The sequence below is a fragment of the Panthera leo genome, chromosome C1 (assembly GCF_018350215.1).
Source record: "Panthera leo isolate Ple1 chromosome C1, P.leo_Ple1_pat1.1, whole genome shotgun sequence".
NCBI classification, from domain to species: Eukaryota; Metazoa; Chordata; class Mammalia; order Carnivora; family Felidae; genus Panthera; species Panthera leo.
The window spans coordinates 14497986-14638355 of record NC_056686.1 but is presented as its reverse complement, the minus strand read 5'-3'; the positions used below and the strand labels follow the sequence as shown (position 1 = coordinate 14638355).

Here is a 140370-nt window from a genome sequence, read left to right as displayed (position 1 = left end):
AAGTGGCCCGCAAGCCCTCGAGTGCTGTGAATTGCCCTCCAAGTGGGCCGCATGTAGTTTTTAAATGCTGCAGCTTTTAGAGAGGAGGGACAGACCTGTCATGTGCACGAATAACCAGAGCATCTCCCATTTTGGCTCCAAAAGTCAGTCTGTCAAAGCTTGTGAATCCTGTTAGTGATTTGGTTTTCAACGAATGCCCTTGAGGAAGGGCACCCGCCTGTCTTGTAATAGGTGCCATTGTCAAGGCTGATAATGCGTGGAAGGCAAGAGGGGGCGGAGAGAAGGGTAACTTCCATTTGAGGTTCTGTGACAAGAGAGGGTGAAGAGGTTCTGCAAAGGTCCTGGAATAATGAGGACAATGAACCATTGTTCCCAGGCCTTCATTGTTAGACTGTTGTGATAAGTACCTTGAATCTCAATGGTTTACATACAATCGGGGAAATTCCAGGAAAGCATAAAGCCCATTAAAGCGATAGATGCAAAAAGTTCTACCAAAGGCCTGCGTTTTGGGTTCAATTGCTCTCAGTTAAATCAATGAAAAAAATATTTTCTGACTCCAGAGGTTAAAGAACGTGTTTCTAGGAGGAGAAGAGGAAGCGAGGGACTGAGAGAGGGAAGGATACAGCAGAACAAGGTGAGGCATGGAGGGGACAGGAACTAACCCTTGTGGGTCAAGGCTGCCATGCTCAGCATGTGACAAATGTCCTCTCAGATAGTAGCCATGAAACCTCTGTAAGGAGAGAGCCCGTTACTCCCATTTTCCAGGTGAGGAAACAGGGGCTCAGAACAGAGAAAAACCCTCCTAGGGCCACCCTCAGGGTGGTCTGGACGGGATGATCGAGGCAGGAGCAGGGTACCAGTGTGACGTCGTTAAGTTCAAGATGCTCTTTAGTCAACTTGTGTCATCACCCTTGTGATATGTGGGGACAGTGCTGCAAAGGCATGACCAAACAAGATATTCCTACGTAGTGACCTTGGTTTGTTAACAACACAAACCAAGAAAGTTTTGTGACGAATGCATACCTACCCCCCACCGCCCCCCCAACACTCCCCTGAATTCACACGAGGCTTTCGGAGGGCTTCGGTTCTCTACATTCTCATGCTACCCATGGCTCAATCCGTTGTAGCCAGATGGATCGAACCTGCTTTCAATTTGCTTTCTAAGCTTAGAAAATTCCGGATGCAGGGTGGTGTTATACTATCTGGGTGCAGAGACAAGGCCCTGTGGTGGCCAGTCAGTGATGATGGCCATCCTTCCGTCACATGTACGCACTAAAACTGTAGCAGGCGACCCATGTCGGCCTCCTGTGACCATCTCAAGTGACCTCAAGGAGAAACCCAAAACAAGAACTGGCAAATCAGTTAAGTGGGGGCAGGCCGGCATTGTTTTTGAAGGATCCAAAACGATCGAAACATGATGTGTTGACATCACTAAGGGTCTTTTACCTGTCTATGTGGACATCAGTAAGCCTTAATTTTTAAAACCAAACAATGCACAGCTAGACGCCTTCTTGCAAGCCTCTTCCCCTTTTTACATCGAATCCCCTGCAAACTGACAAGTTTTGGAGCAACCTGAAATACTGTCTCCCGGGGTATAGTCCCCAGTAAGACAACAAATAAAGGATTTACTCTCCTAGTTTCAGAATGGCTTTTTTTTCTCCCAGTCAACATGTGTGTGGAAAATTCTTGCTTATTTGAGGAGCCTTACCCAATAATTTATTTGATGCCCTTTTATGACTGCTGCGAACATAGGAAAAGAAGGAGAAATTATTTGGAAGGAGAGTTTAGGAAATACATGAAGATGCTTTCTTTCCTCTGTGCTTGATTTTTAAAAATTTATTTATTTATTTTAAATGTTTATTTATTTTTGAGAGAGAGAGAGACAGAGTGTGAGTGGGGGAAGGGCAGAGACAGAGAGAGAGAGAGAGAGAGAGACAGAATATGAAGGAGGCTTGCTCCAGGCTCCGAGCTGTCAGCACAGAGCCTGATGCAGGGCTCCAACCCACGAACCGTAAGATCATGACCTGAGTCGAAGTCGGATGCTCAACTGACTGAGCCACCCAGGAGCCCCAAGATTTTTTTTTTTAATCTTAGTGTTGAAGACTTGTGGTTTTGAAGGCTACAATTCCCAAGCCTTTATGTTGGACTTCTGTGGGGCGCTGAGCTGGCTGCCTTCCCACAGTGCGTTCAGCTGAGCATGAATGGAGCACTTCGTAGTGGTGGCCGAAAGTAACATATAAGCGGGTGAACACCTGTCACGGGCTCCCGGCAAAGAGCTCGAAGTGAGGTACTTTTAAAGGGGAGCGTGTGCCAAGGTCTCTGCTTGCCTCACTGTGGCGCCTTGCGAGGCATGGCGCTGGGTCTCCATGAATCTTAGGTGTGAGAGGGTTTTTTCCAAGGTCCCCCGTGGTTGCCTGAAGTCCAAGGGTTTCGTGCGTAAGGCCAGAGAAAGTCATCCAAGAGAACTGGGGCGGACAGACTGAGCCACAGGCATCCACCTTGCATTCTGCCTTTCTTCCTGCCTGTGAATTATTTTCCAATTATGTTTCCGTGCTGTTCTTAAGCAGGCAGTTCCTTGTGCTTTATTGCCTAGACTTTCTAAGGACGGGGTTGAACCATTCACTCCAGAAACAAAATGTTCACAAGACGCCCTCTATCTGGAAATCCACAGGCAGGAATGAGGTTGGTGCCACCGCCTCAGGTTAAGAGAGTCATTTGCATCTCTTGCAAGCCTCCAGTCCTACCTGCCCCCACCTTTCGCTCTTGGGTTCACACTCCTCCCAGGTTCTGATTTAAAAGCACTTAATTAGGATGCTAATTAGAACCTAATCAGGTTGCTAATGAAGTAGTTGACAGCCCAGATCAATTAAAAAAGGGAAAAAAGCATCCCTGGCCTTTTGTTTGCAGCCTCTACAGGAGATGACATTCTCTTTTTAATTGCTTCCAAGCAGGCTGAGCTGAACCAATCAGCGCCTGTGGTTGACGCTTGTCTCCTGGTCATGCTTGTCTCCTGGTCACGTTGCCTGTGCCTGAAGAGGCTCGGCTGCGGGAGGCACGCAGTCGGACTTTGGAAAGCAAGCTTTCTCCTTTCTGTGTGCCTGAAGCTCTATAAATCCCACACCTCTAAAAGGATTGCTCTGCCTATCTGTCCCCGCTCCTGACCACCGACACTGAGATAGTAGCTCTAAAGCCTGATGGAATCGAATTATCACTGAACGGGCGCATCTCCCCAGAGTCTATACATATGTAGCTGCCTGAAAAAGTAGCAGTGAGAATTGAAACCAAATAAATGTTTTAAATAAGATTTCTTCCTCCTCCTCCTCCTCTCCTTCCTCCTCCTCCTCTTCTTCCTCCTCCTTCCCTTCCTCCTCCTCCTTCTTCTCCTTCTTCCTCTTCCTCTTCTTCTTCCTCCTCCTCTTCCGCTCGTCCTCCTCCTTCTCCTCCTCTCCTTCCTCCCCCTCCTCCCCAACCCTTCCCCCTCCTCTTCTTTCTCCTCCTCCTCCTACTTCTCCTTCTTCCTCTTCCTCTTCTTCTTCCTCCTCCTCCTTCCCCTCGTCCTCCTCCTTCTCCTCCTCTCCTTCCTTCCCCTCCTCCCCAACCCTTCCCCCTCCTCTTCTTTCTTCTTCTTCTTCTTCTTCTTCTTCTTCTTCTTCTTCTTCTTCTCCTTCCTCCTGCTAACCAGGACACTGGAGTCCACACAGCATTTCAGTGATGATTTTCATAGGACTAGGAATAACAATGGCAGGTGAATTCTGACGTCAGCAGGCATTACTCAGTAGAAAATAAAATTGCTTTCAAGACTGCCGTCATGTCAAGAACGCGTGAGGGCTTCAGCGAAGCCAGGCCTGCAAACCAAAAAGAGGTCCTGGTGGCCGGAAGCAGACTGGAGGCCAGGGAGGCAGGCACGAGAGAGTGGGCGTGCTGGACCTGAAGAAGAGAAGGGCTATACAGCGGTTTAGCTACATACTTTTTAAAAATACATATGGAGCGTCTCTTGTGTGCCAGGCGCTATGCTGAGCTCAGGTGATGGAGCAGGGAGCCAAAGAAGACAGACAATAAACAAATGATTGTAGATCAATTAAGTGTGCACGGTGTTGCCAAAGACCAATCCTGAGATGCCGCAGACTTCCCTGAGGAACGAAGCTGCAGCCAAGGTGAAGGTCTGAGAAGTCTGAGATGCCCGGGCAGCAGGGCGGGGCCAAAACAGTCGCCCTGGCGGGAATAACACCTGGGAAGGGGGGGAGGGGGAGGGGCAGCCTTTGTTCCAGGAGCCATGAAAAGTCAGCCAGTGCTAGAGCAGCGAGAAGGGAAGGGTTTCGGGAGTTGAGGCTGGGGCTTTGTCCAGTCTTTCATGCCCTTTTAAGCCACACGGATTTGGGACGGTAAGAGCTGTGAGGAAGGCATTAACAGATTTTAAGCAGGGGATTCTTCGGATCAGACTGCATGCTTGAAATATCCCAGCAGCTGTATTGGAGACTGTTGTCTGCAGGGGTTCAGATGCGAAGTTTGGGGAGGGGGGGATCAGTGGCCTAAGTGGGTATTGATGGTGGCCTGAGCTGGGATGCCGGCAGTGGGGATGGGAAGAGGTGGGTAGGCTCGAGAGGTCTTTGGAAGAAGGAAGGGGCAAGAGTTGCTGGTTAATTGCATGTTGGGGCTGAGGAAGAGGAAGTAGCCAAGAATGGTTCCAAAAAGTATGTTCCTAAAACAGTGGCTTTACGGTGCGTCCATTTACTGAGATTAGCAGTGGCAGGGAGAGGGGGTGGGGGTGGGACAGTCATAATTCCAGTCCTGGCCATGTTTGGTCTGAGCATCAAATGGCCACGTCAAGGAGGGCAGCGGGATTGGAGGGTCTGGAGCCTGGTTGAGCTGCAGACGTGTGAATCCTCCGCCAACAGTGGGCTGTGATCTACGGAGCTCCACAAAATTCCCTTGCAGTGGGAGGCAATGCCCTCCTTGGGGAGGAAGCTCAAATCCAGAGCAGAGCTGTGAGGGATTCCAAAGTTAAATGGTCTCTTAGCAGAGGAGGAATATGGAATCAGCCAAGGTAACTAAGGGGGAGCTGCCAGAGACAAGAGGAGGAGCCGGGGAGGACCTTTTTTGGGGGAATGGCTTTTGTATTCGAGGCTTTCTGCGAGGAGATCACTGTGAACAGATAACCACTCCAGGGCTGAGAGTGGTGGTTTCCAAAAACATTTAAGCCAACAGAAGTCCCCTGAGAGCAAAGCCTTCTGTGGATGTCACCTGGAAAGGTAGAGAATGGACTCTGCCTTCCTCCCGTCACCCCACCTCCCACCTCTGAACCCCAGGCTCTGAGGAAGGGCATTGGAATAGCCCCACCCTAGAAGATACCCACTTGGTACACCGCCCCATGAACCAACCCAAGGCCTGACTCCTCTGCACCAAGGGGGCTTACAGAGTCTGACCCCTGCATTACTCCAGATTGAAAGTATCAGGGAGCCCCTTACTAGACACCATGCCTTCTCCGCCCATCAATAAATGCCTCATAATCCTTAGAAACCCAGCGTAGACATCATTGGCTTTGTGAACCTTCCTGAGCCCCCCAATTCAGAATTGGTCATGTCTTCCCCAGTTCAGCTTCTTCCTGGACTTGTCACGTGGACTACTTGGCTATTTATTTACATGCCCTTCTCCTCTACCGGACTTGGAGTTTCTCTAGGGCAGGGACCGAGTCTTTATATCTCAAAGACTGTGCCTGACACAGTGTGGGTGTTGGGTAAATGTTTGCCCAATTAGATTAAATTACATTGAATTAAATTTGGAAGGGCTCTCAGATCGGCCACGGTCCTTCCTTTTCATGCAAAGGTGAGAATAACCTCCAGTTCTTTGCTGGCAGAAGTGATTCTGGAATCCCCAAGTCCCGATTTCCAGTCCAGTTTTCTTAGGATCTTTTCTTCGGTGCTTAAGAGTTAACAGCACTGAATAAATGTGTAAATGTTGGAAAAAGAACCCCCTGGTCTGTAGGCTGTAGGTGGCTCTCGCTCATTTAAATGGCATTATCTGGGTCTCACCCACCAGGCCCACGGCGTGAAGTGACTTTCCTTGGAGTCATTTTTCATAAGTAGAAGTGTGACTGTCTCTCCTACTTGTCCTCACCACCTGTCATGCCTCTGGCTCTTTCACAGGTTTCCCCATCACGTTTAATTCTTACCTTCGAGAAAGTGCCACCGCTCACATTTTCTAGTGGAAATGCTCTATTTGTTTTCTTTTAAGCTCCTTTTACAGGATTTGGCCCAAGACTCGTTGCAATGTAAAGGCTCTGGAGCTTTCTCTGTGTGGGCGGGGCTAGGAAATTCCTTAGGAGAGAAGCAAAATTGGCCTCCCTGCCCTGGAGACTGCATAACGGTTCTTTTTTTCTTTTTCTTTCTCTCTCTCCCTTTTTTTTTTTTAAAGACTCGTTGAAGAAGGGTTCTCAAGAGCCATCCTTGAGGAGAGAACCTGTAAACATTTCTTGTTCACCATCCATGACAGCGGCGCTCTGAGCCTCGATTTAGAAGGGACGGGCTGACTCTGCATGGAGAAGCCAGCTGCTCACTTCCCTCTCCCACTTACCATGGACCTGGGTCAGTCACTTCTCCCCTTTGGATCTGCCCCCCTTCCACCCTTCTGCCTCCCCGGCAGCAATCAGCCAAGAATTATTGTTCGCCTACCAATTCTGCTGAGAAAAAGCGGAGGAGGCAGAGGGAAGGCAGAGCAAGGGCAGGGCACTCCATCCCACATTCAAGCCCCAGCTCTACCACCTGCCTGTGGGATCTGTCCCTTAACCTCTGAGCCTCATTTTCCTCCTCCGCAGAATGGGACTAAGTCTTGGCAGGCCAGTTGGGGGGTGGGGGGAATGTTAGCAAAAATGTACATAAAGCCCCGGCAGTGTGTTTTCGTCCATGCAGTTGCCTAAGAATATCTGTTAATCAGCCAGATATTTTTTTTTCAGGGAGAAATCATTAGTGTCACTTGCTTCATGCCGGCTGTGCATCCAAAATGGTTATGATCAATCCAACTACCCACTGTGTTCGTGGAAGTGCGTGCCCGGTGCGATAAGCATTCTGCTGCTCTGAATTATTGTTGTTACTGCCACTCTTGTGATGCTTATTGATGGGACGGGCTCTTTTAAAGATAGGTTGTTGCATGATAAGTATGACTTGTAACCAAGCGCATACAGAGAAGGAAACCCAGATCGCTTTATGTATTTTGCCTGTTTTGAGTTTGAAAAATGTGAATTAATGTGTCAGAAGAAAAAGAAAAAGTGTTTAACCAATGGGGACACTTGGACTAATTGAGTGTGGATTCTGTAGCTACTCAGGGGGTATCCTTGGCAACTGTTTAGGCGAGAGCTCTGCTTTCAGAGGGAGGACACACAAAGGTTGTACTCTCAGCGCGCTCTGTGTCTGTCAGCCAGTGTCTGTAGGCAACGTGTGCTTTTTAGAGAGCCTGATGGATTACAAGGAAAATGTGGGTGGCCGGAATCTTTCCCTTGCCTAGAAATACTACACTTTTTGAACTAATGTCTGATTTTGATTTAATAGCTCTCTAGTTAAGAGGTGCCATATAACAGTATCTTAACCCTGGGGTAAGAGCAATCTGCAGGGTTACTCTTTCTTCGCATCTTTATGCCGGAAGCCATTACTTTTCTATTCGTGGGGCCTGGAGCTCTGCTACTTGAGTGGGCCATTTGTGACATCAAATACAATGACGGGACTCTCTTTACTCGTTTCTTTTGCTTGAGTGTTTGCTGGAAAACGTGCGAGTACAATCCAGTTGCGCAGGAGAGTACACCCAAAGAAAATAATCAGGAATACCAAAGAAGCCTAAGAGATTCGTCTCAGCCACCAGAAATGTCCAGCAACGAACTCCTGGCTAGGGGGGTTCAGAATACACCGGAAGATAGACTTCTACGTAGCCAATAAGTTGTACTCGTGAAAAGTTTTTAATGGAAGACACGGGGGAAATACTTACGGTGTTAAGGAAGGACATAAAATCCTGTGTTGGCTCTGATCTTAACTAGGAAAGATATAAAGATAAAGATCGAAAGATGTGGGCCAAGCTGATAATTGCCCCCAGGTTGTACTTGTGAGTGGGACTGTGGTTTTTATTTTATTCTTTATAGCTTCCCATATTTTCTAACTTTTCACAGTGCACATGAACAACATCAATTGAAGTAAGAGTGCTGTGTACCAAAAGGAAGGACAAAATCTCCTCGGGTCCTGGAGGTGCTAGCGGTAGAATTCTTAAATTAGAAACTGGTAGCGAGGGACAGCCATTGGATATTAATGTTTAGCACTTAGATAACATTTCGTGGGAGGCTTTGAGAATGCTTCATAGCACCTGAGCTCATTTTCATACCATCCCTGTGTGGCAGGGTAGCGGGGGTTGTAATGATTTTGTGGACTGAAAAAAAAAAAGAAAGAAAAAAAGAAGGATACAGATGTTTCTACGCTGTGGAATCTGACTCTGCATGAGGACACATTGCCCCTGCTTCTCGCTCATAGGTGCATAGATGGTCAGGATGGGCAGGAACCCCGGAAACAGTGTGTCGTCCACTACCTTGAAAAGAGGAGACAGAGATGTAACAATGAGCTTGCCTAGTGTTTGAAAAGCTAATTCCCATGCCCTCTTGCTCAGTCAGCATGGAGAATGCTTTCACATATAATGTTATTCCTGCTGAAGCCCTTTAAAAGAGAAGGGAGTGATGCTGAATTATTATGGATTGGATTGGGTTGGATATAGAAGGAAGGCTCTTCCAGAGAAAGTGGCCCCAACTCCTGCTTGCTGAATTCCTGCCGGGTCCTTCCTGAGGCAGCCAGGCGACCCGAACTCCTCTTCTGCAGCCCCTCAGTCTCCCAGCTTTCCATCCCGGCTTTCCAGGCCGGATTTCCATGTGTCTCTAGCACACTGGCCCTTCTATGATAACCTTCAACTTTAGGAGTCAGGGTATAAAAGAGTTTGAAGCTTCTCCCCCTCCCAGTTCTCTGATATAGTTTTTAAAGGTAATATGGTTCAAACTCGGAGGGGCAAATAAAGCATTCCCCAACAGCTACCATCTCTGATGTTTTAATCAGGGCTCGACCGAAGATGGGCTTTTTTTCCCATGGCCCCCAAAAGAGTTTGCAGGGCTTTCAGAAAAGGCCAATGTTAGTGTGATAATGCTACTTTCTGAGTTCCGTGGATACCTAGTTTTGAAAGGAGGTTCCCCTTGTGGCTAGTTGACCCTCAGTGTCTCCAGCGCACAAAAAGGTTGTAACAGTAGCTGTTTTAGTCAGGATAGGGTACACCATGCTTCAGTAACAAGTAAACCCGGAGCTATAAGTGGCTTGAACCAGCAGACATTGATTTTTTTGTGCTCGAGCAAAAATCTGATGTGTATCTTCTGGGCCTCCTTCCATCTAGTGTTACCGCCATCTCAGCAAGTGGCCTCCAGGGTCACTGTGTCGGAGAAGAGAGAGCTAAAGGTCATGGACTGGCTCTTAAATGTTGTGTCCAGAAATGACACACGTCACTTCCAACTCAACCTAGCCACGTGGCTTTGCTCAACCACCAGGGGATTGGGTGTTTAGGACACACGGGCAACCGAGCGAGGGCTGAATGTCTCCACTGCCTGACTGACTTCACCGGAGCCTCTCCAGTGGACCAGGCCCTGTTGGAAACAAATGCTTACGTGTGCATCCCATTCGGTCCTCGATCTTATGAAGTAAGTGCTAATATCTCCATTATACAGATGAAAAGATGAGCTACGGAGAGGTTAGGCAGGTTGCCAAAGTGTCCCAGCTGGTAAGTGATGGAACCAGGATTTAAAGCCAGATAGTCTGACTCCAGGGCCTGAGTTCTGAACTTTGGCACTGATCATCTCCGTAATAATACCTCTCTCCTCAAGGGATTTCTGTAAAATTATAGGGAATGTCAATAAAACACCTGGCATGCTGTATCTGACATGTAATAGTTAATCACAGATGGCAGCTACGTCTGTCATTGTTGTTGGCTACCTCCAATCATTTCTGAGTCAAGGCAGGGTATAAATAGATGGCTGTGGATAGAACTTTATTAAAAGGTATCTCTTTCTTTCTGGCATCTGGGGTTGCACAGGAATGCTTTAATATAACCTTGCAGAGAAGTATCAAGTAATTGCCATTGTATGGATGTATTTTGGCAAGCCGTGCCCATTCTTACCCCGCAAGGGCATGAAAGCAAAGTTTCCATTTTAATTCCTGGCCTGCCATGTCTCATCACTGGTATCTGCAAGGCTGCTCGGAACAAAATTTAAGGACACAACAGTAGTTCCTTTTGGATTTGTTTTAATTAAGCATCAGTGCTGGTCTCGACTGGTTCTGTGGGTAGTTACAGCAAAAATGCTGTGTGGTAAAGTGATTGCTGAGTCCCTTTGGGTAGCCAGAAACATATTTGGTGTTGAAGTGACTCCCTGCCTCATTCCTGCCATGGGTTCACTGATAGCACTCCTGCCCTTTATTGGGGAGCCCCAGCAGCCGGAGACAGCCCGGCGTGTGGGTGAACAGGCAGCAATACCCTGAGAATAGGGACTGTTTGGAATTCTCTAGATTTGCGTAGACCAGTAAAGGGTATCATTGAGATTGCAGAAGTGCTGGGGCAATGAATGGTGTGCATAAGCCCGCGTGGCTACAGTGGTTGGTGGCATTCCTCCCTGCCAGGTGGGAGGCGGAAGGCAGACTCTGGACACTTGAGAAATATTTCTAATTCTCTACTTCTGGGCATTGGGAGATGGCTCCTTTTTATTTCCTGCCTTCTTTCTTCTGGCCGGTTTCTGCCATAGATTGCAGCCCACCATCTCTGACAGAGGAAGGTGCCCTCCTAGGAATCACTCACCCTGGAGTTTAAACCCTATGCACAGCAATGGGCCAGGGGGGAAAGGTAAGGAGACATTGCCCCAGCGCAGGCCACACACAGACAGGTAGACAATAAACTACGTGAGACAGAACTTCAAAAGTGCTCAACAGAGACACGGGGCGGGGAGGGGGGTGGAGTGCAGGGGAGGGCACAATGAACTAAAAATTAGGCTAAGGATCGCTGAATCATGTCTGTGGGGGCCTCATTGTCCTCTTAGACTAATCAGAACCCATAGATATTACCATTTCTAAGAACTAAATAGGTCGTGTTAGGTAATGTAATCATCACCAGTATCATTTGAGCTTCAACTGATGCTTCATTCTGAAGGATCTTTGGATCAGGTATTGACAATTTTGGCATTGGAAACCATGTGAGCCAGATATTGGGTAAATATTGGCAGGTCTCTAGAAAGAAGCATTCTGCAAAATAGCATGTATTCTATGATTACAACCATACAAAAATAGCTATGTATGTGGCCAGCATCCAGACGGGAATATGCACTATTTTATAGTGGTAAGATTATGACTTAATTTTTTTTTATGAAATATCTTTCCGATATAATATTGCCTTCAACTTTGAGAGGAACAAACAATTATTCTGTTATATCTCACATATTACATTTTTAAAAATCAACGGGAAAAGCATTAATGGTGAGGCTCAGAAAGAGAATCTTTAAAAATAACTCAAGAATACTCACACTTGATGGAAATTCTGACCTTTGGGCAGAGAACTTGGAAAGGGGTTTTGTGAAACAGAAACATACTCTTAGGGAAATCCGGGAAGCGTTTTAGAAATCAGTAGGTCCTGGGGCGCCTCGGTGGCTCAGTCGGTTGGGCATCCGACTTTGGCTCAGGTCATGATCTCACAGCTCATGAGTTCAAGCCCCGTGTCGGGCTCTGCGCTGACAGCTCAGAGCCTGGAGCCTGCTTTGGATTCTGTGTCTCGCTCTCTCTCTCTGCCCTTAACCCACTCGCATTCTGTCTCTGTCTCTCTCAAAAATAAATAAACATTAAAAAAAATTAAAAAATAAAAGAAATCAGTAGGTCCTGGTCATCAGGGATTTGTCACTGATATTTTTTAAACATCAGAACAAAACTAAGAGCACTCTTAAGTTCAAGAAAGAAAATTTCGCCCGTAATTACACAAATGCCATAAACGAAACTGTCTCTCTATTTGTTCCTTATAATATTTGTTCACATACACACACAAAATTTGACACAGTTTTTAGATACACTTTACACAAGTTTTTTTTCTCCCCCTACAAAAGGATAAAAGTATTTTTATCCAACACTCTATGGTTTCAGATTTTCCAAAAAGGATTTACTGGCTACGTTTTAAAACATGGTTATCCTGGAACATTTGTTGAATTAAGCTATTGACCTTCTCTTTAAAAAAAAAAATCAAATTATAGTTGAAAGGAAAGAATGTCAGTCTTATCTTTGATTTGAACAGATGTGAGGGAAGGTGCTGGTCACAGGTGACCTGGGCTCCTACAGCTCGCGGACCCTAGGGCAGGGACCATGCAGCAGAGGGTATTTGCCCTAGGGTTTTTTTAAATGCTCCAGAGCCTTTTAAAAAAATGTTTATTTATTTTTGAGAGAGAGAGAGAGAGTGCATGTAGGGGAGGGGCAGAGAGAGAGAGAGAGTGTGTGCATGCATGTAGGGGAGGGGGAGAGAGAGAGAGAGAGAGCATGCAGGGGAGGGGCAGAGACAGAGAGGGAGACACAGAATCCAAAGCAGATTCCAGGCTCTGAGCTGCCAGCACAGAGCCCAACGTGGGGCTCAAACTCATGAGCTGTGAGACCGTGACCTGAGCCAAAGTCAGACGCCTAACCAACTGAGCCACGCAGGCATCTTCAGAGCCTTTGGGCTGCGAGGCTGACCTTCTAGAAAGCTGAGCCTCAAATGGAGCTCCAGCGCAGAGCCTGCACCAGAATCCTCTGGGACCTTGTCCTGGCAAAAACAGGGTACACACGCGGCAACCCCAGGCGATGCTGTGGAGTTCAGAGTCCAGGACCTGCCTTGCCTGCCCAACCTTCACCAGAGCTCTATGCCTTTAAAACCAAACGGCTTTTTGGAATATAAACTCCAGTCCAGTTCCCACTCTGCCCTGATTCAACCTGCAAAGTCCAATTGCACCGTCTCTGCCTGGTCCCGGAAGAGCTGCTACCACGCTTGCCTTTGCTGGGCTGGCCAAGTTGGGGCGGGGGGGGGGGGGGGGGGGGGGGGCGGGGCACCTGCTGAGCCAATAATACTAATACCCGCGGGACTCCTCCAGGTCCTGCCAGCCGCAGTCGAAGGCACAGTGCCATCTAGTGGCAAAAAGGAAAAAGCCCCCTCTGTTGCCTTTCTTTCTTTCTCTTTCTTTCTTTCTTTCTTTCTTTCTTTCTTTCTTTCTTTCTTTCTTTCTTTCTTTCTTTTTTAATTAGTGGAGCATCGTTGAAATAGACCAAAGAATCAGCTGTCCTCATTTGATACCAAAGAAGCTGGAGAACCAGAGAAGGAAATAGATTTCCCAAATGTCACACAGCCAGCTAGAGGCAGCTTTGACATTACAGAACCCCATCAGTTGAGCCTTGGTTCAGCACTGTTGGCGCAATATATCCCACAATAAAGAAACCAGAAGGTGATAGAGCTTCCAGCTTCTGTTGAATGCCTTGGCCAGACTCTCTCAGCGACGAGTGCAAGGCGAGAGCAAATTCGGCTGTCCGTCTTGCCGCCCCCCTCCCCAAATCCGCCCTGAAGCTCTGCACGGGATAAGGCCACGTTCACGACACTGTGTCAGGGAGCAGGAGACGCCACTGGCTACCTGCACCCTGAGGAGAAGAGAAAGAGGTGTGGGCTGCCGGCCCCAGCCGCTCCCGTGCTCTTTCCCTGTCTCCTCTTTGGAGAGCCAAGGTAAAGGTTGTGCCTCTGATCTCAAGCCTACTTCCTTCTCCCACCTTTTGGAAATTCCCCGCGAGTCTAAGTTCCCGGTCCCCAGGGGCACAGGCTACCCGGATCCCAGCAAGAGGGGTGGGGTGGGGGAGGCGCTCGGCACCCTCCTTTCGTGCGTTCTGGGGACCGCCTGACCTTGATGAGAGCAGATTGCCGGGAGGAACCAAGCACCATGTGGGTTTCTCAGCCCATCTACAGCTAAAAGGCATATACACCGTGTAGACTGTTACCCGCGATTGTGGAAAAGGCACGCTGCATTATTCAGTGTCAGTTTGAGGGATGGAGGGAAAGGTGAATGCCAATGCCTAACTTCATTCCCTCAAAATAAAATCCTAAATGTTGACTCGAAACATATGGCTATGCTTTGGGATAATTCTCAGATTAGTTTCTCATGGGTTTCCTAAAACAGCAAAAGGATTTCTTGAGTGCACTCTCTTCCTTCTGAGTCCGGGCCTTCCCTTGACTCCGGGACCGGCACTCTGGCCAGAAGGTCGAGCCCACCGTGCCTCAGAGCAAAGCTTGCTGGCGGAGTCCTAAGCTGTGAGCATGAGTACGAAGTTGTGTGCTGTTAACCTTGACACATACTCCTTTCATTTAATATTTTCAAAGCTGATTAGAGCAGGGGAACTTTTAATGCCACTTGCTTTTCTAACCCAGGGAATCTGGATGGGGGACTTTCGTGGATTGGAATGTCCTGAACTGGTCAGGATCTGACAAAACCTTCAGTGCCCAGAGCCTGATTTATCCCCAGGCCAAACATTCAGAGGTCTCTGGGTGACGGAACACCTACGGATGCCGAGCGCTGAAGGCCTGCTGTCTGGAAGCCCCCTGCTCCCCAGAAAGCCCTCCCCACAGTGAGGTCCTGCTTCCACCTGCTTCTAGAACCTCTCCGCCATCACTGTCCTGCCCCCTAAAGTTAATTCTCCTCCAAGGCACTTGGCTAAAACCGGCCTTTGCTGCAGTGCCCAGGAGACTGTAGAAGCATAGATGGCCTTGCTTTTCAGCCCAACACGTCCCTGGAAAAGAGGCTGGAAAGAGGACTCTCACGACGCAGGTTGTATTTTCCCACAGGAAGCGTTATAATTGGGGTGCGCTGTGCGCCGGAGACCGGGCACCGAATGAATCCCAGTGACACCCAGTGGCATGTCGTAAAAGGCAAACCACTGTAATCATCTGTCAGAAGAAAGGCTTGGGCCCTTGTCTCTTGATTCTGGCAGGGCCTCGGCTCATTACTCAGTGTTCCCGAACTGAACTGCCCCTCCCCAGCTGCACATGCCGGAGCCCCTTTCTTTCCTCTCCTGGCCTTGATCTTGAGGCTGTGAGCCCGCTAGTTGTTCCGCACGGGCCAGCTCCTCTTTCTTCACTGAATCCCTTTAACTGAAAGGCCTTTGAACAATTCACAATTTCCTATGCCCTCCTTTCCCTCCAGGCCCCACATCGACAATAGTGCGCGCTGTGACAGGGCTGTGACAGGCAGTGCTCCAGACGGTCATAACAGTGTCCCTCCTCCGGTTGTTGAATCCGGACTGTAATTAGCATGTAAAGAAAGTTCCCATTTAATGCACTTGTAGGTCAGAGCCCTAAAACGGCCTGATACATCCCAAGTCCACGATGCCCCAAGGCATACCTTAGCCTTAAGGTAAATAGGGCATTCATTTATTCCAAAGATATGATGGGTTTCTTTCTAGATGCCAAGCATTTTTCCAAAGGCACTCGGGCTATAACTGTGAATACAACAGATAAAAACCCACATGGAGCCCTAGAGGGAGAAGTGGTATCTGTCTAAGGAGTAGAAAGACCGTTGGCTGGGGAGTCCGGGAGTCTGAGCCAGTCCACGTGCATCCACTTACCAGCCAGGCCTCTCCTCCCTCTCTGATCTAGTCTCCTCATCTGGAGAATGGCGACACTGGGCTTGGTCCCAGGTAAGGACACGTACCTGAGACCATCTGAAGGCAGTTTGCTTTGCGACCCTCCTTATACTATACAACTTTTGGCTTCCCAGTCAAGAGCATAGAGAGCTCCCCTGCCTCTCCATGAGTGAGGCATTCACACCAACTTCCCTCTCTGCCCTCACAGGTCTTGTCTGCTTTGATTGGTCTTAAGAAAGCAGAGAGCCTCTCCATCAAGTTAACCCGCCTGCCTTCCCCTCTTATCGCCCCCTGCACTCTCTCTGCCCCCATTGCCATGTGGTCCCAAACGTCTTTCAAGAACGGTCGCATGAGCCCCTCTTCAAAGATGGTTTTTGTGGGTGGGATGCCTCTTTGGGGTCACTGTGATGCCTTTGGGGGCATCTGTTACACCCCTAAGCATGCTCAAGGAAGCCAGTGAACAGATCACAGGGAGGGATTCAGTACAGTTGGTGCAACAGAACCACTGGAAACCAATTAACAGGCTGAAAGCCAGAGAAAGGATGGGGGCCAAAGAACAGGCGCCCCGTGGTTAACAATTACCAATGTGAGAAGGGACGGCCATGTAGGTCAGCTCTCAGCCAGGAAATAGTTTTACAAGTGCAAAATGTGAATCCCTTCTGGAAGCAGAATCTAGGTAAAGGTTTTCTTTCTATATTTGGGCTGATGACCACCTGGTTGCCTTGAAATTCCCCCTTGGTCTCTGAGACAGCTGGTCTTGCCTTCTACTTCCTCTCCAAAAGAAAATGGCTCAGGGGCCTTCTAAACCTTGACCTTCTAGTTGATGATCATGAGAGAGGGCTAGGTTTTGCTTTATAAACTAGGTCTGGACAGGGTGCCCATATTGTACTCCCATATTCTACCAACACTGGATGTTTTCTGGCACAATTGTGGTGGATCCTTTTGTGTTTGTTTTGGAGAGCATATCTTTTAACATCTATGGTGCTGTAAAGGTTTACCAGTTGGAGAATCCTAAAATTAACACCAACACCCAAGGTTTGAGGATTATTCTGGCAGGGATTTGGTGAAGCAGAAACAGGAGACTCTGGGGTTCAGATCCAGTTGGGTGTAAAATCCAGTTCCATAAGCCCTTCGGTGTCCATATGCAGAGGCTTAGGTGGGTAGGGTCACTGAGACATTTAACCTCCTAACCCTGCGTGGGCATAGGCTTTTTCCGTGTACAAAGTGCTTCTGCGTTTACTAGCTCTTTGATTCCTCAGACCCATTCTGGAAAGTGGGCAGGGTAAGTGTTCACATCATCTCTACTGGGTAGAGGAGATGGAGGTTCACAAAGGCTCCGGGCATGCTTTTGCTGAGCTGGTATGTGAGTCAGACCTGGGGTGTGGGGGAGTCTCCCAGTGCTGAGGCCAAGGGTCCTTCTGCCACACCGTAGCGAGTTGGGGTGTCTTCTGAGAGCCCTGGGTCAGGCAAGGCGGTAGTACTTATGACAGCACGTTTCTCCTATCTCTCGTTAACCTCATTCTAGGCAATTCTTCAGGTTTACCAGTAACTCGTGGAGGCTGATCTTGATACACTGGGAGAGGTCTGTGGCCCACGGATAACCGCTTTCCTTCAGAGGCCAGAGCCACCGAACTCTGATGGGCATTTTTCTCGGCAGTTCCTGACTCTGCTTCAAGGCCAGAAGGGAAACTGCATCTCTGAAATATACATGGCTTCTCGGGGAAGCCACAGCTGCCATATGTCAACGGCTTCAGAGGCTGTCCTCTCTGGTCCCCACTCTCGTGCAGCTTTGCACTGAGGCTGTTCTCCTCACTGACACCCTTGGCCTCTAGATCACGTGCAGCTATTACCAACCCTCAAGATCCTCTCTTTCTCAGGCACTGCACGGGGCAGCTCTCTGGCTTACGACCCTAGCGACGGCTGGACTTTCTGTTGGCCTTCTCGTAGAAGAACAAAGAACTGTTCTCCTTCCCCAACTTAGCAACACAAATCTGCTCGTGGAGACACCTGCTCACAGTGAACCACTGCAGCATTTCTTAAAATGGTACACAAGAAAGTTCGCAAAAGCAGTTGTTCAGAATCCTTCTGCTCCTAGTTAACTTTGCCAGCGGAGTGGTCTTCCTAAGTTAATAACAGTAGAATCCTACATGGACTCATCTCCAACTGGTTGGACTACCTGTAGCTCACACCTGCCCCCCCCCACCCAAATATTGTCTCGTACAGTAAATGCTTGGCATGAGCCAGTTCACTTCCAAGGCACTCTCCAGGGCCTCCTTAGAGAGGGGGGTAGATGTTAGGGGGCAAGGAATTCACCGATGTCTATTTATTTATTCTAATGTTTATTTATTTTTGAGACAGAGAGAGACAGAGCATGAGTGGGGGAGGGGCAGCGAGAGAGGGAGACACAGAATCCGAAGCAGGCTCCAGGCTCTGAGCTGTCAGCACAGAGCCCGACGCGGGGCTCGAACTCACAGACCGCGAGATCATGACCTGAGCTGAAGTCTGACGCTTAACCCACGGAGCTGCCCAGACGCCCCGAGTTTAATGTCTTTTTAAAACTATGGATGAGGAGTGTAACTGATAAGCACATTGTAAAAGCCACAGACCACCTCATTCAACGTTAGAGTCATTTCTCAGGTTGAGTAGAAATGAGAATCCCCAAAGAAAGACCACTTTTATTTTTCAGTGTGATAAATACTCAGCAGACATTTTGATAAATAAGGAGCATTTATCAGCAGCCTTCCAAAAAGAAAAACCACCCTGATTTCTGGTGGAACGTGGAGGGGTGAGAGAGGTGGGGAGGAAGAAGAGATTTCTCTACATGATGTTCTCCGTTATCAAAATAGAGCAGCTGGTTTGGGATTTCAGGGTTCAGATGATTCTGCACCGTTCATCCCTTCTCTGCAAGGACCCTTCTGTCATTCTGGCATTTGCTTACCCTTCCAGAGCTCCCCCCACCCACCGCCACCCCGCTAGGATGGTCATGAGGTTGAAAGAGGGACTTCACAGAAAGCTTGTGATTCAGCGGGGTGCCTGGGTGGCTCAGTCAGTTAACCAACCGACTTTGGCTCAGCTCATGATCTCACGGTTCATGGGTTCAAGCCTCACATCGGGCTCTGTGCTGACAGCTCAGAGCCTGGAGCCTGCTTCCGAGTCTGTGTCTCCTTCTCTCTCTGCCCTTCCCCCCTCTCAAAAATAAATAAACATTAAAAAAATAAAGAAAGCTTGTGCTTCAGCACGCCTGGCACACGGCGCCTGTTGAGGGTATCCGTTGCCTGTGTTATTTGCAATATCAGCAGTAGAGGGGATGTGTCTCTTTCTGTGAACGGTGGAACAGAGGCAGAGGTCTGGGGGGATGGCTGCCCCCATGGCAATGGAAGAAGGCCTCCCTGCACTCAGGCTCATCATAAGGGACAATGGTAGAGAAATCCGGGCTGCAGGGGTGGGGGGGTGGGGTGGAGAGGTTGCCGCTGGCCAAGGTCCAAGTTCTTGTTAGTTCCACTGAGGCCCCCACCTCTTCTCCGTGCAAGCTGACAATCTGGGCTGTGCTAAGACAGCGATGCTGACCCACCAGCATGATTGTAAATGCAAAAAGCCCCACACTGCCCTTTATAAAGAAACTTAGGAGCTGCCTCGTGGCTTGGAGTGAGGCCATGCTTTATGCTGCCACAGCCTTAGCTCAGGCCTCCCAAGCCGATGTTCCTGCTTCCGGTCTGTCTTCTCCTCGCCACCCTCCATACAACCACCAAGAGGCCTTTCCAGAACTGGCTTCTGGTCTGGGACACGATACACCCCTGTTTTAAAGGACAGGCTCTCCTTTGCCCGGAGTGTGGTCCAGTCCACACTCCTTAGCGTGACCTGCAGGGTCCTTTACAATGACCTCATCAGACACTGTCCCAGAAGGACACTCCAGTCACTGTGCAATTCCTTCACAGCAGGGCAGGCCCTTTCCCCGACTCCAAACTTCAGCACAGGCCCTTCCCACTGCCTGAGGCTGTTCCCTACCTGCTTCTCTGCCCGAATCATTCAAGACTCAGCTGCAGGGGGCGCGCCTCTGTGTGGCCCTCCCTGACTTTTTCAAGCAGAGGTCCACACTCCTTGGGGAGCAGGAACCTCCTGCCTGGTGAAGGCACATATGTTTTCGGTTATTCACTCAGGAGCTGCCCCTCCCGCTCCGCACGACCAGCATTTCTGCACAGGACTGGGGTGCTGCCGAACGGTGGAGGCTGGCCGTGGAGAACCTTCTTCCAGATCTGGCACGTGCTCTCTGTTTCAGCCTCTTTGGGAGACATCGTGAACCTTGGCACCAGAAATCATCCTAGCCATGGAAATTGGGGAATTGATGAGGAGATCTTAAATGCCATTCATCATTGCTGCAATCACAAAATGGAGAAATACCCGGAAATGGAAATGGTCTCTGAACTCCAGCAAGGGGTTCCCAGCTGGCAGTAAGACCGCAGAAGGTGTTTCTTCCTACACAGATTAGAGACCAGGGTCCCCTCTCCCCAGAGCCCACCCACACGTCTGCCACCCCCGTGCTGGTCGTCACTGAGCATCAGACACCCGCGTGCTGGAAGGTCACTCTTCCTTTCTGAACCTCCACTTGCCTGGTCGTCACATGCCTGGTGTGGAGGAACATCTTGAAGACCGGGGGGAGGGGTGGTCTGCCTGTGAACTTCTTAGTAGACACGAAACACAAGTCAGTTCCATCCTCCGTCCACGCCCCCCTTCAGCTGGCAGCTCGCCCCGGGCTGGGCAGCAGCCACAGAAGATAAATTCTCAGCCGTGGCACAGAGAGGGGTCAGGCCATGGGGGGAGGGCAGGAGCAAAATGCTCTCCTTCTCCTCTTAATTTTGCTGCCCAGGGAAAGCATCTGCCCACAGACACTTCGTAGCAAGGGGATCCATGGATGTCAACTCCCACGGTGTTCCAGTAGGATTTGCAGAGGTGGGGCCTTTGCTATACATTTCTGGTCAATGCCCAAGTGTCTGCTTGATTTAGTCACTGGGTGTGGCCTGGCCCGGGACTGGCCCCACTAGGTGGTGCCCATGGAGTGACAGAAGGGTCTGCAGGGTGGGACTGAGAGGGGGCACCACGGGAGGGGGACAAGCAGACCCCTGGGGATGGACTGAGAGCCCTGCTCGGGAGTGTACCCTCTGGCTCCAAGATGGCATTTCAGCTCAGGCCAGAGACTCTCCACCCGTGTTTCTTGCTGTTGACAAGGGTCACCGGGTGCCACATTCAATTCTAGGCGCTTCATTCTCACCACCCTGGGAGCTTAGGACACTAACTACCCTAACTAAAAACTCTGGGAAACTGAGGCACAGAGGGCGACCTGGCTGGCAGATGGGAGGCTTCAGATTGAGCCCAGGTGATCTGGCCCCAGGGGACATATGCTTCAACACAGCTCATTTTGCCCCAGCAGCTTAACTAACTGTACATGGCTCAGATTATCCCTGCTTGTTTGAGGTTAAGTCAGCAGAACTGGCGCATAGAAGATATTCCCAGGAAGCTGGGGACTCCACTTCCTCTTAGACAATGCACCTTCTGGTCGCCATTTTCAGGAGGCCAAACCCCAAAGGGCCAAGGGTGTGCTCTGGGCATGGAACATCCATTCACGTATTTAATATGTGTTTAGCAGCCAGACAGTGGGGACCAGAGGCACAGACAGGCAAGGTCCCAGACCTCGTACCGGGGTTGGGAAAACAGCTAACAAACAAATCCATAAATAAGACAAATTCAGGTAATCATAAAAAATAAAGAGTAAAGTCAGATTAATAGGGTAGAGATTGAACAGCATTGGGTGGGGAGGGAAGGAGAGGAGAGAGAGATGAATAAGCTTGTATAGAGGCGGATCGTTCTCTATGAATTTTGAGCTAAATACTTCCTAATTCTGTGATCTCCTTCAGGCTGAGAAAGTATCCTACGCACACCCGCCCGCCCGCCCGCCCATACAGCCACCTCTCCTGTTGTAACATCAGTTTGGCCACAGGCTATGCATTAAATAAGAGAAGACTCGTACCCGGGGGCGCCTGGGTGGCTCAGTCGGTTGAGCGGCTGACTTCGGCTCAGGTCATGATCTCACGGCTCTTGCGTTCGAGCCCCGCGTCAGGCTCTGTGCTGCCTGGAGCCTGGAGCCTGGAGCCTGCTTCGGATTCTGTGTCTCCCTCTCTCTCTGCCCCTCCCCCACTCTCTCTCTCTCTCTCTCAAAAATAAATAAATAAACATTAAAAAAATAAGAGAGAGAAAGAGAGAAGACTCGTACCGCAAAGATTCTGGGGCTTGGTCAGGCCATCTGTGTGCCTGGCTTGCTCCCCTGGCCCCAGGTGCAAATGGCACAGAAACGCAGTCCCACTCAGGCTGGGTAGCTGGCCACGTCAGAGGGCTCGACGGCAATGATCGGACTTAAACATCAGATCTGAGATTCTTGCAGAAAGGACCCTTGTTCATGCCTACAGCTTGGCAGCCGCACTTGCTTTTAGCAAAATCTCCAGTTACAAGAAATAAAGACCCAACCCCTGGTGCGCAGTGGAGTCAGAGAATTGAAAGGGTGCTGAGAGATTGCCTGGCCTCTGTCTTCAAACAGGGAATGTGTAAACCACCCGGGGCCCAAGGCCCCATTTCTCTTCTTGGATATATTCAAGGACAGGGATCGGGGTGGGGGGGGAAACCCCAAAGTCATCAGGGTTACAGCTCTGTCTCGGGTCGACTCTCTGAGCCCAGGTCACGGTATTTTCATTCAGAAAGAGGCCCCAAAAGAGGCCTGAGCAAGGGCCAGTAGAGAATCTGATTACGTAAATGGTGGCCGTCTCAGCCACAGACCAGGCCTCTATTTTCGTGAGAATGTAAAATATTTCGAGAACAGGAGCTTACCTGCCTCCACAGCCCTCCCTGCTAAGAGAATATTATCTTAATGAAGGCAAGGAGACATGTGTTCTGCAATACGAGGACCAAGTCGACCGACTGAACCAATCTCTGTCTGCCAGCGCCACATGGAGCACTTGTGACACTGAGCCAAGTTCACCGGGGACGGCCTCGTTGTGGGACCCGTCGCTGTGAGCTGGCCGAGGGGCTTGGGTGACCCAAATGACTCGAGTTAGTTTTATGCCTTTGATGCTAATTAGTGGTTTTGTTTTGAAAGCGGGATATTTTTCATTTGGGGGAGGTCGGCACCTGCCACGTGTGGGGGGCCCATTGCTCGGCGCCCAGAGCGGCCAGAGGATGAAGGAGTCACGCCGATGTCCAAAGGCCTTGTGGCTTGGAAAAAGGCCAGCTGTGCGCTGCTTCTAGGATACTGCTCCTTCCTTGGCTGCCTCTCTCCTCCTCGGCCCTCTGAGCCTTGGCTCCCACGTCCCTTTCCAGAACCTTACCCCATCCTCAGTGTGCGATCCCTTAACATCTAGTGCATCCGTTAGCTCCACAAACACTCACTGAGCACCTACCGTGTGCCAGGCACTGTTTAGACAGTAGCACTAATCCCGCCATATTATAGTTCTCTGGGTACGATCTGCCTCTCCCCGCTGGACAGGGGCTCCTGGGGCCCAGTGAGCACATGCTCATTCTTGGTCCCCCAGGCCCTGGCCCAAAGCAGCTGCTCAGTAAATGGGGGAACAAATGAAGAGAGAAAGAATAGCAATAGAAGATGGGTAGTTATATTTATACATATTTTTGCAGATGCCAGACATGCTCAGTAAACATGACTTCAGCTGATTCTTGGCAACAGCCCCTCGGGAAGCAAGTGTTTCCATTTGTGGGTGGGAAGGCTGAGGCAAAGTACGGCCCACTCAGTAGAACACGGGACTTTGGGTACCAGGTCCTGTGCTCTTTGTCCTCCACGTAGGACTGTTTCTTCTGTGAGAACTGGAGGGGGATAATGAGCTGGGGAAGCTCAGAGCAGAGAGAGAGGACTTCTTCAGAAGCTGGGGCTCACCCTGGAACCAGGTGGGTCCTGACAAGCGGGGCCCGTGAGGAGGAAGCCCCAGCAGAGATTTGAGAGCGGGTCTCAGGTTCAGAGGCCAGTCACTGGTCTGGCCCAGTGAGACAGGGGAAGAGACTCATAGACCACAGGTGTTGGAAGGGACCTTGAACTGACCTAGCCCAGCCCAGCAGTTCTCAGCCCGGCTGACCCTTAACATCCCCTGGGGGAGGCGAGGAAGTGGGGGCGTTCTAAACCCGTGGTTCCCAGGCTCCAACCCCAGAGACTTTAATTCCGAAGATCTAAAGTAGATCTTTTTAAAAAGCTTCAGAGGCTTTTGAATGCTGAGGCACCCCTTTTAAAAATCTGTTACTCAGGGGCACCTGGGTGGCTCTATCAGTTAAGCGTCCAACTCTTGATCTCAGCTCAGGTCTTGATCTCAAGGTGATGAGTTCAACTCCCATGCTGGGCTCTGCGTTGGGTGTGGAGCCTATTTAAAAAAGAATTTAAATCTATTATTCAGTGTTTGCCTATTAGACACCGTCTTAGTGTTCAAAGGCAGTTTGAGAGGCATTTCCGGCCACGCGGAGTCACAGGTCTGTTGGTGATGGTCTGCCTTTGCCCGATGCTTTTCTGCCATCTGCACCTGTCCTGTCCTATCTGACACCCTCCTCTGCCTGAAAATGAAGGGATGGCCTCCAGGTTTGACTGTGAATGCGTGTGTTCATTTCTTCTCTCATGAACAGGCGTCTGTGGCTCATACCTTGACTTTCTAGAGGATGGGACTGAGGAATCCAGACTGGTTGATACCAGACGCCTTGGCTGGCCCGGCCCGGTGGGGAATGATCTGAACAGCATAGCACAGCCTGGACAGCGAGGACGCAGTTCAAGAGCATTTCAGAAATTCCCAGGGGTGTCTCCTCAGTGGTCCCCTTTCCAGTATAAATGGCAGTGGAGGCAAACGCTCTCAGTAGAGTGGACAGATTCCCTGCACTCACAGACTGGCCTTTGCCTCAGTCTGCCTCTTACATCTCTCCTGCCTTCTTCTAAAACCCAAATGAAAAGGCATTAGGAGACAGTGGCTTGGTAGCCCGGGTCCTCAGACTGAATGCTCATGGCTTTGACCAGGCTCCTGTGAGGCTAAGCATTCTAATATTCTTCCCAGACTACTTGTTGTAAATCATTACGACTCTTTTCCGCCAGTTGGTTTCAGACTATTGCCAAATGAGATAAAAGACTGGTGTAATACTTACCACACATGGTATTTTTTTATTATTATTACTCACATGACTCTTCCCACTAGTAAGAACGAAGAAATTTATCTCTCCACCCTCCATCAATCTCCACGTGCTTTGGCTTTAATTGACGTGGAGTGCCCCGGATTATGACAGCAAATGAACTGTACCTTAGGCTTTTTACTTTAACATTAAAAATAGGCTGAAAGACATGTAAACATTTTAATATTTAATAGCAATAAAAGACATGCAAAATTAGAAAAAAAACTTCGTTTTTATTCTCAACCAACAAAAGTAAGGAAAATTCTATCAAAAGCAGTAGCCTAGCAATTGTCAACGCTGCATTGGGACATGAGATGCTTGCTATATAATTCTTTGAAAAGCAAAGCAAAATCCACAAGTTAGTTTGTTTTTTTACACAATTTGACCTACCAATCTTATTTCTGGAAATTGTCCTAAAGAAATCATTCAAAGATGCACAAAGCTGCATAAATGAAGATTCAAGCATTGACTTCTATAGCAAAATCTAGAAACACAGACATGTTCCAGAAAAAGGGAAATAGTTTAAGAAATTACAGTACATCAACACATTGGAATATTACTCAGCCTTAAAATAATCACGAGGACTGGAGAAATTTGGAAAGAAAAGATCTAAACCACTGTGTTTGTTAGGATGGCAAATGTTAAATGCACGTGTGTGCCTACTGGCAAGACAGTAATGTGCAAAACGGTTTAATCTTTAAGAAAGAAATAACATATGTCAAGATATTAATAACAATTATGTCTGACTGAAAGGATTATGGATGATTTTTATTTTCCTCTTCAATCTTTTCTATATTTTCTAAGTTTTCCTTTTTTAAAAAATGTTTATTTTTGAGAGAGAGAGAGAGAGAGAGACAGAGCGTGAGTGGGGGAGGGGCAGAATGTAGAGGGAGACACAGAATCCGAAACAGGCTCCAGGCTCTGAGCTGTCAGCATAGAGCCCGGCGCGGGGCTCGAACCCATGAACTGTGAGATCATGAACAGATCTGAAGTCAGTTGCCCAACTGACTGAGCCACCAGGCGCCCCTAAGTTTTCCTTAAAAAAAAAAAAAAGGCAGGGGCACGTGGGTGGCTCAGTCGGTTAAGTGTCCACCTTTGGTTCTGGTCATGATCTCACAGTTCATGAGTTTGAGCCCCGCATCCGGCTCTGTGCTGACAGTTCAGAGCCTGGAGCCTGCTTCAGATTCTGTGTCTCCTTCTGTCTCTCTCTGTTCCTCCTCTGCTCACACTCTGTCTCGCTCTCTCTCAAAAATAAATAAACATTAAAAAATTTTTTTAAAAAGGCACATGTTTTGTTTTGGGGACAGAGCACAATGGATTCCGTAAGAGTGAGCCTCTCCTGCCTGGAAAATTGATCAACGATGATGGTGAAGCAAGTTATGGGTTAACATTTACTTTAATACTGTTTTTACAATGAAAGTGAGTACTACTTTTTAAAATAGTAAATGGAGGATATCCCCAGAAGCTGACCGCTTCTCATGACAGCTGTGGCCACCACTCTGGTCTCCATCTCTTACTTGGATTATGGATATCATAGCTTCTACTTGGGTTTCCATCTTGTAACTTTGCCTGTTTTCAGCACGGCAGCCAGATCTCTGATCGGAACACACGTGTCAGGTACGACTCCTCTGCTCAGCGCCCCGCAGTGGTTTCCCTTTATGTCCAGTGACGGCAGGTCCCGTGTGATCTGTCTCCCCACCCTGGTGTCTGATGGCTCTACCCTCCCTCACTCCAGCCGTCCTGCCTGGAAGGTACTAAGAGGCTGGATGTACTCGCTCCTTCTGACCTCTGCATCCCCTCTGCCAGGGACAGGCTTCCCCCACCGGTCTCACTACCCCCTCACCTCCTTCAAGCTCTCCGCCCAGATGCTCGTGTCAATTCCGTCTGCCTTGACCACCATATGATGTCTCATCCTCCACACACACACCCCATGCCCTCCAGATCCCCCTTAGCCTGCTGTTTTTCCATTTTCCATCACATGTATTCCTTTCTATCACACTGTATTATTTGTGATGCTTATTGTTCTTTTTCTGTCTCCCCACGTGAGAATGTAACCTCCCTAAGGGCAGGGATTTTTGGTCTGCTCTGTTCATTGATAGCCCTAACAGGTACCTGGCATAGAGGTTCTTAATATGTATTTGTTGAGTGAAACTGTCACAGATGACTTGAATGAGATGAGGGCCTGAGGGGAACTCTGTTAAGAAGGCATAGAGCAAGGCTGGGCCCCGGGTGGCTCAATGGGTTAAGCGTCGGACTTTGGCACAGGTCATGATCTCACGGTTCATGAGTTCGAGCCCCGTATTGGGCTCTGTGCTGTCAGTGCAGAGCCTGCTTGGGATTCTCTGTCTCTTTCCCTCTCTCTCTGGCCCTCCCCCACTTGTATTCTCTCTCTCTCTCAAAATAAATAAATAAGTTTAAAGAGCACACATTAAAAAAAAAGAAGAAGAAGAAGAAACAAGGCCCAGGCCGGGTTGGGGAAACTAATAAACGTTCTGTAGAGTCTAGATCCAGAGGCTCTGAGTCAGGGTTCCCATAAGTCTGGGCTAGGCTGACCCTGTAGCACCCCAAGGCTGGGGACAGGGCTGGAATGGGGGCGGCAGGTGATTCCCAGGCTGAACCTCCCAGTTGGGAGAACGAAAGTTACCACCACTCTCCCACAGTTTGTCTGCAGGTGGCCGGCCACTCTGGTCGACAGGGGGCTGGGGCTCGAGCCGACCCGGGGTGTCCATCAGAGCAGAGCCGTGACCCCTACCTCTCTGTTAAGGGGGCAGATGTCAGAAGGTGCAGTTCTCAGCCGGTCATAGAGAGGACCAAGGCCCCGCCGCACAGATCTTCTTGTTGTAAAGAACAGGGGGGGCGTGAAACTCATGAAATTGGGAAGCTTTGTTAATTAGGTCAAAGGACAGTGGTTTTATTTGCCCTCCTAAGAAAAGATGCATCCCCAATCAGCTGCTGGATTTGAATGAACGGAATCGAGGCAGCAGAAAGGGAGAGGGGGCATGTGAACAATCTGTTAACTGGAGCAAGGATTTCTTTCCTTTTTTTTTAAAGTTTTTTTTTAATGTTTATTTATTATTGAGAGACAGAGAGACTCAGAGCATGAGCAGGGGAGGGGTAGAGAGAGAGCAGAGACACCGAATCCGAAGCAGACTACAGGCTCCGAGCTGTCGGCACAGAGCCCGACATGGGGCTCAAACTCACAGACTGTGAGATCATGACCTGAGCCGAAGTCGGTCGCCCAACCGACAGCCACCCAGGCGCCCCTGGAGCAAGGATTTCTTTTCTTTTTTTTTTTTTCTTTTTTTTTTTTTTAACGTTTATTTATTTTTGAGACAGAGAGAGACAGAGCATGAACGGGGGAGGGGCAGAGAGAGAGGGAGACACAGAATCGGAAACAGGCTCCAGGCTCTGAGCCATCAGCCCAGAGCCCGATGCGGGGCTCGAACTCCCGGACTGTGAGATCATGACCTGAGCTGAAGTCGGATGCTTAACCGACTGAACCACCCAGGCGCCCCGCAAGGATTTCTTAAGTAACCTTGGTCAGTAATCACGTCCTGAGGGTCAGATGGTAATGAACTGATTTTGTTGAACCTACGCATTAAGTGAAATAGTGACATTTTTCGTTGCCTCCCGTCTCAATTAAAGCAGTTAATGGCTTTGGGATTCTCCGTACATTTTATCCCAAAGCGTTCATGCACTTCCTTCCTATGAACATTGCCGCTGGTCAGGGTTTATCCCTGCCCGCCATGTGTTTGTTGCTGACATGTTTGTTTGCTTGTTTTTATTTTTTTTGTTTTTTTTTTTTTTTTGCAGGAACAGTCCACAGTGGTGACATGGTCAAGTGACATCCACTTGGGTAAATCCCAACCTGCCAAACTATCTTGCCCTTTTCTCCCCCCCTTAACTGCTATGTGTCCAGAATCTGACACCTCTGGTGACATCTGTGGCTACTGTTCTGGCCCAAGTCAATATCATCTCTCCCCTGGTGCCTGTCCACGGCCATAGATGGTGTCCCCTCTTCCACCCTAGCCCCTGCAGTCTGCTCCTAACACAGAGTCACAGTGCTCCCCAGAGCACAGCAGACCTTTGGAGCCAGGCTTGCTTGACTGCACCCACCGGCATGTCTCATCTGTTGTTCAGCCTCCTCGGATAGGATTCAAGTGCATCCAAAAATACCTCCAGAGACTTGATCTTCCACATAAATTGTTCAGGAGCACCGCTGCTTCCTCTACGGTTTGAAGGTAGAGGAACACAGACGGACGTCAGAAGGGGCTGCCAGAAACTGCCCTAATCGGGAAAGGAAAATGTCACATCACCAGTGTAGACACAAAACAAAACACCCAATTTTATTTTTATAATGTGAGTTGCCGTCTTGTGTGTTAGTGAGTCACCCGAAGTCGGCTCCGCTTGGATTCTGCCAACTCCTCCGCGGTGGCCTCTGACCTTCGCTGGGTTTGGGTTGGTTCAGGCTCTGGGCGAGGGTGAACGGGCTCCAAACTTTTCACTTCCTGGCGGGGTACTGCTTAGTGGACTACGGAAACAGATGTTCCTGTCTGCTTCTCAGACGGACTCCAAACTCAGGCTAAAGTAGAATCATCTAGTTTTCTTCGCAGTTCTGTTTAAAAGGTAGGAACGTGGATCACCTTGCCATCTAAAACACTCATCTAAAACACACCTCAAACTATGGGAAGCTGTGCATCTTTTTATCTTAACTTCTTGTGAAGACCTTAAAAAAACTGGAAACGGGAACTTTTTTGCCTCTTGGGGCAGCATGGCTTCATTTGACTCCAGAAACCCACTGGAGGTCATGGCAAGAGCACGGATGAAAGCAAAGCTTAGTTCCTGGAATGCCCACTTCTGTACCGCATGGCGGGGATAGTGATCTATCCTTAGACGTCACGGTTTTTCATTGGAATGGAAACCACAAGGCTGGTGTCAACCTTTTTGTGGAGTGTTTTGTGTGGGATCTCTGGGGTGACTGCCGGCCCGTAGTCATGCTCATGTACATATCTCTTCATCAGGACTGCCCTGGCTTGCCGGCTGTTGGCCAGATCCCCAGGTACTTTCAGGGCGAGGACTGTTGTGTTAAAACCACCTGCCATCTGTTGGTGAAAATTTTTTGGACTCTAAATGATGAGTCACTTATTTCTCCTGCTGTTCCTTCTGCTGCCAGGACTGATTTACCTCTTGGACTACATCAGGAGAAACGCTGGGAAAACTGGCCCTGAAGCTTTGTCCTATGCAAAGCTCATGTCCCTGATGACCAGACTTGCTGGTGCCATCACGAGAAAGGTGGGGAGGACTTCCCTTTGCACTTCCACGAGGTGGCGAGGAGATAGCAACAACTGGTCTGGTCCTCACTCCAGGGTCTTTCACGGGGAAAGCTAACAGCCAGCAACTTCAGCCGGGTTGGGCTGGAGTTGAGAGTCAGAGGCAGTTCCACATTTCCTTGCCAATGCTCTCTTGGTAGGGCACCTAATGCCTGTCACCCAAGTGTTGGCACAAGGTAGGTCCTCAGTGACCACTGGTTAAACCAATGAGTGAGGTCTGTGACCACAAAGTGGTCACCCAAAGCACCAAGCCACCAGGAGTAGGGCGCTGGACCCAGTTTAGCCCACTAGGCCAGGGTGCCCAAGTGGCAGTGCCATCGGCAGAACCACCACGTTGAAATTCTGATACAGGGTCTGCTCTTGCCAGCCTCAAGAGGAGAGTACTTGGAATGATTTGTAGGAGAAGTTCAGGAAGACTTCTCATACGAAGCTTAGTGCTAGATCATATAAACGGAAAGGAAAGGCTACAGGAAGGGCGGGCACCCAGGGTGCCTGGGGGCGAGGACGTGGATTTCACAGCGGAACCCAGTGGTTTCCCAAGAAGCTCAGGTTAACGAACCCCTCTGTCCGCTACAGCGTGGTAGCCAAAGTCCTGTGCTAAAACAAGATACGCTTCTCTGCTGACTCAGTTTCACACAAATCGATTTTTATTGTAGCCTTTCGTCCAAAAAAAAAAAAAAAAGTTGATTAAGGTGTCTCAGATCTAGCTTTATTCACATGTCCTAAAATACCCTAAAATATTTCTGTTTCATGCCTTCCACTTTGTTTTTGCCACCCCCAAATTCTAGCTAAATAGCAGCACACCCCTAAGTGCAGAAGATTCTAACTCCCTCGAGCATGCTCCGTTTCACTGAAGTTTTCCAAAGATTTCCTGCCTGGAGAAATTACCGAGTCCCAGGTGGGTGGGATTTTATTCTTACACACAGAGTAGGTGTGATTTTGTGGGAGGCTCTTCTCCCAGCCTCCTAGATCAGAGGCAGATATGTGCCTGAGTCCTGGGTGGGAGGTGAAAGTCCCATACTTTCTTGTACTGTGAGTACCAGGCTTGAGCCACCAGTCCCTTCTGCCATGGTCGGTGATTGGGAGAGGGGACCAGTTGCGTGGGCCTGCCCAAGGCCCTGAAAGCCCCAGCTGACCTTTGCAGCCGAGACGGGATTGGGAAATTTTACCCCGTGTTCAGAAATAACCCACTCTCCAGTGATCTGGGTGGTGTGGGATGCAGTTAGGACAAGGCGAGCCTTCTTGAGAGGAAAGGGCGTTGGTGCTAATCTCCGTGGCTGAGTAGCGATTTGCTGGAAGTAACGAATCCAGCCACATTCCTTATCTAGGCACAAGATGCACTTGTTGCTGAGGCCGAAACACTGATATGCTTCTAAAACTCCTGCCTTCTCTGTGGACCCAGGAGCAGAGGGAGCACATCGGTACTCGGGGCTTCATGATGGCTGAGCTCTTGAGGGACATGTTTCCCTGCTCTGAAGGGTGATTTGGCCGTAAAGAGGATCCAGATGAGAGGTGGAAGTCTCGCTAAGCTCCCAATACAAGAGAACTTTGGCAAATTGTCCGCGTTACCACTCGAGAGTTGGAAAACCAACGCTCTATGCTCTAGAGCACAGCTACGGGCTGAGGCATTCAGATGCATTTCATGCCAATCAGACAGACCCTTAGGCACGTGGTCTCTCGGAACAGGTGCAATACAGTGACACCCGCCTGAGTCACCCTTGTCCCCTGGAGGTTACCAGATCACAGAACAGGGGCACCGCTGTCCTCGCTCTAGGGAGTCTCCATGTTTGAAGTAGATGAGACACCCGGGAGATAAAAATCTGTATCCCCACCCAGATAAGCCAAGGGAGCCTTCAGCGCAAACATGCACAGACTTGTAGATTTATATGATTTAAAAACAAAAGATACCGCGAGTGACAAAAAGGGAAATCAGAAAGGGAAATCTGAAAGGGCAATCAGATTACACTGGCCTTTCTGTTTGGGAAGAGTTTTGCATACATAGAGTAGTTACCAATATTTGCAAACCTACTTAGTCTCTATTTAAAAGTAGCTACTGAGCTAATCCATGGTTGTGGACGCAATTTACTTTCTAGCTCCAAGACTATTTCAGAAATGCCGATGTGTTGAGGGATTTGTATTAGCAAGTCTTTCCTCTGAAGCCACATCACACAAACAGTAATCCCCAAGAAACTCTAGCCACCCGATCCCAGCACAGTTGCTGCTTCTAAGATAGCGTCAACTGCCAGTTTCTTAAAGATGCTTGCAAGAAATACAAATGCCACTTCGACATTTCCTGAGCCCTGGTTATTTACCAGGCTAGAAGCCTCTCTGGGAAGTGTTTAATCCTGCATCAAATACAGAAAGGCAAACCACTGGCTTCAAGAGAGGGAGGGTTCGTTGGGAAGGCAGGCAGGTGCTCCTGAAAGGACCCAGAACTCTGGGGAGGAGGAGGCCTGGTCACAGCAGTTTCAGGAACGTCCCTGGCAACCTGCCAGTTCACTCCAGGGGTGGGAAGGATGGAAGAACTGGAGGAGAACCTTCTCAGTGCCCCGGGTGCATGTACAAATTTCGCTGCTTCCAAAGGAGATGCCATGGAGAGGGAGCCCCAACGATCACAGCGGCAGCAGGTTCACGTGGCACTTGGAACCGAGCTGCCTGGGAGGTCACAGCACCCAAGCGTGCCCGTTACTCAGAGCCCCAGGGCCCCAGCTGGGTGGCTGTGGGCTCAGGGCCACTCCTCCCCTTCTTCCTGTGAGATGCCCAGCACCGACTTGTGGGGGATCCTGCACTCCTGCAGAGACTTGGTGAGGTCAGAGAAACGTCTCCGGGGCACCTCCATCGTTTCAATGCTGCAGTGGTGGTAGGCAGCCTGGTCCTCGTGTTCAGCCACGGCCACAACGCTGGATAAGTCATCAGTTGGCCGGAAATAGCGAACGAACCTTCGGCCCGACGGCGACCTGACCGCAAGCAGCAGCCGTGGCTCCCCTTCTGATGGCTCCTTCAGGTCTCCAGCCCTGGAGGAGGCCTGTGTCCTGGCTCGGCCAATGGCTTTCCTCTCTGGGGAACAAGATGGAGCTCTGGGACCTTCTTCACTTGTCTTCATAGTGCCGGTCTCCTCCTCTCGGTACAGAGCCTGGGTGTTGCTCAGCTGCAGGGAGCTGGCCTTTCGAGCGACAGTCTCCACGGCCCCCTCCTCCAGCGTCTTCCTGTGGATGGAAGGAAGGACTGGGTATTTATTGAGGGAAGAGGAAGCCCCCAGGGGCACCTGTTGCAGCAGCTCAGGGATCTCATCGGGAGCTCCCGGGTTTGGAGATTTGGGTGCACAGGCTCCTGGCTTCTGGCTGCTTGGCGACTCACAGCGAATGGCTGGAGGCAGAGAAGCCGGCGCGCGGTGAGAGCACAGCGCCGCGTCCTGCGGTCTGTGCCGACTCGGCCGCGTCCGTCCCTTGGCGGATTTGGGCCTGGTGAGGTGCATGTTTATGGAGTCTGGCTGCCAGATGAAGCTGTCAGCTGCTGTGTGGCCAACAGCGTTGCGTTCAGGGGGAGTTATGTTCACCGGGGCTTCCGTGGCCATTGCTTCTCAAGACCCCTAAGGAAGCAGGAGAAAAGAAAAGGGAAGCCGTGGATGAAACTTCCTGGGGCTCCCCGATCCAAGCCATTCACACCACCACCCCCTTCCCCCGGGTGCCAGAATTAGTGCCAACTGGCTGGGAGTTAGCGGCTTCCCTCTGGATTTCTCGCATGGGAAGAGGGGCGCTGGCTGCAATTCATTCATTCATTCATTCATTCATTTCAATTACTTGGAAAAAAAAACATCAGTGAACCAAGAGTGACGGAAGACAGGTGTTGAGCCCACAAGTAAATAGATATTTTCAATGAGTAATAGTTGCCGTGAAGAAAATAAACAAGTGTGCACTAGCCGGTGACTAGGGTGGGAGACGAATTCTTATTCTTATGGGGTTGGGGGCGGGGGGGGTGTGTGGACTTTAAGCTGAGAGACCAGACTGATGAGAAGCAACAGGTCATGTCACAATCTACAGCAGGGCTGGCTAACTTGTTTGGGAAATGTTTTCGGCTTTGGGGGCCACGTGATCTGTGTTCCAATGACTCAACCTTGCCATTTTAGCCACTGACCCGTTTCCCCTTGCTCCCGTAGTCCTGACTTTTTTCCTGTCTACCCACAGCTTGACCTTACTTCAGTTTCCTTCCTTTTGCCTTTTCTTTCAACCTTGCCAGGTGGCTGTGCACAAATCAATGTAAAAAAAAATCCTCCCTCCACTGCCCTCACTTTGTCACCAGGTGGGGAGGGAGAGGGGAGGGAAAAGGAAGAACAGTGCTCCCACCCACCCCCCACCCGGCACCCCCCGCCCCCGAACCTCCCCGCCTTGCTGATCCACCCATTGGCTAGAATTCACAGGGAGGTACGTGGGTTCTAGACCAGAGGTCAGCAAACCTTTTCTGTAAATGTCCAAACAGCCAATATTTTCAGTGTTGCCCACCATAGGGTCTGTCACAACTATGCAACTCTGCCCTCTTAGTGGGACAGCCACCACAGAGAGGATGTAAATGAATGGGCGTGGCTCTGTTCCCATAAAACTTCATTTATGGACGCTGAACTTAGAATTTCATATAATTTTCATGGGGCACAGGATATTCTTCTTGGTTTAGTTTTTTCAATCACTTCAAAGTATAAAACCTATTCTCGGCTCGTGAGCCACACAAAAACAGACGGCGGGCCAGATCTGGCTCGCGGGCCATCATTTACCAAGCCCTGTCCTAGACCAACTCCCCAGGGGACTCTGGGCACTTGCGAATTCTACAGGTGCATGAGCCAGAAAAGCAGAGCAATTGCCCTAGGGTCACAAAGCAGAGCCTGAAATAGAACCCAGGTCTTGTGACACCTGGTCCTGTTCTGGAGGACCAGGCTTCGCCTTCTGTCTTCCCAGCTACCTTGTAACGCTTTGAGGGCCTCAGTGTCTGGGTCTCCCGCTAGGGGTGCTCGTGAGTGCTTAGCGAAACCACACAGAAGGCGGGTTCCCCGGAGGCACGGGCATTTCTGTGTGAGGGCCCGAATTGCCAGGTCAGGTGTCCTTCCTCACCATCTTGGCGGCCCCTTCATTAACACAGTTACCACCACCTGGTTACATCTTTCCCAGGACACTTGGATGTCTCAGACTCCCCTCCTCCCTCCGAATCCTGACCACCACCAACCACACTGCTGTTCTGTGCCCACAGGCTGACCAGGTCTCTCTCCACCCTCTAAAGACCGTCCGGTAACTTCCCAGGGCCTCACGGTCCCCAAGAAGCAACGTGTTTGGATGCAAAGGACACAGGACCTGGTACAGTAAGACCTGGGTTCTATTTCAGGCTCTGCAGAGTTAGCTGTGTAGCCAGGGGACAGACATTCTCCCTTTCCGATACATCTCTTTCCTAATCTACAGAATTCGCCATCTGAGTTTGAAGACATTGTGTAAATACCTCTAACATCAGTCCCTTTATCTACAACACGATGACAGTAATATGAGATAATGTAACCATGGCTGTAGGCACCAGGCTTGGCGTATGCACGGTAAAGGCTTACTAGGTGGGAAGGTTCTTTTGCTTGTGTTTTTGGTTTTCTGTCTGTCCAATGCTTTCTCTTATTTTAGGTCCAAATGCCTTACCTGTTGCTTCAGAGCTTTTCCCCCAGGGGGCCCTTGGTGGTTCTACTCCTAGTCACCTCTAACCCACTGGGCAGATCATGGAACCCACACCCGCCCTGCCCACCGCCCAGAAATACTGGAAGGTTGATTTCAATGAGCTGCCGCCTACGAACTTGCCTCAAAAATGCAAAATAATGCCTTTCTAATACATGCCTTCTGATTCCACACTCTAATTGCATCCTTAGCTCAAACTCACTCAGAGCTACCTTTGTCACACGATCCTGAACGATGCAATGCCCACCCCGCAGTTTTCCATTCTAACATTACCGTTCTGTGCATGTTACCAATATTGCCAAATTTTAGAAAGAATCCTCTCCCTCTCCGGCAAAACCAAAACCAGACAAAACACAGTCTTCCTGTATATTCCTGAAGCTCTACTCAGTTCAAAATCTGCCCTCTCTCTCTTAATGTAAAGGCCTCTGTGTTTGTTCTAGTCTATCCACAGACTGGGTCTCTCCACACTTCTAGCTAGGTTTTCACACCCAATCTGGCTGCCGGGAGTTCAGGAACCTTCTCCCCGGCACCAAAAAAGCCTGCCCATCTCCTTGTTAATTTAATCTATTTTCTGATCAACTGTGAAGCGTGTGTGGTCCCTCCCTCCACCACCACCCCCACCCCCCACCCATTCGCTTAGTTCTGAAGTCTTTCCCTTGTAATTAAGCAGCTCTGCACTTGAACTCAGGATGACAGAGGGGGTCATAACTGTCCAACTGTTCTGCCTGAGATAAACTCCAGCGAGGAACCAACTCCCCTTCTCGGCCCACCCTCCCCCCTCGAGGAGTGGCTATTAATTTGCCACAGCTTCTACAGAATTATCACAGACTTGGCTTCTCACTCCCACACATGCCTCGGGAAGGTTTAACTGTCAGTAAGTTTGGTAACTTAGAAACCTCTTCCTTAACAACTTTGATGAGGAAAAGTCATGTGTTCTCCCAGGCTCCTTGCTGGATTATTTTTAACAGTTAAACTTAAGTATGTGCATGCACTTTCTATACCTTTTGGTACTATATAATTATCCATGTTTGGGGGGGGTGTCATATTCAAGACACCCTGGTCATAAGATAACATGACTGCGAGCTATCTCAGAGAAAAACCTCAATTATGACTAATTCCTATAAGCCCACTCATGGTTATTTAGAGACTAACACCTCCTTCAGGTAAAACCGTTCCATCGAACCTGCTTTCATAACCCACTGCCTCCTCCTGAGTGCAGGGACCATCTGTTACATGGAGGGAACACCAACTCTCCCCAGCATCTACCCCATGGAGAAGGAAAGTGGGGGAAACAGGTGTTTGGGGACCTGGTCCAACCTTGCCTTTGTTCCCACACTTTGTGCCACAGTCCGGGGCTCTGCCCACCCCCCTCAGTCCAGGAAGGTTTGTGCAGCCCCCGTCATTACGCCTGCTCAGCTCCTTTCCCCACCTCTAGTCCTGGCAGATTCTCAACCACAAAGTGATTTGACAAGATCTAGGCGTAGGCATCCGTCAAGCTGCCAGCTGAATAGGCAAGTGGCCTGTTTACTTAAACAGAATAGCTGCGCCCCAGAGGCCAGCGAGGAGTCAGGAAAACAAACACTGATAACTGTTTCCAGGGAATTGCCAAAGAGCAGGCGCCCATTCCTTGAGATTAATCGCCAAATCAACGGGAAACAAAGAACGTGTGATGGGAAAGGCGGAGGCCATATTCCTGCTTTCCAAGGGAGCCCGCCTCGCATCACAGGGTCAGACCACCTCCTATCACTCAATACCCAAATCGAAACCCACAGTAAAGGCAATAAAATATAACCACCCACATACCATCTGCTCATATCCATCAAGGATGCATACATTTGAATTGGTCTTTTAAAAATGTTTATCAGTTAATAGTATCCCCTGCCAACCCCCAGCCCTCCCTGGCGGGACTTGCAGGATGAAAAGTGCTCAGAAGAACTAACAGGAGACAGGGGTTGGCCTGAGCAGGACAAAACTCTGGTACTATTTCCACTTCTACCCCCCGACAGAATGATCAGAATGGACCGTCCCACGCACAGTGCCTTGTTTAAAAGGGGGAGTGGAGAAACTGGACCACGAGCCACCAAGTGATCAAAGGTTTGGAAAAGGCAGTGCCGATGGTTGCAACAGCAGTGTGGGGAGGGGGTAGGTGGAGGAGGAGAGCTCAATTATTTCCAAGTACTGGCAGCTCTAGAAGAAAACAAACTGGAACGGCAGAAGCAGGCATTTGGGGGAGGGGCAAGGAAGCAAGACCGTCTAGAAAGTGAGAGGTGCCTTGGGTCTGGGGGAGGCTCTGATCTGGTTCCGGTCTCTCCGTGTGTCCCTGTGGGTCTGCGTCCCCGTCCGTACTGCCCAGCCAGGAGGGCACAGCCCGCGCTTTCCCGGGAGTTGTCCCATTCCAGCAACGGTGAGCTGGGCCGGGCTGGCTTGGCCCCCGGGGGGGTGGCCGCTTCTCCCCGGGCCCGTCTTGTTCCCCCGAGGGCGCCGCCGGGTCGCCGCAGGGTCGGGGCCGGGGAGGCCCGCCTCGTCGCCCGCGCGGGCACGCTCACCTCGCCGCTGGTCCATCCACCTCGGTCGCCTGGCCGCGTCCCGCTGGTAAACAGCCGGTGTCTCCCCGGCAACCGCGCCGGAGGGGGCCACGTGCTTCCGGTTGGGCGGCGGGTCGCGCGGTTGGGGGGCCTCCTGGCTCCTCTCCTGGGGGAGGTGACCCCTGGCCTGCGGGCGCCGGGCAGGAGAGCGTTCTGCCTGCTGGCTTCGGGGCAGGCCCCCACCCTCTCTGTGACCCCGGTTGGGGAGAAGCTGCTGGACTGATTCCTGGGAGCCCTAGAACCTCCGTGGCTGCTTTTAGGGCACCTGTTGAGTTGGGCCACTTGTCTGCCTTGTGTGTCCTCAGTGCAATTCCTTCAGCACCACTTCCGTGACCCCCATTTCCACATGAGCATCCCCATTCCCCGCGGCATCTGGACCCTTGTTATCAACTACATCTGCCCCTGCTATGATGACCTCCACCCCAACCACCACCCCGATACCTCCAGCAACTCCAGGCTAGCCTACCACGTTTGTCTGGAAACTCCAGTCCATTGCCTTCTGGGCTTTCCCCCTGCAGACCAACCTGCTTCTGCCCTACTCTGTCCAGCCCATCCATGGTCCTTTACCTGGGCCATTATCGCCCCTGCCCTTGTCCCACTGGTCTCTTCATCCCTCCCATCTGCTGAAACTCCATCAGTCCACCTCTACCAGGGTGCTGACGAATCCTTGACCCATCACAGACGTTGCCCTAATGGAAACGTGTGGTCTCCAACCTCTACCGGACCCTCAACCCCTACTCAGAAATCCTTCCAACTCCCCCCAGTTCAGTTGTGTCTCCTTTCTCCTCCCGGGTTATTGCAAACCTTGTCCTCTCTCCTGAAACCTCTCCCCTCTCCCCCGCCCTCCTCCCACTCAGAAGAATCCTTCCCTCCTCAGAGACAAAGTAGAAGCCATCCTATGGAAGCCTTCTTGGTGCTCTGACATCAGATTACACACTCGCCTGCTTTCCTTCCTCCCTCCTTCTCCAATGGGAGGAGACCTGTCCTCTGACTCTGTCCAAGACCTCCAGCTCCTGCAGACGGCCCTGAAGCCCATTCCCTGCCACAGGGCCACACACATACACATCCTCCCCTCACTCCAGGCCTTTGCTCCCGCTGTCCCCTAGGTCTGGAAGATTCTTCCCCACCCTCCCCGAACTTCGCTTCCTCCCTCTTTTTCCCTAATGCCCACTTACCCTTCAGACCCCAACTTGTCGGATGAAGACTTGCTTCCAAAATGGACTTAAGATAGCTTTAGAAAAGGTTCTTACTGGTCTATTGCCTGCCTGCCAGGCACAGCACTAGACTCTTGGAACATACAGATGAATAACTTAGTGACTCTGTTGTTGGCAGATAATGTTACTCGACATCTAAGAACCAGATTACCGGAGGAAAGAATTAGGACTTATTACCTGGCATTGTGGCCAAATATGTACTATCTTGTCCATCCTGGACGCATGGACACAGGATTGCAATAGGGTCCAACTCTGGCCCTCCTGCAAGATATTCACAATTTGGTGGTGGTGGAGGGGGGCGGGGGGGGCATGTCACACACCCAAAGTTACAAATAAGATTATTTTCAATACAATTTGAGCCAAGAATGGAAGAGTGGGTACAGGCTGGACATGATTATGTGCCAAATGATTGTCGCAGACAGGAAGTTCTTTGGGCCTGGAAGGGGGGGGGGGCGATGGATCATCTGGGAAGTGGGGGGTGGGGGTGGGGGAATCATTTCAGCAGTGATGTCTCTTCCCTTCTCAGAAAAGCAGCACCTGATCTGTGGGAGCTGCTGGTGGGCAGGCCTCCTGCTAGGGTCACCCCCTCCCCCTACCCCCCACAGCCAGGGTGGCGTCTGAGGCCCCAAGAAGGTGCAGGAGGTGGCGGTTTTACGAGCTGTTGGCTTTGAAGCTTCCGGCTGGTGGCTTAGTTCTTGTAAATGATTCTGTCAGAAATATCTAAGCAATGCTCTTAAGGCCTTCAACGCCCACCCAAAAAAGATTAAAGTAGATCCTTCATCAGCTATTTTAATATCACCTAAGAATTATGCAATCTTTTGGAAAGTCAGATTGGCTTCTCACCCCCTATGTGTGTTTGTGTGTGTGTGTGTGTGTGTGTCCCAGTACCCAGTAAAATGTTGCCTATGCCCAGGGGCTGCTTAGTATTTAGTGGTATGTGCCCTTTGCTCCCTGGGGCCATGTAACGCACGGTGCCAGGGGAGGCTGGAGGGAAGGAAAGGAAACCAACCAGCCAATTGCTGTGCCTTCCAGCTCTTTAAAGAGATTGCTGGCTTGGCTACTTCTGTGTCTTCTCTTTCTTTAAAGAGCGTGTCTTCAAAGGACAAACCCTATAATGTCTGGTCTCTGGCACACAAATGGATTCTCAGTAAACGTGGCCAGAGGTCTCTGCCCTGAAAAATTAAATGTGGACTCATCCTCCTTCCCAGCCACGGTTTCCTTTCTCTCCAGCTTGTTCCCCAAATGGACCTTCAGCCTTTTCTCTCAGGGTCATGCCTGCCCCATCCTGCTTCCTTCCTTGAAGTTAATCCAAATTTATCCATCCTTCAATGTTAAGTCACCTCTTCCATGAAGGCCTTTCGTGACCACCTCCTTCCCACCCCCAAACCTCATGGGCTTTGGCTGATCCCTTCTGGTCCAATGGAACATGCCCAAGATGGCACCATGCACCCTCCCCAGGCAAGCTCCTCTTTCAGTGCTCTCGTCCAGAAAGGCATCATTGGCCTCCTGTGCCATAGAAAACTGACCCTCAGGATCCTTCAAGTTAATGAGTGACAGAGCACTTTCCAAACCCTAAACCAGCTGATTCCAAAGCCCACCCTGTGCCCCACCCCCACCCTGGCATTCCCGCATGGCACCTTTACCTGTACCCACCTATTGTGCTGGTCGTGAGGTTGCAGGCATGGCCCCCGGAGTCAAGGCTTGAGTTTGAATCCCTGCTCCACCCCTTGGGTAGCTGATTACACTGCTCTGGACCTCAGTTTCTACCTCTACAGAATGTAGGGCATAAGAATGGGATTGTGGTGGGGGTGAAATCAGATAATACATGTAAAAGTCTTAGCACAGTGCTGGGCACGTTGTGAGTGCTTGGTGAGCGTTAACGCTCATTATCATGTTGGTTTCATCCTACAGGGTGCCTCTCCTTCCGTAGGTTATGAGCTACTTGAGGGCAGGAACTTGCCTGTGTCTGAGTCCCCTGCTTTGCCCACACAGTGCCTGCTTCATGGTAGGTGCTCAGCAAATGAGAATAAAATTAATGAAGAGGCACTGCTGATTCCACAGTGGCTTTTCCACCGAGAGACCCAGCTAGCTGCCATTTGGTGTTCCCCAGGGATATGTGGTTTGAAGTCTAAATGACCTGCCCCAGGGGCTGGGCTGAAGCCAGGAGCTTCAGTTTCTCAGCAGCTTGTCCCCAAAGAGCACTTGGCCTCTTTTTGAACTAGCAACTTCTAGATTCTGGAGTCTATACCCAGTGTCCTATTCTGCCCTCAATCTCATCAGATGTGTTGATTGAGACTGTGGATAATCTTTAAGCAGAAGGAGGACTGAGTGCATGCTCTGGTGGAGAGAGCTTGCCTCCTGATGCACCAGCTTCCCAGGGGGACCTGCAAGAGGGAAGTTTCCAGGTAATGAAATTTACCTCTGGAAGTGCTGCATATTATCGGAAAACATCCATAAATGCGCCTACTCCCCAGTCTTCTTGAGCAGAAAATATCAAACACGGTAACTCACCTTGGCTACTGTTGACCAAGGGCTTTCAACTTCAGGAGCTTGTTGAAGCTTGCTGGCAGTCCGCGGGAGGCCAAGGTCATTGTCTCCACCTCACAGATAATGAAGCCAAGGTTCCAGGAGCTTAAAGGGCTCTGCTAGGGAGTGGTGGAGGCTTGCTCCGACCCCCTTCTCTGACCTAGAATCTCGAGTTCTTTGCTCTGCACCTTCACGGTCCCTTCCACGATGCAGCCTTTTCTTGGCGACCGGAAGCCAATAACTACTTCAGGTGCACTAGTGTTGATGCGGCTAGAGCCGTCTGTCCCTACACTCAATGGCCCTGGGTTCGTAGGCCTGGTCATTTATCGTTGTGATCATTCCTCTCTCTCCCTTGCCTTGCCAGTAACGGCCACCGCTGTAACTCCCTTCCCGTTCAACTGCCGGGTCCGAGAAAACAGAAGCTGACACCTTTTGCTGGAATGGTGTCTAAAATAAGATGGTTTGTGGCAGCTGCTTGGACACTCGGGTCGTTTTAGTTTTGTTTTCTCCTCTGTGTTTTGGGTACGTACAGCCCTTAGCTCGAGGACCCACAGGGAAACAGGAGAACAGCTAAGTGTTAGGGACGCCGCCTTTGGAGTGGACACACCTGGGGTGAGTCCCGGCTCTCTCAATTTGCGGGGCCCGATACCTCCGCCGGGCTCTATTCCCTGGTGGAAAAACTGGGGTTGATCTTCTAAGCCTCATTGGGAGTGCTGAAAGAGGATTTTAGGAGATAGTCCACAACCCATGCTTTAGCCCTGCACTGGCCCTCAGCAGGTTGTAGTTTTGCTTCCGTGTCTGTAACTCGAAGCATGATCAGATTCTGATCATTCATTCATTCATTCATTCATTCCTTAAATGCTTGTTTACTTCCCATCTCTCTGTGCCTGGTCTCCTTATCCGCACAAGGAGGGTCATGGCAACACTTCTCCAGCCGGGGGACATGAGGACTTAATGGGTAAATAGACATGAAGTGCTCAGAAGCCACGCAGGGGGGAGAATAAGTGTGACACAAATGTTACCATCCTCACCGTCAGTACTAGTGTGCACTGGGGCCTGTGCGGGCCAGTCAGGCACCAGGGACAAAGAGGGGAGCAAAATGGAATGATCTTTGACTTATGCAATGTGCAGGTTCCTTCCTCCTTATTGTCTCCATGGGGGAAAAAAGCCGAGCCATGTTTCATCACTGTCTACGCAAGACGAGTTGACAGGTCTGAGAGCATAGCTCACAGAGACCCACCAGCTTGCCGGCTGCTGTCCTAGAGGCTGGCACTGGAGTCCCTGACGGGCCCCCTCCTGTGTTCTCACCCTTCATCAAGTCCCTGGGCCTCCGGCCCTGTGCTCTTGGTTTTAGTTCGGCACAATCCAAAGCACCTGCAAATAATCAGTCCAAAGGAGAGAACCATGGCCATCTTGCCCAAGTCACGGCCGTGAAGGCGGGTGTCTGTGAAAATGCCCTGTAACCCTCAAAATGCCACACGGGCGAGAGCTCTAGGCCGCGAGCCTGGTGAGGTGGAAAGAGCACTGGATTTGGAGGTTGGGACCAGAGGTGAAGTCCTGGTCCTGCCACTTGGCAGCTGTGTGTCACTTGTCTCTGAGCGCTTGCTCTCCACAGCTGCCAAGTGAGAAAGCGAGAGGCTGTTTCTGGTAGGGTTGTATGAGGAGCAAATAGGAGCAGAATGCAAATTTAAGGAAGTTCAAGGCCCCCTCAAACACCTCCTTTTGGAGGTGGGCTCACTGCTTCTCACTCTCCATGGGCTTAGACTGGCATCCCTGGACACAGACTCTGCGACAGAGAAGTGCATTCCCAGGAGGCTCCCAAGAAAGACACGTGTCGGGAAGTGAACAGGGCAAGATTGGAGGGAAGGAGGAGTTGACACACAGACACTGATTTCACTGTCGGTAATGCATCCAGGTCTCTTTCTTTGTCTCTCCAAAGCATCATCACCTGCTCGTGTAAAAGACGTGTGTGCCTTCTTCATGGACTAAACCCTCGCAAGGTTATTTTTGCAGACTCAGAGGAGGAAAGGGAGCCAGACTGTAGAGATGGAACCTAATTTAAAAACATCCATGCAGCACTTGAAACAGAGGCCGGCTGGGACCAGGGCTGGTCAGGGCCAGGCCTTCCAGAATCCACCAGAATCTTGCCAAAGAGGGTCAAAAGTAGCAAAGGCGCCTGATGACCCCTCCCCCGCCAGGGCTCTGCAGGAGGACGCTCACTTTGAAGTTTTCCTGGGAAACTTGGTCACAAAGAGTAAATCTAGCCAAAGCCCTGTACCTGCCAAATTCTCTGGGCTCAACGGAGCTATTGTTCATCCTCCAAGTATCAGATTTAGCCTGATTTCTAATGAGCAAGACCATGGGTATTTAAAGAGAGCTGTCGACTGAGCAGTGGGGGCTCCACAGAATGACGGGGGACCCTGAGCCCACGTCCTCCTCTGTTGTCCTGTGGGAAACGGGCCACAGATAGGCACCCTCACCGTTGCTCATAGTAACAAGAGGGGTGTGTTTCGCCATCCTGGCATTTGACTGCACTAAGTGGGTTTATTTGCTTTGTGTGTGTAGGGCCCCGCAAGTCTGTGACACTGGGGGCTGTCTGGGCTCGAGGAAACTGTTCTGACTCTGTTTCTCCATCTCTGCAACAATCACAGAGACTCTCAAGTTGTGGGGATCAAATAATGAAACACCATGAAGACCTTATAGAAAACAGCAGCTGGCATTTAGTAACTTCTTAATAAACGTTTCAAATTACTGATAGGTACCTGACACTCACTCTGTAGGAGGGGCAGCCGAGGTTCCGAGGGGCTAAGTTCACGAATAAGATCCCTGAGTCTCAAGGAAGGCAGACACGGGCTGGGGGGAAGGGGGCACCATGCAAATGCGGCTAGACTTCCTGGCACTGGATTTCCATCATGGACCCTAAATATGACTTTAAACTTGGGAACAGAGGAAATGCTGACTTCTCAATATCAAAAAGAGAAGCGGGGGGGTGGGGGGGGGATGAGGTTGCCAAAAAAAAAAAATCCTTTTGCTCTGAGCCCTGCGCTGTGATTGGGGTTTCGCACCCACATGGCCTCCCCTCTTCTTGGTCACGTTCAGGAGTTCATCTGGCAAACTCCTCGTGAGCAGAGGAAGGTGTGACTGTGGTGCCTCCGACCCCCAGATGTCCTCGGGAATGAAGGCCATTGGGGTTCTCGTGGTCTTTGCCTCCTGCCGTAAGTAGTAAGGAGCTGGGAGAGCTCCGGGGTGCTGTCCTCGTGTCTGGGTGTCTGTGTCTTGGGGTGGTCCCTCCTGAGGTGGCATCGGGTGAGGGGAAATCAGGTGTCATTCAGAAGAGACTCAGGAGCGGGATAGGTTCCCACCAAACTCCTTCTGCTTCTGTTTCTTCTACAAAAGGGGGTGGTCCCAGCCTTAGGACCTCACAAAACTTCTAGAAAATCAAAGGTTGCTAACTATTTGCTAGAAAAAGGGCCTTTGACTACTGTTTTACCACACGCCCCCTCTGGGACCCTTTTTTATTTTCCTTTGGATGCCAGTTGCCTTTATTTAAAGTCTTGTAGATGCCAGAACAAAAACGCAGACCTGTATCTAGCTAGTTTAGGGACAATTAGTTCTCATCAGAAAGGCTCTCTTGTGGTGACTTATGGAATCATGGGTGATTATAGGTCATTGCTACCAGGAGATCAGATAACACAACTCCGCAAAGTGAAAAAGAGCTTCACAGGAGACAGTGTTGGAAACAGTTGTTGGAAAATTCTTTGACTCTGCTCTGGTTAGTTTGATTAGTAGAGATGTCTCCAAATCCGTTTTGCTGCTTCAACAGTGTAGCTTTCGGGTCCCTAAGTCGAAAGATGTCAAAAATGGAGTTCCCATTTTCCCTCAGTCAGTGGTGGAATTTGCTGTTTTCAAGACCATGGTGGGGGTGGGGGGGCCCACGCAGGGAGAACCAGTTCCCTCCTTGGTGTCCCCCACCCCATCAGCGCCTGAGGCACCCCTGACCACAGGAGCTTCCTACCCCCTCCGCAGTGCTTCTGCTTTGGGACAACAAAACCACAGGAAGTCTCCTGTGAACGCTTCCCAAAACCCTGCGTCTCCATCTCCGTTTTCTTCAAGTTCATGTTTTTATGTTATTGTATGGCAAAATTAATATATGCAGGTAATTAAGAAGTAAAATGAGTGAGTGTAGAATACCAAGATGAAGCCACTTCTTGGGGCGCCTAGGCGGCTCAGTTAGTTAAGTGTCCAGCTTTGGCTCAGGTCATGATCTCACGGTTCTCAAGTTCGAGCCCCGCATCCGGCTCACTGCTGTCAGTTCAGAACCCGCTTCGGATCCTCTGTCCCCCACCCCGCCCCTCCCTCCCTCTCAAAAGTAAATAAACATTTAAAAAGAAGCCACATCGCATCCCTCCCAGACTCCAGTCCTTCTCCTACACCCAGATGTAACTAACCACTCTTAAGAGTTTGATATACAACCTTCTAGGCTTTTCCACACACGCATTTTGAACATTTTAATACAAAAGTAATACATGCTCATTATAAAAAAAAAAAAGACAGCATAAAAGTATATAAACAGTGCCTATCTTTTTCTCCGCCTACTTCCTCAATCTCACTGCCCGGAGATACTGCTATTAAAAGTAGATGTTTTCAAGACATCTCCCCCGTCAGTGGATATGTAGGTGGTGTTCAATTTTTTTCATACCACAGGGGACGCGCTGCAGCAAACATCCCCCAGAATATATATATTCTTTCCCCACTTTTGTAAACATTCTGTAGAAGCAAAAAATTGCTGGGTCCATGTGTATTTGCCATTAAAAAAAAAATAGACTGAGGGCATCTTTTCTGCCTCTCAAGTATTTTGTTTCTCCTGCGAGATTGTAAATGCCTGATGATATTTGGAGAAACTGGCGTCTCTAGCTTTGAACTTTTCCCGTTAATGTTGCATTAGACCTAAGGGTGTTTCTGCCTAGGGTGGTGGATTTGGGGTTTGTTTGGTTTTTTCCGCTGGGGGTGGGGGGTGGGGGGAAGACCCAGTTGACGGTATTGTCCTGAACATCGTGGAAGCTGGGTTCTCATCCCAGACTAGCAAGAAACTGGCCATGGGACACAGTGTTCCAGCCAGATTGTCTTCCCCACGACAGGGGCTAGTGATCCCAGCCATGCTCAGGCAGCATGTTTGGGGGTCTCCTGAGGTCCCGGATGCAAGCCCTCTAGTTACTGGTATTGTTCTCACTGCACCCCGCCTTCTTTCTTACTTCCTGCCCTCCAGTGATGGCCCCTGCCCACAGCAGCTTCTGGCAGTTTCAGAGGATGGTCAAGTACATCACGGGGCGGAGCGCCTTCTTCTCATATTACGGATATGGCTGCTACTGTGGCCTTGGGGGCAAAGGGACCCCCGTGGATGACACTGACAGGTGAGTCCAAAGAGCTCATTGGATTTGCACTGAAACCGGTGCCCGAAGGGAGGCAGGAGGTTAGGACGCTTGTGTTGTAAGTAACAGAAGCCCATGGATGGTTGGCTGTCCTGTAGCCACCATCTTGAAATCCTCGTGTCTGAACAACGTGCCCTGGATTCCCGTTTTGCACCAGACCTCGAAAATTATCTAGTCAGTCCTGCCCAGAGCTCCAGAAACGTTTTCAGTTCTCAGACGTCACGGCAAACATGGTCTTCTCTCAGCAACCCAGTTTTTTAGGCTTAGAGCACAGCAAGACTGCCCTGCTGTCTCCCGGGCCTAATTCCACATTCGGGGAGAGAGAATCCCAGTGGCCCAGTTTGCAAAAGTTGTCCATCTGGGCAAGGCCACATGGCCCAACGTGGCTGCCAGGCCTACTCCTCGGCGTGGGGGTGGGGAGTGCGAGCCCCAAGAAAAAGCGGAGGTTGGGGTGACCTGGAGAGGGTACGGGGAGACAGGAACCAGGATAGTTTGCACGTCGTGTGTCTGAAGAAATAAGAAGCGAGGTGTTTCTTGCCGCTTTCAACCCCACGTGGATAAATACGTCCCTGCAGCGGGGCCTCAAATGTCGCTCCTGGAGCTTGAGTCCTCCGGGCCGGGCATGGAATAGTCCAGCTGGAGGGACCCCAGAGCCCTGCGGGGGCACTGACACCGATGAAGTGCCCATCATGGGCCGAGCACGGGGATTGGTGATTCGCACACAGGGCCTACCTTTAAGCCTTGCATTCAGTGGCCAAGGCAGTGTGAACGTTTGCATCCTACAGATGCGACTGTGAGCACCCACTAAACCAACGTGGCAAAGCCGAAGACACAGCAGCCCCTGAGTGGCTAGGTCAGGATTTGAACAAGAACTTGCCTGGTTCAAAGTCCCGGCTCTTTGACACTCTGTGCCTCCCCTTCCGAGACCAAAGGCTGGCGAGAATTTTACCACCGTTAGACAACGACGACAAACAGCAGAGAGCCCACTTGCAGGTGGGGATGGCGAGAGGAAGGACCGAAGCGTCTGGCCCAGAGCATCTTCTTTTCTGTGTCTTAGAATCCAGTCCCCGGTCTCTGCTTTCCCGCCCCTCATGCTCTGGTTGAGGCATGCCGAGCTGTTTTCTCTTTGTGGATCTTCTCCTTTCCTGTCCCCGGCCGCTCTCAGCACGGTGAGAACAAGGACTAAAGAGTTATGGGTGTTTTTGCTGACACCTGTCTCCTCAGGGACTGTCACAGAGCTTGGCACATGGTAGATGCTCAGGAAAAAGTCATTACATGAATGACTGAGCCACACGGACCTAGATTTGAGCCCCGTGTCTATCATTTGCCAGCTGTACAGTTTTGGGAAATTCCCCTCTTGGAATTCTGTCACCTCCTCTATGAAATGGGGACAATGATCACCCTTCACAGGGTTACGCTGAGGAGCTAATGGGATAGCAGAAGGTGCCAGAAAGAGCTCATAGATGTTAGTAGTTATTTTTGTAGTTTTAATATTTTCAGGAACTTACCTCCTTACCCTTCAACGCCTTCTCACGCAGGGGAAGAGGCAGGGGAGTACTTTCCAGTTTCCACCTATGGTCTTCCCGCTGATTCCCCAGGGCCCCCCCGCCAGGGAAGCCCCTCACCTCTCCTCTGCTCTGGCCCCCAGATGCTGCCTGGCACATGACTGCTGCTATGAGAAGCTGAAGCGATTCGGCTGCCAGCCTGTGCTGAACAGCTACCAGTTCCACATCGCCAATGGGTCTGTGGCCTGTGAGTAGCCTTCTCTGTAGGGAAATGGCTTTGAACCTGGGCCTTTCCTAATGTCTGCCTCCCAGCAGAAGAGTGCTTTGAGACGGAAAGTGACCATTCTAGGAGTCAAAGCTTCTCGGGAGTCTTTGCTTGGTCTCTGGTCTCTCCCGTCCAGCATCCTCTGGGAGCATGGAGCAGGTGCCTGGGGTATAGTACCTGCTCAATAAATAGTGGCTGACTTGAGACGACATGGAATCTTGCAGCTTCGCCTGGCAACCGTTGCTGTTGAGAACATTCCTTCTTATGTCTGTCTTGTGTTAACAAAGCAGCTCGGCTGTCTTTCAGTTGAACAAATATTTGTTAAGGGCGACTCCACGCCAAGCACTAGTAGGTGCCACGGGGGACACAAAAGTAAATAGGAGGGGGACGGGGAAGAGAACTCACATGTCGTTGAGGCCATTCAGGGAGGAGAGCAAAGGACAAGGGTGGGCAAGTACCGAGTGTCCCGCACGTGGGGCGTGGCCCCTAATATCCCGGGGCATGTTCTGGGGCTACCGGGGTGTGGGGTTTGTGTAGGGCAAGTTTGAAGAGCAAGCCCATTTGAAGTCACTGGGCTGTAGCCTTCTCGCGAATGCCGTTCATTCTGGTGGAACCAGTGGTTTGAGTGCCCCTTAGGGCGACTGGCCTCCTACCCCGCCTTGTGGAGTTGCATGAACTGCTTTCCTCCCCGTGTGTATTCGTGCTCAGCTGTGTGTTGAAGTCCACCTGTCTCCTCCCGAGGTCGGGGAACCACCACCTCCCTTCCCTTCATCTCCCCCTTAGAGAGGGTGCTCAGCGCCTAGACCCTAGGGCTCCCCAGCATCCCCCCCCCCAACCCAGGGCCCCAGCTCAGGACACACCCAGATTGACCGAGCAATACAGCTACACGGTCTCCCTGGTCCAGTGGTGAGACCTGAGCCATGGGAGGCTGCTGGTGGCTCAGATCCCTGCCATCTGAGGCCAGATACAGCCTGGTCTGTTTCTCAGCCTTCACAGCCTCTGGCCCCAGACACACTGTTGATGGGGAGAACCCTCTTTCCAGCATGAGCTCAAGGAGACTTCTGTGTTGGAGCTCTCTGGCCATGACTGTGCTCACACCTAAAGCAGTGTCTCTTCTGGGAGGTCCCCAAGGCCACGTACAGGAGATGGGACAGGATCAGGACCTAGTGGAGGGGCAAGGAGAGGGGGCTGGAGGAGATTGCCCTGGAAGTGTTGTTTGCTTTGGCTCACGATGCCCTCGGAGGGAGGGACAGAGTTTCTGACCACCTCTCCCCACCCCTCTGGGCCCCACTTGGTGGGATTGGGGGCGGGACAAGCCTGGCCATTGGCTGTAGGGGGGCACACACAGAAAAGGTGCCCCTGACTCTTCTCAGCCTGGCACATGGTCCTGCTTTCATATGGTTCCTTCTCATCTCTTTTCGTCTTGATCATAATATCTGTCATGTCAAGTGTTATCTTAAAGTGGTTGAAAAGTTCTCCCTTTTAGAGGAAAGACATTTGAGGAGCTCTGTCTTCTGATGCCCCCATAAAGTGCAAATACCAGGAAAGAAGGGAAAAGATGCCCTGAGGAGGGAAGTGGATTTTCAGCAGGTGCAGCCTGTGCGCGCTGTGGTCGCAGCCCTGGAGGAAGCCTCAGCCCTTTGCACCTGCTGCTGCTGCGTTCTTTTTTTTTTTTTTTTTAGCATCTTCTTTAGCACCTCTCTTCCCCCTCCCCCGTGAGGCCAGAGCCGCAGCCTGGGAGCCCAGGAGACGGAGAAGAGTGACCTGGGGGGAGAGCCCGGAGCCCCTTCCCCCGAGGTGGCACACAGGAACATCTGCTTGGCACATGCTGGGCCGCGGTAGGCGGTGTGGGCAGGGACTGGGCACTGGGCTGGGAAGTTTAGGGTCTGGGCTGTGCTTTCCAGAGATGCCGCCAGGCAGTTAGCGGCTCCTGAAGCTTGAGCAGGGCCCCCGCAGTCCAGAGCCCCGCTTAGGGAGTTAGCACTGGGGTGGGATGGGGGGACATCAGTATCCCCCGCCTCAGCTGACCCAGCCGGTGAGTGCCAGGTTGACCCGCTGTCCTCCCCACCCCACCTTGCCAAGCCCCTGCTCCCAAGAGTGGGGCCGGGAGCTGAGTGATCTGGGTTCTGATCCCGGGTCTGCTGCTGATACGTGCTGAGCCCACAAACCAGACACAGGTACATTCACTTACTTGCCCAGCATTGCTTGAGCGCCTGCTGGGTGCCCCTCCAAGGCCAGCGCTGTGTGGGGGCCGGGCGCAGAGCAAGGCAGCCTTGGGTCCTGCTCTCCTGGCACGCTCCAGAGCTGAAAGCGCCCTTAGAGACCCTCTAGACCCACACCTTATGGTAGTGACAGGGAGACTAAGGCCCAGAGAGGGCAAGAGTGTGATCCAAGTAACAGGCAGCATTAACACGCATGTGTCTGGAGCCTTTCCAGTGCTCTGGAACACACTGCTTGGCCTGAGTTTTCTGGGCCTCAGTTTCTTTATCCATGAAATAGGTATAATAGCAGCAGCTGCGGTCTCTGAGCATCTGTGACATGTGCATTACATACCGCACCTTGGACCCCTGTGATACACCCCTGGGGTGGGCATGATTATCAGGAAGGACCCTGAGGCTCAGAGAGGTTAGCGGAGACGGCCGAGGTCACGCAGCCAGGAAAAGAAGAGTCACGATCCCGACCTAGGCCGTCTGCTCCCAGAACCAGCGTCCCTGCCTTACACTGCCCTCCCCAGCAGCATGGGGCTGCCAGGAGGGTGGCGGCGGGGACACACTTGGTTGGAGGGCTCACACAGATGCAAGTCTTGTTGTCCTGTGGGCAGCATGCTCGTGAGGGGGCAGAGAAAGGCAGATGGTCTCGGCTCATCTATAACGCCCCAGATCTTTCTGTTCTAGCGTTATGGACCCTGCTAAGAGGCCCAGAGAGAGCACATACTTCGGGGTCTGGCAGAGCTGGGTCTGAACCCCAGCTGCACTCCTTCTAGCTGGGTAATTACACAACCACCCTGGGCCTCAGTCTCCTCGTCTGTAAAATGGGGATAAGAGCCTGCCCTTCCTAAGGTTGCTAAAGTAACCCCGCTGAAGGGGCTGACCCATAGCAGGTGCTTAGGTAGTGCCTTTCCTTTTAGAAGCTGAGACTTCTTTTTGCATCAAAGTTTTCTTTTCCCCTTCGCTTTGGTGGAAAAGCACTGGGATTTTCTTCATCACTGTTAGGAGGTTGCTCTGAAGCATTTCCTCTGCACCTGCATCCCCTTGCGCTAACGTCATTAACTCCCTAGAGAAGAAAAGCTCTCCCCCCACTCCGGGTTACGCTGCAGTTCAAAGAGCTGCCTTGCAAGGGTTAATGCCCCTCCCCTCCCCCCAGCCTCCAAGTTCTGAAATCCTGTACCGGAGCCTGGTCCCGGGTTGCCTAGCAACCAAGGGCTGATCTGGGATGTAGTTGGTGAGCAGGGAAGGGGAAAGGAGAAAAACAACTTGGCCTGTCCGTGTCTTTAAATGTCACCGGAAGATCCGTGCAGAGAAAGGCCTGGAACCCAAGCCCTGGGGCCAATTTGCCAGGTGGGGAAGGCTGCCCTCAGGCAACCAGGGAGGTCATTATCCCTCCTTTGAAAGGGCTTACATAAGCACTTGGAATTTGCAAGGGACTTTAAGATTAGCCCGCGGAGGCGCCCCCTCCTCCACCCACACATGCTTGTGTGGCTTGTGCAGGGGCCGTGGGAGGCCAGCCAGGTTCCAGCCGGAGGCATGTCGGAGCCTCCGCCCTTCTCCCTCTGCCAAAGAGGGAAGGTGAACATGAGAACCACTGGAATTTGCAGTTTGCAAAGATCTTTCTCCATCACTGCTGAATTGATCCCTCACAACACTTCCATCCCTGACACATCACCCCTTTTCCTCTCCTAGCATTGGTCTCCACCTGAAATTACCTTGTTTACTTAGGCTTCCCCTCTCCCGCAAACCCAAATGTGAGTTCCGGAGAGCAAGGAACAAGCCTGTCCTGTGGGGGCGTGGGGGCACTCATCCTCAATGGAACCCATAGAGAGGGACGCCCTTGGAGCTAAGTGATGTGGGGTCTGCTTGCTCAGACCTGTACCCCCAGGTCCTAGCCAAAAGCCAGGCACATGTTAAGAACTCAGGACCTGTCGGTTTGATGAGTGAATGAACGAAAACCTCATGAGATAGTTAACATAAGTATCTGTTTCCTGATTTGAAAGCGGAGGACACAGGCTTGGGGACACGCAACTTGCCTGAGGTTCTAAAGCACACACAGGTGGTGGGTCTGGCCCGAGAACCGGGCGTCCCGGGTCCTGGGACAGGGACCCTTTCCCTGACCCACAGACCGTGAGCGTCCAGGCAGGCAAGCTGTAGCACATAGCGATGGAGTGTTCATTGCATGTTCAGAGCTGAAGACGTACGATGAAAACACAAACTCCCTGGGCAGAAAGAGCCTGCCTTCTGGGAGGAGTCCAGCTCACAAAATATTCAGAAGCAAAGTACACTCAGGTGTTGACCAGTGCTATGACAAGGTGACAGGCTACAGAATGATGACAACAGAAGGAGGGAAGGCTGGCTACTCCAGGTGGCCTTTGGCTAGTGTGGCAGGAGCAGAGGCAGCGGACAGCCGGGGCTGGTGTCGCACAGGGGAACGGGTTCCTTCGTGGGGCTTGGGGGAGGGGCAGACAGGGAAGGAGCTCACCGCCTCCTCCAGTGGCAGGGGAGGCTGCCAGAGCATTTGAAGCGGGAAATGATAGCTCTAATGTTGCTCTAGAAAGATCACTCTGACCACTGTCCGGGGTGGTTGGGGAGCAAGGGAGGAAAGGTGGGGTGGTGTCAGTGAGCTGCTTCAGGAGCACCGGGGAGAAGCTACCACGGATAGTAAAGTGGAGGGGAGAAGTGTCAGATGCTGTGCGTCACGGAGGTAAATTGTCAGGGCCTGCTGATGGGCTGGATGTGGGGTGGGAAGGAAAAAGAGACTGAATCCAAGGTTCTGGGCCGGGGCGGCCACACGTAAAGTGTCGTCTATTGAGCTTCTGCAAATGGGGAAGAAACAGCTGTGAGAACACAGCAAGGAGTTCAAGATGCGAATCAGACACCCACCAGCGAGGGAAGTCGGGTGGACCCGAGCACATTGGAGTATTGAGCTCAGGGGGGACACTGGGCTGGGAAGAGAACCCGAGAGTCATCGGCACTGTGATCGGTATTGAAGGCCCTGAGATCGAACCAGAGACTCAGGGAGAGAATTTGGAGAGCAGGGAGGAGGCCTGGGACGCAGGCAGGTGGCGGCCTCGGCAGGAGGCTGAGTTCACGGAGGGCAGCGATGTGGAGCGTCCTGCTTCATCCTATTTATGGGAGTCTGTTGTGGAATGAGAAAGAATGCCCTGAAGCCATGTTCCTCTCTCATGCCTCAGTTTCCCTGCTAGCAAACTAGGAGATGCAGGAACAGATTCGGGTTTGTCTTTTGAAAAGATGGCTTGCAAACAGGGCATTTCTCGCCTTGGGGCTGCCACTCCTTCCGGGTCTTAACAGGCCTGGTCCTGCCACGGCTGTGGGATGCCCCAGGAATGAGAGTCCATGCCGTCGACCCCTGCTCGGGATCAGTTCCAGCAGGCCTGGGGCCCGGGGGAGCATCAGAGGTCACATTGTGCGTCAGGAGAGGGTCCTACTCCGTGCATCGGCAAGGACAGGACAAAGTGAGAAAGGGACGGGAAAGTGAGTGAAAAGACAAAGGAGGTGTGGAGAAGTGAGACGGTAAAGAAGAAGAGAGGAACAGAAGACAGAGATAACCAGGAGGCCAAGGCAGAGTGAGAAAGGTGTCTCAATTCAGGCTTCCAGAAAGACAGCGCCGGGGTGAGTGACAGCACAGGGTGCCAGGCCCTTTCCGGAGGAGAGCCAGGCTGAAGGGGGCAGGGCCCTGCACCCTGAGAACACCAGCCACGAGACCAAGTGGCGGACCCTTGGCCCCTGCAGACTGTGGCGGCCACCTGGGAGGGAAGCAAGGGGCATGCGCGAGGCAGTAGAGGCGAGAGACCCAGAGGGGATGGGGCGTGGCTTGGGAGGGGCTCCCGGGGGAGCTAGGGCCTGGAGAATCCTGGAGGATGCTCACAGATGGAAAGGGGGAACACAAGGGCAAAGGTGACCCAGGTGTCAGGGAGGATGGGAGCGGCGGGAGCCCAGAGCCAGGGGCGCGAGCATTCCTGGCCCATTTCCAGTGGGTGAGTGGAGGGCGCAGCTGAAGCGTGGGGTGGGTGTCGACGTGCCTTGAGAAATCAAGTCTCCAGGGAGACGTGGGAGGACAGCTTGCTGCAGGAGTTGGACTTTGGAGGGAGAAAGGCAAACAAACAGAGGACAGTCAGCACTGGATCCAACTTCAAAGGGCTCTTCTTCCCGGATGCACCACTGCCATCACCAGAAGCTCGTAGGGAGCACTCCGTGCATGCTGCAGCCAAACCACTCTCCCTGTAAACAGGGAACTGGGGTGCAGTTCTCTAGAAAGGGGAAGCCACAACCACACACACACACACACACACACACACACACTCACACACACACACACACACACACACACACACACACACACACACTCTTCAGCTCCAGTAACTAAATAAAAGATCCCCATCTAGTGGTAGCTCGGCCAAAGGGCAGACACTCAATCCCAAAGGCCCGGAGGGGCTTCATTCGCTTATCAGGGACTGTCGGTTGAGCACCTATGACGTAAGGAGCATTTGCTCCGCATGCTGGGCATACTGTGACGGACGAGACGGGCAAAGCCCCAGCTTCACAGAGCTCACACTCCGTTGAGGAGGGATAGACGGAAGCAAGTGAATACTCAAGAGATGTGCGGGTTGTGCAAAGCACGATGAAGGCAATAAACGGGGATGCGCGGGAGGGGGGCTCCTGATCAGGGGTCAGGGAGAGCCTGTCTGAGGAGGGGACATCTCATCCCAAACGATGAGATCCTGGTGAGAAGTGTTTTAGACAAGGAGAACGGTGAGAGCAGAGTCCCAGGACAAGACCGAGCCAGACCTGTGACAAAGTGGCCAGTGTGCCTGGAGCAGAGCAAAAGGCAATGGCGACGGACCAGTTGGGGAGGCCGGATCATAGCAAGGCTGCCCTGGAGACCCCGGTGAGGATTTGGACGTCCTTCCCCAAATACTAGGAAATCCAGGGGCTTGAAGCAGGAGAGTGGCCCTGATCCAGGCTGCAGTTTAAGAAAGTCCCTGTTTGTTTCTTCCCATTAGGGAGGAAGGTGGTGATAGGGACGGGGGGAGGGGGGTAGCGGCCAAGAAGGTGGAGACAAGAGGGCGGAGAGCGAAGTATTTTAAACAGAGAAATCAGCGGCGCTGGCTGTGGACTGGATGTGAAAAGTTGGAAGGCGGGTGGGGGGAGCCCAGGCTGCTGCTCGCTTTCTGGCTCGAGTGGGAGGTGGTGCCGTCTGCGAGCTTTGAGCGTGGGTGAAGGCCGGGTTGGTGGGTGGGGGGAATGCTACTTCAAGTGTTCCTTTTTGAACGTCTTAAGTTGGAGATGCCTAAGGCGTCCGAGCGAGATGGCCAGCAAGCAGCTGGACATAGTGAGTCCTGAGAGAGGGGGTCCCGTGCCCTTGGCCTGCGCGCTAACTCAGGGCGCCCCTCCGTGCAGCCCCCTCCCCCTGCCCTCCTCATTTCCTTCCAGGCTTCTCTTCCCTCCCGTCCTCGTGGCATGTCCAGGTGTGGCTGGGGACACAGGGAAAGGACGAAAGAAAAGGACTCCCCGTTTCTTCCCTATTTTCAACCCCCGACCCCTTGTAGCAAGCCCCCTGTTCTCCCCAACCTTAGGACCAAACGGAACCCCACCCCCCCCACCCCCGGTGGCTCTCTGTCTCTCTGCAGGTACATGTGCCCTCAGTCCCGGCGTCAGCTGTCTCTGTGGGCTGCGGGCATGCGAGTCTGACAAGGAGTCTGCGTACTGCTTCAGAGAGAGCCTGCCCACCTACGAGAAAACCTTCAAGCAGTTCTCCACCCGGCCCCACTGTGGGAGGCGTAAACTCCAGTGCTAGGCAGCCACAGGCCCCTGGCCGGTCAGCATGTGTTCCGGAGTCACCCTCCCGGGAAGCCTTCTCATGCCGTCCCCAACAGGCTCCAATGGTGGCTGCAGCCACCATTCAGCACAGGGCCTAGGGTACTCCTTCGTCACTCGACACCAGAGGGCTGCAGACCAGCAATGGAAAAGATAAGACCCTGGCACGCGAGGGAGGGAGACTGCCCGTTCACATGTACACAAATAAATGACGCTTTCTGATAGTAGTAAGTGCTAAGAAGCAGTACAGCAAGGTGACAGGGTAGAGAGACGTTCCCAACCCCCATCTGGGAATTCCCAGGAGGGCAGAGGACCCAGGATCTGCCCTAAACTCCCCCTCCGCCCCCACCCCAAAATCAGGATGCAGGGCGGACTTGGGAATGGGGCACACGACCCAGATCCAGCCGGGGACAGAGCAGGGACCCTGCAAAACAGGGATCCAGCCAAGGATCCGAGAAGCATGCTTTGGACTTTTTTCTCATTTGCTTGGGTTCTGCTCTCTGAAATCCCTCCGGTGGCAAAAATTAAGGCCACTTTCACCTCTCAAGAGACAGAGCGTGAGAACAGCCACATCCACTCCACGTGGATGTCGGGGCCAGGAAGACGTCGAAAAATTGGGGAAAGATGGCCTCGGAAGAGTGCGTCAGAGGGACCCGAAATTTCCATCCGAGTTCAGGAGGCCCTGGAGATATCAGACTTCGATGCTAACGAACACCAAAGTCACCTGACGTGGGCGGATTCTGTTCTTTGTCACGCCCACGTGGCGTGGTAGGTTGCAAAATCGGCCGCACAGTTGTCCTCTCTGGAGGCTATGCCTCTCTGTATCCTCGCCTCTCATGAAAGGAACGCTCAGCGTTTCCCATCAGGAAGTAGAGTCTGCTCCTCCCAGTGGTTGAATCTAAACTCTGCGCTGACCTCGTGAATTACTTTGGTCGACGGAACGTAGTGGAACGTATGAATGGTCGGTCTGCCAGTTCCCGAGCCCAGGCCTCAGCCCGGGTCTCAGGACATCTGGCGCTGCTGAGAACAAGCCTGGGCTGGCCCGCTGGCAGACGGGGGCGAGAGTGTCAGTCCGGCTGTCTCAGCTCAGACCTCAGACGTGTAAAAGCACCCAGCCAAGGTCAGGCACGCCCACTCATTGCCGACCATGACCCACGAGAGAAGCTAGCTGGAACCAAGGCAACCGCCCAGCTGACCCCAGGCTAAGTGGCCGATTGCCGAACTGTGAGCTGCATAAAGGCTGCCGTTTTAAGTCACTCAGTTGTGGTGTGGCCTGTTATACAGTTAGTACTCGCCGGTCTTCGTTCACGGCTCGCTGAGAACTGTGACCAGTTCTCCGCACTGCGCTGCACGGGGAGGCCACAAAACGTTGTGCACGTGGCCCCTGCCCCTCACCTTGTAGGTCTGGGAGGAGAAAGGCTGTGATCAAATATAATAAGGACGAACGCACAAAGGGCTGTAATCACACAGTCATCCAACAGACGTTTATTGAGCCCCCACTACGTGTCAGACACAGTGCTGGGCAGTAACGATTCAGAGATTTAAAGAAAACAAACCACATCAGGTCTGAATATCCTGGGGAGAACTTCGAGAGCCATAGCAGCTTTTAGAAGTTCAAGTTCAGACACTTACAATCTGGATTGGGTGATGCTGTCACTGATGTGAGGACAGAAAGGGAAGCCACGGGCAGGTGGTCAGCAGAGGGTCTGGGAGCCATGGCTCCTGGGCTCTGCTTTGCTCAGCTGGCAGAGTCCAGTGGTAAATTCGTCTGCCTTTCCTTCCTCCCTCCCTCCCTCCTCTCTCCCTTCCTTCCTTCCTTCTTCCCTTCCTCCCTCCCTCCTCCCTTCCTTCCTCCCTTCCTTCCTTCCTTCCTCCCTTCCTCCCTCCCTCCTTCCTTCCTTCCTTCCTTCCTTCCTTCCTTCCTTCCTTCTTCCCTTCCTCCCTCCCTCCTCCCTTCCTTCCTTCCTTCCTTCCTTCCTTCCTTCTTCCCTTCCTCCCTCCCTCCTCCCTTCCTTCCTTCCTTCCTTCCTTCTTCCCTTCCTTCCTTCCTCCCTCCCTCCTCCCTCCTCCCTTCCTCCCTTCCTTCTTCCCTCCCTTCCTTCCTTTCTCCCTTCATCCCTGCCTTCCTTCCTTCCTTCCTTCCTTCTTCCCTTCCTCCCTCCCTCCTCCCTTCCTTCCTTCCTTCCTTCTTCCCTTCCTCCCTCCCTCCTCCCTTCCTTCCTTCCTCCCTCCCTTCCTTCCTCTCTCCCTCCTCCCTTCCTTCCTTCCTCCCTCCTTTCCTGCCTTCCTTTCTCCCTTCATCCCTCCCTTCCTTCCTCCCTCCTTCCCTCCCTTCCTTCCTTCCTTCCTTCCTCCCTCCCTTCCTTCCTTCCTTTCTCCCTTCATCCCTCCCTTCCTTCCTCCCTCCCTCCCTCCCCCCCTCCTCCTTCTTTCCTTCCTTCCTTCCTTCCTTCCTTCCTTCCTTTCTTCCTTCCCTGCACGTGCTGTAGTGATTGCAACAAGAGGAGCTTGAGATTGACAGGCATTGGTCAACTTAAAGGGAGGTGGTTGCCGAAGGGCGGGTGTGCAACTAGTGGGGCCGGGTCCAAGCCAGGCCCCTCCCCTCCTAGAGGGGTTCTGGCCACAGCAGAGGCCAGCTCAGGACTCTAGATGTATCTAGCCATGTACCACGGAGGAGGAAGAGAGCCAAGGCTGCCTTCAGCATGGGGCACGGGGGATCCAGTGAGAGATCCAGGCTACCTTCTTCTCCCTGGGCATTGACTCCTAATGTCTAAAATCGAGGGAATGGGCCCATGCTGGCATCCAAGCCCCACTCAGTTCTGAGAGGCGCAAGGTGCGACTGCAAAGGGATGTCATTGACTTTCACCGGGAAAGCCTGCTCTCTTGGAAGGACAATCACTCAGCCATCAACAAGTACACTCTCAGGGCCTACTCCAAGCCAGGCCCTGTGCTAAGAGCAGAGAAAGAAAGATGCGTCAGACTCCAAGTGGCTCTCAGATCAGGGGAACACAAGTCAACAGACAATCACAAAGCAGGCTAGGGAATGTTGGAACGGGGTCAGCGCGGGGTGCAAGGACACCATCTGGGGAGGCCAGGCCAGGCTTCCCAGGGGAACGCTGGGGGTCTGACATCTCATCTGCAAGCCGAGACATGAAGAGGAACTCCGGGCAGATGGATGGCAGGTAATCAACATGCGTGCAAGCGAGCGCCTCTGCTACCTGCCTCTCCCCATCTCCGCGGAGGGGCCCCTCCTCCATCTCGGGCCCCCCCAACCCCCCGCCCCGCACCAGCCAAAAATCTGCATGTCAAATTCTTTCTCTCATATCTCACATCCCACATCCAATCTGTTGGCTCTCCTTTCAAAATAAACCTAGACTCTGTATGTATTTATAAAATACTTAGTAAAATGCACACATTAAAAAAAACATAAAACGAGAGAGGAAACATCTAGCATCTGACCACTTCCCACCACCTTCACGGCTGCCATGTTGGTCTGGGCGAACATTACCTGGGCCATGGCAAATGCTCTTCCTCATTCTCTCTGCCTCCACCCTTGGCCTCTGGGATCTCTTCTCCACACAGCAGCTGGTCTGCACAGAGCCTGGCCTCTGGCCATGTCCCTGCCCTACTCACGTCCTCCAGTGGCTTCTCATTTCCCTCCAAGAGCCAACGTTCTCCCGGTGCTCAGGAGGTCCCCACGCCCCCTACTTCTTGACTCACCACCTATACTCTCTCCCCACACCACGTGAACTACTCTGGCCTCCATGCTGTTCCTTGAACACACTCATCACCCTCCCTCCTGAGGACTCTGCCCTCTGCCTGGAAGTTGCTTCCCATACAGCTCCCTCCCTATCTCCCCCAACTTTGCTGGAATCCTACCTTCTTCATAAAGCTGATGCCAACCACCCAGTCTAATACCTCCCGCTCCCCATTGGCATTTCTCATCTCCCTTGCCCTGCCCTTTCAGTCCTCTTCTCTGTTACTCAGTGCACCACACAGTCTCCTATGCTTGTTTGTCCGCCCCGCTAGAATGGAAGCTCATGAGGGCAAGAATCTTTGTCCTTTTTTTTTTTTTTAATCATTGATGTCTATGTTGAGAGGGACAAGTGGTCAAGAAAGAATGTGGAATGCAAAGGAATTACAAGTCTCTTAGAGTGGGGAGCGTGGAATGTGGGGAGTGGTTTTCCAGAGCCAACGAAAGTGAGGAGGTGGGAGCGCTGGGCTAAGGCGAGCCTTATGGTCCCCCTGAGAAGTCCGGGCCCAACCCTGGGAGTAACGGGGGTCCCCACGTTCTCTGCAACCCAAACCACTTCCGCCCCCCTGCATGAACCTCGGCAGCTCAAGCATCTTGAGCCCCAGAGTCCTCATGGGCAACCTAGACGCCTGAGACTGTGGCAGGTGGCAACAGGGAGGGCACACGTGGAGCTGGCAAGGGTTCAGTGACATTCCTTCCCTTAGCCACTTGGCCCTGTTGGAGGGAGCGCCCCGCCTCGAAGGGGACAGGCTCTGAATGTAGTTGTATTTTTACAACAGCTCTCTATAGCTTTTCCCTGGCTGTCTCTTGTCTGGTGAAGCTGTCAGCCGGTGAGGGAGGTGGGGTAGGGGACACACCCTCCGCCTTGGGCAGGCGTTGGGCTCCGTGCCCTACTGGGGAGAAGCTGTCACTGCTTTGGGCCCACTGTGCGCGTGTGGGCTGAGTCTGTGGAGTCACTGTCCCCCATTCCCGCTCCTGGGGTGTCTGTGAAACTGTGAAAGGCATAGGGACGAGCAGATGTGGAGAGTGAGGCATATGGCCGCGTGGGCGTGGCTGTAGGTCTTAGAGGGGGACAGCGGGCCGTGTGGCGAGCGAGGTGACTGGGTTTCTGGGTCAGCGAGTGCCCCGGCTGGGATGGGGCAGGCACTACTGAGCTCCCTGGGAAGTGGAGTCACATCTAGCTGGGAGAACGAAGCAGGGGCATGGCCCAAGCCCCGGGACCCTGAGTGGGGAGAATGCGCCCCCCTGCCCACCCAAGCAGTCTCCGGGTAGCTACCCTCGAACACACAACACCCGACGCAACTTCAGGCAGCTGCTGTGCAAAACTCCAATTTGTCTCAAGACCACACAGCTAACAGGTCCAGAGCAGGGGACTTGAGCCCAGTGCAGCCAGATTCCGTCCCCTCCCCTCCAGCGGAAGGTTCCCCTCAGCAGGCTTGTCCCAGAAGGAATCCAGAACTGGAGCAACTTAGAGGAGGGGCAGTAGCCAAGGAGGCTGCTGCAAGGGGTTAAGTACTTGCCCTAGAGGGAGGCCTGGGTTCTGGTTCGTCGTGCAGTTTCATTCATTCTTTCATCCCCTGCACGGATATCCAGCGTGGGAGACTGGGCTGAGCACTGTGGATCCTGTTGGAGTAGGAGGGGGTTTCCCCTCAATGAGCTCTCGCAGCCCAGATGGGGTCACACGGGTGATAAGAGGACAGTGAGGGGCGGGGAGCCCAGATTCAGGCACACCTGGGGGCACCCCATCCAGACCGGCTGGTCAGTGAAGCCTTTGGACCTACCAGAAGTGGGAGTTAGCTGGGCAAGGAAGGGAGGAGGGGAGGGGGCTCCAGGCAGAGGGACCGGTCTGAGCAGAGGCCAGGAGGGAGGCTGGTGCTGGGAGGACGGGAGCAGAGGTGAGTGCAGAGCAGGCATGAAGCTGGAGGGGGCCGGGGGTGGGGGAGACGAGGGGGACAGTGAACCATGAGGCTGGAGAGAAAGTTCCCGTCTGGGGAACTGGAAGGAAGCTGGAGGAAGGATGACCTCACCCTCACACAAGACCCTCTTCTTTCTGGGTCTGATTTCCTCAGGGTATCGAAAACCCAAATTAGGGTACATCTGCCCCTTCCAGAGGCTCTTTCTCATCCACTGTCTTATTTTAAAATTTTTTTAATGTTTATTTATTTTTGAGAGAGAGAGACAGAGTGTGAGCGGGGGGAGGGGCAGAGAGAGAGGGAGACACAGGATCCGAAGCAGGCTCCAGGCTCCGAGCTGTCAGCACAGAGCCTGACTCAGGGCTCAAACTCACGAACTGAGAGATCATGATCTGGGCCGAAGTCACAGGTGCCTGCCTCTCGTCCATTGTCTTACTGGTCATCAGAGGGGTCCCAGGAGTTATTCATCCCCATTTCACAGACTACAACAGAACTTCCAAGAGGGCAGGTAGGCTGGAGCTCGAACCCATGTTTTCTGATTCAAATCTCTTATTTCCCATTCCAGTTCTCAAGAGGAGGGGGCTGCCCGGATGCTGCTCCGAAGTCAGGGTTCAAACCCTGCTTCCTCTGCATGACCTTGAACCTCTCCTTTTATAAGCAAAGCTATTACCGGCCCCCACCCCACAGGGTAGCTCAGAGGATTGAATGAGATAGCACACACAAAGCTCTAAGCACAGTGCTTGGCATACAGTAAGTGCTTAATAAACCCCCGCTCTCCATACTGGGCCCTGACATCCTGAGAGCCTGGACAGCCTGCCCAGGCAGAGGTGGGTGTTCCAGCCGTGTGGCTGTCGGCAGGGCCCGGCGCCTATGAGCCTCCACGTCCTGAACTTGGCTTGTTGTCACCGTTGGTGGCATCAGCTTCGTGTTAGAAAGCCACAGCTGGGTAACTGACAGCCAGTGCTGCTGTGCCAACCCCTGGGGAGGAAAGGGCCGCCTGTCTGCATGCACAGTCCGGTCCTGGGCATGCAGGGGTGGCGGCTCCCAAGCCCCGCTGAGACCAAGGCTGGGCAGGTGCCAGGTGCCTGGATGTGGGTTTGGGGTTAGAAGTGCTACCCAGAACCTTCCTACTGCCTCTGTCCCCTCCTCCCTCTCTGCCTCTCTCCCTCCCCACCTCACACCCATAAACAGGGAGCCAGATTTTCTTGCTAAGCCACCGCTTCACTTTGGCCAGGTTTCCATTTTGGGGAGGATGTCCCCCATGAATGTTCACTAGCTCCTTCTTCCTTCTACTTACTGCTTTTTGCCCATCTGGCCCCAAGGACTTTTGGTCTCACCCACCAGCCAAGGGCACCAGTCACCAGTGCTGGCAGTTTCCATTCCCCACGCCAGGCCCTGTGCTGGTGCATCCGTGGCCTCATTTCATCCTCAAACCCTACAATGTGCTCTTCATTATGATCCGCATTTTACAGGAAAGAGAAATGGAAGCTGTGTGTGTGTGTGTGTGTGTGTGTGTGTTTGTGTGTGTTAGGAGGTGATGCGCTCAGGGCCATGTGGCCTGTGAGTGGCAGAGCCAGGGATGCCCCCAGTCTGCTCTTTGTGGGAGATGGCATTGATGGCACTAAAGGATGGCAGAGTGATGCTGAGCATGTCCTGTGCCCTCCTGGGCATCCCTCGTCTGGGTCCCTCAGCAGAGGGGCAGGGGGTGTGGAGTGCGGCATGGGCAGTGACCTAGAATGACCACTAGGTGTCACTCGAAGTCTAGAAAAGAGTCAGCAGCCCCTCCCTGGAGGGCTCTGAAGAATAGGGTAGGGGGAGCAGTGCTTCCGGAAAATGCAGAATTCTGACCTAGATCTGGGCAGAGATGCTGATGTGGAAAATCAGAACTGGAGAGAAGTTCAAGTGAAAACAGACTTCCTTCAAGAACTATCGCAGTAAGGGGAAAGAGAACTCAGTATAGAACTGGGCTCCGCTGAAGCCAACAAAGGAAAGTCGGGATGTACAGCCAAGGACAGGGTCGGGGGGTTGGGGGTTCAGTGGATGGAGAATCGTTAAGATGGTGGAGGGGTTCTTGCTAAAGTGACCTAACGGGTTCTTGCTGAAGGCAGGCCTGGTGACCAGACATCACCTGGGCAGGGGGGTGGGGGGTTGCGGGGAGGGTGAGGAATTTGACCAGATATTGAGGGTTGGGTGGGGGTTCTTGCGAAAGTGACACAGCAGAGTTGTTTTTTTTTTTTTTAATTTTTGAGACAGAGAGAGACAGACCATGAGCAGGGTAGGGGCAGAGAGAGAGGGAGACACAGAATCCGAAGCAGGCTCCAGGCTCCGAGCTGTCAGCACAGAGCCCAACATGGGGCTCGAACCCACGGACTTAGAGACCATGACCTGAGCTGAAGTCGGACGCTTAACCGACTGAGCCACCCAGGCGCCCCGACACAGCAGAGTTCTTGCTACATGGTGGCAGTGCAGGAGATGGACTCAGAAGCCCAAAGGTCAAGTTGAGGAGAGGTCTCAGAGGACCCTGACTAAGGTCTGGTCAAGGAGAGGGTCTTGATCAGTCCCCAATTTTGTTCAAGGAAAGAAAAGACATTCTCCTTTCTGAACAGCATGAGTCCGTTTCTCATCAGTCTCTTTGTTCGGAAGTGACCAGCAGAACCATCTGTTAGACTTGGTCTTAGTGGATGTTTGTTAGACCCTGCAAAGTACCAGCCATTTAAATGAGGGAGATTTCTATGCACATCAAAGAAAACCAAATGGCCGGAGGAGACGAAACCCCATCTCTGCATCCAGAAGGCAGCTGGTCAAGATTTCTAGATGCTGAACCTGGAGCATCTTCAGATGGTTGAAGTGAGGACAACAGAGGCAATCCCAAGGACTTCCTGGTTTGTGGCTGGAATGTCACTGGTGATGGCGCGCTCATCAGTGTTCCGGTCACACCTATTTCTTCCAGAAGAACATGGAAGCGTCCAGCCTCTGCTCACAGGGCCTCTCTAGATTACTCCCAATAAGTACCCCAATCTGGGCATGGGGTTTAGTTCTCAGTGACTCCAGGTCAGCAAGAAATGTCAGTTTGGAGGGTTGTGGTTAGATCTCAGAGGAAACTAGACAAATTGACAGAATATGTACTTGGCAGGATCCAGCCCGGCTTACAGGTAGGTAACAAAGTAGACAGGAAAATGGAGTTTCACCAAGGGGGGGGGGGCGGGTAAAAACAACTCAAAGGCAATGAACAGAACTATAATTTAATAACCCACGAGTATGCGCCATGGTTTCCCATTGAAACATTGAAAACCCATCACTATAGTCACCCTTCTTTTTGATTCCTGTTCACACAATATGTCTGATCCCATTAGATTTGGCATGAGTTTTCACGCAAGGGCAGCAAGAGTGGCGATTGACCACATAGGCCTTTTTGACTTTGCTTTGTTGGAATCTTTCATAAGGGAATCTCAGACTAGACCTTTAAAAGCTTCTCAAGGCTAGGAAGCAAAGCTAAGAACTCACAGCCAGACTTTTCTGGCAATACCTACAGATTTGGGTGAATTCCACTCCTCTCAAGGTCTCAAATATATTCCAAGATTCCTGGGTGGCAAGGAAGTGACCCTCCTTCCCCGCTCAATGCTGGGAGCCTGTAAAGCCAGGTACGAGGCTCGTTTTTCCAGGAGAGCTTTGTAAGCATTGGCTCCATAAATCAACTCTAGCTGCTTACATTGTGTTTCATGCACCTAATTCTCAAATATGACATTCCAGCCAAGGCCTTGGGAATATAGCCAGTTTCCAATGATGTTCCATCATAAGGAAACTGATTCCTACTGAACTTATGCAAATAATTATATTGCCACAAAAATAAGAATACTCAATACGAGTTTCTATATTCTCAAGGGATCAGGTAGGGAGAAAAGATACATGTTGTTTCTGTTTGCAAAATTACCATGCACTAAATTGCCATGACTTATAGATAGCTTGAAATAAGAGGGAAATGAGTTCTTTAAATCTAGAAAAGTAGAACATTAAAAAACAAAACAAAACAGTACTGTTCTAAGAGAGAACTGAAATCTTCCTTCACTGGTTAATTCAGTCCCATGTAATTAATTCTTGTTCTCCTTGATCTTGTGTTAACAATTTGATGAACTCATTAACTTCTCCGCTAGTTCTGGAAACCCTTACTCAGATCAGTGATGTGATCTAAAAGTTATTCGATGTCATCAGAAGCCTGTTTCCCAGAAAACCTGTCCTAGTCTCTTCCAGGAGTTTCTGAAGGAGCTCTCGCTAATGAAGATTTTGCCTGCCAGCAGATTGTGTGAGGTTTCAAGAAAGCATCAGAGAAAAACTTACTCTCTGTAAATGACAAAAGGCTTAAAATGGCCACTGTTAAAGATCTGATGAGAGTTCATTATAATGCAATTAACTGACAAAGGAATGTACTTTTCTCTGGGCCATAGGACACAAGAAGATAATAACTAGAATGATGATGGATGATGTTATGCCAGGACATCTCATAAGCAGCAAAGCATTGACAAATTTTCATGTACTTCATGAAATTTCTGAAATATCTTTTTTTTTTTTTTAATTTTTTTAACATTTATTATTTTTGAGACAGAGAGAGACAGAGCATGAACGGGGGAGGGGCAGAGAGAGAGGGAGACACAGAATTGGAAGCAGGCTCCAGGCTCCGAGCCATCAGCCCAGAGCCCAACGCGGGGCTCGAACCCACGGACCGTGAGATCGTGACCTGAGCTGAAGTCGGACGCTCAACCGACTGAGCCACCCAGGCGCCCCTGAAATATCTTTTTAATGTTTATTTATTTTGAGAGAGAAAGAGCATGAACGCAGGCATGAGAGTGTGAGCAGGGAAGGGGCAGAGAGAGAGGAAGAGAGAGAATTCCAAGCAGGCTCTGGCTGTTAGTGCAGAGCCTGACGTGGGGCTTGATCCCATAAACTGTGAGATCAAGAGTCCGATGGTTAACCACAGAGCCACCCAGGCACTCTGGTTAAAGCACTTCTGATTTGACAATGCCTGCTGTACAATTCAACATGTCAAGGAAACCAAATTATTTTCCACATCTGTCTTTTTACAAGGGGAAACATCAAATCCTTGGAGATTTTCCAGGGACCCAGTTCGAGGTCAGTTTAAGATCAAGATTTCATTTAGGAGTTGATTTTGGGGGAAGACAAAATTGTCAACCATGTAAAAACAACACAACACAAAACAAAAAAAAAAAAAACCCTAGCTTTTTTAAAAGTGAGAAGCCTATATTCTCTTCAATAATCAATAACATGACATGGTTAGTGTAAGCCCACGAAATTATTCTGATAAAACAAAACCTTTGTGTCCTAGGTAGCTTTACCTAAAAGGAGAAGAAAAATCTTCTGTAGTATCTTAACAGAGATCAGACCGATAATCCAAGAAAACTTTGTTGTTTCAAAAGAAAGAAAACCAAATTCTAATTCTGCATCTGTACACTATGAGTCTCATTTTTAAAGCCTTATAAATAAATCAGTTCAATCTAAGCCAGCTTGACCACACATTAAATTCCTCTTCCACAAACCCTCCACAACTTTCTGTAGTCACTCAAATGTTTTGTTTTTTGTTTTGTTTTGTTTGTTTTTGTCCTATATTTTCCTCTTTCTCATTCTAGAACAACTTTTAAGCAATCTCCGAACAGTTTGTACATCGAAGAGAGAATTTCTCTCCTTTCTCCTTAACAGAAATATATCCCACATTCTTCCATATTTTATATAGTTTTTTTCTTCACCCTTATTATTCCTAGAAATTTCTATCAGTCATTTATAGATATTGATTCAAATTCTTAACTGTTAGTAATCTTAAGTTCCAGTAAAAACAAGGAAATAGACAACTGCTTACCGTTTGCTATAGAGCAACATTCTATTAAGTCAGTAAACTTTGTGAATATACCTTCTCACCATTTCTAGAAACATTTGCTTCTTCTAGTATGACCTTTCATGTTTATTAATGGACTCAAAGATATTTTCTTTATACCAGATAAAATAAAAAGCCAAAATATATGAGCCGAAACTTGTGTTTAGTAAATAATGTCTTCGTGGTTTATCTGGCTGAGAAATGATTTAGGTATTTAATGAATACCTGCTGCTTAATTTAATTTAGCATAACTCTTAAGACTGCAAACTACTAAAAAAAAATCTGGACACTGTTTTTAGGTGGGCATATTCTAACATTATGCAAAACTAGCTAGCATTTCGAGCTATTTCCCTGTTAACTATTTTGACAGCCCATGCAAGCTAGACAAGGATCATAAAAACAAAAGCCTAAAAAAGTTAAAGACGCAAGTTTTCTTTTACTGCTATGCTTGATCTACATGAAGTAATGGATATGAAGCAATTCATCTTGACAGTGTGTTTACTTATACATTTGTTCTTAGGTTCAATTTAAAATTTGTATAATCTTAAACATCTAGTCGGTATGACAGTCCCTTATTTAACTGCTAGACCCAAGTTGAGATAATCACAGGGTGTTGTATGTAAGTGATGAACCATGGGAATCTACCCCCAAAACCAAGTGCATATTTTACACACTGTATGTTAGCCAATTTGACAATAAATTATATTTTAAAAATAGTAAGTAAATACTTAAATTAATAAACTTTAAAAAAAGATTTGTTCAAATCATATGAGCTTGAAAAATATGTGGGTTAGTTTCTATATTTTGGGGTGTTTTAGGAATACTTAATTTCATTTTAATGGTTTGGTTTTCTTTAAGTAGTTTCTACACCCAACGTGGGGCTTGAATTCACAACCCCAAGATCAAGAGTAACATACTCTACCAACTGAGCCAACCAGGTGTCCCTCTAGGAATATGTATTTTTTAATATTTATCTATTTTTGAGAAAGAGAGGGAGAGCGTGAGATGGGGAGGGACAGACCGAGAGGGGGACAGAGGATCTGAAGCTGGCTCCAAGCCGTCAGCACAGAGCCAGATGCAGGGCTCGAACTCAGGAACCCTGAGATCATGACCCGAGCCAAAATCAAGAGCTGGACACCTAACCGACTGAGCCACCCAAGCACCCCAGAATACTTAATTTATAGAAGTGCTGATTTATATCTAAGCCATTTTGAATAGAACTCCATTAAGGGATTTCATAAATTAATTTGATAATGCCATGTTGAGTAGAAAAATACCACATCATACACACACAAACTGACATGACACAGAGATCTTCTGGGTTTCACTCTAAAATTTTAGCCATGAATCAGTAAAATGTAGTGACGCAAGCTCCCTGGTTGATATAAAATAGTTAGATCTCCTCTTTATTCCGTTATATATATATAATATATATGTGTAATATATATTATATATATATATATATGTATATATATATATAACTTTATTTATTTTTGAGAGAGAGACAGAGTGTGAGCAGGGAGGAGCAGAGAGAGAGGGAGACACAGAATCCGAAGCAGGCTCCAGGCCCTGAGCTGTCAGCACAGAGCCCGATGTGGGGCTCGAAACCACGAATTGTGAGATCATGACCTGAGCCGAAGTCGGACTCTCAACCAACTAAGCCACCCAGGAGCCCCTCCATTTTATATTTTTTATCTGAATTGGGTTTCTGGCAGATGGGACGTTAAGGTTGTTTATTCAATGAGAGCTGAAGCTTTTTACCAATGTTTGTGGAGGAGACTTTTAAGCTTTTCAGTTGCCCTGATGTGTACTTCTCAGGAGGCCATGGAATACATTTTAGGGGAGACATTGAGGGGACATCAGCAGCCACCTGGATGTCTCCAAAGCCCATAAGTGGATAAAATATCCCAACTATTTCCAAAGAGCGTTTTCCTTCTTAGTTTCAAGTAGTTGCTTGAGAGTCCCTTGAGACCCCACGATGGGGGAAGGGAGCTGAATATTCAAATGCCCAAAGGAGTGGAATAGGTAGGGGAAAATTCTGGCAAAAGGAGACAGAGGGAGGGAGGAGGCAGAGGTTTGAAGGGGTCCCATCAGCAGATTCAAGGGACCTACCTGAAGGGAGAATCAAAGGCTGTAGGAGGAGAGATGGGAGAAGCGAGGTCTTAGAGGGAGCAGTGAAGTCACAAATTTGGCAGAGGTTTGGAATGAGGGGCTTCAGGCGACTGAGAAGTTTCCTTGGAAGAAGCAGGATCAAATAGAATAGAGAGGCTTGCCAAAGAGCCAGGAAAGATATTCCAGTCTCGGGAGTCAGGGAGGGAATCCCCACTCAAAAGAAAGCCAGGAAGAAAGACTTTGAGCCCGGTAGGTATCTGTCAAACAAAGTACTGTCATCCAGCTTCACAGAGCAAACTCGGAACCTTAAGAACCAAAGCCTTGTCTTTGCTGTACTTCAGTGGACATTTACCTGGAGCGCTCAGGAGTTGGGCTCACAAGAGATCCCCGGTCAATCACTCAGGACTGAAGACAAAGGCTCCCAGACGTCCACCTGGGGTCCCGGGGTGAAACGACCAGGGTCCAATGATGAATCTGATCTCGTGCAAGTCATAGCACCGTGGCTATTAGAAAACAAGACCCAGGCAGCAGTTTAAGTGGTAAAAACAGGTTTTATTCAAGAATGATCACAGCAGGGGCCAGGATAGAACTGGGCTCAATTCTGAATACAGTTATGAATCCTCACTTTTCTTAGGTGAGGGTTTATAGCCAAGGAGCGGGGAGGGGAGCTGGTGGATGGAAGATTGCTAAGAGGGTTGGATGATTCTTGTTAAACTGACCCTAACAAGATTCTTGCTAAAGGCAGGCCCGGGTGATCAGGAACCACCTGGGAAATGGTGGAGGGTGACGAACTTGACCAGATATTGAGGGCAGGAGGGGATTCTTGCTAAAACTGGGCAGTGCTCAGATGGTTGTGGAAACCCTAAGGTGTAAGCCTGGTTGGGAAAGGTCTCAGAGGATCCTAACTAAAGTTTGGTCAAAGACAGAGTCTTTGTCAATGGCAGCTCCAGACCAGTGGAAGCCAAGTACAATCCTTCCTCAAGGCTTAGCCTAAAAGATCTCACTAACTTGGAAGGAGTCCTGAAGAAGCAAAGAGCCACCCAGATTACGGAAGCAAGGGCCCCCTCCTCAAAACATGTGACCCGCCCCTCTTCTCCACCTCCAAGGACCTTGAACAGGCCATCCCAACCCCACACCTTATCCCCTTGGGGGCCCCTTCGGGACTACCAAGGACACACTTGGGGCTTCATCCTCCGTGCTCCCCATGACACTGCTTGGCACCATATGTCAAGGTTATCACCTGTCTGCCTCCCCCTACCAGCCTAAGGGATTCCTGCAGGTAGAGTCTGTGTCTGATTAAAGGTATCCCCACCAAACCCTCTGCACCATGCCTGGTCCATAGAAGACCATCAGTATAGGTCCACTGAATGAATGAACCAATGGATGATCTTGTCCCAGAGTTTTCAAGCTTTTTAAAAAAATTACTGAAGAATGTCTTTTCTTCTTACAGTAGCTCAGGTGAAAGCTCAGTAAATAATACAGGAAAAGCAGAGCTGCTTAATTGAAGATTGAGGTGGGGAGGGGGAGCAGAGTCCCAGGGATCATCCCAGATGTGTCCAGGAAAGCACATGGCTTTGGGGAGCACCTGAAACAGCTATTCTGGTCCCTCTACACATGGGGAAACTGATGCCCACAACAGAGAAGGGACATAAGTCAGAGAACGTGGTAAGACCAGGACCTGGTGCCTGCTGGATTCTCGGTCACTGGTCCCACTGTCTCCAGCTGCACCCGCATCATCGTTAAGAAGGTGCAAGGAGATGGGGTGCCTGGGTGGCTCAGTCGGTTGAGCGTCTGACTTCGGCTCAGGTCATGATCTCATGGTTCGTGAGTTTGAGCCCCATGTCGGGCTCTGGGCTGACAGCTCAGAGCCTGGAGCCTGTTTCGGATTCTGTGTCTCCCTTTCTCTCTTCCCCTCCCCTGCTCATGCTCTGTCTCTCTCTGCCTCAAAAATAAATAAAAACATTTTAAAAAATTAAAAAAAAAAAGAAGGTGCAAGGAGGAATAGTTACAAGTCAGATGCTGAGGATTCAGACACAGCCCCATCACTTACAACCTGTGTCACTCTGGGAAAGTTCCTGTTCCTCTCCGGGCCTCGGATGTTCAACAGAAAAGGATGGGGTGGAGATTGATGCCTGACAAGCACCCACCCAGCCTAACAGTTATCATTGTCCATCTGTTGACCCACACCACTTTCCTGATGCTTGTCTCTCTGCTGGAGCAGGGCCACTTTGCCCAGGTGGGGGGCAGGAAGGGATTCTGCTTCCCCCTGAGCTGGAGACCCTGGAGGGAGTCTCTGTGCCCTCCCCTGACGCCCGGCCAAGGAGGACCAACAAGAGGGAGCTGAGGCAGGAGGCCTTTATGAGATTGACGATGGGGCGCCAAGTCCTGTGGAGGACCTCCGGGGTCGCAGCATCTTGGACAGGTTGGGGCAAGGTGAGGGGGGCAGGGGGAGGCGAGACTCCTCGGCCGCAGAATCTCATCCCAACACACTGGCCCAGACTCTCTGGAATGGAGGTGTGTGCAAGGTAGAGGGGCGCAGGCAGAAACCTGGGCTCCCACAGGTGAGGGGCCGGGGCCTCTGCAGACCCCATCTTCTAGTGGACTGGCTGCCCCATCCTGGCTCCACCCCGGCTTAGGGGGGCTTCAGCTCAGAGATAAGGGACCAGCCCAAGATGGCCAGGAGAGGTTAGTTAGTTAGCCAGGGTAGAAGAAGATGTCAGCAGGTGCCTGGGTGGCTCAGTTGGTTAAACGGCCAACTTTGGCTCAGGTCATGATCTCATGACTCGGGAGTTCGAGCCCCTCATCGGACTCTGGGCTGACAGCTCGGAGCCTGGAACCTCCTTCGGATTCTGTGTCTCCCTCTCTCTCTGCCCCTCCCCTGCTCACACTCTGTCTCTCTGTCTCTGTCTCTGTCTCTCTCTCAAAAATAAATAAAGCATTAAAAAAAAAGAAAGATATGAGTGATGAGACACACTGGGGACCACAACCACCACACCAGGGCCAGAAGGAGGTGAACGGTTGGAAGGGCCTTCTCTCACGCACAGTGACAGCTGACTCCAACCACCAAATTCATCCTCAGTCCCCAGGGCTAGCATTCTAGAAGCTGCAGCAGGTGAGGCTTCTTCCCAGTCCTGCTATTCTGGGGGGAGATGTTCTCTCCCCACCCCCACTCCTCTGCTGCCTCCGCCTTTCATGACTGGCCCTAGTGACAGTGGATCTACAGGCCCCTCGCAGGGCGGGCCAAGCTTCCTGATGGCTGAGGGTGTCTGGGCGGGTCTCAGCGCTGTGTCAGTGTGTCCTCGGGGTGAGGCAGGGCACGCTGGCTACTTGGAGGCCGCTGACCTTGAGGTCGAGAGGCGAGGCAAGGCAGGAAAGGGGCAGGTGCACCTGGAGAGAGAGCAGTGCTGGCACAGAGTCAGGAAGCTGGCCCCGCAGGGGCTGACTCTCTTCCATCTCTGCCCGCAACCCTCAACAGGAAACTGGGCCCGAGGGGGTCCCTGCACCCCAAGGCTCCTTCACCCCACTTCTCTTGCCGAGACCCCTCTGGTCTGGGCGTCTCGCCTTGTCCCGCTTCTCTCCCACCGTCTCCCCTCCCTTCTGTCTTCATGCAGTTCCCTCCCCACTGCCTTCTGGAATCTTCTCCAAGCCTCCTGCCTGGACCTGGACCCTCCTGCCTTTGTTTCCCCTTCAGGGAGGTGGGTCCCAGCCCTCAGCCTCCTCCCCACTGACAGGGCTTCTGAGACCAGAGTGCAGCCTTGTGTCTCCCTGGCAGGGAGAGAGGGGTCTGGGGTCCTCCCACCCACCGGCCCGGCTGGTACAGGAGGAGAGGCACGGGGGTGGGGTCCGGTGCACCTCAGAGCAGTGCCGTATGGCTGGACCGGGTTAGCAGGGAGGTAAGGGGAGACGTGAGGGTGCTGGAGACATATTTGTGGCCCTGTCTTGATCCCCATGCACCTAAGGGAGTGCCACTGGGCATGGGGGTTCCGTCAGCGCCCCCGAGCCTGATCTGAGGCCAGACCTTGTGGCTGAGACACTAGCCCTGTGGCCCTCCTGTGATGTCTGGGCCTGGACTCATGGGCCACCCTGCCCTTAAGGGGGCTCTAGAGAGCCACTAGGCCCTCAAAGCAAGGAGCGCCCGGGGTTGTCCCCTAGGGGCAGCCAAGAGGCCCCCAGAACCCAGGCTTCAGGACCAGCACTCTGTCTGGGAACCTGTCTGAGGACACAACAAGCTCTGGGGCTGTACTGGCAGCTCAGAATCTTAGTCTCTAACCTTGACGGTCAAGCCGAGGAAGTCAGGCTGGGGCCCGTGGCAGAGACCACTCAGAGGAGCCACCTCTTTTCCTCAGGCCTTGCCCTCCACACTCAAGAGAGACCCCAACAGGCTACATGTTTCCTGCCAAGTCTGGGATCAGCGGTAGGACATGGCCACGCCCAGTGCTGGGCTGGAGGGGCCTGGGAGCCACAGTCAGGACCCAGGCCTCCCTGAGTCCTCTGGGGCCAGTCCCCTGGAGAGTTTCAGGGAGGAAGCAGCCAGAAAGCCCTGGGCTCTCAGTCTTCCCCCATCTCCACCTGGTCTGCCTGTCTGGTCCCCAGAGCCAGAACCTCCATCCCTCTTGCCCGTCAGCCCCGGGGGGCACTAGGGAGGTGCAGGGGCAGTGGGGGAGATGTGCCTGTAGGCCGCCTCCTCCAGGGGCGGCTCGTAGATGCTGCAGTTGGGCGTGGGGCCCTGACAGTAGATGTTGAGGTAGTTGCGATGCTTCTCATTGTACGTCTGGTTCCGGAGGCACAGAACCACGTTCTTGTCACACTCACAGGTCTGCTTGTCACACTCGGTCTCGTTGAGCTCACCTACGCGGGGGAGAGGTTCTGGTGGGTCTCGGAATATGGTCCCCTGGTGGGCAGCACTAACGTGCTGGCAGTTCGCCCCAGGCCTGCGGGCTCAGAAGCTCTGGGCCGGGCCCTGCAGTTGGCATGATCCGTCATCCAGGTGGCTCTGGAGCATGTTTCCATCAGAAGACCCCGGAAGTCCAACCTGTCATCTTATAGTTGGGGAAACGGAGGCCCCAGGGACGAGTTTACCTAGGTCACACAGCAAACCCAAGGTGGACCCGAGATAGACACTCGGGTGTCGGGGACTCCCCACCCTAGGCCTCCCCCTTCCATCACAGAATCGCGGGACACCCACCCTGGAGGGAGCTCGTGGTGAGGAGCCACTGAGGAAGGACTCCTAAGAGCTTAGCTCAGGGCCTTTCCCACGAGCGAGTGCTGAAGCCGCCCAAAATCGTCTACCCTGATAGCTGTCAACCTTAGGGGCCTCATTAGGAGCCACTGGGTGGCTTGCTGAGACAAAGACGGCTGGGCCCCAGGACCACAGCTTCAGATTCAGTAGGTCTGGGTGGGGCCTGCTAATCTGCATTGCTAGTAAATTCCTAGGGGATGCCGATACTGCAGATTCGGGGAACACCCTCTGAGAACCGCTCACTAGCTCGGTGGTTGGCAGACTTTTCAAACTTTCTATCAGCAGAATACTTTCTCTCAAATGAAACTCTTTGCAGAAGGCCAACATATCAAGTGGCCAAAAGAGAAGCCACTTAAGCTGTGAAATGGGTTAATGGGACCAGCTGGACCACTCAGGAACACCCCCACCCATCACCTGAGTCCAGGAACCCCCAGAACCCAATGTGAAAACCCCCACTTGGGTTTGCTCACTGCCCTTTGAGGATCCTCGAAATGCATTAATGAGGGGACACCTCCTCTCCCAAGCCAGCCCCTCCACCCCACATTTGAATAGCAGAATATGAAGACCACAGTGCCCTGGGTTCCCAGGGGGCCCCAGATGCACCCAGTTCACCACCAGGACTCTTCCCCAGAGAACAGAAGACTTGGGACTTTTTTTTTCTTTTTTTGCAAAGCTGGGCTTGCTTGCTTTTAGTGAGGGGTAGTGAACAGAACCTGGTGAAGACAAGGAAACAAAGGGAGCCAGGGGCTGCCCGTGGGACTGGGCCAGGGGACACCCGCCACCTAAGAGGAGGCACACGGGGACACCTGGGCCATTAACGTGGATCCGCACCTCTCAGTTGAGGAATGGCCCAGAGCGTCCATGGTAACCCCACCGGGCCTGGTTCCCATAGCTTGAATTCCTAGAAACACTGAGGGTCTTGGGATGAGGCCACCTTCTGGTAGGGTCCCAAGGACAGAACTAGAAGGGAACATGTCTGCTCTGATCCAAACCCTTCCATATATCCACAGGGAGACTGAGGCCAGGTAGGGAAGCACCCTATATAGGGTTACACCGCAGGAGATGCTGGCAGAATCCAGGTTTAAACCCAGACCCATGTGTCACCAAGTCTTCCCATCATCTGATGATCTGGTTAAAAACAGATTCCTGGGCCCTCACCCAGGCCCACTGAATCGGAACCACTCCCTAAGCTCTCCGAAGCTTAAGAATCAAGAACTAAGGCAGCAGCCTGCTGATTCGGGCTTGGGGGGATCAGAGCACATCAGAGAGACGTGCTAGGGCCACGGCTAGGGTTCTCAGAGTTAACAAACAAACAAACAAAAACAAGAGGCCTGGCTAATTTGAGTTTCAAACAGTAAATATTCTAGTATAAGTATGTCCCAGTACTACATGGGATATACTTATGCTAATTCTTATTTTCATGCCAATAGTCATTGTTTTTATGCTAGCATTTAATTTTTAGTATGAGTATGTCTCGTGCAATATTTAGGATATACTTATGTGAAAACATGTTTCGTTTACCTGAAAGGCAAACGTAAGTGGGCATCCTGTATTTTACCTGGCAACCCCGTGCACGGGCCCCCCGAGCAGCCTGGGGGCACTGGCAGTCTAAGCCCTTCTCCTGGGTGGGGGAGGGAGGAACGGCAGGGGAGGGACTCACTGCAGATGATGGAAGTATTGTTCTCGATGGTGTATTCATAGTGGTCCACATAGGGGTGGCAGCCCAGGTCGAAGAGCTTCTGGTAGCAGCAGTCATGGGCGTGGCAGCACCTAGGGGCAGGTAGAGGACAGCAGGCCCACATAGCCAAGCTTGGCCCATCTCCCACCGGCAGAGACCCCAGTCGTCTGTTTCGGTTCCTCGTGGATCAGACCTTCAGACTGAGGCCCAGAGAGGGGCAGTTACTCGTTTGAGGTCACATAGCCAGGCAGAGCCCAGCTTTCCCCCTTGGAGCCCTGGCCGCAGGAGGCAGGAGGCGGGAGGCGTCAGGCTGTCCGATGATGTGGTCAGGATGGGAAGGAGGGTTAGGACTAAGTTGGTGTCAAAGGAGCCTGAGTCTATGAGGAGGCCATGCCCGGCTGGGCACGATGGCCAGGGAGAGACAAAAGTCTGGAGGGTTGAGTGGGCATTGGTGGTGGGAGACAGGAAGCAAGTGTAGTGTGGCCATCCCCATCCCCTCTGGTGGAGGAAGGCAATTAGTTAACATGCATTTATTAAGCCCCCCGGGTTACCAGACTTAACGCTGGCTGCTTTGGGGGAGATAGGAGCAGAAAGTTAAGCCATGGCTTCAGTCTTCAGTCTGATGGAAGAAACGCAGCCCTCCATCAGGGCCTCTAGGGTGATGGGAGTGAGAGGGGTCACAGCCCTTGCTTGTGTTGAGCATGAGCTGTGCGTCTGTTGCTCTCACGTGTGTGGGGGCAGGTCAAAGTTTCCTTCCTGGCGAGACTGGGAGTTCAAACGCCTCCAAGCCCAAGACTTGGGGAGGCACAGTAGAAACCACCCAAGACAGTAGAGGAGGATATGGGTCAAGGTCAGGCTCTTGGTCACAAACTCATTGAACCAGCCTCATCCTTTGGGGAAAGGACCCTCTCCCATGTCTCAGAAATGGAGACCAGTCTGACCCTCACCGCCCCCCTCCCAGGCCTGACAGTGGCCCAGGCACTCCGGAACCTACCAGTCCACCTCATCCATGGGCAGCCCGTGCCCTCCTAGTCCACAGTAGCAGCCGTAGCCCACGAAGGACAAGATGGCACTCCTCCCCGTGATGGTTTCCACCATGGACTTCAGGTTAAGCAGGCTGCTGCGGGCCGTGGGCAGGACTGCAAGAGAACCAAGGGGGTGCTGTGAGCTCCCTACCTGGTGGGGGGCCCCCTCCTGTCTGACTGTCCCCCCCACACCCCAAGGCCAGGGAAAGGAGGAGAGAGGGTGGGCAGAGAGGGAGGAAGGAAGCAATGTATAAAAAGCCATGATGTCTGACGGCCCTTAGAAGGAAATAGCTATTAGTATTTACTGAGGGCTTCTCTGTGCCAGGTGCTGTCCTGAGCCCCTTCCAGGCATTAACTCATGGAGTGCTGTTGTTGCCCCCACTTTACAGATGAGAAGACTGAATCCCAGAGCTTACCCAAGTAACTTCCCCAAGAACATCATCAAAAAAGTGGTAGGGGTGGAATTTGCACCCAGGCAGTGAGGCCCCAAGTGACCGGTCCACCGTAAGGGGCTTCACAAATGCCACGTGCTCTTGTGAACACAGGGGTTTGATTCTGGGTCCTGGGCTTGGTCTGGCTCCTCTGCCCCCAGTAGGAACTCAGTGTCCCCAGCACGGTCCTGGGGCTCAGGCATCTCACGATGAATCCAGAGACAATGCGGTGGTCTGGTCATTCGGCGAAGACAGACAGACAGACAGACACACACACACACACACACACACCCTTTCCCTTTGGCCATGTCTCACCGGAAGCAATAGGTCAATGACCCCCTTCCCACACCAGCAAAATCAGCAGCCTCTGCGCACCTGCCAGGTGGGTCTGCCCCAGCGACATACCCTCCTCTCCCCTCCTCCCTGCCTCTTCACCCCGGCCTGTGCTGACTCTACATCTGCTCCTGGCTCCCGGCTGAGTCACTCCGGAGCCTGGGGCTCCAGTCCGTACTGGGTGAGGCCAACCCGCACACGGGAGAGCCGCTCTAGCCCCACTTAATGGGCCTTGGGAATCCCGCTCCACCTGAGCCTTCCCGTTTATTGGCTTTGTGACTTTCATCATTACAGAAAATAAGGAGCAAATGAGAGAGGCAACAGGGAAGGAGGTGGGACAAATGACAGGCGACTCTAAGAGGATGATGGAGAGAGAGGCACATGTCTCAGGTGGGGTCTGAGGCAGGGAGAGGGAGGACCCTGTGTCCAGTGGACCCAAGCCCATCCCTGAGCTGCACAAGGGACGTGAGGGCCGTCGGTGGGAGTAGGACAAAGGGGACCTTAGGTGTGTCCCCCGACCCTTCCCCCCACTCTGTGCTGGGTCCTGCGGCCAGAGGGAAATGTCAAGCAGCTTGGGAGTCAGATCTGGAATCAGACCTTGGGAGTCAAACGCAGACAGCCCTGGGTCCGCAAACAGGTCTCTCCACGAGGCCTGCGATGACCACGCGGGCAGGTTGCATAAGCTCCTTGACCTCAACTGTCAAACCGGGGACGGGGACGGGGACGGGGACGACGCTGCTCTCCTGCTGGGCACTGTGAGCAGAGGCTGTGAGGAGGGAGCACCCTCTGTGAGCTCTGGCCTCCCGCAGCCCAGCTCTGCAGGTGTTTCCCCCCGGGGACAGCTTCCCCCACCAGGGCCCTCTGACCAGCAGCTGCACGCAGGGTGGGATGTTACCACGCGAGCCCTCCACACTCACACACGGGGACACACACTCGCTCACAGAGGCCTCGCACGCCCGCACACCACACACCCGCCAGTGGAACCACACTCACGCGTGCGGCGCCCACGGGGAACCCAGGGAGCCGAGGCCACGTCCACACTCGCACTCCAAGCAGAAGAAAGCGAGTCGGGCAGACGCCTTAGGGGCCAGCAGTTCGGGCGGAACTCAGAAGCTTGCTGTCTCAACACTCGCTTCAGCGGTCAGGTCAGCCAACCGTTGTCACCTCTGGCCACGTTTAACCCTTATTTTGTGCCCAGCGGTTCTTTCTTTGCCCCAGAGCAGGCTATGCAACGGGCCGGATGAAGAGTCAGTGACACCTCTAGCCCAGCTTCCACCTCCCGGAGGCACCTGCTGCCAGAACACCTGGATGTGTGATGGGGTCACATCTGTGTCAGGAGCCTCAGCTGTCCCTGACCGGTGTTCCCCGGGAGCACCAGCCCTGGGAAAGGAGCCCCCAGACCTTTCTTGCCGACTTCTCGCACACTCACACCGACGGCCCTGGTACACACGCACACACACACACACACACGCACGTGCACCTGCAGTTAGTACACACTTACACATTTTTTGACGTGTGGAGGACACACAGACGTCACTGTGTTGAGACACAACCCCCCCACACACAGATACATGTGTATATCCACACCCAAACCCATTAGCTCTTGTCTTAGGTACACATGTACACAAATACTCTTATCTACACAAACACCCAGGTTTTCCCGGGGGCGGCCAGACGCCCAGCAAACACTACCATTTTACGATGCTTGCTCAGCCCGGGGCCCTGCCGCCTGGGAGGCTCGTAAATGCCCACGGCCCTTGGTGTGTTTATAGTCGGCAAACAGCCCCAGGTCAGTGAGGGCCTGACAGGGGCCCGAGCTGGGAAGCAGGGGCCCAGAGAGAGCCAGTCAGTGGATGGAGAACCTAGGTGCCCAAGGTCACAGGAGCAAGTGGGGGAGGGGGGAGAGAGAGGAGTCTCCCCAGAGCCTTTACTCACCGCTGCCGGCCAGGACGACCATGGTGAAGAATTTCTTCATACCCAAGCTGGACCTGAGAGAGGAGAACATCCAAGCCCCGAGCCCGTCCCTTCCAGGCTCCCGCAGCTCCCTTCTGAGGCCCCGACAATGTCATCCCCCCGGGCCCCCGCTCCTGCTGCCGCAGGTCTGGGATGAGCTCCTCCCGCCTGCCCCCCACCCCCTGAACGGACCGTCCCCTGGATGGCAGAGCCAGGAGGCACCGGGAGCCTCCTTCCCCCTTTTACCCCGAGCAGGCTTCTGAGACAGGAAGCTCACCGCCTCATGGGGTCGGGCCACTGTCACAGATCAGAACGAACCCCCCTTCCATAGGCACTCCAGGAAGTCACGTGACCCAACCCGGTGGCTGGGTCTTGCACTTGGAGCCAAGAGACCTGGGTCCCCAGGTTCTAGTCCCGGCTCTTCTGCCAAAATGCCGTGTGACCTCAGGTAGATCCCATAGCCTCTCTGGGCCTCAAGTACCTCATGAGGATTGACTGGCTGATCTCTAAAGTCTTCTGGTGCTGAAAATGTACTGACATATCTCAGCCTTCACTCAGAGACTTAGAGCTCTTTTTTCTGGAGACACGGATTCTAGGAGCCAGTTCCCCCAGCCCATCCCTGCTCCTCTCTGTGGAGGATTCTATCCCAGGGTAGCAGGCACATACCTCGAGGTTCTCCAAGGAAAAGAGGCCCTGAGACTTGGGCCCCTCCACCTGGAGGGGTGCCTAACCAGCACCTTCTTCCTCAACACTTTGGGGTTGGCCTGTGCCCCATCCGCCATGTTCTGTGTTCTGGGGGTCCAGCAACATAGGGCTCGTAAGGTCCGTGATCGCTCTGAAGGCTCCGGGGAGCAGGCCCCAGTGTCACACTGCCACACGCACGCGGGCAGGGTAGCGCCAGGGCAATGCCCCTGGGCGGGAGGCAGGTGACACACGCCCTAGAAAAAGGAGGCTCCACCCCCTCCCTCCCACAGCTACTGCCCTGCCCACAGCCGCCCCGCCCAGTTCCCCGCCCTCGGGCGCATGTGCAGGTGGGGGTTTCCACACCTGACCAAGAGCTGGCCCTTCCCTGTACATCTGAAAGGAAGTTCGCACAAAGGTCTCTCTCTGTTCCCACCCAAAAGGATGTGAAACAAAACATTATTCAGTCACATTTGTAACTGAACAGCGCTGTGGGCTTGACTCAAGGGGGCATCGGAGAGGCGTGGGACCTCTACAGCGGAGTTTTGCAGTGGGGGACAGAGGCTGTGCTCAACGCCAGACACAACAAAGGAAAGGGGAGTTTGTAGCCAAGGAGCAGGACGGGGGTCCACAGATGGAAAATTACTATGTGGGGGCTGTGGTAAGAGGATTCTGGCTAAAGCCACCTAGCAGGACTCTGGCAGAAGGCAGGCCAGACATCATGGGGGAGGGGGGTGGCAGGGGCAGAGGAACCCCATCAGACATCAGGGCCGATCACACATGGAGGGTGACGGTTCCTGGCTGAGCTGGCTCAGCAAGGTTCTTGCAGAGAACAGGACAGCGAAGAGATAGACGAGGAGTCCGAAAGCCCACGCCTCTTGAAAAAGAGCTCAAGTGAAGCCCGAGCAGGGTTTGGTCAAAGAGAAAGTCTTTGTCGGGAGCTCTCTGTGTGGATATGCCCAGGGCCTCCCAGAGCTGGAAGGACCATTGTCCAGAGTCTGCAGAGAACTCTCTACCCACATCTGCAAGCACGTCGGTGTCCACACCTGGCTAAGACTGGAGGAGGCGCCCAGCTCACATCTGAAAGGGTGAGCTCATCTGACCCGGGAGCAGGACCTCTCTGCCACAGCGCCACTGTGGCGTGCAGCCCGGCACCTCTCTGTGGTGGGGGTCGGGGTCCCCTCCCCACACTCCTCTCCCCTAACCTTGCCAAGGTGGAACAACCAGAAATGTCTCCAGACATTTCTAGACGTAACCTTGGGGCGCGTAGCCGTCTCTGGTTGAAAGTCTGGTGGCCTGCGAGTCGCTGCCATGTTCCTCTTGTGGGGGTGGCATTGGAGGGGGGTGGAGATGGACAGGAGAGAAGCGGATTGGGGCTGAGGCCCCTGAGCCCCTGGAGGTTTGGGCAGTTGTACCAATAGGGGGTCCCACCCCAGCACCCCTGCTTCTTGGCTCTGAGATCCCGGCTGGAGAGAGCCCTCGCCTGGCCTCGGAGTTCTCAGCTGTAGAATGGATACAACCAGGCTTCACAGAGCAAGGATCTTGCTAACAGATGACCCTGTTGAGTCATCTGGGCCCGTGGCAAGTGCCCAGTTAAAGATCTGACTTCTGCAGAGCAGAAGCCTGTTCTCTAGCCCTGAGGAGAAACAGGGAAGGGGAGAGAAGAGCACTCTTGGACATTAACCCCAAACAACACCCCACCTTCACATCTGCCCGGTGTCCCCAGACTTGCTGACAAGGGACAGAAGTAATCCCCTGAGGTTTCTCTTCCTACCCTGGACCCATCCAACTTCCTCTTCCCGCTCTACCAAACCAAGTGCCTCCTCTTTCCCAAGAAGTTACCCTTCAACCACCCCACCCCATCCCTGCACAGGAGGCACGAAGGGACACTTGCTTCTCCATTCCTTTGTAGGTATCTGCTTTTGTCAATCTTGATACTTCACTCAGACTGGGAATCCCAGAGAAAAAAAAAACCCTATAATTTTATCCCAAAACCTGGGGGTTCCCTGTGGAGTGGAGGCTGTATCCACCCCAGCAGACAGGGAGCTCCTTGAAGACCAAGAGAGAAAGGAGGATGAGGCTGGTCTCTGTCTTCACACGTCTGCACAAAGCATGGCTTCAGTTGTTGCTTTGATTTGTGCCAACACCTCTTAATGATATCACTCAGTCCAAAAGAGGAAGAACCAAAAAGTAAGGTATAGTCCACACACGGAAGATACAGCCTCCACCCTGCCAATCTATGCCAAGAGGCCACAGCCAGGGTGGGGGACCCCTGAGACCCCCTGAACTGCCTTTTTGCCATTTTCTCATCTCATGCCCCACCGGCTGTGCTGGTCAGGCTGTTCTCCAGAGACTAGAGAACGGGGGGGGAGGGGGGGGGAGGAGACAGGCTCTTCCCTCCCCCACCTCCCCTCCAGCACAGGTTGTTCAACACGAGAAGTCAATAATAAACTGGCAGACCCAGTAATTCCACTTCTAAGCCTGTAAACCAAGATGCACACCTGAGTTGTTCTCAGCGACAGATGCGAAAGGTGCTGACTACGGCATTCTCTGCGATGCTCCCTCCACAATCAGAGGCCACATAAGTTAGGGGATGAGTTAAGCAAATTATTAAGCATCCATCCATAATCATGTCTTCAAAGATCTGATGATATAAAAAACAAAACCCCTGGACATTAAGGGTAATAGCAATTTTGTAAAATATGGCAGTGGGGGACAGGGGGAAGTAAGGAAATTGGTGTGCACATGTATAAAAATCATCCGGAAAAGTAAATAGCAAAACAGGAGTAATGGCTAATTTTAGACAGTAGGGTCACTGGTAGTTATATTTTCTTGCATTTTTTTTATTAAGATGAATGTAAGACAATATATTCAATAACCAAGATGGAACAGCCAATTTCCTTGAAAGTCACAAGCTCATACAACTGGAAATAGTCCTATATCTATTAAAGAAAGTGAGTATGTAGATTAAAAACATTTTCATAAACTCCAGATTCCGATGACTTCACTGGTAAATTTGACCAAATACTTAAGGAAATGATACCAGTTGTATTAGACTGATAGAGCTACCATAGCAAACTACTATGGGCTGAGTGGCTTAAATTTCTGAGAAACAGAAATTTACCTTCTCATAGCTCTGGAGGTTGAAATCCAAAATCAAGGCATTGGGAGGACTGGTTTCTTTCTGAGGGTCTCTCTCCTTGACTTACAGATAGCCATCTTCTTTCTGGGCCCTCACAAGGTCTTTCCTCTCTACATGTACATCCCTCTGGTCTCTTTGTGTGTCCAAATTTCCTCTTCTTACAAAGATGCCAGTCCAGTTGGATTAGGGACCACCCTAATGATCTCATCTTAACTTAATCACCCCTTCAAAGTCGTATCTCCAAATACAGCCCCTTTCTAAGATACTGGGGGTTAGCTTCAACATATGAATGGGAGGACACAATTCAGCTCATAACACCAATTATTAATAAATTCTTCCAGAAAATTAGAGTGGAGGAAATGCTTCTACTTAACTCACCATTATTCTGATATCAGAACCAGATAAAGACATTACAAGAAAATAAAACTACAGATTAATATCCTTCATAAACATAGATGCAGAAACTCTTAACAAAATGTTACATAAGATTGTAAACAACCGAGGCTCCCAAGAATGTGACGCAGTATTTCTTTACATTTATTTGAAAGAGATACTCTAAAATGTGTGAGATCCTCCAAATATTGAGGAAACTATGGGCAAGAAGATGGAGGTAACAGAAAAGGGTGTCTACAGCGGTCAATAACTGTTATGGGGACTCAGTAGCAACAATGAGAAAAAAATTTTTTTAAGTTTATTTATTTATTTTTGGAAGAGACAGAGAGAATGTGAGCAGGGGAAGGGCAGGGAGAGAGAGAGAGAGAGGGAGGGAGAATCCCAAACAGGCTCTGCAGTCAATGCATAGAGCCCGATGCAGGGCTTGAACTCACAAAACCATGAGATCATGACCTGAGCCAGAATTAAGAGTTGGATGCTCAACCTACTGAGCCACCCAGGTGCCTCAACAGTGAGAAATTTCTTGATGTAAAGGGAAGAATATAGCAGGAACAAAACTACACATTAATACCAGTTGTAATCAAGTTTAAACATGCTAATGAAAGGGCACCTGGGTGACTCAGTTGGCTCAGTAAGTTAAGCGGTTAAGCATCCAACTTCAGCTCAGGCCATGATCTCCCGGTTCATGGGTTCAAGCCCCGCTTCGGGCTCTGTGCTGACAGCTCAGAGCCTGGAGCCTGCTTCAGATTCTTTGTCTCCCTCTCTTTCTGCCCCACTCACACTCTGTCTCTCTCTCTCAAAAATGAATAAACATTAAAAAAATTTTTTTAACATGCTAATGAAAAAGAAAAAAATGTTAGCTAAGAGCCTAACATTATAAAAAAGGAAAATATAGCATGAGCAAGTGGGGTTTATCCCAGAAATGAAATGTTGATTTTACATTAAAAATCAACATAGTAGACCATATTAACAGACTAAAGAAGAAAAACTATATGATCTTTTTTTTTCAATTTTTTAAAATGTTTTTTTATTTATTATTTTTGAAGGAGAGAGAGACAGAGCATGAGTCGGGGAGGAGCAGAGAGAGAAGGAGACACAGAATTTGAAGCAGGCTTCAGGCTCTATGCTGGCAGCACAGAGCCTGACAGGGGGCTCGAACCCATGAACCACAAGATCATGACCTGAGCCAAAGTCAGACACTCAACCAACTGAGCCACCCAGGTGCCCCTATGATCTTCTTAATAAATGCAAAGAAATTGCCCATTTGACAAAATCTGACATCCATTCCTGATTTAAAAAAATAAAGCTGTCAGCAAACAGAAATAGAAGAGAAATTTGTTAACTTGAAAGAGAACATCTACAAAAACCTTGCAGCTAACATCATAGTTAATAGTGAATAACTGCTTTTCCCCCTAAGATTAGGAACAAAGCAAGGATATCTACTGTCACCACTTCTACTCAACCATGTACTGGTGATTTTAGCCAGGCAAGAAAACAAATAAAAGGCATTCATATTGGAAAGGAAGAAGTAAGATTGTCTCTACTGGCATAAACATCGTCATCCACGTAAAAAATACCATAGAATTTTCAAAAAGGTACTAAAACTAATAAATGAGTTCAGCAGGTTACATAATAGAAGATGAAAATATAAGAAAATTAATTGTACTTCTATATATTAACAATGAATAACTGGAAATTAAAAAACATTTATGATAATATCCCCAAATATGAAATATTTAGGAATAATTTTGACAAAATATATATGGAAGACATGTATACAGAAAATGGTAAAACAATGTTCAGGGAAATCAAGGAAGACCAAAGTAAATGCAGGGATATACCATGTTCATAAACCAGAGGATTGCATGTTATTAAAGATGTCGGATCTCCCCAGTTGCTCTATAGAGTCAATACACTCCCAATTAAAATCCTATAGACTTTTCTTATAGAAATTGACATGCTGTGGGGCACCTGGATAGCTCAGTCAGTTAAGCCTCTGACTTTGGCTCACATCATGATCTCACGTTGGTTTGAGCCCTGCATCAGGCTTTGTGCCAACAGCTCAGAGCCTGTAGCCTACTTCAGATTCTGTGTCTTCTCTCTCTCTGCCCATCCCCCTCTCATACTCTATCTCAAAATAAATAAACATTTAAAAAAAATTTTTTTAAAAAGCAATTGGTAGGCTGATCCTAAAATTCATATGGAAATGAAAAAAAAACTAGAATATCAAATCAACTTCAAAAAGAAGAACAAATTTTCTGGACTTACATTATCTGATTTTAAGGCTTATAGCATTACTATAATCAAGACAGTGTGCAGTGGTATAAAGATAGACAAAGAGACCAATGGAACAAAACAGATGATCCAGAATTAGACCTACATATTTATGGAAATTTTATTTTGACAAAGATGAAAAGGTAATTCCATGGAGGAAGAATAGACTTTCAACAATGATGCTAGAACAATTGACTATCAATGAGAGAAAGAAAGAAGAAAGGAAGGAAGGAAAAGAGGGAGAGTGGGAGGAAGAGAGGGAGGGAGAAGTAAAGAGAAAGGAAAAAAAAAGACCTTCCATCCATACCTCTCATCATATACAAAAACTTATTGGAATGGATCATAGTCCAATGAGGTGCCAAGACAATTCAATAAGGAAACTCTTCTGCAGATGGTGCTGAGACAACTGGATATTCACATGCAAAAGAATGGAGTTGGGTCCTTTCCTCACACCATACACAGAAGTTAACTCCAAATGGATAGATCTAAAAAGAATGGTTAAAACTATAAAACTCCTTAGAAGAAAACATAGGATTAAACCTTTGTGACTTCGGGTTATGTGGTGTTGTTTTAGATATTACAGCAAAAGCACAAGTGAAAAAAAAAAAAAGATAAACTGAACTTAATTAACATTTAAAACTTTTTCCTGCAAACCATACCACAAAGAAGTAAAAGGACAACCCAAAGAATGGGAGAAAATATGTGCACATCATATGTCTAATAAGGGACTTGTGTCCAGAATATATAAAGAACTCTTACAACTCAACAATAAAAAGATAACAGCCAAATTTGAAAATAGGCAAAGGATTTGAATAGACATTTCTCCAGGGAAGATTAATAAACGGCCAATTATCCCATGAAAAGATGCTCAACATCATTAGTCAGTAGGGAAATGCAAATAAAAACCAGAATGTGACACTATTTCATGTCCACTAAGATGGCTATAATTAAAAAGACAAAGGGGCACCTGGGTAGCTCAGTTCTGCTCTTGATTTCAGCTCAGGTCGTGATCTCACAGGTTCATGGACAGAGGAGCCCTTAGAGCAGGGAGCCTGCTTGGGATTCTCTCTCTCCCTCCCTTTCTCTCTGCTCCTCCCCCACTCACTCATTCACTCTCACTCGCTCTCAAAATAAATAGACAAACTTAAAAAAAAAGACAAATAAAATGCATTGTTGAGGGTGTAGAGAAATTGGAACCCACGTACATTGCTTGTGGGAATGTGAAACCGTGCAGCCACTTTGGGAAATTCTTTGGTAGTTCCTCACAGTACTAAACATGGAGTTCCCATGTGACCAAGCAGTCCCATTCCTTGGTATATACCCAGGAGAGATGACAACATACACCCACACACACAAAATGCACACAGATGTTCACAGCAGCATTATCTGTAATAACCAAAAAGTAGAAAAAAACCCCAAATGTCCGTCGGCTGATGAACAGACACATAAAATGTGGCATGTCTATATTATGGAATATTATTCAGCAATTAAAAGGAGTAAAATATTGATCCATGTTATAACATGGATGAACCTTGAAAACATTATGTGAAATTAAAGAAGCCAGTTACAAAAGGCCACATATGATATGATTCCAGTTACATGAAATGCCCAGAATAGGCCAATCTATAGAGACAGAAAGTAGATTAGTGTCTGCCTAGGGCTGGGGGGAGGGAGTGTGTGACAGGGTGGGTTGGGGAGTGACTGCAAAGGAGTAGAATTTCTTTGGAGGGTGTGGAAAATTAGGTAGCAGTGATGGCTGCATAACTGTGAATATACACACAAAAAAAAACCCCACATTGAATTATACACTTGAAATAAATGAATGGTATGGTATGCAAATTATATTTCAATAAAGCTATTTTTTTTAGTGAATCATATTATTCAGCTTTTAAAAAGGGAAGGAAATTCTGATACATGCCATCTGAATAAACCTTGAGGACATGATGTTAGGTAAAATGAGGCAGTCCTAAAAACGACAAATACTGTATGATTCTACTTATACGGGGTACCTAGAGTAGTCAGATTCATAGAGACAGAGAGCAGGATGTTAGAGGCCAGGGACTGGGAAGAGGAAGGGACAGGGAGTTCAAAAATGGTATGAGGATAGTAAATGTCAGTTTTGTATATTTTACCAAAATTTAAAAAATAAATATTAAAAAAAATGCATCATAGACCTAGTTGTAAAACTTAAGCTTCTAAAATTGTTAGAAGAACATACAGGAGAAAATCTTTGTGTCAGATAAGTCAGAGTTCTTTGTACAGCACAAAAAAAAGCACAATAGATAGGAGAAAAACACAATAAATTGAACTTCATGAAAAATTTCTGCTTTTTTTTTTTTAATTTTTTAACGTTTATTTATTTTTGAGACAGAGAGAGACAGAGCATGAACGGGGGAGGGTCAGAGAGAGGGAGATACAGAATCTGAAACAGGCTCCAGGCTCTGAGCTGTCAGCACAGAGCCCGACGCGGGGCTCGAACTCACGGACCGTGAAATCATGACCTGAGCCGAAGTCGGCCGCTTAACCGACTGAGCCACCCAGGCGCCCCTAAATTTCTGCTTTTTAAAAGAGTCTGTTAAGATAATGCAAAGACAAATCACAGACCAGAAGTAAATATTTGCAAATATCTGATAAGGGACTTGTATCCAAAATATGTAAAGAGCTCTCAAAACTCAATAATAATACAATTTTTTTTAACGAGTAGAAGATTTGTACAGACTTCACCAAGGAAGATATTGGTTGACAAATTAGCATATTGAAAAGGTGCTCAGTGGGGGGCCTGGGTGGCTCAGTCGGTTGAGCCTCTGACTTTGGCTCAGGTCATGATCTCATGCTTAGTGAGTTCAAGCCCCATATGGGCTCTGTGCTAACAGCTTGGAGCCTGGAGCCTGCTTCCGATTCAGTGTGTGTGTGTCTCTTTCTCTCTGCCTCTACCCCGCTCATACTTTGTGTTTCTCTGTCTCTTTCAAAAATATAGAAACATTAAGAAAAATTTTTTAAAAACTCGCTGAACTTGAAACATTTTATTAGTACATTTTGTTTTATGTAAATCGTACCTCGGTAAAGTTGATCTGAAGAGAAACAAAAGACGTTTATGAGAAAAACATATTGCTTCTACTTTTAGAACAAAAATGTTTATATATACATATCTGTAATGATTGGTTTGCCAAATCATTCCTAATCATTAAGCAGTTGACTGTGGAGTGAGGTGTCGAAGGGCATTGTTCCCATTTTATGGAGACGGAAACGGAGGCCGGGAGCTACATGCAAAGCCTTGTGTCTCAGCCTGGTGAGTCACGGAAGGCCCGTCTACAGACAGCGTCCCCCAGGACCAGGCCAGTCCCTCACATCGGATCCCTGTACTGCAAGCATGGTGTGTGTGAACACTGGGGGAGGCAAGCAGAAGAAAGAGGGCAGCTGCTCACCTCCTCCAGGGAGCCTGCCTGTGCACCTATTACTTTCTCTGGGCTCTCTCTCTCTCTTTTTTAAATTTATTTATTTATTTTGAGAGAGAGAGAGAAAGTGCGAGTCCGAGAGGGGCAAAGAGAGAGAATTCTAGAGAATTCCAAGCAGGCTCCGCACAGAGCCTGACCCAGGGCTTGAACCCACGAGCTGTGAGATCATGACCCGAGCGGAAGTCAGATGCTTAACCGACTGAGCCACCCAGGCGGCCCTCTCTGGGCCCTCCTGACACCTGTGTTATTTTGCTCAGGCTGCCGTAGCAAAGTACCACAGGTTGGGTGGCTTAAACAACACACATTTATTGTCTCACACTTCTGGAGGCTGGACATTGCAGATCAAGAGGTCAGCAGGGTGGTTTCCTTCTGGGGCCCTTCCTCTCGGCTTGCGGATGGCTGTCTTCTCCTTATGTCCTCACGTGGTTGTCCCTCTCTACCTGTCTATGTCCCAAGCTTCTCTTGTAAGGACGCAAGTCATACTGGATTAGGACCCACCCGAATGATTTCGTGTTAAGTGAATTACACCTTTAAAGACTCTCTCTCCAAATATGAGGACATTCTGAGGTACTGGGGGCTAGGGTTTCAACATATAAGTTGGGGGAGGGGGTACATAATTCAGCCCGTAACAACACCCATCGTCCACATGGCCCACGGCTACAGCCCATCAGGAAAAACCAGCCTTGGGGGTGACACCGGGTCTGGTCAGTCCTCTGCTTGAGAAGTGGTTTGACCTTTTGAAGCCCCACTAACTCCCTCTGTAAGCGGGGCAAATATTACCAGCTTATAAATTGTGCTTTGAGGAGGGAGTGAGAGCAGAGACTTTGCGCAAGGCAGAGTGGTGTTATTTCCCACGGAGTGAATGGTGTATCCCTTTCACCAGGTCTCACGGAGGCTGTGGGCCCCTGGCGGGTCATCTTAATGGTAAGAAATGGCTCTGGCTTGTTATCCGGCCTGTGTAAGTCAGAACCTCCGTGAGACCCCACTTCCCAAATAAGGCCTTGCTGTTAATTCTGGGAGTCTCTGTAGGAGCCTTGGGAGCCCCGGCATTTTCCTAGTCTCCTCTGCTCCCCCATGTGACCGCCACGGCTGTTCGTGGAGGCCTCAGCACCCCAAAGCTGCAGGCTCTCGGTTGCCCTGAGGGGCCGCCCTGCCTTCCAGCCTCAGGGCCACACTGTGCCCTGTGCAGAGCAGGGGCCATGCCTCCAGCCCCAAACTGTATCGTGTTTCTCCCCTGTGTTCCCTGTGCCCTGCCCGGGGACCATAGCCTATGCCTGGAGCTTCCACATGGTCCTCTCCACGGGGCTTTGGCAAAATCCACCCTACATATATCTTGGTGTCCACGGTCATCTCCCCGTTCCAACTCTTCAGGCGGATCAACCCACCTCCCTGCAAATCAACTCATGCAGATTCATGCGAGGCCCCCACACCCACCCGCCAGATGGGGGCCGCCCACCAGGGGTCTATACAGCCTGGGTTCCAACCAGCTCAAAAGTGGCTGGTTGCTCTAGGCACATCATAAGTCCCTAGCGGGGACCTGCCTCACTCCTTCCTGTCTGCACACTACACAGTGCGCTGGGCCTGCTGGTGGCTGGCACATAGTAGGTGCTCAGCAAATGCCTGTTGTGTGGAATCATTTGCTGGCTTCCTGTGGGATTTCTTGGAAGTGTGGCATTTGCCTCCCATAAGCTAATGTTAATAACAACACTAACTACCACTATTGAGTGCTTAGAGTGTGCGAGCCAAGCACTGCACATACGCCCTGTGTCTGGGAATCCTCACTAAAACCCCGATGAGGGGCATTCTCATTTTCCTCATTCTCATTAACAGATGAGGAAGCAGACGGGATGTCCGGATCCACAGCAGGCCTGACTGACCCCGGTTCTTTCTGAACACCCAGACTCTGCCACCTCCCAGCCTGATTGTGGCCCTTGAGGAAGTCAGCAGGTGCTGGGCCCAGTCTGAGAATGGAGGAACCTTCCAGCAATGACCACCACAAAGCTTCCTGGCTGTGGGGATTTTGAGTGATTCTGAAAGTACATTCTGCGGCCACTGGTCCAACTGTAGGTCACTCTGAATGAACTGAGAGGCCAAAGTGGAAATCCCCCTCCCGTGTGTCACCAACTCTACATCATTTAGAGACAAGAGACTCTGGGCCTGAGTCTTGTGGGGAGGTCAGTTTGCCTAGCCCCTCGCTTTGGTCAGAAGTTTAGACTCTTTCCTCCTGGGAGGAGGGGGCACTTGGTGCCATACATTTACTGATCACCAACTGTGTGCCTGTGACCCCCATCATTCCATTTGTACTCATGACAGCAAGCCGGCAGGGGATGCGTCATTGGCCCCATTTTTCAGATTTGAAACCTGAGGCTCAGAGAGGTAAAGTAGTGGAATCAAGGTAATGCCATTGCTGAGACAGAATTTGAAGCCACGTCTGGCTGATACAAAACTGGGGTTTTCTTTCTACTGCACAACCTCAGCCCATAATCTGGACCATACCTGATAATCTAGAAGATATTGGATAATCTAGAAGAATATCAGATAATCCAGAAGATAGCTGATACTCTAGAAGATACCTGATGATCTGGAAGATATCAAACAATCTAGAAGAATATTGGATAATCTAGAAGGTAGCTGATAATATAGGAGGTAGCTGATAATCTAGAAGGTATCTGATAATCTAAAGATACCTGATAATCTAGAGGACACCTGATAATCCAGAATATCAGATAATCTAGAAGATACCGGATTATCTAGAAGATACCTGATGTACTCCCTGCTGAAGTTTGAGGCCATTTAATTTTATCACCATCATCATCATCATCTCTCAAATATATTGAAGCATAACATATATACAGGGAAATACACACATCGAAAGTGGATTGCTGTTGAATGAATGTTCACAATGTGAACATACCAATATAACCCACACCCAGCCAAAGGAACAGCATAAGCACGACCCTCAGCCCTCTTGGGAATGGCTCCCAGTCTCCACGCCCCTCAGTCCTGGCTGGTGAAAGTGGTCACTCTCCCATGAAGGAAGCTCGGTCTCTCCCTCCCTTCTCACCCCCTGCCTGCGCAGAGTATCAGAGCCTCTGGGGAAGCCACCTTTGCTACTTCAGCCTCTGCCTGCAAACCTTCGGGGACTCTGAGCTTCCTAATATCCTGTGCAGGTCCCCATGCGTGGGATCCAGGCCACAGGACCGTCCCAGTGAATGGGGCTTTGCAGGGAGGGACGGGTAGGGGAGGACTCTATCACTGGCTGGAAGGACACGCTCTACCCCACGGGGGTACCTCTTAGGGGATGGGGGTCCACTTTCTTCTCTTCTGCAGGGAGGTTGAGGCATCAGGTTTCCAGGCTCTGCTAGCTCTCCTCATTTCCACCTTCATCTGTGTTCAGAGGGCAAGAAAGTATGGCTGAGCCCCTCGGCGCAATGACTCATCTGTACCATGGGGGTCAGGGCAGGACCTGCCTTACGTTACCATGTGTGAACCACTTAGAGCAGTGCGCAGCACAGAGTAAACGTGGTTCTGGCAGATCCGTGTTCAAACCCAAATTCTACTGCGCACCTGCTATGCGACCCTGGGCAAGTTTCTATCCTCTCTGAGCCCCCACTTTCTGCACCTGTAAAATGGGAATAGCAGGGCGGCACCTGGGTGGCTCAGTTGGTTAAGCGTCTGACTCTTGATTTTGGCTCAGGTCCTGATCTCGTGGTTTATGGGATTGAGACCTGAGCTGGGCTCTGCGCTAGCAGTAAGGAGCCTGCTTGGGATTCTCTGTCTCTCCCTCCCTCTCTCTCTCTCTCTGTCCCTCCCTGCCTCAATATAAACATTTTAAAAAATAAATAAAATGGAAATAAAAGTATCTTCTTCATAGTGTGGCTGTGAAAATTAAGGGAGACAACAACCCAGTGTCTAGGTTGGTACAGGCTTAGCCAGGGGTAACTATTCCTAACAGAAACTGCCCTCCAGCATCTAAGCCCCTCGTGCTCCTTTGCACCCTCCACCTGGAGACCTCGATGGATTGTGGCCTAACATCAAATGTTTTTCTTGCCATTTCCAGGCAAGTAAAAAAGCACACAGGCTCGCTGACGAGTCCCAAAGAGTGACCAGGCCTAACGGGAACTCATATGTGCTGCTGGAAGCAGAGACAAGAGAGGTTCTAAATTCCTACAGACCTCACAGAGTGGAAGAGGCTTGAAACCTTTCTCTGTTCCAACCCAGCAATTTCACCTCTGGACATCTATTTTCAAGAAACCGCTCTTTAAACATAGACGAGGCTTTATCATCCCAGTGTTATCTATAATAATGAGCAGGAATGACCCAGAAGTCACCATCAGCAAAAAAGCAATCGATAGAAACAGCCCCAGAAATGACCCAAGTGATAGAATTAGTAGAGAAAGCCATTAAAACACGATAACTATATTCTGTGTGTTTAAGATAGAAGAAAGCTTGGGGCGTCTGGGTGGCTCAGTCGGTTAAGCGTCCGGCTTCAGCTCAGGTCATGATCCCATGGTCTGTGAGTTTGAGCCCCGCGTCGGGGTCTGTGCTGACAGCTCAGAGCCTGGAGCCTGCTATGGATTCTGTGTCTCCCTCTCTCTCTGCTCCTCCCTGCTCATGCTCTGTCTCTCTCTGTCTCAAAAATAAATAAAAACATTAAAAAAAAAGATAGAAGAAAGCTTGAGCAGGGTGAAGAGAAACATAGGAGATATTTTTTTAAAAACCAAAATTTCTAGAGAAAGAAAAAACCACTCCTATGGAAGGAACAGTAGATAGGACTACAGCAGGTTTGACAATACAGATGGAAAGTCTAGATATTTTCTTGTCCTCCTAAGCAGGGATCGTGCCAGTGAAGATGATGATGGTGGGAATAACCATACCTACCGTCTGTTAATCTCTAGCTACAGACCAAGTCCTGTTCGCCCGCCATATTGTTTAAAAATCCCCGCGACAGGCCTACGAAGTGGGGACTGTCATCGCCCCATTTACACATGAGGAAGTTGAAGACACGATGTTGAGCAACTTGCTCTAAGCGAAGAAGCAGCGGGAACACCAGGGAGGCCAGCCTTAGCCCGGGAGGTCTGGGTATGGACACCACCTCCCACCCTCTCCTCCTCCACGGAATGCAACACGGCCCTCACTGGGGTCGCTGTGGTGGCTTTCTTTCCGTGGGTGGGACTTGGTACAGTGTGCTGAATGCATGCGGCCTCTAAACCCCACAACAGTCAGAGGGGGGAGGGACTCTCATCCCCATATTGTCCTTATCTGAAAATGAGGAAAGCAAGGCCCATGGAGGGGGAGTGATTGGCCCAGGGTCCCACAGCTAGTAAGAGAAGGGGCCAGAGTTTGAAGCAGGTCCTCTGGCCCCACACGTAGCCTTTCAGGTGTGCCCTGGGGCCTCAGGAGGCATCTGGGACAGCCGGTTCTGAGGCCTTTTCATGGCATCAATAGTGTCTCTTCTCTCCTGTTAGGGAAAAAACCTTCTGGAATCAACAAAGGGCCTGTGGTCCTGGCTACTTTTGCTCCTGCCCAAATGATAACCAGATCAGGGGAAGCTGGGGCTCAGGGAGGTACCCACATGCCCCATCAGGAGCCCAGATCTGGAAGCCTGTACAGTGAGATCCCACATTGGGAAGAGCGTAAGGGAATGACCATTGCAACATGCACGAGGGAGGCATGTCAACGAATATGCCAGAGACGTACATAGCTTGCTTGCTGGCTAATTATTTTGCGTACAGATTGTTTTCTCCCAGACGAGGTGGTCAGTTGGTGACTGAGTCAAGGAACAAAGGAAAAAGTAGAGTTGAGAGAAAGAACTCTCAGCAGTGACTCTTGCTGGCACACTTTTTTGGGTGAACTGGTAGCAAAGAAGTCCATCTGTGCTCTGTGTCCTCAGACAGCCACCCAACGGGCATGGGAGAAGACCAATTTTTGCCACCATTGGACCCTCCCTTAAATCTTGAAAGGTTACCAGTGGAGCGTTTGTGGGAGATCGTCTCTATAATGCCTGTGTGTCCTGTCACCAAAACCTCCACCCTACTTAGGCTGGGTCCACACCATCTGCCTCAGTAGGATACTCATACACCAACTGGGGCAGACGTGCACAGTGAGTTGTCAACACACATCAGTTGCCTTCAAATCGTGCATGTGCTTTGGCTCTAGAGTTCACTTAAGGAATAGGTCGTACAGAAAGAATTCTGAACACAAACTGAGATTTAGCGTCAAGGATTTCTTTCACTGTACCACTACTGTATGGACTAGAATAATAAAAAATTTATTGGAAGCAACCTATATGCCCATCAAAAGGGGATTCGTTAAGTAAGCAGCATAGATGTATAAAAGAATGCGAAGTTGCTTTGCAAACTGTTACTGCAGAAAAATACTTAATGACATAGAAATATGTTCAAGGTATAGGGGTAAGTGAAAAGACAGACTACAAAGCATTACTTGTAACATTTTTCTAATTTGGTCAGTGAAAAGTGTGGAGAAGTGCATACAGCAATAGAACCAGAAGAGGATACGCCAGAATGTTAAGGGTGGAAACAACCCAAGTCCCTCTCTGTGGATGAACAGATAAGGAAGATGTGGTGTATATGTTAAAATGGAATATTATTTAGCCATGAACAGGACATGCCTCTATTTGTGACAACACAGATGGACATTATGCTAAGTGAGAGAAGTCAAAGACAAATACTGTATAATCTCACTTATATGGGGAGTTTAAAAAAGCCAAACTCATAAAAACAGTAAAATGGTAGTCACCAGGGGACAGAGAAGAGTGGAAATAGGACAGATATTGTTTACAGGTCCTGGGGATTTAATGCACAGCCTAGCGAATACAGACAACAATATTGCATTGTAAGTATCAAACTTGCTAAGACATTAGACCTTCATTCCAGCCACTAAAAAGAAATCACAATTGTGTGATGTGCTCGATAGAGGTACTAATTGTGGCCACACTGGCAGTCATGGTATAATATATAAGTGTATCAACTCAACATGTTGCACACCTTCAATTTACACAATGATTTACGTCAAATGTATTTCAATCAAAAAAAGTGAATGGTGCTTAATGGATTCATAAATGATTTAAAAATTTTTTATTGTCTTTGATTTTCAAACCTCCTACACTGAATGTGTTCCTTTTGCAATCCAAATGTTTAAAAAAAAAAAAAAACAACAGATCTTAAAAATAAAAATAATATTCCCCATGGTCAGAAAGAGGAAACAGAAAGAGCATACACCAGAGCCAGAGCTGGGAGGGCCGCGGGTGGGCTCGGCTGGGGGGCGGGGGCAGGTACCCTGATTTAAGAGGCTGCCTGCATGGAAGGGGACTTCCAGTAGCTGCTTCCACTGCTCTGTGCGGGGACCATGAATCTTGCCCTGCTGTGCACGCTGCTGGTGTTTGCTGGTGAGTAGGGCAGGACCCACAGCTGGGAAGGGAAGGTGGGGTATGACTAGGTGATATCTCTTTCCTAGACTGGTCCTCTGCTCTGATCCCCACTGCCCTGGTCCCCCCCACAGTCCCCAACCCTTCCATCCCTGCCAGGAGCCAGCAGCAGCGGCTGGTCCCCTAGAATGCTGGCTTCGGCCAGGGAGCTCTGGGCTATCACGCTGTGCAGCGTGACTCTGGTCTGCTGTGAGGACAAGCAGCTGGGGACTCAGACACTGGGGCCAGGTGAGCGGACACCTGGGGCCCTTTGGACACAAATTATAGAAAGGGATCTCCCCAGGCCATCCTGCTTCCCTCTGTCTCTTTGACCAGATAATAGCAATGTTTCGCTTACGCACAGCACTCTGTGCCTGTCTTTCACGTTCATCGTCTCCCTTGAACCTGGGAAGAGGGCTCTGTTGACTGTGGTGGCAGATGGGGGGAGGTTTCCATTCGATCTTCAGCAGAGCAAATGTAAAAATGTGGCTGCCAGCAAATTGGGTGTATTTGTTTCTCGAACCATCTCAACGTATGTAGTTTTGGAGAGGATTTGTGCTTTAAAATGTGGATTTCTGTTATCCTGGGACTCCCAAAGTTTTTAGAGGAACACATCTCCAGGGTTACAGCGAAAACCGTTAGGAAAATTGCAATCAAGCTACAGAAACTCATCTCTCCGACATAAAGAAACAATGCACTGTAGAGGCAAAATGTACAGATGAACCCGCATTCAACTGTTGGCCCACTGTCTCCTGGCGGTCTGACCTTGGCCACGTCGCCTTACCTCTCTATGTCCTCACCTGCAAAATGGACATAATGGCACCCTCTTTGTAAGGTTGTTGGGTCTCTAATGAGAAAATGTATCCAAAATGTTTAGCAGGTGTAAGTAACAGCAAGCAAGCAACAGCTTAACACGCAGAGCGTGCATGATGAGGCGTTAGCCATGCTCACTCCTGGGGGAAAAGGGGCCAGCCCTCTTGGTGGCAGTTAAGGATAGAAAGAGCTACCAGGACAGGAATTCCTGACAAGCTAAGCCAGTTCACCAAAGATCTCGTAACCGCAAATTGGGTCCCGCCATGTCTCCGGGCTGGGCCCGCCTCACTTACAGAAGCAATGAGACTACCATCCAAAAGCTTTCTGAATCAAAGCTAAATGTACTGCTGGCCCGGCATGGGAGAAATGCACCATTCCGACGTGAGTTTATTTGTGTATTCCTAAGCTGACGTGGAAAGGGCCAGGCTTAGGGCAGAAAGAGGGACGAGGGACACCAGAAAGGCAAGATTCTGAAGCCAGGTCCCTGCTGGCCCACAAGGTGGGTGGCCACTCACCTTGCAACGGTTTGCCTCCAGGTTCCTTAGCACGGCATCCGGGATTCCAGCGGGCCCGAGATCAGTCATCGGCTCCGCCAAAGCTTAACACGGTTTCTCTTAAACATTTGTACAGCCAGAGCCACCATGTCAGACAGGAGTGGCAACGTGGATTCCTGCGCATTGAGGGACACGCTGGGGACACAGCAGGCCTGCATAGACCAGATACCCACCAGTCACTTTGGCTGCAACCCAAGGCAGCTGGTTTGGGATCTCGCCCTTGGCCCACTGCGCCAGCCCCTCCCAAACCCCCTCTTCCCACCTCTACCTCCCCCAACTTAGGGTTTGCCCCCCCACTTTATTATTTACTTCATTTGCACGCACAGCTTTCATTATAGCACCATTTAGCAGGGAATGGAGGGGAGGTCCATAATGAGGTCGTTCGAAGGGGTGCACTGGGCCCGGTCCCCCTGAGACCCGGCCCCATCTGTCTTCTTGAATCGTCTCTCGAGGTTGCACACATGTATACCTCAGTCTCCTTAGCTCGTCTGTTCCCCCCCCTCCCCAGGCTCTCCCCTGAATCCTTCGACTTAATGTATTTCATTCCTCCTGTCTCAACATAATGCATTTGTCTCCCCCAGTAAAATAAAATCCCCTTGCGGTCAATTCTAACCAGCAGCAATTAGAACTAAAATGAAAAATATCCGTGAAAATCATTGATCTCTAAATCATATTGCCTTCCCAGGTGAGCCTTGAGAGGGCGTTAAGTGTGCGGCTTTCTGGAAGGGACGTGCGGGGCAGGGGCGGGTGCGGAGAGGAGGGTGTCTTCCTGTTACAGAATGGGGAACTCAGGGCAGAGGCAGTGACTGGAACCAAACTGCCCTGGGTTTCAGTGCTGGCTCCTCCATGTACCGACCACTGTGACCTGGGCAAGGTACTAAGCCTCAATCTGCTCATCTGTAAAATGGGCATTAAAGGTAGTTCTCATTGTACCAACGCCACTTTCTCAGTTCCTGTAAATCCACCATTATTATGTAAGCTGATAATAACATCAGAGGAAACTGGGTGCTGGGTGAGGCGTGTATAAGAACGCTCTGTAGCTCTTTGCAACTTTTCTGTGCATCTAGAATATACCAAAATTATTTATTGAAAAAAAACAGTATTTATCTCATGGGTTGAACAGAGTCAATAAATTACTACATGAAAAGACCCATAATAAGCCCTCGTTATCACTATATTTTATATATATGTATATATATATATATTTTTTTTTTTAAGTTTATTTGTTTATTTTGAGAGAGAGAGAGCACGAGCAGGGGAGGGGCAGAGAGAGGGGGAGAGAGAATCCCAAGCAGGCTTTGCCCTGTCAGCACAGAGCCCAACTCGGGGCTCAAACCCACAAACTGCGAGATCATGACCTAAGCCGAAACTGAGATTCGGACGCTAAACCGACTGAGCCACCCAGGCACCCCACCATCACCATATTTTTAATAAACCTAGTGGTTGTTGTCATTTTCTTTTTTCTTTTTCTTATTTTCTTTATTTTTTTTTTTTTTTGAGTTTCATTTATTTTTGAGACAGGGAGAGACAGAGCACGAACAGGGGAGGGTCAGAGAGAGGGAGACACAGAATCTGAAACAGGCTCCAGGCTCTGAGCCGTCAGCACAGAGCCCGACGGGGGGCTCGAACTCACAGACCGCGAGATCATGACCTGAGTTGAAGTCGGCCGCTTAACCGACTGAGCCGCCCAGGCGCCCCTGTCATTTTCTCATCCAATGTCACTGGTTCGGTCCAGCAGGGCAGAGGGCCAGGCGTGTGTCCCACCGGCTTCCTCTGACGTTCATATCCTCTCCTTGTTACCGGGCTCTTTGGCAGGTGTGATTCCAACCCAGGGCGGGATCTTGAACCTGAACAAGATGATCAAACAAGTGACCAGAAAAACACCCATCTTCTCCTATTGGCCCTATGGCTGCCACTGCGGACCTGGTGGCAAAGGCCAACCCAAAGATGCCTCGGACTGGTAATCCCTTCCCAGACAGGACTGCGGGTGGCAATCCTGTCCTGCCCCCACCCCGGGACTCTCCCCTTTCCTGCTCCCTCACGCATTCATTCCGCGACTTCGTTTTATGCCATGCTCTGGGAGCCCTGCTGAGGCCGGGTACGGCTCCAGCCTTCCTGGACCTTGCCGTCTAGCTGGTTCTGCAGAGTCTCTGAAGGCCCCCCTTGCACTTCCAAGCCCTGATCTAGTGATAACACCCACGCACACTCCCTGCTGGTTTGGTTTTTTTTGTTTTTTTTTTAAATGCCTACCTCTTTTTGCCATTATCTCCTTCAAGCTTCACTACAACCCCAGGAATCAACTAGGAGAGACCAGAGCCATCCAGGCCGGGCGTCACTTCCCTGACCCACCACTTACAGGCTGTGTGACCTTGGGCATGTGGCTTGACCTCCCTGAGTCTGATTCCTCATCTGTGAAATGGGCATTGTACCAGTGCCTCTGTCGTAGGGTGGTGGCGGAGATTAAGAGAATGTTCATGGATAAAACAAATGCCTGGTGCCTAGAAAGCACCCACTAAGTGTCAGCTTGTGTGGTCATAAAGACTGGAGCCCTGCAGGCCTTGACTCTTCCTGGGTGGGCACTCGGTTTCTACTCTTGGGGCAGCTGTGTTCCCTGCCTGTCCTGTTCCCTGTCCTCTCCCTCCAGGTGCTGTCAGAACCATGACTGTTGCTACGCTCACCTGAGGCAGCACCGATGCCGTATCCACACAGACAACTATGACTACACCTTTTCCCAGGGGGACATCCAGTGCTGTGAGTGCCCGGGGCCTCGGGGCTGGAGTCAGAGGCTGAGGAAGGGAGTTCTGGCACTTAACTGCCTTCGTGTGCTGTGTGACAAGGCACAAGCTGCTCGCCCTCTCTGTTTTTCTCATGTGTCCAGTGATAGTAGCTGGGCTGTGGGGGAACGGGGGTGGGAGTATGGAGAGGTCCAATGAGGGCTTTGACCCCTTTAGGATGTGCTCGCTTCGGCAGCACATATACTAAAAATAGGATTTGGAAGGCTGGCAGGTCTCAGCTGGGATCCCAGAGCCGCTATCAACCAGCTGTGTGACCTTGAACACATTGCGTGACCTCTCTGAACGTCAGTATTCGCCTCTGTAAACTCCGGATAACAGTGTGCTTCCCCCTAAACTTAACTCAAGAACTAAAATGACAGCAGACAGAATGAGCCTCGCACATGCCTGCTGCCCAGCGCGTGCGCGATAAATCACGCGGACTACTGATGTCATTGTTACAACTGACGTCGTTATCGCGAGTTGACAGAGCAACCCGGCCAGGAGCTGCGCCACCCTGATGATCTCCATTTACACACAAGGAAAGTGAGACCAGAGCGAAGAGGTGCTGGCCCAGGGTCACCCTGCTGCAGGTGACAGAGCCTGGGCTAGACCTCAGGTCCCCCCACCCCCATCCCTGGGTCCACGCCTGGAGGGAGGTGGCCGCTCTGAGCTGGGAATCACGTGGGCTCATCACACCAGAGTCCCCGCTCATTAAAGTCTTAATAATAACAACAACAATCATAGCCAACATTTATTGAGCACCTACTGTGTCCTGAGTGCTCTGCCTTCTCTAATACTCCCAGCAGCCCCAAGGCAGCTCCTACCCTCACCCCCACGCACAGATAATGACACTGGTTCGCCAAGGTCCCTTTGGCCTCTGTCTCGGCGAGTACAGTTCCATCGGCCTGGGACACGCCCCACCCCCCCACTCTCCGCCACCTTCCACCCTGGCTTTCCACAGGGATCAGACCCTTCCGATCTCAGTTCAAATGGCTCCTGACACTGAGTCCGATCCCCCTACTTTGCCATCTTGGAGCCCCTGCAGCATTTCTTACTTCCGAGAGGAACAGTATGTATTATTCCTTTCTGTGGTCCTCTAATACCTGCTGCCGCCCCCTCCCCCAGGAGTGTGAACCCCTTGTGTCCATTCTGGTCAGTCCTGTCCCTCCAGGGCCCTGCCACCGGCTGGGCGCTCAATCGCTTATGAAAGGGATGAATGAATAACTAATGGAGTGACGGAGCTCAGGGAGGTCACGGTTTGTGCCCAAGGTCACGCGCCTAGGAAGCGGCTGGGAATGGGACTCTAAGGCTGAGCGACCCCTGCGCGGCCTCCAGAAACTCCCCGCAGGGACCCTAGACCCACGCCCGCCTCTGCCTCGGGAAGGGACGGACACTGAGCTCCCGTCTCCTCCACCCCACAGCCGACAAGGGCAGCTGGTGTGAGCAGCAGCTGTGTGCCTGCGACAAGGAGGTTGCCTTCTGCCTGAAGCGGAACCTGGAGACTTACAAGAGACGCCTGCGTCACTACTGGCGGCCCCACTGCAGAGGCCAGACCCCTACGTGCTAGGAGGAGCCCGCCCGGCCGTCCCTCGCCCCCTGCCCCGTTCCTCAGCATCTTGAGCGCTGCAAGTCCCGTGGGACTGCTGACATCCCTCAGTATCTAACCCCCTGCACCAGGCTGGGAGGGTCTCAACCTAGCCCCACCCACCACCTTGCTCCTGGACCCTCGAAACCTTCCCGACCAAGTTGGCAGCTGTCTCTTCCGAGGATGGATTGAGATCGGAGGAAAAGCCGCGTCCAGGAGGCGCCTGGGGGATGGTGTTGGGGCCGAAGCGGCGGGTGTCAGGGGTGGGGGTTTGGGGACCGTGGTGTGGCAGGTTCCCCCTGCCATTGCCACCCACCGGGCCTCCTGCCTGAGTCCCACCCGCTCTGACACACTGTCCGTGCTGCAGCCGGGTGGCCTAAAGGGTAGTGTTGATCCTTCTGTCCACATGGCTCTACGTCTTAAAACGCCAGAGCCCTCCACCACCCCGGGAGAGGGCCTGTCGAGGAGTTTGGGACCTGTGCTCTCTGGCATACGTCACCCTCCCCAACTAGGCTGGGAGGTCCTCGTGGGCAGGACGCATGACTATCTTGGATTCAGTTGCATCCCTGTGCCCAAAGCAGTGCCCGGGACCAAGAAGGGGCTCCCCGGATCCCTCTCGAGCAAAGGGCCCGCTGAAGCCACCCGGTCCTCTTGTTCCAGGCCTAGGTCTGCACGCACATGTCCTTTCCTGTTTCCAGGTGCTTGCGCAGGCCGGGACCTCTGCGGAATGCTCCACCTGCTGTCCCCAGGTGGCTGATCCCCATCTAGGCTCCTCGGGGTCCAAGGGCTACTGGGGACGGAAGTGTCCCCTGGCTGACTCCTCCCCGGCTCCAAGGGCTCGCTCCCTCCTCCAAACCCGCATAGCACTTTACGGGGCTGCAATTTACCAAGCTTTACCTTGAGTGATATATAGTATCTGGGTTTTTCTGAACCCCTCCAACCAGACTGGAGCTCCTGGAGGACGGAGGCTATGTCTGTCATCTTTGTTTCCTCTGCTCCCCGACATAATAGGTGCTCAATTAATGCTTATGGACCAATGAGCCCATCACGGATGGATGGAGGTCATGGCAGGTGTTATTGGTGCCTCACCCACATGCCCTCCCGGCCCAGGCTCCCAACCCCCAGCTAAGCCAGATGTTTGGCTGCTCTGTGCTCACATCTGTCTCCTTCTCCTACCTGCCTGCTGGGAGCTACCACCCCTCCCGCCCTTCCCACCTCTAACCAGTGACTAGAGAGCGTGATGCCAGGTGGGTGTCATTGCCCGACCCTGCCTCTGTGCAGGACCACCTGCATGCCCCAGAGCTCCTCGTGGGATCCGGCTGAGGCCAGATGTCTGGAACACCTCTTTGCTTAGCTTTGTACCCTGGCCTGGCCTGTTCCCCTTGTTGCCTTACAGGTTCCTCTTGAGAACACGCCCTCAGTAAATCACTCACTTGCACAAGAATCCTGTCTCAGGCTCGGCTTTCTGGGGAAACTGACTTGGGACAGACGGATGGATGGATGGATGGATGGATGGATGGATGGCCTTCTTCATATAAGGATCCACGATCTGTCATTTGTATGTGATTAGCTGTGTCTCCAGCAACAGGGCTGGAGCCACCCACATTCTCCAGCCGTGACACACATAAGTGAAACAGCTTGACCGATCACTTTTCCTTCGACATGAAGCTCAGTGTCTCATGTGAGGCTGGGTAATAGGAATTAGGAACCATGGGCACTGGGTTCAAATTCTAGTTATAACCACTGACTCGCCTCCGGAATCCCGGTTTCCTCACATGCAAAGTAGAGCTGAAATTAAGGAGGAAATAAGATGAGGTCAGAGGTCAGCATATTAAACTAGATTAATGCATATGAATGGTGAGCACGGTCCCTGGCACACGGTAACGCCTCTTTAAATGTTAACCGACGTCCCCCTTCTTTCCACCCAGCTTCCCTCTCCACCGTCTACACGACTGTGCAGCCCTTTCCATTAGATCCTGACTCGCAATGTTCTTTTGTTCAAGAGCTGGCGACCCCCCTTGTCGATCCGAGCCCCTGTGATAGTGACAGCGTCAGTGTTGGCAAAGGATGGGCGTTATTTTCCATTATTATCCCCCTTTTACAACCTGAGGTTCAGAATACAGACAGCAACCTCTGAGGTCCCACAGCCGGGTTCCAGCCCAGACTCCCCCACCCCGCTCCCTGGTTCCCCATCCCATTTGTACTGGTCAGGAAGCTTCCTATGCCTCGATGAACTTCAACAATGAGGGCATTTACGACCTCACATGACAAGAAGTCCAGGGGCAAGGTGGCTCTTTAGTGGCTTGGTAATGTCTTCAGTACCTGGTTTCTTTCTTGCTCTGGCCACTCTCACTGTGCTGCTTTGCCCCATGGGTGGCTCAGAACAGCAGCAGTGGTCCAGACCTCATGCCTGGGCACAAAGATATCCAGCAGAGAATATGCTGTCCCTTTTGTGTCTGTTGTCAATGAGCCTTACCGCCACCATCCGGCAGACTTTCCCAGCAGGACTGGCCACCCTAAGCCATAGTGGCTCAAGGTGATGGGATTAGTCTGGTGGGTTTAGATTCCTCAGGATTTATGTACCCTTGAGAGGAGACAGGGTTAACGTCCCCTGAGTGTCACGTAGCCACTAGAATGGGAGCTGTTAGGGTTGTCAATAGCATAGTGTTGGGTGGGCAAGTCTAGGGCTGGGTCAGGAATGGGGCTGTCCCTGTGTGAGCTCAGCACCTAGCACAGGGCCTGGTGGTCCCAGAGCAGATGATCAACAGTCATTTGTTATGAACGAATGAGTGAATGAATGAATGAATGAATGAATGAATCCCAGGTTGGTAAAGACCTGGGACATTGAACCAAGAGGTGGGATGGACAGATGGGGTCTCAGGGCAGCAGGACTGAGTCCCCAGAGTAAGGCAAGACTCCCCACCCCCCACCCTGTGGGTTCTCATTCTGGGCCAATTTCCAATCCCCGGAACTGGGTAAGAGGCACAAAGGAAGGAGAGACTCACAAGAAGCTTCTGTTCTCCACCCGCATCTGTCCAGCAGCCCTGGGTGTAGGAGGCAGACAGGAGGACACAGTCACTGTGCTTCCTGTTCCCTCCAGGGTCAGAATCACAGAGGGACAACCCGGAGGGGGGCGGAGGGGGAGCCAACATCAAGACCTGACATTGAACACATGTGGTGCCCACTCACCCACTTCCCTCAACTCCCTGGGGCATGGGCATTGTCACCTGCATTTTCCAGGTGCAGAAACTGAAACTGAAGGGTGAGTCACTGGCTGATAAGTGGCAGGGCCGGGACTCGAACCCAGTCCTCTCTGGCTCCAGGGCCGCGTCTCACCCTACCTCCCACACTCTTTACTGGGACACTTAGTGACTCAGCCCTGGGTGCCCTAGGTGGGGAGGAGCCACACCCTGGGATGAGGAGGTGAGGGTGATGGTGGCAAGGCAGGAAGCCTGGGGAGAGGGCTGGTGAGTGATAATTGTACCAACAGTAACAGTGACACTCAGATACTGCCCTCCCATTGGGAGTGCTTAATCCCACCACCCACTGATCCGACCCCCAGGCCACCCAGACCCAGGGTGCCACCTCCAGTGGGTGGGGGCCCAGCCCAGGGGCACGATGGGCAGCTGTTTTCTCCACGACTCTGCCTATTTTTCCAGCAGGAGCCTCTATCCAAATACCCAAGCTCCTCCCTGTCTCTGGGATGTGCAGGTGGGGCCGGGGCTCCTGTCTCCCCTCTGCACCCTGCTTCCTGTGCCAGTGCCCCCTGGAGGGGGGTTGGGGGTTGTTGGCTTGGGGTGCACAGCATCCTTGCTCACTACTGAAGTCAGGTCTAGAGCCTACCTCACCCAGGCAGCCCAGACACATGGGAGTGAGGGCCTGGCTGGCTCTAGAGCTTGGGGGGTGGGGGGCTCCTCTATTTTTTTCCCAGGTGAAATAAAGAAGAGATTTTAGGGGCCCCTGGGTGGCTCAGTCAGTTAAACATCCCACTTCGGCTCAGGTCACAATCTCACAGTTTGTGGGTTCGAGCCCCACGTCGGGCTCTGTGCTGACAGTGCAGAACCTGCTTGGGATTCTCTCTCCCTTTCCCTCCCCCACTTGTACTCTCTCAAAATAAATAAACTTAGAGGAAAAAAAAAGAGAAGAGATTTTAAAATAGTTTGTGAAAACGCGAAGCATGTCAGAGAAAGATTCCTTTCTCTGTCTCTGCTTTAGGTTCCTGGCCAAGCCTCATTCGCTTTGGGGGTCTCTCCTGGAAGGACTGCCTTCTTCCCCAGCTCTTAGCAAGACTGGCTCCTTCTGTCATCCAGAGCTCAGCTGGCAGTCACTCCCTCAGAGAAAGGTCCCTGCCCTCCCAACCTAAAGCAATCACCTCCCACCCTGATAGTCTCCCTGCCTTGTTTTCATTCTCTGCTCCCCTTTTCTGCTGGTTTTCTTAATCACTTACTCATCCAGCCATTTGTTGACCTTAGATTGGAAAACTCCTCCCTCAGAATTATCAGAAATCAGTCCCCCTCCCTCTGCCAAGAACACTCCCCCACTCCCAGGAGACCCTGGGGTCAAAGATCCTTCTGGAGGTGGGCTGCCTCTTCTGGAGCCCCTTCCCTGGCTGGCTTGGAGTTCCTAAGAACCTGCTAATACATTCTCTCATTTACACCTCATTACAGGTACCCCTGCCAGGTGGGGCTTCTGGCCTTCTTTTCCAGGGGAGGAAAACAGGCTCTGAGAAGTAAAATATCTCGCCCACAGTAACTGACTCTGCGAGAGGCGGCAGAGGCCGGGCACCCATGAATCGCCGGGTGCCACCCTCTCCAGCCCAGATGGTGTGCTCCCTAAGGCAGTGGTTCTGAAACTTCACAGAGGACGAGAATCCCCTGGCAGAGAGTGTTCAGAATGCAGGTTCTTGGGCCCCACCCCCAGAAGGTCTGATTCTGCAAGTCTAGGATGGGGCCCAGGAACCTGTGTTTTTTTAAATTTTTTTTTTAACGTTTATTTATTTTTGAGGCAGAGAGAGACAGAGCATGAACGGGGGAGGGTCAGAGAGAGGGAGACACAGAATCTGAAACTGGCTCCAGGCTCTGAGCTGTCAGCACAGAGCCCGACGAGGGGCTCGAACTCACGGACTGTGAGATCGTGACCCGAGCCGAAGTCGGACGCTTAACCAACTGAGCCACCCAGGCACCCCACGGAACCTGTATTTTTAACCAGGGCTGCTGGAGATTCTGATGTCTCTGGCTCAGGATCATACTCCAAAAAGGATGCAGGCCATCTGTCCCCATGTCCCACCGTGGGGCTGACCAGCCTGATAAACCAACGATCCTGGGCCAGCGCAACTCACTGGGCTGAAAGATTGGAGACCCACCTTCTATTTTTTTTTTTTAAGTTTTTATTTTTATTTATTTTGAGAGAGGGTGAGCGAGCAGGGGTGGGGCAGAGAGAGAGGGAAAGAGAGAGAATCCCAAGCAGGCTTTGGGCTGTCAGTGCAGAGCCTGGTGTGGGGCTCGAACTCACAAACCAGTCGTGAGATCATGACCTGAGCCGAGATCAAGAGTGGGACGCTCACCCGACTAGGCCACCCAGGCGCCCCTGAAGTCCCACCTGCTAGATCAGACTCCTTGCAAGCACCGTTGTTTCCGCTGAGTCTACTCCAAACTGCCAGATAGGATAATGGCGAGGCTTATGCTTCCAAACCCAGCCTTTGACACACCTCCTTCCAGACACTTGGTTTAATATTTCAATTTACTCTGTTTTTTAACCTTTCCTAACCTAAGTAAATTTATCTGAGAAGGAAATTAATTCCACTCTGGTAAAAGGAAAGCCAGTATTACTTGTCATCAACAGACGGTGACCATAAAAATAAACGCAATGAAAATAAAACTCTTATTGGAAGGGTGCCTGGGTGGCTTAGTCGGGTAAGCATCTGATTCTTGATTTCAGTTCAGGTCATGTTCTCATGGTCGTGAGATCGAGCCTGGCGTGGGGCTCTGCCGTGAGGGCACAGAGCCTGCTTGGGATCCTGTGTCTCCCTCTCTCTCTGCCCCTCTCTTGCTCTCTCTCTCTCTCTCAAAATAAATAAATTAATTAAAAAACAATTTTAAACTCTTATTGGAGAGAAAAAGTGCACAGTCAATAGTTGGGTGAACTAGGCACGCACTGGAGAGGTGCTGAGGACGCCCAGCCTCCACACAGAGACCACCTTCGCCTTGATGCATTCTGAAGAACTGGCAGGAGCTGGAGAGAGAACAAGTCAGGCAGTCTGTGAGCAGCACAGTTTGTCCTCTTTGGGGAGTCCCAAGCCAGGTGGGTGGGGGTGGGGCGGGAGACACCAGCTGGGCGATGCTGTAGAAGGTCCTGGAGACCAGGGAGGCAGAACACAGGGACTGCTCTGGGGGAGCACAGGCAGAGCCCAGGGGCAGGTGGTCATGGTGTGGCTGGACTGGCCTGGGAGACCCCCACACTAGGCCGGCTTCCATCGCTCTCTTGTCCCGGGGCCTCAAACGGGTTCAGAATATGCCCCTTTGCATAAGAATTATTTTGAGCTGAAGGCAATTAAGAATTGACAGATGCAGAAAGAGTTCTCTGCCAGTCCCTTATCTGCTTAAAAGCAGGACACAAATTTCCCTGTGAGGAAGGTGCCCCCAACCCTCCTACTTGGAGAAAAGAGCAGCTCTTATCATCAAAGCTGGAAAGTCACCACCAAGATTGATTTGCATAAACAGACTTTTCTAAAATAGCCTTTCTTCCATTAGTTCCTCCATATAGCGTCTGGTCATCTCCCCCCAACTTACTATTACGTCCCGTGAAGTCCAAACCTTTTTTTCTTTGCTAAAAAGGAATCCTCTGAGTCTAACTTCTTTGAGTTTTCTTTTCTGGGAGCTCCTATGCATGTCAATATTAATAAATATCATGCACCTTTTCTCCTGTTAACCTGTCTTTTGTTGGTTTAATTTGCAGGCCCCCATGAGCAAAACCTAAAAGGGTAGGGGAAAAGTTTTCTTCACCAACATTGTCCGGCAAGTCCCCATTGACACCAGAGTGGTCAGGGTGAAAAAGCTCATGTTAAATGGAAAAAGGTAGCAGGAGAAATGCTCTAACATAGTTAAGTAGTCAAGAGTATGGACTCAGGGTCCCACACACAAGGTCTGCCAGCTCTAGGGTCTCCTCACTCCGAGATGTAGGATCTTAGGCACAAGTCACCAAACCTCTTGGAGCCTGTTTCTTTACCTATAAAATGGGAATTATCATACTGTCCACATGAGGTGTTGTGGGGTAAATGACAGACCCCCGGAAGCCACTTTGCACCCTGTCCGGCATGTAGAGACCAGCCCATAGAACACATAGCAGTTGTTCCTGCTCATTGTTGAAGGAATGTTAGCAACATTGGTAGGTTGTGGACATTTCTTTCCTTCTCCCCAGGGCTTGTCCTCAGCTAGGCCTGCTGGTTGGAGCTCTATATAGGGCATTAGCCAGCGGGCCGTGGGGAAGCGACCCCTCCTCAGCCACCTCACCAATGACTGTCGTTGGGGCTTGCGGGGCCCCGGCAGCCTATGGGTGCCAGTGACTGGCAACTCTCCCCTCCTGGGACAGCAGGCAGGCTGGCCAAGGTCTGAACTGAAACCTTGCCTGGGCATCATCTTGAGCAGGGACCAGCCATATTGATTCAGCACACTTTTCCTGGGCAAAGAGGGTGGGGTTCATCCCTTTGTGCTCTGCTTACCAGCTGGGGTTCCTGGGCAAGCTCCTTGGCCTCTTTGTGCCTCAGTATCTCCACGCACAGGATGGGGTGTTCATAGTACTTCCTTTGTGCATTTACGAGGATTCAGTGGAACCTGAATGAAGAGGTGAAGCACGCTTAGGACACAGTCCACACTGGGATCTGCTCTATCACATCAGGCATTAGGCGAGGCAGTGGGGCTCATAAAGAAGTTCCAATCCCAGCCCTCAAGAGGTCCCCGTTGCCATGGGGTGGGGGGGCCTCGCCCAAACTTCAGGATCCGAGAAGCTGGTTCAAGTCGCGGCACCACTAACTTGGGTGGGGCCTCCAACAGGACACCTTTCTCTCTGTCTCTGTTTCCCACTCTGTAAAATGGGATGTTTTGAGCCTATTCTGGATCGTGGATTTGGCAACACTTTGAAAAGCATTAAATATTAAAAAGTCTAGAATATTCTACATATAAAGGAAGTCTGGGGGTGCCTGGGTGGCTCAGTCGGTTGAGTGTCCAAATCTCAATTTCAGCTCAGGTCATGATCTCACGGCTTGCGAGTTCGAGCCCCACGTTGGGCTCTGCGCTGACAGCACAAAGCCTGCTTGGGATTCTCTCTCCCTCTCTCTCTCTGCCCCTCCCCCGCTCACACTCCCCCGTCTCTCTCAAAATAAATAAATAAAACTACAAAACAAGAAAGAAGTCTGTAAGCTAAAACTTTGAATGTTGATTGGAAGCTCAGTATGATAACACAACTGTCTCTAGATAAAGAGATCCTTGGAGAAGATAATAAGAGGTTTAAGGTTTACAACCAACAAGTTTATTTGAAACCTGAGTAATCTCAGCGTCTGACAGCTGGCTCACTATGATTTATAGGAAACCGATCGTGCAACATTCCAGATTTATTAAATCAGCTGTTTAGAATCGATGACTCAAAGAGATTTTGGGCATGGCAACCAAACAATTTCCTGATTCTCTACCTCAGGGGTTCTCCGACTTGATAAATGAGTTCTTTGCCAATTCCCAGAATCTATCATTTTGGTATTGACAGATGGATGAGTTTGAGATGTGACTTTTCTTTCTAGAAGATCCGTCTCCCATTCTCCCCAGCTCCTTGCTGGAAAAGGGATGGGGCACTGAAGTTGAGTGGGAGAGTCAGTGCAGAGGAATTCACACAATAACTAGGAATCTTCCAGAAAAGGGTAAAGTCAAAGGAAAGCCAGAGCTGGGCAGTGTTTAGAGGGGTAAAGGCAGATTCTAACCAGGAACGGTTCCAATGGGAGACAAGATCTGGGCTGGGGTCAGTTCAGAATACAGTACGGACATGTGGGGATGTACAGTCAAGGAGCAGGTGGGGGTGGAATCGCTAAGAGGGTCCATCAGGAGGCGAGGGGGGATTCTGGCTAAACTGACCCAATAGGATTCTTGCTGAGGGCAGGCCCGGGTGATCAGACATCACCTGCAGGATGATGGGGGGGGGGGGTGAGAAATTTGATAAGATATCAAGGCGATCAGATATTGAGGGTGAGGGTTCTGGCTAAACTTACTTAACAAGATTCTTGCTCCTGAGAATGAGAGTGAGGCAAAAAAGGTCTCAGAGGAGCCTGACTAAATTTGGTCAAGGAGTGAAGTTATCTGGCCCCTCTTCCTGTTCAAGAAGAGATTCTTTCCTCTGAACTGCATGAGTCACTTTGTTGTTTGGTCTCCTTTTGTTCGTGAAGGATCGGTGAACCCATCGGCTAGAACTTGGTCATAGAGGCTATTTGCTGGATGGTGTGAGCAGTCTGGTATTAAATGGGAGCAATTTCTATGAAAATTATAAGAAGAGAAAGCTTAGTAGTTGAGAACCCAGTTTCTGAGATCAGAAGGCAGCCAGCTGGAAGATTTCTAGATGTTGGGCTGGAAGTGTGTTCATGATGGAGTGAGGACAGCAAGGTCAACCCAACAAACTTCCCGGCTCTCACTTCCAGTGTCGTTGGTGATGGCCTCGGGGGCTCCAGTAAACTCTCAGAGCAGCTGGCACAACAGCAGGCGTGAAGTTTGCCCAGACACCATCTATTGTGACTTCTCTGAAGTTTATATCAATTCACCCAGCTTCTGTTGACGGGACATCAGGGAAAATGGCAGTTTGAGTTCTCCGTGATGCCGGGGCAGGAAGGTGGGAGAACAATGGGAAACTTGAATCTGGGGAATTAGAGTCACATAGTGGAGAACCCCCAAGGGTGGGCTGTAGTTTTCCATTAAAACACGAAATTTCTTTCTACGGTTACACCCCATTTTGACCAAAGATAATCAAAGCATGATTGTTCTTGTTTACAAAATTATTCTGGCCTCATTAGATTTGGCATGGTTATTTACATAAGAGCAGCAAAAAATGGTGATTGACCACATGGGACTTTCTGAGTTTGCTGTCCTGGAACCTTTCATGAGGAATATCAGTTTAGACACATAGAAGCCTCTGGAAGCTAGGAAGCCAAGCCAGGAGCTCACCACCAGACTTTGCCTTCGGTATCCATAGTTTTGGGCGAATCCCTCTCTTCTCAAGGTCCCCAAGATACCCTAAGATCCCTGGGGCTGACAGGAAGTGATCTTCCTTACCTGTAAGGCTAGGAGCCCAGTAAATCCAGGTACCAAACCAGTTTTTTTCAAGACAGCTTTATGAGCATTGGCTCCATAAATTCAACCTTAGGTTCTTAAAACTGTCTTGTCATATCTGATTCTATGCACATCATTCTCAAATATGACATGCCCATCAGAGTCCCGGTTATATAGCCAACATTTCCACTGATGATCTGTTACAAGGAGGACTGATGCTTATGAAACTCAGGCAAATCATTATATTGCCATGGAAATAAGAATACTCAAGAAGAGTTTCTGAATTTTGAAGGGAGCGGGTAAGGAGAAAACATAAATATATCATTTCTGTTTACGAAAGTATAGTCTACTAAATTGTCATGAGTACAGACAACTTTCAAGACAAGAAAAAGCAGCTTGTGATATCTGGAAAGTAGAACACTAAAGACTTAGCCATGTTCTAATGATCCTCCCTAAACTGATTCTTGCTCTTGGGGACAAGAGTCAGGGACAGGGCCCAGTCAAACCGAGGCTTAGAGGAGCCTGGGTAAAGTTTGGTTAAGGAGAGCCTATATTGGTAACAAAGTTACAGGGGTTGTACTGGGTTTAAATGGTGGAGAGGTAACACATTGTAAGAAAATGTTCTATAGTAAAAAATGACAAATGTTTCAAACAAATGTTTTCATTAAAAGGGAAAGTTATAAAATGTACATAGGTTTTGTGAAGAGGATGGAAATATATAAATCCGTGTTTATTAGGAGGGCACACCCCCTACACCTTTACCGCGGAGGCACGGTCCCAAATTTAGAGATGTATAAAATTAGGGCCAGGAACACAGGTCGTCTGAGTCTGTGGATGTTGACAAGCTATACCCAAGGGTATATGTGAGTATATCAAGTAAGCTCTGCTCATCTTTTGTGACCGATGCAGCCTCCTGGTGTCCCCACACCTTACTGCTTTCTGCCTCACCCCGAGAGCTTGTTTACAAATCTAGTTTTCTGGGGGCGCCTGGATGGCTCGGTCGGTTAAGCGCCTGACTTTGGCTCAGGTCATGATCTTACGGTTCATGAGTTCAAGCCTCGTGTCGGGCTCTGTGCTGACAGTTCAGAGCCTGGAACCTGCTTGAGATTCTGTGTCTCCCTCTTTCTCTGCCCCTCCCCCACTCGTGTGTGTCTGTGTGTGTGTGTGTGTGTGCGCGCGCGTGCCCCCGCGCGCCCACGCGGTCTTTCTCTCTCTCTCTCTCTCTCAAAAATAAATAAAACATTTAAATAAATAAATAAATAAATAAAGCAAATACAGCTTTCTGGTCCCCGGACCAGAAGTTATGATCCAGCAAAGGCTGGAAGTGCAGAAACTCGAGGTCTCTGACTGGTTGCAGGTCCTGCTTGCTCCAGGCCCAGCGTGGAGCTCCCTACAGGCGCTGCCTCACCTACAACCGCAGCTACTCCCGCCTGAGAGCTCGACCAGTGGTGCTCCCCACGGGGTCACTACAACCACAGCGTCACCGACAGCCACGTCCAATGTGGTAAGGGGCAGCCTGGGGCCACCTTCTGCCCTGGTCGCCAACCTTAACCCATAGGGTTTGTGCTTAGAGCCAACCGGTTGGAGTCAAACTCTCGGGCTTGGGTTTGGGGGTCCTCTCCCATAATAGGTGCCATTATTGAGTGCCTACTGTTTGTCAGGCACCACACCGGCTAATTTATGTGCATCATGTCATCAAATATTCCCAACAGCCTATGCAGGAAGGTTTTATTAGCCTGTTTGGCAGCTGAGGAAACTGAGGCTTAGAGAATTGGAGTCACAGGCCTGAGGTCACATGGCGAGGAAATACACAGAGATACCTCCTGAGCCACCGTCTGGGCCAAAGCCCTTAAACACTGGCTCCCCAAGATTTATTTAAACTCATGGCTTGGCTCTCTGTTTCCCAGTGAGGAGCCAAACGCCTGTGTTTATGACCAGTTCCTCCGCTGGGTGGTTCCAGAATGTTCAGGGACTGATGCCATCACAGGCTTGGACGTCCATGACCAGAAGAAGCCCAGTTCTGATCTAATGCCTGAGGAGAAGGATGAGGTGGTCCAGGGCACCGGGCCCCAGGGGCGCCTTTAGGGGTTTGTGCAATTAAGGCCAAGACAGATGCCGGCAGCTTCAGTCCCAGGCAGGCCCTGAGAGGTCATGTGCACAAGGGTTTCTCGAATCCTTTTAATGGCAACTCACAGAATGTAATAACATTTACACCTGTACCCAGTCAACACCCCCCCCCCCCCACGCACACACACACCACAACAGAGGACAATTGGCTGAAGCAGCACTTTACCACTTGTGATATAGTCACACATGCATCAAGAAGCGCACACACACGCACAAGCACACACGCACACACGCACACACGCACACGCACCAGATGCAACTCTCCGGACTGATTTCATCATCCACTAATGGACCAGGGCTACGGTTTAAATTATCTGTCAGGCCTGCTCTTATAGGGGCGCCTGGGTGGCTCAGTCGGTTGGGTAGCTGACTTTGGCTTAGGTGGTGATCTCACCATCGTGAGTTCGAGCCCCACATCAGTCTGCCGGCTATCAGCACAGAGCCTGCTTCAGATCCTCTGTCTCCCTCTGTATCTGCCCCTCCCCTGCTCACTTGCTCTCTCTCTCACTCTCAAACATAAACATAAACAAACAAACAAAAAAACCCACCTGCTCTTATAAAATGGGAAAGTTGAGGTCAAGAAGGGGAAGGGGTCTGCTCAAGACCACCCAAGACTCATCCAAAGTCAGAACTAGAACCCAGTGTCCGGTTCCCGATTCTTCTCGTTACCCCAAATTAAATTCAGATTAGTAGAACGTTAACCCCACTGAGTGTGGAGGAGGTATTTGGACGGTTTGAGACCCCACCAGCTAGGCAGGGTCTAATCCTGTGCTTCTCAGAGCGTTTGGGACACATGCAAAGCACAAAGTGCCTCTAGGTCACGGCTGTGGTTGTTGGCTCTCACTGAGCCTGTGGGAATCTCCGTGGCCAGCCTCCCCCAAAACCAGGTTTCTGTATTGCGTTCCTAACTCCAACTTCTCGGTGGGGTTCCTGAGATGCAGATGTGAGCCCTGCCTTCTGGGTGTCTCTGGGTGCAGGGGGTCTGACCCGGTCGGTGGACGTCTACTGAGCACCCCCTCTGTGCCAGACCCCGTGTGCCAAGCAAGGTATGGGGTGCTGGCCGCAGTGAGGCACAGACCTGCCCCCGGTGAGGTCAGGCCCCGGATCTGCACGTCCCAGGCTCCAATCCCCACTCTGCCTCTCTCTGGTTGTGTGGCCCAGGTTATACACTCAGCCTCAGGTTACTCACCCGTTAAGCGGGATAATTACATCTGCCCATCAGGTTGTTGGGAGGATGAAGTGACATAACCCGTATGAAAGTCCCCGGCACGTGGCAGGCAATCGGCAAGGGGTAGCTTTTACGATTATTATTACCAATAAGAGAAAAAAAGCAACTCACAGGTAAGGAGAGGGGGCCACAGCCCAGAAGGGAAGAAACAGAGAGAACGGAGGCAGCGTGGAACACACAGGGTGAAATGGGAGGAGTGGAGCGTTGGGGAAGAAGAGAATGATTGGGAGATCCAAATGGAAGGGTCGTGCAGCCAGCAGTGGAAAGACCTTAAACGTCAGGCTGAAGAGGCAATGGGGAGCCACTGAAGGCCTTAGAGGAACGGAGTGGTGCAAGAAAAGATGACTGGGGAGCCCTGACTGATAGCAGCAAACCTCCGCGGGGGCTTTACTTATGCTGTAGTCGTGGGCTTTCCGAATTCAGCGGGAAAGGGGATTCTGTCACCATCCTGAGAGACCTCCAAGAGGTGGCAGGATTTCTGAGGCTCCCAAGGAAGGCTTTTGCCACCTGAGTGGGACGCACCGGAGGCGAGCACTCCAGTTACCTTCCCCAGCTGGCACGGGTCCCGGGAGCAAGTCCAGAAGCAGGTGTGCAAGTGGGGTCAGGAGTTGACCTGCGTCTGAGCAGGCTCTTGACACACAGGACAGGCTGGGACCTCATTTCGGGAGCAACTGCAGGAAGTCCACACCCACTGCTAGGGCACTGAGTTCTCTCCAATGGCCCCCTGAGGACACCGCCCCAGCGTGGAGGAACGGCCTGTCCCCTCGCTCAGCACAAGCCCCGACCGGGGAGGCATCAGGGACTGAGTGACCAGGAGGTGAGCCACACCTGTCCAGGCTGTGCCACCAGAGAGGTCAAAATGCTCCCACCACTGTACCGCCTGCCCAGGTCCTCAGTTCTCTCTGTCTCCACCCTGGTCCGTGAACACCTTAAGGGCAGGGACCGCGTCTCGTTCATTCCCCAGTTCGTCCAGTGGTTCATTCATTCAACAGACACTTACGAAGCACCTGCTACGTGCCAAGCAGGTTGTTAGGTACCAGGAAGCCTGCTGTATCCACCAGGGCTTGATTGGAGCCTCAGAACTGCCAACAGATAAAATAAAGGACTTTTCACAGGGGGTTGACTCCCATGATCGTGAGAGCCAGTAAAACAGTCTGTAAAAGGCGGTTTCTTTTTCTGCTGGTGCCGCCGCCTGAAGTTCTGCGGCCCAAGTGACAGGGCAAACTGGACCAGCAAGGATGAACCCATGAGGACAGCCCAGAACACCCTTCGCCATCTCGCCACCTCCAAGGACAGAAGCTGAAGCTGGTGACCCGGCAGGGCCGGGAGTTGCTGCCACCCCAGAGTCTCCCGACCCCGACGCGGTGAGCCAACAGATAGGGGACAACACGTGTCAGCCGTGACAGCGTCTCACGCTCCGATTCCGACTCCGCTCATAAAAACCCTACCACCTCTGTGCCACGGCTGCCTCCACATCTCACGCAGAACGTCCCCAGGGACCCGCACGAATCCGGAATTCTGTGAGGATAGCGTTTCTGGGCAACGTAGGTTCAGCAAAGCTAAGGGACACGGTACAGTTCTAGGACGGTCCACCCCTCAGGGGACGATGGCAACTTTGAGAGATGACCTCCTTGAAGGTTTGCTTGTCATGCAAGAGATAGTCAAATAAGAGTCAAAGCCTCCTCCTAGGTTTCAGCGACCCCTGGATTTCATCTTTTCCCCAGAGCTGCCCACGTAGTGAGAGTGGGTCCAGGGCCACCACGATGGAGGACCTCATGGGGTCCCCCTCTACAGAGGATGAAGCCAGAGCCCCAACCAGACTAACAAGTCAGGGATGGCCTCTGTTATTCAAGGCCCTCGTGGGGCGCCTGGGTCGTTCCATCGGTTGAGCGTCCGACTTCGGCTCAGGTCATGATCTCACAGCTCATGGGTTTGAGCCCCGCATGGGGCTCTGTGCCGACAGCTCAGAGCCTGGAGCCTGCTTCGGATTCTGTGTCTCCCTCTCTGCCCCTCCCTTACTCGATCTCTCTCTCTCTCAAAAATAAGCAAACATTAAAAAAAAAAACTTAAAAACAAACAAACAAAAAAAGAATGTGGAATCCAGAAGATCCTCCCAAGAACTCCTAATGTGGATGAGTCCTTGAATTGCCCCAGATTCCGTTTTCTCTCTCTCTGGGCTGGAGCTGAAGATGGCAGGATAGTGATCAGAGCCCAGGGTTTAGAACCAGGATCTGAGGTCTAACTCTAAGTTCTGCTGTTGATGTGCTGTGTGACTTTGGGAAAGTCTCCTAACCTCTCTGGACCTCCATTTCCTGGTAGATAAATAAAAGTCCCCCCCTCCCCCCGAGAGGCCCTTCCAGCTCAAGCCCATCTCAGCCCGTGGTGCTGCTTTCATAACCTCACAGCAGCCCTTGTCCACAAATGCCTGCCTCGCCTGTCTGAAGCCGGTACTCTGAGCAAGGATGCCCAGTGATAACAGCCTGTGCACAGCCCGTCTTGCACAACTTAGTGGCAAGACAAGTCCTTCCTGTCACCTGACCCTGATGGGAGACGGGAGAAGCTGGGGCTGGGGTCCCTTCTCCGTCATCCAGGATACCGCAGTTGGAGAGAAACGGCATTAAAGCGAAGTTCCAAATATCCTACACACCCATTTAAAATTGGATTTGGGAAACGGTTTCGATCAAAAAGTCTGATGAGCAAATTGGTCATTTGAGCCCCATTCTGTATAACGCTGTCAACTACAGACCCGGGTCCGTGTCAAACGTCTCTAAGACACTGGGACATTCAGAGTCATCTCATAAAATTAAATTTTGTCTTGAAAATGTTCAGCACTGGAGCTTTTAAAATACAGATCCCATTATATCATGCGGTTATTTTGGGGTTTGTCCGCATAAGGAAGCCAAAAGTCCTTTCTTGGAAAGGACTGTCCTTTGCTTTGGAATGTGTCCTGTCTTCCTGCAGTCTCGGTATCAGATGCCCTTCCTTTTATGAACTGATAGATGAGGTGGGTTTTTTAGAATCCTCACTTGGTAAAAATAAGCCCTTCCGCTGAACTCTATTTTTTTAAATGCCCTGCTCTGTGAAATCCCAGAACCTCAGCATTCCCGCTGAGGCTCAAAGTGGCCTTGGGATTCCCACTTTACGTCACAAGAAATGTGATAGTTGTTTTTGTTGTTGTTGTTTTGTTTTGTTTTGTTTTTTTAAGAGAAGCTAGAAATCAGAGAGGTTCGGTAACAAGCCTGAGACCACACAGCTGGAGAAGCCAATGCTGCAATTTGCATGTGGCCCTCTCTGGCCTGGCATGATCGCCAGTTATCTTTTCCCCACCTCCTCAAGGAAAACAGACACCCAGTGCTTGGCCAGGGAGGAACCCCAAGGTTTAACGAGATGAACCCCAAAAAAGGCTTGGATCTTATCCCAGAAAACCTTCTGTTCCTGAGAGTCTGTGGTGAACTTTGAGTTGAGTGTCCCAGAGGCAGAGAGTTTCCAGGGCAGAGGAAAATGCCCATGTGGTTTAATTTGTCTTAAGAATAAATTTTATTTAGGGGTGCCTGCGTGGCTCAGTTGGTTAAGCATCCGACTTTGGCTTAGGTCATGATCTCGTGGTTTGTGAGTTCGAGCCCCGCGTTGGGCTTTGTGCTGAGAGCTCGGAGCCTGGAGCCTGCTTTGGATTCTGTGTCTCCCTCTTTTTCTCTCTCTCCCCCTCTCCCGCTCATTCTCTCTCTCTCTCTCCCGACCCCCCCAAATAAACAAACATTAAAAAATCTTTGTAAAGAATAATGTTTTCAAACATCTCTATGGCAGAATTAGGGGGTCAATTTTGCTTCTACCTTGAGTAAAAATTCTCTAGAGGGTGGTAGTCATAGTCCGACTACAGAAACTGCAAAGTAAATGTATCTTCCTGGAGAAGGGGCGCTGTCTTCAGGGCAAGCGGGAAGACAGCCGGCCTGGAGCTTGGGGCGAGCCCACCTCACAAGTGGACCTTGCGGGGTCCTGGGACCAGAGTCATTCTCCTGGGACTCTCTGGAGTGTGGAGTGTGGCCGTGGGGCTCCGCCAAGCCCCGTGGACCATGGAAAGAGAAGGAGGTCCAGGACTGCGAGCCTCTCTCGGGAACCCAGGGGAGTCGGTGAGCTCCGTGTGGGAGGAGAAGGGAGCAAGGAGCTCACTGAGGGCCACTAGAAGCAGAGGATGTTGGGAAAGTATCGGTAACGAGGATTATAGCTCCTCAGATTCCTCTTCAGGCAGTAGACGAGCTTCCGGTCACAGGCACAGAGCTGCACTTGGCAGAGGGGCCCGAGCTCTGCAAACAGGACGCCAAACGCAGAATGAGGAAGGGAAGACGTGGGCCCTACCTACGCTGCCTCCTGGGCTTGCTTCCAGCCTGAGCTGCCCCCCCAGTCTGCTTCCTGCCCCAGCAAGCTCTCAGTCTGATGAGGGAGGCACAGCGTCTACACTGGGGAACGTGTGATCTGATGGAAGAGGCATAGCTGATGCCTAGGGTGAGGTTTCAGCCCAGGGAGACACAGCCCCTGCCCTCTGGGAGCTCCCAGTCTGACGGTAGAGACACGGTCTCTCCCCTTAAGAGTTCCCATTCTGACGGTGGAGGCAGCCCCTGCTCTGGAGGAGACACCACCCTCAGACTTAGCTTTGAACTCAGATGGACCTGAGCTTGAATCCCAACTCCAGCTGCGTGCCCTGGCAAGCCTTTTGAGTTTCAGTTTCCTCACGTGTAAAATGGGACTGAAGACTGAACGCACTCCAAAAGGCATTTGGGGCGCAAGAAAAAGGAAGCATGCAAAGCATTCGGCACCTAGTGAATGCTCAGTCTGAGATGTTTCAGCCCTTACCCAGAGGTCCTCACTGCAGCAATCCTACCCTTCTTGTCCCCAGCTCCGCCCTCCAAGCTACAGGCTGGCTGGCCTCTAGGGGCAGCTGAACGCAGAGCCAGAAAAGACCCAGGCTCTGTCAGTGGCCTGAAGGGGAAGCCCCAGCCTTACCGCAGGTGACCAGTCCCCGTGCAAATCTGTATTTGTATGACTGTGTCCGGATGTGGCAGCCTTTCTCCTCCAGCCGCCCGTAGCAGTGATCATGCACCCAGCAGCACCTGTCAATGCAAGGGACCTAGAACCTGAGCGGACGGAGCACAGCACTGCTGGGTGGGTGTGGTCTGGCAAAGAAAGAATCTAGGGATGAGGCCGAGTACTTCTCTGCTCTTCCTCTGGGACTGCCTGCCACCGGCTAGCGGTTCACTGGCCCGCTTTTTCCTCCAAAGCTCACGGTGAGACTACATCTCCCAGCCTCCCCTGCAAGTAGGTGTGGCCACACAGTTAGATTCCGGCCAGGGGATCGCGGGCAGAAGCCATGGACACCACCTCCCGGCCTACCCGTGAAACTCTCCCACACTGTCCTCCTCTTTCTCTCTCTCTCTCCCATCTCTCAGCTGGATGGAGATGACCCCGCAGAGGACTCTGAGGCCACAGGGGAAGGCAGAGCCACAAGATGGAAGGAGCCGGGGTCCCGGAAGTAACATGTGATTCACATGGAACTGTTACATGAGCAAACAATAAACTTCCGGTGTGTTGGGTGTGGCGGATTGCAGTTTTTTAAAATTGACTTACGGAAAAATAGAGAAGGTCGTACAGTGTTCCCTTTTGCCCCACATCCAACGTCCCCTATCATTAACATCTTATATTATTAGTACAATACACTTGTTACGGTTAACAAACCCAGTATGGACGTCGTTGACTCAAAGGCTAATTCGCTAAATCATAATACATCCTTATCGATTCATTAATTGTAAAAACTCCATCGTTTATTTAGATTTCCTTACTTTTTACCTAATTTACCTAACGTCCTATTTCCATTCCTGCCTATTTACCTAATGCCCACATTACATTTCATTGTCACGTGTCCTTAGGCTCCTCTTGGCTGGGACAGCTTCTCACACTTCCCTTGTTTTTGGTGACCTTGACAGTTTTGAGGCATACTGGGCAGGTGTTTTGTAGGATGCCCCTGTATGGGATTTGTCTGATGTTCTTATGATAAGACTGGGGCTATGGTCTAATTATTCCAGCTTTGGCCGTTGGGAGCCCTTTCAGTCAGCTCCTGTGCTCCCTGACATATATCCCTAGCATTGTGGGAGGTAGCTCTCTTTAAACACTTCCTTAACTTTCGCCCTTACACGAGACTCCAGGCTCATCCTGTATATTTCCTGCCCTTGTCTTACAATCAGCCATGTCTCCAAGGAGTCTTGTTGTTTTTTTTTAATTTTTTTTTTACATTTATTTTTGAGAGACAGAGCACAAGAGGGGGAGGGACAGAGAGAGAGAGAGACACAGAATCTGAAACAGGCTCCAGGTCCTGAGCTGTCAGCACAGAGCCCGACATGGGGCTCAAACTCACGAACTTCGAGATCATGACCTGAGCCGAAGTTGGACGCTTAACCGATGGAACCACCCAGGCGCCCCAGTTCTTTTTTTTTTTTTTTTTTTTTTGAAGAATGGTATTAGAGACCAAGTCTGGGCATAGGAATTTGCTTATTGGGGCGCCCGGGTGGCTCAGTCAATTAAGCATCCAACTCTTGGTTTTGGCTCAGGTCATGATCTCACGGTTCGTGAGTTCAAGCCCCACATCGGGCTCTGTGCTGACAGCATGGAGCCTGCTTGGGATTCTCTACCTTTCCCTCTGATTTCCTGCACTCTTTGTCTCTCTCAAAATAAATAAACTTTTTTAAAAAGTTGCCTATTGCTAGTGGGATGTTTCTTTTGGGTCCTCCCAGCTGACAGAGCAAAAAATACATGTCTACATTAACCCACGTTTGTACACACATCAGTACATATTTCTGTGCGGAACCACCTGCATCTGTATTAAGCCAAACAGGAGTTTGTCCTGACATCTCCACCTCTAATCTGTCACCACAGGGAGGGAACTCCCCCTCCAGCAGTGGGAAACTTGGCTCCAACCATCTGCCATCCATTTGCCTCATGGCCTCCTTCCATGATCCAGGTCCAAGTGTCTTGGAATTTTCCAAAGAACAATCTCTCTATCTCACGTTCAAAGTTCTAGAACTTTGACACTTCCCAATCGAGAAGTGGAATCCAGTTCCCCTCCCTCTGAGAGTCTTTGAGATTGCCTCCACCAACTGATACCACAGAATTTCTGAGGCTAGACCCTATTGTCTTGCAGTCTTGGGACACTCACTCTTGGAACCCAACAGTCACTGTGCTGTGTGGGGAAGTCCAAACAGCCTTGGAGAGGCCTAAGTGAGAGGAGCGGAGGCCCCCGGCCCACAGCCTCAGCTGAGCTCCCAGCCAGCAGCCAGCCATAGCATGCCAGCCATGGGAGGGAGCCATCCAGAAACTGGATCGTCCTGCCTCATCTGAGCTGCCCAAGCTGAGGCCGGGTGGAGCTGAGACAAGCCATCCTGCCAAGCCCAGCCCAAATGGCAGATTCTTAGCAAAATAAATCGTCATGGTCACTTTAAGCCACTACATTTTAGGGTGATACGTTATGTAGCAATAGACCAACTGACTAGGTCTCCAAGATGTGTGACACATTACTAGATGTATCTCGAGCAAGTCCGTTAACCTCTCTGAGACGGAGCTTTCTCACCTATAAAATGGTGTTTCAACTGCTGGTGGGAATGCAAACTGGTGCAGCTGCTCTGGAAGACAGTATGGAGGTTCCTCAAAAAATTAAAAATAGAGCTACCTAGCGACCCAGCAATTGCACTACTAGGCATTTATCCACAGGATGCAGGTGTGCTGTTTCGAAGGGACACATGCACCCCCATGTTTATAGCAGCACTATCAACAATAGCCAAAGTATGGAAGGAGCCCAAACGTCCATCGATGGATGAATGGATAAAGAAGATGTGGGATATATATACAATGGAGTATTACTCGGCAATCAAAAAGAATGAAATCTTGCCATTTGCAACTACGTGGATGAAAATGGAGGGTATTATGCTAAGCGAAATTAGTCAGAGAAACAAAAATCATATGACTTCACTCATATGAGGACTTTAAGAGACAAAACGGATGAACATAAGGGAAGGGAAACAAAAATAATACAAAAACAGGGAGGGGACAAAACATAAGAGACTCTTAAATAGAACAAACAGAGGGTTACTGGAGGGGTTGAGGGAGGGGGGATGGGCTAAGTGGGTAAGGGACATTAGGAATCTACTCCTGAAATCATCATTGCACTGTATGCTAACTAACCTGGATGTAAATTAAAAAATAAATAGATCATTTAAAAAATGTAATCATTAAAGTTAAAAAAGAAAAACAAAATGGTGCTTCAATACTCATCTTCCAGAACTGACGTGGAATTAAGTGAGATACTTGGGGTGTAGAGCTTAAGTGTAGAGGAGAATTATGAGAACCAGCTCACCAATCGGTGCCATCCTTGGGGGTCCCCCGACCGCCCCAACCACAGTAACAGCCGTAGAAGCCGTAGTTCGTAAGGGCGTTCTTTCCGGTCACCTTCTCAATCATGGACTTGAGGTCCAGCAAGCCCCCTGGCACAGCAGGCACACCTGGAAGGCAGCCCCCAGCCCCAGGTGAACACATCACGCTTGCCCCAGGCCCGCTCGCCCTGCAGGCTCCCGCCCCTTGTCCTGCCCTAGGACTGGGTGGGACCCAGGCATCTCCTTCTCCTTCTCCCTGTTAGTGAGACAGGAACAGGAAAGGGGAGGTCAAGTACTAGAGCTAAAAGTCTGGACTTGGAGAATGGGAAACGTGAGTTCCAATCCTGCCTCTGCCGCTCGCAGCGTGATGTTGAGTGTGTCACTTAATCTCTCCGAGCCTCAGCTTCCATGTGTGCAAATTTGCGGGGGGGAGGAGGGACACTAAAGCAAACGCCTACCTTTTGGAGTCATCCTGAGGATTCAAATGAGAGAAAGGATGTAAGTTATGAGCACAGTGGCAGACACACAGTGAGTGACTAAGAGATATCCGGTGTAATTAATATGGTATCTGTACGAAGCGGGAAGACAGGTGCTTCCCGTGTCTCCTGCCGATGCACACCTCCCTCCCCGCAAAGAACACCATTTGGAACGTAAGGCACAGAACCTTAGAGCAGGGTGGGATCCTCCGAGATCATTGAAGCCAGCTCCCTCGCCTTAAGGATTGGGAAACAGTAGTTTGGAGGGAAAGGTTCGGGTTTCACAGTGAACCAGAGGCCTCCCCTCTCTGCTCTAGGCCTCCCGCCCTCCCTCGGTCTCCAGGGATCTGGCAAGATGTCAAAGATTAGGACAGCCTGGCAGGGGCTGTGGACATGGTTATGGGACTCCCCTGTGATGTGCGGTCACCTCCAGCTGGGAGGGGACAGCAGGTGGGGCGTGCATAAAACCCAGGCCGGCGTCAGCAGAGAATGACCCAGAAACCACGGGATGGAGTTGTTATATAAGGGTCTTGTTTTCATTTGGGCTTTATTTTCTTTTATTTTGGACCAACATTAAAAAAAAAATACGCCTCCCACATTTGCAAGCCACGTATTGTCCACATAGCACAACCTTTACCCATCACCACCTAGAATCATGCTACAGTAGCCCCCACCAGTCGGCTAAATATCATCCCATGTCACAGAGGAAGAAACAGAGGCTTGGAGAGGAAAAGGCTCTTGCAGACGAGTATACAGTAAGTGCAGAGCTGATGTTCAAACTCGAGTCTCTATGACCTCAAAGACTGGCCTCCTCTCCACTACCCTATTATTCCTAAGGGTGGAAGGTCACAGGTTCAGAGGTCATGGGGCCAGCACTTACTACAAGCCAGGAACCAAGCCAGCGTGAGAAGGCCTTTCATCTCTGGGGTTCTGGAAAAGAAAACACATGCCATGGCACACGTCTCAGGAGATGCCCCCACTATGCATTCAGACCTCCCCCCTCGGTCCCCACCAGGCCCCACCTCTCCTGTTGGGCAGCACACGGGGCCGCCTCAGCCAGAAAAGAGACAAAGACCTCAAGGAGTTGATCCCAGAGGCTCCTGGGGGCAGAAGAGCATTTGTGGGGTGTGGCCCCAAAGGAGGCAGGAGAGGGTTTTCCCACCACAAATGCCCCAATGCAATTGCCCCCTCTGCAGAAAATGGCTAAAAGCAACGGAAGAAATAGGCGGCAGATTTCTTAAATGGAGATTTGGTGGCACGAGGAAGGAGCAGGAATTGACACAGGCTGGACATGGCCCTTGGTGAAGGACACAAGGACCGGGCAGGGAGAAAAAAAAAAAACCCAAAACCTGGACAAGGGCAGTGATGATGCAGGGGTGGGAGACGGAAGGGAGTGGATGGTGTTAAGTCCCCTCATGGTGCTTGGTTGCCGGTGTTCAAGGATGCCTTCCCTGCTGGTGTCTGAGGGCAGAAGCGGGGTGGCTTTGCCGTCTTTCCCAACACTGAGAATAATGTGTGGCCCCGAGTGAGTGCTCAGGGAGGAAGCATGGGCTGGTCCCGTGTGACCAGCTTTCAGGGCCTCATGATGGCTTTGTGAGTCCCCCGCACTTTTGCCTTCATGGGGCCCTTCCTCCAAAAAAAAAAAAAAAAATTCTTTTAAGTTATATTTTCCAACTACGTTGGTATGGAAGCAAATACAATCCAGGCTGGATGCGTGATTGTATATTCGTTATTATTATATCCAGTGTTTCTTTTCCTCCTGATTCTAAAAGAATTAAACTGAAGACCTTTCCACGGACCTCAGGCACTGTGCCTACCTCAAGAATAAGTGGACCCTGGGTACCCGTGAGAGCTCCGAAGGGTAGGTATCACTGTTTCCATTTTGCCAGTGGAGAAATCGAGGCTCGGGGAGCTCATGGAACTTGCCAGAAGTCACACAGGTGGTAGGAAGTGGAAGAAGGGCTCAAACCCACGCCTGTGCACCTCTCACGGCATCGCACAGCCTCCCTTCCTAGAGGGACAAGCTCCACTTTGAGCCATGGAGCTGGAGGCCCCAGCTTCCCTCCCCACGCCTGTCTCCGGCAAACACATGAATCACTGGCCTTGAGTCCCAAAAAGTCACACCCAGAAGGCAGAGGAAATTCCATGTGTCTTGGGCCAGTGCCTGATTCTAACTTGGCCTCAAAGGTTTTTTACCGGCGGCTGGCTGTTTCCCTTCCTACTCCGGATCCCAAAGTCCTTGTTTATCCACAGCTGTTCAGCTGGGCTGTGGTCCATCAGGACTTCCCCTTCGGTGCCTCTGACCCCTGAGCTCAGTGGTCCCTTGTGCAGTCCTCTGCCCCAAGCCCCTGACACCTGTCAAGGCCTGGTTCCGTACACACAAGCTGTGGCTCCCCAGGGCTCCTGGCTACTGGGCTGGCCTCTCCATGCTATCCTTTGTCCGGTAGCTCCTCTGAGTTCCAAGAACATTCCTGAGGGTTCTGTCCACCCATGACCTCCACCCTGAGGGCTCTGACCAGCCAAGGAAAATGGCCCTGGACCCTACGTTTCCACACCAGTCTTCCTCAGCTGCTTCCCAGAGCCACAACAGGAGAAAGGTGCCAGTCTCCGCGCACAGGCACCCACAGTGTGCCAGGTTCTGTCCGCTGCTCTTTAAAAGCCTGGTGAGCTCCCCAGCAGGTGGTTATTGTGAAACCTACAGGCTCAATGTCTGTCCCATCAGCAGTCATTTGTTGGACGAGGGGATAGCAGCTGTTGGTTTTACAGGTGGGGAAACCGAGGCTCTGGAAGGGGATGTGCCCAGTACTCCAGCCCAGGAATCTACTCTGCTTCGCTGCCTCCAAGCAGCAACTCTGTACCCTTCCCTGTGTTCCTTTTCCATACTGGATGATGCTTTGAAGTCCTGGGGACCTTGCTGGGCTGGGAACGGACAGCCCCTCCCAGGACCAGCTAATTCCTAGAGGTAACATAAAACTCCTCTTGAGCATGGCTGTCATAGGCAAACCAGCCAGTCTGAAACTCACACCCCAACCTCTCCGTCTAACTCTCCTGCTCCCAGCCAGCGTTTCCTCTGCCCTTTTTCACCCCAGGGCCAGAAGCAGATAGCTAGGGACCAACCCTGCACCCCTGCAGCCCAGAGTCTGCTGAAACCATTCGGGCTGGCCAATCTCACAGCGTTTACCCTGCCCTCCTTTGCCTTTCCCGTGGAAAACACAAGAAAGGCTCTGGGCTGAGCTTTCTCTCATTTCTTCTGCCTCCTGATCAACCCTGATGCTTCCCCACGTGGCCCCGCATGGTGTGGTGTGTCTCCTGCTCTCAGAAACTGTAAATAACAGACCTTTTTTTTTTTTTTTTTTTTTTTGAGAGAGAGAGAGAGAGGGAGAAAGAGCACAAGTAAGGGAGAGGGACAGAAGGGGGAGAGAGAGAATCTTAAGCAGACTCCACGCTCAGCTCAGAGCCCTACGTGAGGCTCGATCCCACACCCCTGGGATCATGACCTGAGCCAAAATCAAAGTCACTCAACAGACTGAGCCACCCAGGTGCCCCCAGACTAGCTTTTAAATGGCAACCAGCTCTTGATCTGTCGGCCTCACCATATACCTGAATCAGATCAAAATCCCAGGCACATTTTAGAGCAGCTGGGCCCAGGGCTGTTGGTGCCACGGAACAGCACGAGACCCCATGGAAAAGGGCCTGAAAGAATACAACAAAGAGGCAGCAGAAGCTTCGAAATAGCTGCCCCAGGGGCCGGGAAAGTGGCCCATCGGTGGAGCCCAGAGCCGCCCCCCAGGAGAAGGATGTGGGCTCGGCTATTTCCATCCAGCGACCACAGAGGAAAATGAGCACAGCCACAAGATAATTTAGGAGGAAAGTGGTAGCTGAGGTCATGAGAAGTGGAGGAAGTGGAAACAGACAGCCTAACGGCGGCATGAAAACGTGGGGGCCGAGGAGTGGCCGGGTCACCGGAGGGACGGACCCTCAAGTCCACACGCAGCAGCCCCCACCCCCGCCACCATTCTCCCGGACCCCCCAGTCGGGTCTCAAACTAGAAAGGACAGACAGCACCAAGCCCCATGGCACAGCAGGCACGTGAGAGACCTCCCCCGGGTCTGTGGGGGAGGCACCGGGGGATCAGGGGCCTCCTCTCGCAGCCCCTCTCCCTCCCTACGCCCTGCCCACCCCACCCCAAGCGAGGCAGCCCTCAGAATGAGATTCCTCACCAGGGAGACCTTCTCTCTGTGTCAGGCCTGCAGCAGGGGCAGGGGCTGGGCCTGCGGGTTTTAAAGGCCTCTCTGCCAGCCTCCCACGCTCCTGACCGGGCGGCTCCGGGACCTGACGGCTCACCTAGAAGGGCCTGCCTCTCCCCTCATGACCCCCAGGGGCTTGGTCCGTCTCTGTTCAGAAGCAGCTATTTCCTGAAGGGTTCACAGTGCCTCGGTGGCTTTCAGGAGAGACGCTGGAGAGGGTCTGGCTTGGGCCACCCACGGTCCAGGCTTCTCCACGGGGGGCGGGGAGGCTGGAATCCCCCTCCCGGGGCAGCCTCCCCTCCGCCCTCCACGCTGCGTCTGTATGGAGTCCTCCAGCCCACGGCCCCTGTTCACATTTCATCCCGTCTCGCTGGGCCTCAACTCAGGGACGGCCGTGGCAGCCAGGAGGCACCCCTCCCAGACTCTGCCCTCGTCCTCTTCTTGTTGTTGCTGACTTGCCAACCCTCGCCCTGTTCCTGAGCCGAGGAGACCCAGGAGCCTGTGAAAGCCACACTCTGGAGATGCTGGAAAATGTCCCTCGAGCCCAGCTGGCACCTCCCTGTTGGCACCTGACTCCGACTGGCACGGGATTCCTGCATTCCTTCTCCCTGGGAAGGAGAACCCTCCAGGCTTGCAGTTAGAGACGGGCAAGCTGGCGTCCCCGCTCGGCCGCTCAGTAGCTGTGTGGCTCCAGCCAGGTCATCACACCTCTCTGTTTGTTGCTGTGAACTATGAGAATAATACTGCCCTGCCGCCCCAGAGGCTCGTGGCGAAACAGCTACATAAAACAAGGCCGGGTAGGGAGGTGTGCGGCTCACGGGTTGGCATCACAGACTCTAGAGCAACTTTGAGTCCTGGGTTCAAATCCTGGCTTCCCCACTACGAGCCACAGCTGCTTCGGGCCGACTGTAATTGGCCTGCCTCAGTGTCCTTGTTAGGATGACAAAGTGAATGCATGCATTTATAACAGAGCAGTGGCCAAATAATGCTGGTAAGCAAATGATGAGTAGCCTTCTAGAGTGTTCTGGACGAACATGGGTAGCTGTTACTATGCTCTGTTCACTTCTGTTAATCCGTGCCCCCGCCCGGTCTCTGACCCATGTGCGCACACTTTTCTGAGAAGATGTGAGTGTGAGTTCCTTTGTCTCGTCGCTCTTGCCTTCTTTGCTCTTCTTCCTCCGCTCACGGCTGCGTCAGAGAGAAGCCCCTCCTTCCAGGCCTCAGGGCCCTTGTCTTCCGGAGACCTAACCGCTGGGCACCCCGCGGAACCCTATGAATCCAGTTCAATACAAGAAAGTGCTTACTGACCATCTGCCACATGCAAGGCCCTGGGCGGGGGGGTGGGGGGTCACGGTGAACAAGACCGAGGCCCAGCCCCCACAAGCTTCCCTTCGGCTTGAGGGAACAGATAGCAAAGGCATCAAATAAATACGGGCCAGTATGTCAGGGGGTGACAGCTCCCCTGTTCCCTCCTCCTCCTACCGACACTCCTGGGCCTCACCATCCCAAACCAAACACAATGAAGCAAGAGAGAGGAAAACATCCCTTGCCTCTGCAGACCTGTCTCTCCAGTTTTGTTTTCCATTCTAAAAGCCAGACGTCCAGGGGCACCTGGTGGCTCAGTAGGTTGAGCCTCCGACTTCGGCTCAGGTCATGATCTCTGGTTCGCGGGTTTGAGCCCCGTGTCGGGCTCTGTGCTGACAGCTCGGAGCCTGGAGCCTGCTTCGGATTCTGTGTCTCCCTCTCTCTCTGCCCCACCCCTGCTCGTGCTCTGTCTTTCTCTCTCTCTGTCTCAAAAATCAATATTTTTTTTAAAAAGCCAAATTTCTGGACTGAGAAGCCTCCACCGGTTCAACACCCACTTCTGTCTGAACGCTTTGCTGCCTGAACCCTCTGCTGTGTCCCTGAGCCGGCTCCCAGGGATCCCCCCAAAGCCTGGTGTTGCCCAAGCTTGGGCTTCACCCCCCAGCCCTCCCTCTCTCTCTGGCCTTAAGAGGGCCACTCTCAGCCATCTGCCCTCCGCTGCTCAGCCCCCCAAATGCAGGTGTTTTCAAGGGATCTGCCCTCGAAGTCTGCTCGGCTCTGTCTGCACCTCTCCTGCGGTGAGCTCATCCATGTTCAGGGATTTAGGTCTTATTTCTCCGCAGATGTCCAGGAGCTAGCCCAGCCGAGCAGTGTCTGGCTCTAGCTGTGACCCAGTGACACTCCCAGAACAAACGATTAAGTATGGGGATGAGGAGAAAGCACAACGTCAGCTGGAAGGATCTGAGCTTCGAGTCAAACAGAACTGGGTTCAAATCCGGATGTCTCCATCCCAACCATTTCCACTCCCTGTCGAGTGGAAGACTCTTGAGGGCAGGATCCTTCTCTGATTCATTTCTGACCCCAGCACCTCGAGCAACATCTGACGCCTGGTAGGTTCTCAAGAATTATCTGTGGGATACGGGCACATGCACCCCGATGTTTATAGCGGTGCCATCAACAATGGCCAAAGTATGCAAGAGGCCCGAATGTCCATCAACTGATAAATGGATAAAGAAGATGTGGTTTATATACACAATGGAATACTGCTCAGCAATGAAAAAGACGTTTCCATTTGCAGCAACGTGGATGGAACTGGAGGGTATTATGCTGAGTAAAATAAGTCAGTCAGAGACTGGAACTTGAGAAACTTAACGGAAGACCATGAGGGAGGGGAAAGGGAAAAAATAGTTACAAACAGAGAGGGAGGGAGGCAAACCATAAGACACGGTTAAATACAGAGAACAAACTGAGGGTAGATGGGGGTCTAGGGGGAGGGGGAAATGAGTGGTGGACATTGAGGAGGGCACCTGCTGGGATGAGCACTGGGTGTTGTATGTAAGGGATGAATCGCGGGAATCTACTCCCGAAATCAAGAGCACACTGCATGCACTGTATGTTAGCTAACTTGACAATAAATTACAGAAAAAAAAAAAGAAAAAAGAAAATAAATACCTGTGGGATAAATTAAACATCTCATAAACATGCCTGTTCTCTGGCACCTGCTCTGTCGATCTTGTGCGGACTCGTCCCAGGGCTGAAGCCCCACTGAGGGCAGCCAGAGACCCTTGGACACGGTCTCATCCTGAGACCAGAGCTGCCGAGACGCCCTCGGCCTCATCAGAGGGCTTGCTGCCTCCCAGGAGGCTGGCATATAGAGCAGGATGGCCCGGAGCTCACTGGCAGACGGTCCACACTGAGTCCTCCTCCTCCTCCAGGGAGTTATACCTGATTGCTCCTTCCGTAGGAGGGCTGCCTGTCTCTGGAGTGTTGCAGACCTCATCACACACGTTGCCTACTTCGGCACTTCCAATCGGAAGGAGGGGGTTTCGAGGCTGATCACTCAGGAAGGGAGGAGGGGGTGCCTGGGTGGCTTGGTCATGAAGCATCTCACCTTGGCTCAGCTTATGATCTCACAGTTCATGAGTTTGAGCCCTGCATTGGTGAGCACAAGCCCCACTCTCTCTCTCTCTCTCTGCCCTTTGCTCACTTGTGCCCTCTCTCTCTAAATAGAAGAGAAGAGAAGAGGATAAAATAAAATGAAATGAAATGAAATGAAAGGAAAGAATGAGAGAGGAACTAAATCCTCAGCGGACATCCACCGTGCCACGAGCAGAAGACAGGTTCAGCATTCGGGATCTTGAATCCCCACAATATCTCATGGGGCATTAGGACCCCATTCTGTAAGGAAGGAAACTGGGGGGCAGATGTTAGGTCGCTTACAAAAGCCTGACCCAAAAATCTAAAGCCTGGCCTATCATCCCAGTCCACGTGCTTGCCACTACACAAAGGGGTAGACCCCCCAATAAAGACTTAATGGTCATGATTTTCACAGGACATCTGACCGGTGTCACGTGATTTCCTTATAAACAAGGTGGAGAAGTAACAGCTTGAGTAATAGAGCTCATAATTCCTGATAATTGCTTGATGGGAGGAACCCAGTCTGTGGTTATAAACTTCCAGCCCAGGGCTACAGGCAGTGCTAGGAAGTGCTACATGGCCTTTCAAAACGTTAGAATTAGTTGCTAATTTGTAAGTGTTAAGAGATCTCGGACAGAAATCCAGATTTCCAGCTTCTCTTTAAAAGTCCTGGCAATCCTGGGGCGCCTGGGTGGCTCAGTCAGTTAAGCGTCCGACTTCGACTCAGGTCATGATCTCACGGTCTGTGGGTTCAAGCCCCACATCGGGCTCGGTGCTGACAGCTCAGAGCCTGGAGCCTGCTTCTCATGCTGTGTCTCCCTCTCTCTCTGCCTCTCCCCCACTCTCACTTTGTCTCACTCTGTCTCTCAAAAATAAATGTTAAAAAAAAATTAAAAAAAAAAAAGTCCTGGCAATCTTGGCTCTGGATCCCCACACACCCACAATGGCCAGACCCCATCAACTGGACACGTGTTTAGCTTTGCCCTGGTCTCCGTCATTCCTTACTGTCCCATCCCCACCTGTCACACTGCTACTCCCTGCCTGGAGGGCTCTCTAGTGGCCTGTGATAGAACTGGGCTTGAGTCCTACCCTCTCAGCCCGCCCCTCAGTAATGGGACAGTGACAGCCTTAAGAGCAGAGATCATCTCTAGTATAAACTTGTGTTTTGAGTGCTGAGCTCAAAGCAAAGCACCTGGTTGTTGCTCAGTACTGGGGGCACCGATCCCAGGACATGGAGATCACTGAGGGCTTCCTAGGAGAAAAGTCACCTGTACTGAATCTTTTAAAGTAGGTTGGAGAAATCGGAACCCTCGTGCACTGTCAGTGGGAACGTAAAATGGTACAGTTGCTGTGGAAGACACTATGGCAGTTCCTTAAAACATTCCAAGTCGTGGGGGTGCCTGGGTGGCTCAGTCGCTTAAGCGACCGACTCTTGATTTCGGCTCAGATCATGAGGTCATGGTTCATGAATTCAAGCCCTGCATCAGGCTCCGCGCTCTGACAATGGGATTCTCTCTCTCCCTCTCTCTGCCCCTCCTGTGCACATACTCTCTCTCTCCCTCTCTCTCTCTGCCCCTCCCATGCTCGCTCACTTGCTCTCCTCTCTCTCTCTCTCTCAAAATAAATACATAAACTTTAAAAAAATTCAATGTAGAATTACCATATGACCCAGCAATCCCACCTTTGGGTATGTGCCCAAAAGAATTGAAACAGGGCCCCAAAGAGGTCCCTGCACACCCATGTTGATAACAGCATTATTCACAATAGCCTGAACATGGGAGCAACTCAAGGATCTACCAATAGGCGAACGGATAAAGCAAATGCAGGCTATACATTCAGTGGAATACTATTCGGCCTTAAAAAGGAAAGAAATTCTGCAAAACGCTACAACAGGGTTGAACCTTGAGGACATTACGCAAAGTGACATAAGCCAGTCACAAGAGCACAAATATGTGCGATCCCACTTGTAGGACACACGTAAGAGTAGTCATTGTCATAGAAACAGCCAGTCGGATTGGGAGTTGCCAGGGGAGAGGAGGGAGGATAGGGAGTTAGCGTTTAGTGGGAACAGACTCTCAGTTTTACAAGATGAGAAGAGTTCTGGAGACGGATGATAGTGGTGGTTCCACAACATTATAAATGTATTTCACACCGATGAACTGTACATTTAATGCGGTTAAGGTGGTAAATTTTAGGTTGTGTGTATTTTACCACAATAAAAAAATCAGGGAAGAAACAGGGGAGTGGATCAGAGTTCACCAGGCTAGGATGCGAGGAAGGGCATCCCGAGGGGAAGGAACAGCCTATGTAGGGCTCACAGGCATGTGTCACGATGGCTCGTTCGGGGAACTACAAAGAGATGAGGTGTCTGAGGGCATTAGGCAGCGGGATTCGAGTAAATATGTAATCACCGGCTCTCCGGGGGGGGGGGGGAGGGCGGGGAGAAAAGCCCTGATTTTTAACATCTGCCAGTTGCTGTGCAGAAAAAAGCATGTCACTGACTGCGGCACGTGCCCACATTCTGGACCCACCGCTTGTTAGCCGTGTGACCTTAGGTGAGTTTCTCAGCTGCTCTGTGCCTCGGTTGACCAACCTCAGTAATGGGGACAACCATGTTACCTGCCTCGTCTCTCTGTTCTAGGCTGATCTGTGGCAGACGTTCGGAATTGAGTTGCCACATGGTAGGGGCTCAGCAAATGTTTGCGATTTTTCCCAGGAGAGTGGGGCGGGCCTCCCGTGTCATTTCTCAGAAAAGGAACTCTCTCTACGTGTTTAGCAGGCGCGGAGGAATGGTGGAGGGGCTGGATGAAGAGACACAGCGGAGTAGGTCACCAATAAGACATGAAGAAGTCCTACCCCGACATCCCCCCGAACAGAAACCCGCAAGGACCTGTGACCCCAAGCCCGCTATCACTCAGATCACAGAGGCAGCGGCCGTCTTGGCGGTGATGGCAGGAGCGTGATGCCCACGAGAAGGGCTCCTGGCCAGACTCATCGGGAGGGGTCTGTCTGGTCCTGACCCCCATTCTGAGAGCCTTTCTGGAAGACTAGGGGGTGTCTGGGTCACAGGATGCCTGTCTGATGGAGGGATCAGGGGCTGACTGGTGTTTGGAAGGGGGCTGGGGGCACCCAGTCTCTGTCTCCAAATTTCGGAAGGGCTGCCGAGGGTGAAAAGCACCCTACTTGTCCCGTGTGGCTCCCGATTGTGGAGGCAGGACCAGACGAGGATGCCCCACGGAGGCAGATTTGGGTTCAAGCCCAGGATGTCTTTTCTAGCGGCCCAAGTGTCCCAGGAATAGAATGAGCAGTCTTGAGGGAGGCGAGCTTCCTGTCCCCGGACGCACTTTTTATTTACTGCATTTTAGGAACAAATATAGTGCAGAAGGTGGGGACTGAAGAGGTAGGGCATGCCCCGCTCCCCGCTCAACCTCTCTGGAAAAGGAACACGAGGGACCTGTCGACAGCACATGAAGTGAGCTTAAGTCAGTTTTGGAGTGGAAGTTCTAGCCTGTAAAAGGGTAAAAAAAAAATGACAATTTAGCAAAATTGCAAAAAAAAAAAAAAAAAAAAACACAACAACAACAAAAAACACGCGGAGAAAAGCCAGGAGCCCTTCAGCATTCTACGACATGGGGAGAGCTGTCAAATATCCCATGCCCTGTGCCTCGTGGGTCTCCCCACCCCCAACCTTGACTCACTGCACTGTTGTGTTCAGGGCTGTGGCAAAAAGCAACATCAGTTGAGTGGGGTGTTGACGGGATGGGCTCCAGGGTACCCGCCGCTCTGACATTCTGCGACAGTGCGTGCTGTCACGTTCACATTAAAAGCATGCCAAGCTTTGCTACCTAGGGCTTTGGGACTTGCTGCTTCCCCGGCCTAGAATACTAATACTTCTCATTAGCATTAGCTCCAGGTCTCAACACAGATGCCACCTCTTCCGGGAAGCCTTCCCTGACCACCTCCCTAGGGTAGTTCCTCCTCCTCCACTTAAGCTCCTATCATTGCTTTTCCCCTCGGTGACACCATCATCTTGGACTCTCTTTCATGTATTTCTTGACTTGTTTAGGACTTCTGTCTCCTGCCCCTTCCACTACAGGCCAGGAAACTCATCAGTCTTGTTCCCCATATTTTCAGCAGCTAACACATAGCCTAATACATATTTGGTGTTTGATATTTATCTGTGGAATAAAGAATAATTGGGGGTGGGGAGGATGTGAATGAGCCAAGACTTAAGGGAGTAGCCAGCCTCACCAGATCTCAGCTATTCTAGAAGTCAGCAGCCTGCTCTACTGATATACACGGGGGGTGCCCGGCTGGCTCAGTCGCAAGAGCGTGCGACTCTTGATCTCGGGGTCGTGAGTTCAAGCCCCACGTGGGATGGTGAGATTACTTAAGTAAAACTAAAATGAAGGTATGTTAACTAACTTGAATTTAAACAAATAAGTGTTTAAAAATAACTTCTAAAAAGTCATAAAATTGAAAAAAATAAAAATAAATGAAATAAAGGGACACACAGGTCGTCTTATCGTGGGCTCAGTCTGTTCCCGCACGTGTAACAGCTACTCTTCAGTAAGACTCATCTGTCTTCCACCAAAAACCTTTGCTGGAAATGCAGATTCAAACACTCACCTGGGAGCGAATGCCTGCTTTGTTTTATCTTTGAAAAACCAATCAAACTGTTCATTCTCAAGAAACATACTTTGAGCTAGCCTTCCCTTCTGTCTCTGTTTCTCACTGTCTTTTTTGTTTTTTTGCATTGCGAAAACCTGCTTGTTTTTCCACGGTGTAAGGTCACTTCTTTTTTTTTTTTTTTTTTTTTGGAGAAACCCTAGAGCAGGCTCTGATTGGGAAGATCCAACATGGCGCCCAAGGCTCTAGGCTCATGGTCCCGACACTCACGATTCCAGGCGCTTCTACTTCTCACCAATCCCAGTCCAACCCAGCAGCTATTGCTGGAGAAATTCCTGTGGGCAGAGCTCCAGCTGGGCACTACAGGAAACAAGTGCAAAGCTTAGCCCATCGTCCTCTGCACCCCAGAGTTGAGAATCCAGCGCCTGTCTGTTAGGATGGGGGAAGATGAGAACAGGCCTTTGGAATGCCCATAACCCTCGGATAACATTTGAACTCCTTCCCCGGGCCTAAGAGGAAGCGTGCCCTCCTTGCACAGCCAGAGTCGCTGGCTTCCTCCTCTGCTCCTGGTTCAATCTGCTTAACCTCTAGGTCAGCACGTATCACCTGCTGCCAGAGTCACAGGTGCCT

General features: G+C 51.0%; 5 protein-coding genes across 11 annotated transcripts in view; 2 read left to right on the top strand and 3 right to left on the bottom strand.

Moving 5' to 3' along the window:
* Positions 1–30886: 30886 nt before the first annotated feature.
* On the bottom strand, positions 30887–39892 carry UBXN10 (UBX domain protein 10). 3 transcript variants are annotated; one of them, XM_042951663.1, is made up of 2 exons: positions 39872–39892; positions 30887–33788 (listed from the first exon to the last, which is right to left on the bottom strand). In XM_042951663.1, the coding sequence occupies exon 2, from the start codon at positions 33771–33773 to the stop codon at positions 32925–32927; it is 849 nt and encodes a 282-aa protein (XP_042807597.1). In that variant the 5' UTR covers positions 33774–33788; positions 39872–39892; the 3' UTR covers positions 30887–32924. The 3 variants fall into 3 exon arrangements, with proteins under 3 accessions (XP_042807597.1, XP_042807595.1, XP_042807596.1); XM_042951661.1 differs by lacking the exon at positions 39872–39892 and adding an exon at positions 38442–38526; XM_042951662.1 differs by lacking the exon at positions 39872–39892 and adding an exon at positions 38167–38425.
* PLA2G2C (phospholipase A2 group IIC) lies at positions 37964–59278 on the top strand. Of its 3 annotated transcripts, none has more exons than XM_042951667.1 (5): positions 37964–37989; positions 45320–45435; positions 47487–47631; positions 49298–49401; positions 57281–59278. In XM_042951667.1, the coding sequence occupies exons 2-5, from the start codon at positions 45384–45386 to the stop codon at positions 57445–57447; spliced, it is 468 nt and encodes a 155-aa protein (XP_042807601.1). In that variant the 5' UTR covers positions 37964–37989; positions 45320–45383; the 3' UTR covers positions 57448–59278. The 3 variants fall into 3 exon arrangements, with proteins under 3 accessions (XP_042807601.1, XP_042807600.1, XP_042807598.1); XM_042951666.1 differs by lacking the exon at positions 37964–37989 and adding an exon at positions 38224–38299; XM_042951664.1 differs by lacking the exon at positions 37964–37989 and adding an exon at positions 42595–42742.
* Positions 59279–75587: 16309 nt separating this feature from the next.
* On the bottom strand, positions 75588–82568 carry PLA2G2F (phospholipase A2 group IIF). Its single transcript, XM_042952199.1, has 5 exons — positions 82453–82568; positions 81769–81821; positions 79039–79183; positions 78027–78136; positions 75588–75975 (listed from the first exon to the last, which is right to left on the bottom strand). Exons 1-5 carry the CDS (start codon positions 82566–82568, stop codon positions 75764–75766), a joined length of 636 nt encoding a protein of 211 aa, XP_042808133.1. The 3' UTR covers positions 75588–75763.
* Positions 82569–99099: 16531 nt separating this feature from the next.
* On the top strand, positions 99100–104885 carry PLA2G2D (phospholipase A2 group IID). The gene is made up of 4 exons (XM_042952002.1): positions 99100–99139; positions 102340–102484; positions 103169–103275; positions 104720–104885. The coding sequence occupies exons 1-4, from the start codon at positions 99100–99102 to the stop codon at positions 104863–104865; spliced, it is 438 nt and encodes a 145-aa protein (XP_042807936.1). The 3' UTR covers positions 104866–104885.
* A 17391-nt stretch (positions 104886–122276) lies between these two features.
* PLA2G5 (phospholipase A2 group V) overlaps positions 122277–140370 on the bottom strand; it is a 20729-nt gene continuing 2635 nt past the window's right edge. For 2 of the 3 annotated variants that reach the window (XM_042953295.1, XM_042953294.1), the window contains 4 exons: positions 128304–128353; positions 126932–127076; positions 123535–123641; positions 122277–122837 (listed from right to left, as the gene is read on the bottom strand). In XM_042953295.1, coding sequence (XP_042809229.1) covers positions 122713–122837; positions 123535–123641; positions 126932–127076; positions 128304–128353 — 427 coding nt within the window. In that variant the 3' untranslated portion in view covers positions 122277–122712. Of the gene's footprint in view, positions 122838–123534; positions 123642–126931; positions 127077–128303; positions 128354–129619; positions 129857–140370 lie in introns of those variants that run through there. The other variant, XM_042953296.1, reaches the window with a different exon arrangement.

Bases quoted from the DNA above. Each gene is read 5' to 3' on its own strand.
- UBXN10 (XM_042951663.1), bottom strand. From the start codon at position 33,773: ATGGCCACGGAAGCCCCGGTGAACATAACTCCCCCTGAACGCAACGCT.
- PLA2G2D (XM_042952002.1), top strand. From the start codon at position 99,100: ATGAATCTTGCCCTGCTGTGCACGCTGCTGGTGTTTGCTG. The intron at 99,140-102,339 runs GTGAGTAGGGCA...GCTCTTTGGCAG, and splicing joins CACGCTGCTGGTGTTTGCTG to GTGTGATTCCAACCCAGGGC. The intron at 102,485-103,168 runs GTAATCCCTTCC...CTCTCCCTCCAG, and splicing joins CCCAAAGATGCCTCGGACTG to GTGCTGTCAGAACCATGACT.
- PLA2G2F (XM_042952199.1), bottom strand. From the start codon at position 82,568: ATGGCGGATGGGGCACAGGCCAACCCCAAAGTGTTGAGGAAGAAGGTG. The intron at 78,137-79,038 runs GTAGGTTCCGGA...ACCTGCCCCTAG, and splicing joins CCCATGGATGAGGTGGACTG to GTGCTGCCACGCCCATGACT. The intron at 75,976-78,026 runs GTGAGTCCCTCC...TCCCCCGCGTAG, and splicing joins CAATACTTCCATCATCTGCA to GTGAGCTCAACGAGACCGAG.
- PLA2G2C (XM_042951664.1), top strand. From the start codon at position 42,678: ATGGTTTGTGGCAGCTGCTTGGACACTCGGGTCGTTTTAGTTTTGTTT. The intron at 47,632-49,297 runs GTGAGTCCAAAG...TCTGGCCCCCAG, and splicing joins CCCGTGGATGACACTGACAG to ATGCTGCCTGGCACATGACT. The intron at 49,402-57,280 runs GTGAGTAGCCTT...GTCTCTCTGCAG, and splicing joins CGCCAATGGGTCTGTGGCCT to GTACATGTGCCCTCAGTCCC.